At 42.7% G+C, this 144,179-nt stretch overlaps 3 protein-coding genes and 1 long non-coding RNA gene across 6 annotated transcripts; 2 read left to right on the top strand and 2 right to left on the bottom strand.

Annotated features, from left to right (window-relative positions):
- Positions 1–33,609: 33,609 nt before the first annotated feature.
- On the bottom strand, positions 33,610–67,320 carry LOC114057409. Its single transcript, XR_003571216.1, has 3 exons — positions 66,257–67,320; positions 59,951–60,029; positions 33,610–33,800 (listed from the first exon to the last, which is right to left on the bottom strand). It is a non-coding gene; the product is annotated as an uncharacterized LOC114057409 (long non-coding RNA).
- A 583-nt stretch (positions 67,321–67,903) lies between these two features.
- Positions 67,904–81,957, top strand: VASH1 (vasohibin 1). The gene is made up of 7 exons (XM_027883663.1): positions 67,904–68,363; positions 73,257–73,345; positions 74,428–74,484; positions 75,585–75,659; positions 76,455–76,836; positions 77,229–77,341; positions 77,934–81,957. Exons 1-7 carry the CDS (start codon positions 68,091–68,093, stop codon positions 78,004–78,006), a joined length of 1,062 nt encoding a protein of 353 aa, XP_027739464.1. The 5' UTR covers positions 67,904–68,090; the 3' UTR covers positions 78,007–81,957.
- A 5,756-nt stretch (positions 81,958–87,713) lies between these two features.
- On the bottom strand, positions 87,714–98,736 carry ANGEL1 (angel homolog 1). Of its 3 annotated transcripts, XM_027883660.1 has the most exons (11): positions 98,618–98,736; positions 95,991–96,590; positions 95,246–95,472; positions 94,765–94,773; positions 94,605–94,674; positions 93,765–94,198; positions 92,947–93,073; positions 91,992–92,102; positions 90,772–90,841; positions 90,187–90,344; positions 87,714–89,383 (listed from the first exon to the last, which is right to left on the bottom strand). In XM_027883660.1, exons 1-11 carry the CDS (start codon positions 98,679–98,681, stop codon positions 89,214–89,216), a joined length of 2,040 nt encoding a protein of 679 aa, XP_027739461.1. In that variant the 5' UTR covers positions 98,682–98,736; the 3' UTR covers positions 87,714–89,213. The 3 variants fall into 3 exon arrangements, with proteins under 3 accessions (XP_027739461.1, XP_027739462.1, XP_027739463.1); XM_027883661.1 differs by lacking the exon at positions 94,765–94,773; XM_027883662.1 differs by lacking the exons at positions 94,765–94,773; positions 98,618–98,736 and having other exon boundaries at positions 95,991–96,597.
- Positions 98,737–101,657: 2,921 nt separating this feature from the next.
- LRRC74A (leucine rich repeat containing 74A) lies at positions 101,658–120,261 on the top strand. Its single transcript, XM_027883693.1, is given in 14 exon segments — positions 101,658–101,719; positions 103,497–103,577; positions 104,814–104,952; positions 105,626–105,705; positions 106,402–106,496; positions 107,517–107,569; positions 108,305–108,386; positions 108,779–108,876; positions 114,773–114,887; positions 114,890–114,921; positions 116,085–116,192; positions 116,736–116,781; positions 116,784–116,824; positions 119,932–120,261. Coding segments are annotated over 14 exon segments (1,362 nt in total).
- The last annotated feature ends 23,918 nt before the right edge of the window (positions 120,262–144,179 follow it).

Consider the following 144,179-nt stretch of genomic DNA (forward strand, 5'->3'; position numbering starts at 1 on the left):
CTAGATCTGCCATGAAAGTCCTTAACGATAATAAGTGAAGCTCCTTCTCAGTAAATTCTATTGATTTAAAGGTTAATAATAGATGTTTACAAAGCTAAATAATACAATTATTTTTTTTTAATTTATTTTCTAAAAAGATGACTAAACTTATTTAGGAAGAAACCACAGTGATATTTCATGTGTTTCTCATTCAAAGTCTTTGTAGAAATAGCATATTTTCAAGACAAGTATATTTTTCTTTTCTGTTCTGCAGAAACTTAGCATGAAGAGCAATACATTTATCGGTAGGGGGAAATAATGCAATATAGCAACAGAAGCCAAGACATCTGCTTAGAGAGCAGTGATCCAGTGGAAAAGCCTTCAAAGAGCAGATACCAAATTGTTCAGCAGCAAGCAGGATGATTTTTTTACAAATTATGTTTTAATATTTATCCACAGACAAAATTTTCATGAGACACATGGGTGACAATGGCTCCTTGTTATTCAACTTTAGTGAGAAGGTTTAGAGCTGTATTCAGTACTGCCCCCTTGCATGTCATAGAATCATGGAATCATAGAATTTTAAGGGGTTGGAATGGACCTTAAAGATCATCCGGTCCCAACCTCTCCCTGCCATGGGCAGGGACACCTTCCACTGGACTAGGTTGTTCAGGGCCTTGTCCAATCTGGCTTTGAATACTGCCAGCATTGGGGCATCCACAACCTCCTAGGGCAACTTATTCCATGGTCTCACCACTCTCAGAGTACAGAATTTCTTCCTAATACCTAAACTAAATTTTCCCTCTTTCAATTTGTACCTAATTACTCCTTGTCCTATCACTACAACTCTTGATGAACTTTGGCTTCCCCATAGGCCCCCTTAAGATACTGGAAGGTTGCTATCAAGTCTCCAGGCAGCCTTCTCTTCTCCAGGCTGAACAGCCCCAACTTTCTCAGCCTGTCTTTGTAGGGGAGGTACTCCAGTCCTCTTATCAACTTCGTGGCCCTCCTCTGGACTTGCTCCAACACTTCCACATCCTTCTTAAGTCTGAACATGGGAAAACCGGAGAGAGCCCAAACAAGATCTCTGAATATGCTGGAGATCCCTCCAGCTAGCATATTCCAAGCCACTTATCATGGAATAGGGGTATTATAGAGCACTTGGAAACATACCATAACTGTGAACAGGGCAAAAAGGAAGAAAAAAAAAAACCCTCAAACAAAACAGACACACATACACCAGGAATAAAAAAGTCAAAGAGTCTGTTGTTAATGTTTCTTATGGAATAGCCCAAACTGCTTTGAACCAATAACACAAAGTGTAACCAGTGGTCCTCAGATCATAGCAGCAGAGAGAAGCATCAGGACTGGACCTATGTACAACTCCTCACCTCATACTGAACAGGAAGAAGCAGCACAGGAAAATTACTGGATATAGTTTCTGGATCTTAGGCAACCAGTTTCCCACAGCTGAATAGAAGAGGACTTATCTTAAAGCCTGCACCCTTCTCCCACAGCACCAATGAGCAGCAAGTCCACAGGCTTCAGCAGGATACAGCAGTGAGCTAACTCAGTGCAGGTCTGCAGCATTAATGTTATGATCTAGGACCTCCATCCCTCACCTTGAGGTGAGAAGAAAAACCTCACCTCTTTAAAAAAGTTTCAAAAATAGGTTTTGACCACACATTTTTGTCCACAGCTAGTTGGGGTGTGAATTTCAGCCCTGTGGAAGCAGAACAGGGGCCCTATTTGCTTCCCAGGGTTTGTGAAGGCAAGGGTAGCAGGTTTCAGAAAGATTATCTCACAGTTCAAACTCGTTAATGAAAGAAATAAATTAACCAAGCTCATTTTTCAGGGAATTCTTGTGTAAACTGGAAATTTTCCAGTCTGTGAGCCCAGCACTGTGCTAACCCATAAATCACAGCAAGCAGGTTGTCTGTATAGTGAGAGCAGCACGTTTGGAGATGGAGGGGTGGGGGAGTTGGGGGAGAAACCAGCATATGTTCATGAAGAAAAAAACCATAAAAGCAAAACAGGAAAAAAAAATCTCCCTTGCCCACTACTGGAACAAATAAAAGGCTTGGCCTCAGGCACTGGAACATACGCTATCCTCAAAGAGCCCCCCAAACCAGGGGAAGGCACCTGAAACAGGTCAGTTTTTAATTGAATACAATATTAATTACCGCGTGCACCATTAACGGTTTGTGGGATTTGACTAATTAATGTAATAGTTTCTGAGTCACGCTCATTAAATATGAAAATTACGCTGGTGAAAGGTATCGGTTTCATTATCAATCTTGTATGGACAGGAGTGGGGGTGGGGAGAGGGTGCAGTGGAAAGATTCCCACCCCAAGTTATTGTGTTATTAGCTCTCTCCTCTTGGATTTGGGTCAGGTGGGCAGATAGAAGAGCCAAAGAGAAAATAAAAGAGACAAGGAGAAAAGGAAGCATTGCCTAGTGTCATGAGCTAGTGGTTGCAAGTCAGGACCCAAAACCTATCCAGCTCGGAGTGAATGAACACTTTTGCTAAGTGGAAAGAGCTGGCTGGTCTGCATGAGGCTACATGTCATTGTCAATTCCTGTCATAATGCTTAGTTTCCTTCATTCCACTGGAACAAACACAGAGAGACTGATGTCACACTTTTACACATGTAAAGCATGCGGCGACAGTTCCTAACCGGAAAATTACAGGGAAGGTAATTGTCACTGTGAAAAGTCAGCTCCAGAGCATAATTGTGCACTAAGGATATGCTGAGATAGAGTGCTGTGGGACACACCCCTCACATGGGGCAAAACCGTTACAGAAGGAGGACCAGAGATGTTATATCTCCTGTTCCTATCCAGCAGTCCAGGGGAGGGGCAGCACTGATGTATTCTAGAGGCATATACCATTAGTCCTGTATGGGAAGAACAGTCACCTGCATGCAGGATGTCTGGGGAAAGAAAGGAAAGAGAACAGGTCCCCTTGTGCCCTACCCACAGCAACAGAGCAAAGCAGAGGTCACCATTTAGATTGAAATTTGAGAATAAGTCCACAGCAGAAACAGCAGGGCGGGGGAGACTTCAAAAGTGAGATAAAAGTCTAAATCACTTCGAGGGACCATGTTTCCAAGCACCATGGAGGGAGGTAGGATCACCTTCCTGCTACCAACAATGCTTAGGAGGAGCAGAGGGAATGTCAGTGCTATTTTCTTTTTGTAGCAGTCCTCTTGACTGATTCTTAACACATTTGGCACATGCATGGGGGTAAAGAGGGGAAAGGGGATGGCCTTTGTGCCAGAGATGCGTAACTTCACATTCATGCTACAGGTATATGTTAGCCTGGAAGGCCCAAATACAGAGAAGAGAAACCAGCCAGTGGGGAAAAAGCAAGATGACAATAACGCACATCCAAAACCCAGCAAATTTCTCCAATCCCTGATTCTCCTTCTCCTTAAAAGGTGGGGACAGAGAACAAACACTAAACATGTAAGAAAGAGGAAATCCCATATACTATGTTTTTATCACTCTTTCTCACAAGTAATATCTTTGCGATTCATGTTCCTTCAAAAGAGATGCCAATGTGCTTCCTAAGTAGCATCTGCTTGCCAGGAATCTGTGACTGAGACTGTTGAGAGCTGTTTGGATTGTGCACAGCCTATTCCTCTTTGGGCTTATAACATGCACAACCAAGAACAGTAAAGGGTCCTGTACTGCATCTAAGGCATTATCCCTTCTCCACCATACATCTTCATCCTGGTCACTCACACATAAATGTTCCTTCATACTCTAAGCCTCATGGCCCAGTACTGAGCAAGCAAGGCAAGTAGCTACAATCTGTTGTGTTTCATATAGAAACTGTGAGTGCTATGGCCTCTGAGAAAGTTGTAACAGTTGAAAAGTCCCTGGTATAATTAAATCCAAATTTTTATTTAACTGCAGGCCTCTTTGCAACCATATTAACCAGGCTACATTTGCCCTCCACGACAAGACAAAGTAATGACTCGGTTATAGAATGAGAACAAGTTCCTCTTGCGATTTACATCCTATACGAAACAAACAAGAACTCTTCTGGCCTGAAACAATGCCCCATACAGATGGTATTTTCCAGTCCTACCTTCGACCAGGTCACAGAGTTTAATTCCAACCTATTTTAAAGATGAACTTTGTGTTTTTAATCTGAGTTCATCAAAACAGCCAGGGCACTACTGCCTTACAAGCCGCTCTGGGCCGACTGAAAGTATTTTGGTTTCACCTTTTAGTACATTTCAGGGATCAAGAGAAGACCTAGTTCACACTGCTCCCCCTCTTGCTTTGCTAAATGTAGTTCAGCTTAGACCCTTACAAAAACCTTTCATCACAGTAGTTAATATGAAACATTTGGCTCAGGAAGCCCCTAAACTGTTGGATTACCAAATACTACTGTTCTTCTCAAAGTGTTCAATAGGGCCATTATCAAACAGGATACCAAGCTACATGAATTCTTGTTGAAACTTCTACAGCTTCTTCATACTGCCTTAGTTCCCATGGAGTTTTGTCAGTGGGGATAGAAAGGACAAAGAAAATTTCCCTACCAAAAGCAGAGTTAAAGCATTCTCTTCCAGGAAGCGTGCTGAGTATTCATGCTCAGCCCCTTACTTCTCACTAGCACTGCAACAGCTTTTATCAGCTCACACTCACTTTCAGCTCCATTGACAGTATCCCCTACACACTATTTGACCCTTCTCAGTTCCTCTCATTTTCCCCTGTTTTTTCATACATCTGCACTGATGAAACAGAAAGAACTTTTCAGACTGGAGTAAAGGCCATGATTCTATATACAGAAGTTCTGGTTGGAAAAAGAAAACCCACACCCAGCACAGAGTAGTTTGTGTTAGGGGGAAAGCCTTCGCAACTATGAAAATATCCAAGTGACATATATGTAATCAATATACATTATGATCTCCTGTATCTTCCATAACTTTACTAATAAGAGTTAACAGTGTTTAATAATTTAGGACTATATTGGTGAGATATGCTGTCACTGCCTGTTACCTCTTCCTATTTAATTTTAAATGTTTCCATAGCTCAAACGTATCTCTGAATGAAAGTCAGTGTTGCCAAATGAACATGGCAGTAGACAGTTAGAACATTCAAGATAATACTCAGTCAAATTTCAAGGTACACTGAAGCTGCAGCAAATTGAATTAATCCTTAAACACCAGATGAATGCAACAACACTGCCCTTCAGATCTGTAGTGTTCCATCAGACACCAGAAAGTGAGCCACCAAAGAACAGGAGTTGATTTTTGCTGTGCAATTTTGGTTTTTTCAGGTTGTTTGGTTTTTTTTTAAGACACATCTTCTATCCCATCACCCATAACAATTCTAGGTATGTGTGAGCACCTGCCAACAAATATACTTAGGAGACAACACCTACTTGCTGCCAGTAGCTAATTTAATTGTTAAAACTGCACAGACTTTATTTATGATAGCATGACAAAGGGGCACTTACCTAAGCAAAGTTATAAGTACTTTATTCATCACCTCCTCTTCTCAGTACCAAACTTGAGTGGATAAACTCAGACTGCCTTCGATTTACCCTTGAAACATCATTCTGGGCTTCTCTGGATTAAAATAGGACAAGAATTGGTCAATGTAACACACAAAGAAAAGTATAGTAAAGCTAAGGCGATAAACAGGGTTTTTTCCTACTGTAAGGACTTTCATGTTTAAAACAAGTGTCACTTATTCTGTTAGAAGCTTTATGAGAAGGATAGTTTAACTTTTTTTCCAAACAATAAGATATTAAGAAACCAGCAAGGGATTTTCTGAGTTTCTCCTTTATCATTCAGTCTAGCAGTTTACTCATAAAGCATTCTTTAGGGGGTTTGTCCTGCCTGAAGATTTTTGAGTGGTGTCAGAAGAAAGTTTTGCTGTCCCACCAAAAGTACAGGTCAGAGACCAGTAGTGAATTCTTCAGGGGACAGGAGTAAGCAGCAAAACTAGGAATACAAGCCCACAGCTGTAACACTAAAGCTAAAGCAAGCACATAATTCTAAACACAGGTATAACAATAATGCCCTGCTGTTGAACAATGATTCACAAACAGAAACACATCCTAATTACTGCTCTAGAGAATTTACAGAGCCAACATGTGTGACAAAATCCTCAAAAGCAACATGTTGATAGACATAACATGGTTTGAGGGGTATATGTACCAAGTTTGGACTCCTACTTGCTTGGATTATTGGAATTTCAATATGGAAGGGATATATTGACCACATCATGCATTATGTGATTTATGAACTTATCCAAGTAACATTCTGTCCTAGCAAGACTGGGCAGCAATGTGTAGAGCAGTGCACTCTACCTAAGCCAGATCTCTGGAGAGGAGCCTCCTCACTACACAAACATGAGGCGTGAAGAGAAATTTAAGACAGGGAAGCAAGCCAAAGCCAGTGGGGCTTCAGTCAAAACAGTTTGGTATCCCATTTGCAAGACAGAAAAATCACCATTCATCTTTTAATTGGAAACAATATATTAAAAAAAAATCAGAGTTTATTTGTAGCCAATAGCTTCCTATTTTGGACAGGAAACCTAAAGTAGCAGCTATCAGTAGAACTAACACATGAGGGAAAAACTGGTGGTTCTTTCAAATGCTTCACTTTTCTGTAATGTTGTTTTCAATTACCCAGCTCATGTATAACCCTTTCTCTAGTAGTATTCAGTATCCGGGCAGAAAATTACCAGAGAGAGCATTCCTTTCTGAGTTGAAAGTCCTTGCACAGGGTTGACTGGCAGCACTCCCTGAACTTATCCTCCAGCAGAAGTAATGCGTTCTCAGAGATTTGGGACATGTGTTTTCTACCAAACTAAAAAAAACAGATTTAGGGCAAGACTCCAAGAATTAGAGTAGCTTCCCTTACCAGGCACAAGGCAGTACTTCAGTAAACAGAAAGAAGAGCACAAGGCAGCTTATAACCAGTCTATTCCCACTCCTGACAGTAGCTATATAATGAGCCTCTCTCATGAAGCACTTTCACTCCAGTCAGTTCTGTATCCCATAGACTCAGAGATGGACACCCTTGGTGGTTGAGCCCATATGGAACATTTTCAGAGGCAAACAAGTGGGTGAGAGAACATTACACTATGCTACATCTTACTGTACATTCAATTTTTTTTCTCCAGAAAATACATATAGATGGTGATGCTATCTTTATTCCTTCTTACCAAATTGGGAGGCAAGCACAAAGTATGGAACTGACCTGCTCTGCAGCACTCTCACCTGCACTTTGATTCCTCAGCACTCCTACTTCATTTCTTTCAATAACCCCACCTCCAAATAGTTTTGGACAGGAAATAAAAATATGGCAGATCACTACAGGTATTTGCAGGAATAGATCTTGACATGTAGAATCCAAAAAGCTCTCGTGCAAATAGTTCATAAAAAACACATAGTTCACTGCTTCTACCAGATGCATATTTTCCAGAGATTTGTCCGCTCTAGTTTTAAATTCATGCCAAACAGCACAGATGTTATCACTTGTCTTGAGAAATTTGTTTTTATGCTGGTTTTGGCACAGATAGAGTTGCTCCTCACACCACCCCACCAGCAAGGAGTCTGGGGGTATGCAGTGACCAAAGACACACACACAGGAGGGTTAGCAGGCACAAACTGATCCTTTATTATCAACAATCATACATCTTTTATAGTCTTTTCCTCTGTCCACATGTACAGAAGTTATCCTTCATTGGCTGTGGGCCTCACTTGACATGCCCCAGCTCATCTTCTCATAGGTGGTCAGTACCAGTCCACACGCTTAGCACATCTCAAAACAACACCTGGTATTTACTGCAGTTTTGGTCCTTTTTGCTTAGTCACTCTGACAGTTTACATTCTTTTACAACTTCACAACTCAATTTCCCAGCCCAAGCTGCCTGCGGTTAGGCTGTTTCCCACAGGGGTACACAAGGAATTGGGAGTGGACATAGCCAGGACAGCTGACCCCAACTGACCAGAGGAATATCCCATACCATATAGCATCATGCTCAGTACATAAAGAGGGGGTTAGAAGAAGGAAGAGAGGATGTTTGTAGTTGTGGTATTTGTCTTCCCAAGTGTGATGGAGCCCTGCTTTCCTGGAGATGGCTGATACCTGCCTGCCCATGGGAAGTGGTGAATTATTTCCTTGTTTTGCTTGCCTTGCATGCTTAGCTCTTCCTTTACCTGTTTAACTGTCTTTATCACAACCCACAAGTTTTTTCACTTTTCTAATTCTCTCCCTCATCCTGTTGTGGGGAGTGAGTGAGCGGTTGGGTGGTGCTTTGTTGCCAGCTGGGGTTAAGCCATGACACTTTTCCATCTCTGGTCCAATATTTTTCTTTAGTTCCAGCATCTCTCACAAGACTTGACAAAAAGGGCCAAATGCTAGTGGGAACTGAAAACATTCCACCTGTTTGCAGACTGAATACATTTGTCTCTCTCTCCAGCCCACTGGTCAGTTCTTAGGCATCCTACTTGGACACACTCAGCTTCTTGATCTGGAGAAGGAAATACTATATCTACACAGAGACAAGAGGGAGAAATAATAGCAGCCATTCAGTAGAGCAGTTGTATAAGGCAGATACTGATCTGAAAAAGTTCCAAGGAATATCCCTTTCCCCTGTTCACACAACAATCTTATCATTACAGTAACACATAATAGGACTTCTGTACTCAGCCAGGTGTGTTTTGCTTGGGTTCAGCAAGCTGGTCTTGACGACACTTAAACTATGAGGGGAAACACTACATATTAGTGCTATTCTGCTGGAGAAATGCTTAAGCATACTTCTCTGCTTTGCTCCCAATTTGCTTAATTACAGACTACGCCCCAAAATGGCAGCCTCTACCCTTCAGGAACCTTTCTGAGAAGCAACAAGAAGGTTTACTGACTGTGAGCTGCTGTACAAAGATGTGTGGATCGTTAACACAAGCAAGCCTCCAGCTTCACCATTCATCACTGGCTGGCTCGACATCTACTTTCTGCAGACAGCCTTCACTGGAGAAAGTTTACTGCTGGCCCAGCTCTGGCTGAGCTTTCTCATACCCACTAACTACCTCTGCTCCCCATTTGTCAATTGTAAGTGATAATTTCTATTCAATCTGATACATATTATAAGAATATAAACAAATGCCTCTGCCTGTATCATGGCTGCGATCACTTCCCTTTATAGCCATCATTTATTACAGGCGGACAGGTGGCCATTCGGTGGAATGCCGAAAAGGCTATCTTCTGGACAATCACCAGGAAACACAGGCACATTTACATTCGTCCCAAGCAGACAGGCAAAAGAGGTGTGTGATTGCTGAAAAAACTTAACTAGGCTCCAAAATTTCTTCCTTTCCCAGCCATGCAAGTCACAGGAACAAGCCTGAGTGCAACAAGCCTAGCCCATCAGTGAACACCAGATTTCAAATTTAAACTTATTTAAGATTTTTGAAAATAGGGAAGGGGTCTGGGGAAGCTTTGCCCCCAGTTGCTTCATTTATGTCCTATAGTTTTGATAAAGGATACAAGCTTTTTCTAAATATTTACAATTTTACTTCACAAATGTATATAAAACACTGAGATGCAGCAGCTTTGTTTCTCAAATGGAGTTTGAAAGAAGGCTTATTATCTACTACTTCTAGGCTCATGTAATCTTCCATTTCAAAACGACCTTGGAATTCATATATCAGAATCATTTCACCTTGCTTTAAAACACTGTCACCTCTAAAACAAATATATGCCAAGTTACTTCGCAACTCAGGCAGCAACAGTCAGGACAGAAAGTGAACAGTATTGCAGTAACAGCACTTAAGGAACATGGAATAAATTAACACATTTGTCATATTCTAGAACAACAACATTAGCTCTTGTATCAACAAAAAAAAGGACCTCAGCCTTAAATTGCCTCTGAAACACTGCAATCTTACAAGCACAGCAGAACTGGAGATCATTGCAGGATATTCGTACTTGCATATTCACAGGTTGATCAAGTCTCTACAGCCAATTCTGAGAGCAGCATCTGTGATCCTTATGTAGGCCCTGATACTCATCAACCTGTTAGAATGTAGAAAACTGGGCTTTTGCACATAGTGCTGCAAGGACAGTGCAAGGAATATTGAAGCAGAAGACCTGCTGTAGGACCTTGTCATAGCTTTTAAGATTCCTAACTATCCATCATTCTCAAGATTAAAGTTTACATTGATTGTTATAGCACAATGTGCTATAACAAGCACATTATCAAGTACATACGAGCAGACTAAAGGTCCATCTCACCAAATATCCTGTCTCACCAACAGGTAGTGCCATGTGCTTGGGAAGGAGTCCACCTACTCTTCTATCAGCCAGACCTTTGAGAAGTTGATAAGTCTGCCCTGGTGCATTAGGCAGAGCATTGCCAACCAGTCAAGAGGAGGGATTGTTCCTGTCTGCTCTGCACTGGGGTGGTCTCACCTGGAATATCGTGTGCAGTTTTGGGCACCACAATATAGAAAAGACATTAAGCTACTAGAAAGCATCCAAAGGAGGGCAAAGAAGATGGTGAAGGGTATGGAGGGGAAGCCTTACGAGGAGTAGCTGAGGTCACTTGGATTGTTCATCCTAGAGAAGAGGAGACTGAGGGGAGACCTCATTGTGATCTTCAGCATCCTCATGAGGGGAAGTGGAGGGGCAGGTACTAATCTCTTCATTCTAGTGACCATTAACAGGATTTAAGGAAACATCATGAAGCTGAGTCAGGGGAGGTTTAGGTTTCATACCAGGAAAAAGTTTTTCATCCAGAGGGTGGCTGAGCATGGAACAGCCTGCCCAGGGAAGTGGTCACAGCACCAAGACTGTCTGAGTCCAAAAGCATCTGGACAATGCTCTCAGGCACTTTCTGTGATTCTTGGATTATCTTGTCCAGGGCCAGGAGTCGCACTTGATGATCCTCATGGATCCCTTTGAACTCAGCATATTCTGTGATTCTATGAAAACCACTCCATTTATTAGTCATCAATGAACTTGAATACCTAATATCATTTTCTTGGTCATGTTCTTGGTCGGCCACAACATCCAGTAAGAATAAATTCTACTGCTAAATTCAACTTGGTACTTGAGAGTGTTTCCTTCTTCTGATCTTCATATAGCACCAAGTGAAACCTAGAGACTTATTCACTAGCTTGTACAACTTTGAAGGTCTCGCAGTTGACCACCCATTTCCCATCATGCACATACATCTCTCCAGTGCTGTCCTCCCAGTAAGTACAGATGAGACTTCCTTTATTACTGCCCAGCATAGCAAAGTTATTAGTCAGTGATTCCCCCATCTATTAGCATATACAGTCATATTTTAGGGCACAAAAACAGGCATCAGACTTGAGATGTCAATGCCCAGTAGCTCTATCTGCAGACCTGAGAAAAAGCCTTTGCTGCCTTTTACCTTTCCTTTTCTTCCTTCAAGTTAGACATAATTCTTTCTAATTTTAGGATTAGGATCTGAAAATACACTGTAAATGCCTGCAAAGCATTTTATGAACAATTATGAAAGATAATCATAAATATATTAAACATAACTCTCAAATTTCCACACTGCATCTTATGAAAGGTCATTCTGAGAAGAGCTGGATACAGCTGTAAGACATTCACTTGGAAAGAGAGAAGAAATACAGCAAACACCTTTTTTACTTCAGCATAAGACCTAGAGATGGAAGCAGGTTGTCTTAGAGCAGAGTTTCACACAAGCAGATGGCATGTTACTTTCAGCATCACAGACACCTATGATGGCACTATAATAGTATTTCTGCATTAACAACATAGTTGTTCTCAGCATTTTGAGATGATCCTGTAAAATGAGTTTCTAGGATAAGCATGGAGCAAGAATAGGTGCCATCTGTGATCATGTCACTCAGCTGAAAATCACTGCTGCCAGCACGCTCAGCAGAGCCTATTGCACATCAATACTCATTGCTAAAGGGATGTTTTAAGAAGCAGGAGAAGCAGAAACTACAGAGTCTGTCCCCAGTCTCCTGAGCCACAGAATAAGCTCTAGCCTTGGTGCACACATGGCGTGCACCTTGGTACGCTGCTAAGATACATTTTCATGGGGTTATACTATTGGTGTCCTTCCAGTTTCATCCACCAGCCAACCTATGTTAATCAGCACTTACTTTCAGGACATAAATAATACCGTCAGTCAGTATCACCCCGGGGAAACAACTCATTTGGTGCTACACCCACCTCATCACCAGTAGAGATATTTGCTTTCCCCTAAAACCTGTGCAGACCACTGGAATTACCAGCTCTTCTGGTATTTCTGTCCTCAGGTCACCTCACATTTAGTTCTGTCACACCAGTTTTCTGTCACACATAACACTCCAAAACAAAGCAAACTAAGCAGAGCCATGTACTGGCTAAATCCTCCTTTAGCAGTTCCAAATAAGGAGGCTCCAGCCCTCAAGGCAGGCAAGCACGAGAGGCACTGTAGAGAGAGTTGCACATGTAGCCCAGAGGTAAGCAAATAGCTAAGCCAGTACTGCCTGCTGTGTACTGTGCATGGAAGGATCTCTGAATAGGGACACAGTTAAACTAGATTGATTTGATAGTGCCGGGGAAGCCTTTGGCAATGAAGACGTGCTCCATTGGTTGATGCTCCACTGGCTTTTCAACAAAGCACTTGCCCAGACTGCCTCAGTCCCAGTTCGAATTTCAATTTTGCAGGTAGGAAAGAGACCGTTCTTTTGGGGGAAACGACAACACAGCTGTAATTAACCTATGTAGTGAAAGGAACCTAACTGTAATTAACCCAAACCTATCACTGAACAGAAATTAGTCCCGGTAGTTGATAAACAGTGTGTGGACTCCACCAATGTCTCTGTGTCTCTGGGATCTCTGTCACAAGCAGCAGTGAAGCATTTTCTTCCCTCCTCCCTTATTCCCACAAGACAGTTTTCAAAGCCGCTGGACTACGTGTATGGCTATATGCTGTCCATCTGCACAGCTCTCCCCAGCTCACAGAATGGGGAAGAGAGGGATTCAGGAAAGGCAGGACCTTACGCGAGAAAAAAAAGTCCCTACCAAAACAACCCAGCCCAAATGCTCACAGATCAGGCAGGCTCACATCATCATCTCGGGTAGGTCACTGTTTTGGGTGATTGGTTCAGTGTCAAATTCCCTCATTCCCCATCCAAGCTGAGTTTTCTGTGCCCTATCTGTGATACATGTGTTTCTATCACAGTATTTTCAGTGCAGGACGAAGTAGTCTAGCTACGGCTGAGAACTGCTTTGCCAAAAGACAGCAAATGGTAGAAGCCATCCATTACAGCTGAGAACCCCATTTTGTATAGCTGTTTGGTTTTGTTTCCAAGGGTTTTTTATCTGTCCTTTTCCACATTTATTTTTTGCTCTTTGATATTTCAAAGCACAATAAGAATTCATGTACTATGACAATTAATATTTTACATACTGACAACTGAAAGTTCTTGCAAGCCTTCCTCTAAATTAATTACCTTTGACATATTTACAATTTTGGGGAATGTTTCTGCTTCCTGAGAAAACATCATATTTTTTGTTTGAAAAAAAAAAAAAAGATCTGCCACAGTGCTCTGTTGTGGTGGTCTAAGTCCCCCCAAAGATTCTCAGTGGAGCAGTGCATCAAAGGAGACATAATCCAGCAAAATAGATCAGAAGAATAGAAGAACAGGAAAAAAAAAAAAATATATGAGCTGTAATTTCTAGGAAGAAGAATTTAAAGGTTCAAGTCTACACAACTAGTTAAACTGGATTTCATTTGGCATGACAAATAAACTTTTCCACCATACCATACTTTCATGGTCTTCTCCAAAGATTTACCTTCGAATGAAATAGCCTGTTTTTCCAAACAACTCAGTCTGCTACATAGCTCTGAAATTTTTCTATTTCTGCAGTAGTCTGTGACAGGGGTGACCAGAGCTGAGCACAACACTCCTAGGCTACCATTCTACAATTTTTGTGTTATCTATAGTCTTTAATTTTTTTACTCTGTTCTTAAACATTGGTTGGTGAAAAGTTAGGCTCTCTGCATTTTTACTTGAAAAACTGATACTTAAACATTTTAAAGCATAAAATAAAATACAAAAAGAATTCCAAGATTGTTGGTTTTGTTGTCTTGGGGCCTTTTTTTTTTTGTCTGAGATGACAGTTGCAATGCAGAAAATTTGGAGGTGCAATGCCCAGATCTGTAAAACACAGGGTCTGTAAAAGTGCAGGGCAAAAGTGGGAAAAGAGTCAGCTCTCCCCATAAAAAATAAGCATCTTGTAGGATAGCCCAAGAACTGAAGGTCGATAAAGACAAGCTCTGACAGTAATTTGGTATACAGTTTGACATCACATTGCAGGTTCATCCACAAGTCCACAAACTCTCTCTTACTTGCAGGCATTTTTCCCACTAGGGAAAATATATTGGATGAGAATAAACATACAAACTGAGACCTTCACCCATTTTTTCACATATCTAAATACAATGTGTTTCACTTTGTGAAACCAGGCCACCTGGATTATATAGAAGTTAATTAAAATAATCCCTCATTTTTTGCTGTTTAAAACTTAAGACTTAGTAAAGGAGGGGTAAGACAGGACTTTTTATTACTCTTAGATGGTGCTAAGAGGACCCATAAATACATCTCTTCTTCCTGTGATCCCATTCATCTTGCTGCCTTTCCTACTCCTCTTTGCCAACAATCAGATCCCAGTAAACAACCTCAAGTGAAATTTGCAACTGTCAGATAAACATTAAAAATGCTTCTCTTGTCCTTTCCCATTGATAGTCCCATTAATATTGTAATAGAACAAAAAGTTATGAAAATCAACGCATGCTGGGTTTGGAAGTGAATTATGCAGACAACAGCTGTGAAATATATACACTTGAATATGCATAGACAAAGAGATACAGTGCACCCACAAAGAAGCATGTATACACTTACATGTAATATTTTATGATACAGGACTTGGTTCTAACCTCGTGCTACTGTACACTGTGCAGCAATTCCATTGACTTTCATCTGGTGTAAATTCAACACAAGTAAAATCAGAATTAAACTGCCATAGTTTTTTTATGAAAAATATCCTATCTACACAATTTTTCAGTGCTGTTTTTTTTTGCCTTTGTTTTTAGACAGAGTCCAGCATTATAATCTGCTTTTGCCTATTTAATACTTTCTTGAAGTATGCAAATCTCCCATATACCTACTGATAATTAAAAAAAAATAAAAATCTGTACCTCAGACTTAAGTCATGAAGTCTGAAAAGAAATCATAACCTTTAAAGGCAAGTTTTTTATTCAAATTTGCCCTTTAGACACATATTAATTCAAACAGTATCCACTAGAAATCTCAAAAAAGGAGCAGTCTAGTCCTCCCAGTTTCACAATGAAAATACTGTATCTGGTGTTCTCTATCCATCTGAACCTTCACTGCTCTACTCTGCACCAAGGCGGCCTCACCTTCAATACTGTGTGCAGTTTTGGTCTCTGTAATATAAGAAAGATATAAGGCTATTAGAGAGTGTAAAAAGGAGGACAATGAAGATGCTGAAGGGCCTTGAGGGGAAGCCATATGAGGAGTGGCTGAGGGTACTTGGTCTATTCAGCTGGAGAAGAGGAGACTGAGGGGAGACCTCACTGCAGTCTACAACTGATCTCTGCTCTGGGGTGACCAGTGACAGGGCCTGAGGGAATGGCCTGAAGTTATGTCAGGAAAGGTTTAGGTTGAATATTAGAATGGGATTCTTCACCCAGAGCGTGGTTGGGCACTGGAACAGACTCCCCAGGGAAGTGGTCACAGCACCAAGCCTGACAGAGTTCAAGAAGTGTTTGGATGATACTCTCAGGCACATGCTGTGACTCTTGAGGATGTGCAGGGCCTGTGCAGGGCCAGGAGCAGGACTTGATGATCCTTGTGGATCCCTTCCAGCTTGGCATATTCTGTGACATCACTGATTAATTTTGAGTCTGTTCCAAAATAATCCCTTAAATGTCTTAAAACATCATGAAGTCTGTTGAAATTTATATATATATATATATATATACACACATATGTATTGAATTTTCCTGTCAGGGTTTTACGTTTTCTGAGCTATTATTATTCTACTGTTTCAAGCTTCTCTGAAGAGATAAAAGCTTTGGATGCTTTTAATAAAATAAGAATTCTTCAAGGGAAAGCAAAATTTCAGACTGGAGTTTTAGAAATACTCCTAGGTAGAGAGGGAGCTGTGATGGGTTGGTAACCATGAAGAGATACTCCACAGAGACAAAGTCTGCCTGAGAGGCTTTCCCTGCTTGAACAAGACCTTAGCTCTCTGAACAAAAACATGCTGCCAGTTGTATTGTTCTAATTCCCAATTCAGTGAAGTATCGCTGGGTCATTTCATAATGTCAGGCTGCATTTAGACGCTTCCAGTCATCTGTTTCTGAAGTCCCTTAATGTTACATGCCCAAAATTCTCTCTCTTCTGCATCTTGTACTTTTCAAATCCAAGTCTTACATGCTTATACTTCTATATGCAAGCCAAAAGATTCTAAATTTGGAATACCAACTGGATCTTTCAAGGTCATGGTTCTGCACTGTTCAGGTCACCTGTCATTTTGCACAGCAATCATTCCCTCACTGACTTACACTTATGTTAAGTAAAGATGAAACAAAATAACAACAAAAAGAATGTTAATTTTATAGTGTTTTCTGACATCATAGAACCAGACTGTCAACATTCCCGAGTTGCCAACAATCTTGAGATGTGGTATATTTTTACCTGTTTTGAAACATCACTGATAAAGCAAAATTGATTTTTGATGTTTTCATCAAAGTCACAAAAAAGGTCAATAAATCTTTAGTCTATTAGATTTCAACTGCTCTAGTGCCTTTTGAACTGAATTTTTTTTCATTCATCCACTCTGATATGTTGATTGTGGAAAAATTCTATTTTGGACTTCAGCAATTTTAACGATAGATCACAAAAATATAATCAACTTCTGGAATATATATTAGAATTTTTCTGAGTAGCAGTCAAGTTAGGTATAAGCACTCCATATGGACAAAATTAAAAATTCACATGAGACTGTCTACATTGCAAACTGTAGTTTAAAGTAGCTGAGAGCAAGGGACTGTCCCACAGATGTAAAATCTGGATACTCAAGAGGTACTGTGTGCCCTTCCACTTACAACATATTCTACTGATTTAACACAAATACAATGACTACAGACTTACAGAATATTTCCCCAAATACCTCACAGGAAATGTTCACCACATTCTTGGTGCTTTGCTTTGTAATTTATTGCCATATAACCTTTGGGCTGATAGTATACTACACTTGAAATTAGATCATGGTCTTACAAACTTTACTGGATATCTTTCACAAGTCACCTGTGAGTACTACATTTCAACACCAACATTTACTGGAAGAATGTATACAAGGATGTCAGCTTCCATGAAATTAAATATTTTTTGGTAACAGTTTGTTCACAAAACAACTTTCTTGCTCTAATTGATGTTGATTTAGATTTGTGACAATTTATATGAAGTCTTTACTCATATTCGTTAATTTAGGGTTTACATAATAGTTTTTCTTCCTGTAACGTTGCCTCTCTAAATTTTGTATGCCTTGTTGCCATTGTAACAAAAATATTATTGTTGGAACGTTACCATTGTCACAGAACTGTTCTCTTCTGGTAAGGAGAACAGGTTACTCTGGCGTCTTGCACAGGTACCCCATGCTTCACTACCAACTAGATTCAGCTCGTAAATTACTTTCTGTTCAAATGTTCATTGAAGCAGGTCAGTTGAAGTGTCATGGAGCATGGGATGAAAGATCTTTCCACTGACTTGCCCTCATGCTGTCATTTGCACGAGGGCAGTAGGGCTATAAGGAGTTCCTCTCCTCAAATGGGATTCTGTGCTTATATACCACAATATTGGTGCCAATAGGAAAGAGGCAAATTAGGAGCAGCCTGCTGCTGAGGATGCCCAGGAGTAATAACCATGAGACTGTCATGGAGGGCCTTGGATAAGCAAAGGATTCCCCATGCCTTTGGGGAGATGGAAATGCAGCCCACGGCACCAACACAAAGTTCATTCTGAATCTGACACTCTGTTTGTGGTTTGTGTTTTCTTGAGCCTCAGGGGAACAAGTGTGATAGAGTAGAGGCAGAATGTAGGTCAGAGCTGGAATCCTTCTTCCACTTACCAAAGCATCATCAGAGAGCATCATCAATGAAACTAAGCACTGAAGTGATCCACGTATTAACTTCCTGCCCTCCAGGGTCAGCATTTCTTAAACCATACAGGGCATTACATTCTCTCTACAATCTCCAGCCATTTAGCAATGAATGGCAAAGTAAGCTAAAGCTCTAATGGGATGAAGTGTCAAAGAGAGCTTTATTTAAAGAACTAGAGAAAAGAAAAGAAAATGGATATTTTAACTTTTATCTTGGAGTTAGTTAATATTCACACTTAACTGCTGAACTGGCTAAATTCTTTTCTTTTCTTAAGGACCTTTATAAATTTCATCATTAATAAAATCAGACATTCAATTAGCAGGGAATTTCTGATTGCTAACTGAGATTTCCCCCCCAACAGTTTCTCTTTTTCACTCTTTCTAGTCTCTCTTTTTATTTTCTCCTCCTACCCCTGTTGCCCCCCTTCCCTGAAAAACCAGGGGAAAGTGAAAACTGACTCCATTAACCTCTGTCATTACCTAAATCCATCTCTTAATTAATATGAGTTAATATGATTAATCAAAATAATGAGACAAACCTATTAAATTAGGGTGTTTAAATTACAAATGGAAGTGGTAAAGGGAAAGGAGCTGATAACGAATAGCTACAGTCAGAGATGGGGCTAGGTCTTGAATTGATATGTGGCAAACAGCAGAGAGAATCAAGAATAAGGGGAAATCAGCAAGATCCATGTGAGAAAAATATTCTAAATGCACAAAGAATGATGTTATTCAAATGCTCGGTAGAATTTCAGGGGATCAGGTGTGTTAGAATAATAAATATTTTAATCCCTTTAATGGTGCAATAAAATAGAGATAACAATACAGTATCTTTCAGCTTGCAGTTAGTTTACATAGGATGGTATAGATTTTGCCTAGTTAGAGATTCTCATTAACAGTTCGTTGACAACTCTGAAGCATTTGCTAGTCACTGTCCCAGGGAGACAAAGCTGGACAGATTATACCTCTCTATACTGGAGACACACAACCTAAGCAAAAGCCTGCAGTCACAATACTCCATCTCCAGTACTGACTTTCTTTGTGACTCCAGGCAAGCACCATGAACTCCTCTGTCTTGCTTGGCTGATTTAGAGACACCTGTCCTAAATTTACTATCATATTTTCTCTAAACTAAAATCCTGAAATCTGGCAAGATCTGTCACTGCAGTCCTCTGAGTGCTGAAGAGAAGTTACGCCAACAGTGACTTTTCCCTGAGAACTCACCGACAATTGGAGTTTGTCATTGGATTTCTATCACTCGGATACCTGCTTACACTACAGCCCTGAAACCTGCTTAACTCCCTTGTTATAAGCCACCAATTAAAGTAAAAATAATGCCTCTATCGCAGGGCATTGTAACAACAAAAGTGATATTCATTTGGGAAGGTGATTATGTGGAGTGGGAAGTCTTCCCTGCAGAAATCCATCAGCAGTTTCTTTATCAGTCAAAACCATCAGCAAAGGAAATAAATGTAGCTCAGGACTGATGCAGATAAAAAATTGCACTACGAACTACTGCCTAAACAGTTAGACGTCAAACAGGGAGAGGTGATGCTGTAAATAAACATTTTTCAGGCACAAAGAACCACTACAATTAAAAAGAAGTGGGGAGAAAACAACCATGTGGATAGAACCACGTAGATAGAACATTTCAAGACCAGCCCAATCTTTTGTATCTTTAGTGTATCATTTGTGATCTGTGCATAAAGTTGAGAGCACACCAGAGGTTGTGGGGTTAACAAAACAAAACTGAGGAAGATGCCTTGCAATATATGATTTGTAGGCCACTGCCTTTAAAAGGCTGCATGTCCCAGGTTGGACTTGGCTCCTAGCCAAGTGCCCAGACCACAGGGACAAAACCTTCTCCCTCCCTCCCTCCCTCCCTCTCTCTCACAGAAGACAGAAAAGATCACAAAAAATCAAAAGAACCCGAACCAAACTGAATTTCAAGTGAAACACATTTATATATATAAATAGAATTATATACAATCTAACACCCACAGGGAACCCCCCAAAAAGGGAAAAGGGAAAAAAGGATAAAAAGCAAATACTTCCCTCAAGAGAACAGCAAACCGCACCAAACAACCACCAGCAGTACCTGCCTCTCAAGGCCAAGTAGGCGCACCAGGCCTCACTCCTCGCCCGGGCAGAGCAACAGCAAAGAACCTTCGTCTTCGGTCCGCCGGAAGAAAGAGAGCAAGAACTTCCTCTCTCTTCTTATTTATATTCTTGCTTACGTAAAAATCTTATGGAATACTGGGAACATGGTCCTTGGTTACAACCTGGTCACCAAGGAAGGTCTAGACTCAAAACCACTACAAGCAAGGCTCCAAAAAGCAAAAGAAACCTCTACATGGCACTACACTAAAGTGACAGCATGAGGGTAGTGAGATAAAAACAAGAGAAAGAGAGGGATCCAACAGGAGCTCAGCAAGGGAGAAATAAGTTTAGAAATGGCTGCTTAAGGTGGCTAGCCAGGGAAGATGAGAGTGGCAGGAGAAGAAAGCACAAGAACATTCGTAGCCTTAAAACATCCTTTCTTAGCTGGCTTTAGGCTGAATTCAGAAAGGGTTTGGTGAGGTTATGACTGGCAGCATTATTTTGTAACCACTGGTGCCTGATGTATGAACAGACTGAGGAATGAGAGGTTGGAAAGCAGTGCAGCTGAAAGGGATCTGGGGGTCCTGGTCAGTGGCTAGTTGAATATGAGTCAGCAGTGCCCTGGCAGACAGAAGGGCAACCATATCCGATGGGGCATCAGTCAAAGCATCACCAGCCAGTCGAGGGAGGGGACTGTCCCGCTCTGCTCTGCACTGGTGCGGCCTCACCTTGAGTATTGTGGCAGTTTTGGTCTCTACAATATTAGAAAGATATGAGGCTATTATAGAGTGTACAAAGGAGGACAATGAAGATGGTGAACGGCCTTGAGGTGAAGCCATATGAGGAGTGGCTGAGGGCACTTGGTCTGTTCAACCTGGAGAAGACTGAGGGGAGACCTCATCGCAGTCTACAACTTCCTCATGAGGGGAAGAGGAGGGGCAGGCACTGATCTCTGTGGTGACCAGTAAAAAAACCCAAGAGAATGCCCTGAAGTTTTTTCAGGGGAGATTTAGGCTGGATATTAGAAAGGAGTTCTTCACCCAGAGAATGGTTGGGCACTGGATCAGACTTCTCAGGAAAGTGGTCACAGCACCAAGTCTGACAGAGTTCAAGAAGCGTTTGGACAACATTCTCAGGCACATGGTGTGACTCTTGCAATGGTCCTGTGCAGGGCCAGGAGTTGGACTCGATGATCCTCGTGGATCCCTTGCAGCTTAGTATATTCTGTGATTCTGTGAAAAGCCAAGGAAAAGAGTGCTGAAGCAGCTAAGAAAGAGCTTCATTATTAATTAATAATCTTGTATTGTACATTATGCTTTATTTACATTGCCCACATTTTTAGTTCTGTCAGTGAAACAGGCAAAGGTGCAATCTTTCTCCAAGATGAAGCACAATTCCTCAAGCCAGCAGTACCCCATTAATATGGTCATGAACATATATAAAATGATGGAGAGGAAGAATAAGGAACACATAGAAGATCTGGAGTAATAATAAACTGCAGCTGACTCATTATTGCCACTTCCTTGTAGAACTTCCAACATCCTACATCAATGCCTTCATAAGAAGACATGAGTATTGAGAATGCTCACAAACATCCAAAGAGGCCTCATAAAGAAGTTTGGAAAGAGCATTTCTAGAAAACCATGTAGAAAAGCACAAGTATTTGGAGTCTGGGGGCTGAAAGGCAATACGATGAAATAAAAAAATAATCACACATACTCCATGCTTGGAGGAATGACCAAGAGCTACCAGAATGTATGGTACACCTGGTGTCAGCAAAACACAAAGTGTGTTTCAATTGATGAAGGGAACAAATAAGCAATGTTTGAAATGCCCACTTCCACAGAATTGAACAGATGCTAATTACCATCTTCTTCTTAACCCTCTTGAAAAGCAGTGCAACCATAGTGACAAAGTGCTATTCTATTTTCCTAGCCAATGCCTGCTTCAATAGTCACATTGCTAGGGATTGCTGGCACACTAATTCATAGTAGGAAAAAAAGTTTTTCATTGTCAAATCCTTCTTTTCTGAACAACAGTGTTTTAGAGCCATACTTCAGATGGTACTGTTTCTCACATTTTAAAGTAAATTTCTCTTCTTCAAACACAAGCAGGTTACAATATAGTCTTCTTACAATATAGTCTTCCAGCAAGAACAACCTTCTAGACAGAAGGATCTAAATAGTGTAAATGGCATCTCATGGCCAGACCTACTTGTTGACAGAGATGACAGCATGAGGAAAACAATGAAAGTTTTCTTTAAAATGAAAGTATAAAATTAATTTTATTGTCCCTGGGCAAAAAATGTACCAAGAAATTATTTTCCCTTTTTGGTGAAGGGTTGAATCGAGTTCTGTCGTGGTTTTGCCCACCAGCCAGCCCCTGGGGCTGAGGATGGTTTTTCTAGGTGGATTTACAGAGAAAAAGGCCAATCAAAAGCTTAGTAACGCCTTTGTTAATTACATATTTAAGAAAAAGGAAGAGAAGGTAGTGGCACAGTTGAAATTGGGAGCCATGTAGGAGAGGCGGCAGGCCCCAGGTGGGGGCCAGGCCTCCCTCCTCCCTCGGCCCTGGGCTGAAGGCAGGTGTGGCACGAAAGCCCCCCTTCTCTCCTATAGGAGAATAGAGGGGAAAAAAAAGCGGTTAGAGAAGAGCTTGGACAAGACGTGCTGCAGAAGGAATCTGGCAGAGAGATAAGGGACCTCCAAGGTTGAAGCTGGCAGCAGGAAGAGAGAGAAGTTCGAAGAGGGGGGCCTGCTTCTCCCCCCTCTCTCGCGCTCTCTCTCTCTGCCTTCAGCAGGGAAAAGATTGAAAAATAAATCCCTGCCACCTGTGGAAGACTGTTGGGATGAGGAGACCTCCATGCAGCTCATAAAGGAGCTTGTGGATGCACGAGGAAAACTGAGACTTCATGAGAAACCTGAAATGAAACAGAGTCCTGCTGGAGGCTTGTAGGCCATAGAGAGACTTACACCGGAGAGAGAATGGCTCAGGTAAGATGTTGGGATCCGAGGGTGGGATCCATGCTGCTGAAGATTTGTGGCCCTGAGAGAGAGACTTATGCTGCAGCGAGAATGGACCAGGTAAGATGCTGGGATCCAAGTGAGGGATCCATGCTAGACCCATGTCAGAGAGGTCTATCAAGGACTGTTCTCCTGTGGGGAGGGACCCCCACAGGAAACAGGAGTGGACTCAAAAGCCATTATCCCCTGTGACTCTGTGGTGAAGATCCATGGTAGGCAAGCGTCCCCTTGCAGTCCATGGAAGAGAAGACCTTCAGGGCCTGGGTTACCCTCCAGCCTCCGGTCTTAGCCCAGGAGGGGGTAGGCCCAGCCTTGAGGCCGACAAAGAGAGAGAGAGTTCCAGCTGCAACGAGAAGGAGTTGTCATCCTGAGATAACAGAAGAAGAGCTTTAGAGTGCTGCAGAGCTATTGAAAAGACCTGGAGCTCCAAGAATGGAGAAAGAGACTGGTTCTCCTCCTGGACTGATAAAAGGAGGGAGAGGTATTTCTGTAAATATATAGTACTTTTACCTAATTAGAATTATTGTAAATAAAGTTCTTTAGTTTTAGCTTGCTAGTAATAAATGTTAATATTATTTCCCCAATCAAGTCTCTTTTGTCTGCATGAACCTTCTCCCAGCTTATAGTAATTGTGTGGAGGGTGTGAGAGCAAATTGACCCAGAGCAAAAGCACGACAAGTTCCTAAAGTATACTTTGGATACAAGAGGGATTTAATGACACTTCTGCCAGCAAGAACTCAAATCCCATAGCCAGTCCTCCCTCTGCACCCTCAGGCAGCATGTGTATTACCAAGCTGAGGAACAGTCAGGTTCCCCCCAGTTGTCAGAAGCTCTTGCTTGAACAAAAATCTCCTTGGAGAGCCTTGACCAGACAACTTTGTCAAAACCATCTCTAGCAAGTGCTGATTATGCACTGTGAAGCAAAGAAGGTTCTTGTTTTTAACATTTATCATTCATTTCTCAATTCATAATTCACACGAGTGTCCTGACCTTTGCTTCCAAATCAGTTTTGGGCCTGTTAGTCAGGTCTCCGTCTGGATTAGCTTTTCTGCATGTTACCAAACAGTAATAATAAGATGCTTAGTTTGTTCAAACCAATTCTGGCCTGTGAAATGGTGCTAACACAGCACAGGCAAACACACTCTGATTTTGATAAGATTTTTAAGGTACTCCACACCAAAGCATCATTCAGGGCTATTCTGACAGCCTGTTGATGACCAGTGACTTTATATTTCATCACAATTTACCAGATGAGCAGCAAACAGACACAAACACCTCTAGTTTAGGAATGTCTTCACTAAGAGGAAATATTTAAAGAAAATCCAGCTTCGCTTTACAGTGTTAGTTTCAAAATGCTGTATGTCTGTAGGCGCAGCTTGTTCACTTGCTCAGGAGAGAAAAAGAGAAGAAGGGAAATGGAAAAGGTTGCTGTTGCTCACTAAAAATATTGGCAAAATTGAAAAGGTTGAATGCAAGTGCTATGATCAATTCCTACCCCCTTTGTTTCCCTAGAAGAACAACTTCAGTGTCAGATTTTCAGACATAAAACTCTCCACTTCTTTGTGCTCAACCTGAAGAACAGAAATAAGAGATCTTAAATTTCAGCTTAAACTTTACAGCTATACTCTCTCTGATTCCTCAGCTAGCAAAAGAAGACTGTGCAGGAGAAACATTTAACCATTATATGATGAACAAGCCCTAGAAAGATCCGAGCCTATCTCCTATAAACCTCCTGGTTTGCATGTCCCACCAGGACTACAGAGCAGTTGATCAGGAAACTCAGCAGAACCTTACAACACACTCAGGGGTCAGAGAAAAGGAAACATTTTCAGAACTAATTTTACTCCTTTGGAGTTATTACTTCTAGGATTGCAAGAGGACCTCCTGCATCTGTTTCTTTAGGGTCTTTGATTGTAAGTCACTGCAGTAGATTCTAATTATCTAATGGTCTGTTCAAAGCCCTGAGTTCTTTGCCAAGACTACTGTCAAGGGGGTTGGTCAGTGCCAGCCATGACTCTGATCCAGATGTCCACTGGCAGTAGACGGGGACTAACTCACTCCAAAGCCCAAACATTCAATAATGCTTTACAAGCAAGTAGAGGAGCTGGATGAAAACCAGTGTTGTAGAAGTGACCTTGCATTACATGAAGCAATACCAAGTATCTGGAAGAAACAAATCCTTCCAGTTAAAAGCAAGCACAACAGTAATTCTAGGAAGCGTATAGTGGTAAATTAAAGGTCTACTCAGATATCTTTTGATAACACTGATTAGCAACCCTGGTCCAGGTGGGCAGAGAGGGGAAGCAGCCATGGATCTGAAACAAACGGTCCTAGGAACTGCTCAAAAACAATGTCTCTACAGGAAAAGTAGAGCAAATGTAATGGCAGGACTTGTTTCCATACAGGCCAAAATCCCAAAGTTCATGTCGGCACATGAAAGGACCACACATCAAAACACAGCTGCATTCTACTCCTACACACAGAAAGGAAACAGGCAAAGCAAAGCGAGTGTGGCATTTTACAAGCATACACTGCATTCAGGAGGCAATGATGCCAACCTGCCAATCTTTCCTATGACGGCAAGGAAAATTTGTTCATTTGCCACATGCTGCAGCCCAAACACAGAAGACAGTTGTAAAAAGTCAGAAGAGAGACATGAGTTAAGCAGTTACCACAAGTCTGCCCATGCTTCATCAACTGTCTAATTATCACCCTAACATCTCCCACTCTACCTACTTGTCAGCACCTAATCTATGGAACTGCTTATGGTTTGCTTTTAAATTTCTGTCTTTGGCATAACCAGCTTTGTTGGGAATTACTCAATTTGTTGAATATACATGTTTTACAGGAATTCACTGTCTTGAGGAAACCTTGAGAAGGCTCCCTAATTTGCATTGAAGCCTGTGCGTAGAAAGAGACCTACATAGGATAGAAGGGATTTGGGCTCAAGTTCCTGGTCTACTTTTCTGGACCTGAAACTTGACCTTGGCTCTTCCCCAGCATAGCAAAATGCTTTGAATGGTGTAATTTCTTTTTCTGGGAACAGTCTCCCCTGTTGGAACTTTTTCACTCTGTGTGAATTAGTAAGTGCTTCTTTGGCAAGGGCTCAGTCCTACAGCTGCTATAGCACTAGCCTGTGGAAAAGTCCCACTCAGATTTGCTACAGTAAATGTTTGCAGTATCCTACATAAGAATCCTGACCACCTGGATATTGTCTATCCTACAAGTCAGATATTTTTCTTTCCTCTGATGAAACTTCACAGAGTGCTGACTTAATCACACGTGGAACAGAAAAAATATAACTCATAAAATAAGCAATTTCATTTGAGGAAAATGAAACATATCTGAGAAAAAGTCTAGGTCCACAGAGACTCTGGCAGGCTTTGCTTTCTGCCACAGACACATCGCTTTCCTTGCCAACTGCAAAGTTTCTCAAGGCAGGTTCATTACAAAGCAGCAAGAAAAGCTGCCATTTCTCCAGCCAAATTAAGATAAAAGAGGAGGGCCAATAGAAGTAGAATGATCTGAGAAAGGCTTAAACATTAATGCTATTAAATCAGCAGCAGTGCCATTACAGAGAAAGAAGGCAAGGGTAAAGGACACACAGCTGTTGCAAGGGTCACTGACCCTGGCCACAACCACTGTGGGAATGCAGGGGTACTGCCAGGAATGCAGCACGAGTATTTACAACAGGATGGATTGTTGCCTTAGCTCAGTGAATCCAGCTCCATTGGAAGCACAAAACAGGAGGAGAGGACATAAACCCATGTCCATTATGAGAAAGAAACAAGATGGTGCTGCAGTTCTCTCATGAGATGGACACATAAGCCTTTGAGTTTTCAAAACAGTACCTTTGGCTTCAAAAAAATTTGCTTATTCACCTAAAATCTTCTAATAAGAAACCTTACTAAAAAGACCTCCCCTCAGCCTCCTCACAATGTTCTTTCTGCTGCCTCTATCTCATATCTTCTTTTGGCTGCTTGGCTGTTCCCCATCTTTGTCCATTAATATTTGTCAAGGCCTCTTTCCAACATTTCCCCTCCCCTGGATCTGCAAACTCATAGGTGCAAAGAAAGGGGACATAGCAGAGCTTTTTCTTACTTCACCCTACTGAGACTTCCTTAGTGGCCTTTTCATTTTCCACAGCTTCCCATATTGACTCCTCCAGTAGAGATGGCCAGAAATACCCTACCTACATTCTAGGCTGAGGAAGAGGGATCTAGTGTAGAATGGACTGAGCAAAGTCAGGAGCTCTAGGTGTAAGTTGAGGGGCCAGAAAATGAGAATGAAATACAACAGGCTGCCTGACTTGGCAAGCTGACTGAAGGTGCAGGTTGGAAATGCAGCATAAGCTGTTAACAAAAGGCTTTTTCTCACGGCTATAAACACACTCATGTCTTGGGAGCACAAGAAGAAAGATGGGTTCTTGCAAGGTATAGACATATATAAAGAGAGAGTGTATACATATACACAATACATCATCTGGTCATGTGGTTTGTTCTTTTTGAATACTGGCACAGTGAGACTCAGCAGGGCTCCATATGACCTCATATGATGCAAGGACAAAGATGACGCTTAGCCAAAAGGAAGCTATTTAGCATTTTGTTCACTTCACAGAGTCATAACTAAGGGCAGGAAGATCATGTGGATGGCCTCCTTTATATTTCACACTACAAAATTACATTTTGAGCACAATAATGAGTTAAAATAATTCTTTTGTTAAGTCACTGGGTAGATGCTGAGAATGTACAAAAAAAAAGCATCCTTGCTAGTCTTTCCAGTATTTGACCTTTCTTCTATTGGAAGAAATCTATCTTATTTTTAATATAAACTACTCTATCAGTTTTAATATAAACTGTTCTAGCTTCCAGATTTCGGTTCCTGTTGTCACGAAAGGGTCCTCTGATCCTGGTGGGGAAAAAAAGAGCACTCGGCATTTTTTTCTCTATTAAGGTACTTCTGCACTATCATTCTCAGTGCTTTTAAAACTAAATTATTGAGCTCTGTTTTTCATTCCAAGTCATCTCAGTTCCTCTGCTTTGCTCTCTTTGGTTTTTCTATCTTCCTTTGAAAACTCTGTACTAAAGCTACATGCTGTATTCTGCTAGCAGTCTGTCAATGTATTATATGTAGTTTAAAAATCACTCCCACTTCCTAATCATGTGGTCAACTTTAAGGAATGCAATAGCTTTTTTCAATAAAAAGCTACAGAATGGAGGACTGAAAGACACAGTACTTGTTCCCAAGTGTATTACTGTGAACATGACTGCTAATACATATTTTGTTATAATTACCTTTCCTTGTGATGCTAATCACTTTATATTATAGTTTTTTCTCATTATTTATTATCCTATCTTCTGACATTGCAAAACTTAACACTCAGCTATGGCTTAAAGTTACTTCCAAGTCATGGGCAAACCTGTTGAATAGAGTGAACTTGATATCAGCTCTTGCCAAATCCCCTGGACACACTCTCATTCAGTGATACTTCCCACAAATGATGCCTTTGCGCTCTCTTCACTAACCAGTTCCTAATCCATTTAACAGGCACTTTACTGATATCGTGTAATACTAAAATTTTAGCCAGACTATCATGCAGTACTCAGTCAAATGCTTTATGAAAGTATAAGTACATCACATCTATACAATTGCCTTTAACAATCCATTCTTTGAGATTACGTTATCGAGATCAAGTTTGTTTGACAAGACCTAGTTTCCATAAAATTATGTTGACTGGCATTAATTACATCCCTATTCTTTAGCAACTGACTTCCATATCAGATTTTCCATTACTCCCCTGTTCTTTTTTGACTTTTGGTATACAAAGGCAGGGCAGGATGCAGTCACAGCATGGCTGGGAATTGGAAAAGTGAAGAAGAGGAGGTGTGTAGTGATGTAGTCCCCACCAAGCAATAGCAATAGGAAATTACAGCCCTCCTAGCTGTCCTCCCTATCCAGGATGAATCTTCTCCAGGTGATCTCACAGTCCTTGAAATAGTGAAGAAATGGCCAAATGGAACAAAAACTAGTATCAGTAATTCAGAGATTTCCTAAGACCCATAATTCATTGATTTAAAAGGATTTTCTCCCTTTGAATGTTGTTTAACACTCACTTGTGGTAACTAATGGTAACCAATGGACCAGAAAGGCCTATGGATCCTCATGTGGTACACAAGCACACTGTTCTTTTCAGATATAGGGCAAAAATATTTTTCACATGTGTCAGGTTCTGCAGAGGTTAAATAAACTACACACGACTGAGCAGGATTTTTGTCTAGCATGTACAGCTTTGGAAGTCTCTTCCCATCATGAGTCTGATCTTCTACAGAGAAGCCTGCCCAGAAGAGATTTAATTGGTTTACATTAAATAAATAAATTGATTAATTAAAAAAAAAGGCAAAAATCACAGAGCCAGAGAATTGAAAAGGGATTTAAGCTCTGAAGCTTTGTAAAACCTTTAAAGTTTTAAGACAGCAAATGGGAGCTGATAAACTAGTATGACCTTGTAACAATCATGTAATCCAGTTCTACGCCTTGGGGCCCCCATCAGTCAGTCAGGACTTTAGACTCTGAACCAACTTGTAGGACAGTGAGACATTTCAAAATATAGCTAAGTACTTTGGGGTGCTCTGAGAAGATACTACAGGACTGGAGGGTATCAGGATTCATGCACCAGGCAGCAAAAGATTTTCCTGTGAGATTTATCCCTTGAATAGAGACCTATACTCTGGACTCCAACCTCTCACCATGTTTCTCAATTTACTCATCTAAGGGGAGGCCCTCAAAACTACAAAAACTGGTGTCATGAGATAGCTCCTGTACGAGGATTGAAGCCACAAACTGCCCTTCCTGCTTCTCAGTTCTGTAGTCTCTGCAGCTTTTGACAGTTTCATCAAGAGATGAAGGAATTCTGCTACTCTTTTGCAACTGAATACTCAGCATTTCCATGCCCATCTGTGACTATATGGCTGTACAGCAAGGGTTTGGGAACCAAAACTTCCACTGAGGCAGAAAGCAAGACATAGAGCAGACAGGGCTACTTTGACAAGGTACAGGAAGGCACTCACAAGCTTGCTTGAGTGTCAGCTTCTCTGTAAGTACCCATGAGTACGTGCTTTTCAGTGCAGAAACTCCCACAATTACAAGCTGCTTTCTCACTAACATGCCGTCTATTTTTCACGCTCTCCACTAGTGTCCAGGGATGTGTTTGTTCCTAAGTGCCTCCATACTCCCTCATGATTCACGGAGCAGCTCAGGTCTGAGGAGGCAAGGAGTATACTGGGCTGGCTCTGAGCTCAGCCTGTTCATCAGCACAAGCAGGAACACAATGTTCTGAGCTGCACCCTCTGGTCAATGTCACTGGAGACAGAGCATCAGCTGGGGAGCCTGAGCACCCCAAATTTTTTTGTGCAATAGAAAGACTTTTTATCAATACATTTTATGTTAGCTTGTCTTCTAGATAACCTCCATCAAGTGTGAAGGCCTGATCAATTCCCTACCTCTGTTACACAGCTAAAGGATCAAACTGTAATCAAGGATTCCCTTGACACCTTGCCTAACATGACCATCCATCAGTATCTCCTCCTGCCTCGCCACTGAGCTGGCTACTGTACACTAAGCTGATGGCAGCAGGCACTCTATTTAGCAAATTGGTGGCCTTTAATGGAGGGAAATTGGGAGCCCCTGGTGGTGAAGTGGTTAAAGCACAGCGCTGTGAACGCTGAGACCCGGGTTCGAGTCCCGGTCGGGGCCCCTCCCCGGGCAGATGGAGCTCGTTAGCCCGTAAAGGCAATCCATCTACATCCTGAGGACCTTGCTGCCACCGTCCAAGCGTGCTTGGCCCCGGCAGATGAACCTCAGGATTAAAGGGTGGGCTCAGTTCCGCGCACACTGTGTCTCACCTAAAAAATCCAATGCGCAGGCTGGAAGGTGGAAAGACCTTCCCCGGTTCTTCGTTCGCGAAGAGACTGGCCATACATACAATGGAAGGAAATTACAAGACAGTGGTTTTCAAAGGTCTCCACTGCACATTTCAGCATGCAATGGTCCCCAAAGTAGCCAACATTTAAACGTTCTGTTACATTAAGACACAGTGCAGAATCAGGCTCTCTCAACTGTAGAGCTACAGGAGTGATACAGGCCAGACATGTATCAGCAACCAGTCAATGAGTCTGTGCCATGAGTGACATGAAATACTTGTGTAGTTGTTTCAATCCCTTGGAAGCCTGGATTGACCTTCATTGAGTGTCTGCTATTCTCAGATGAAAAGGAAGATTGTTTTAAGATGTGACTTTGAAAAGTTCTTCCAGATTTCTGAGGAATTTTGAAATGCGGCACGGCGACACAGACGCGCAGAAGAGGCTGGCAGGAGGTGGCAGTATCCTGCGGGATGGTGGTGATGAGGGAAGTGCCCGAGTACAGTGTGGGACAACGTGACAAACTCCCGAGGGGAAGACACGCTATCCCATTCAGCTTCTCTCCTCTCGGTCGCCGGGTAAGTAACCCAGTACAAATGAAGGGCTGCAGCTGGAGCTCGCAGCATTCCCTTAGCCCGGGCTCGACGCCGCAGGGAGCAGAGCGGGGAAGCGCGGGCAGCCGTGGGACCGCAGTCCCAGGAAGCGGCCAAAGCCCAGCGGCTGAGCCATGAGCAGCTGGCGGTGCTCCCTCCGCCAGCCCTGCCTCCCAGCCGGCTCTCGGCAGGGTTCGCGGAGCTCCCCCGAGGGCAGAGCCCCCACCCCTTCCCGCCGCGCTCCCGGGGACACCCCGCGGCGCCAACCGTGGTGTTGCGGCGCCGCCCCGTGGCCAGCGGCAGAACGGCAGGAGGAGCCTCGGGAGCTGCCGCGTGGAAACCCTCCCCGAGGCGCTGCAGGGAAAGGGAGAGCTCCCTCCCGCTTCTCATCGGGAGCAGAGGCGCAGAGCTCTAACTTTGCTCCAAGCGCAGGCGAGAGTAAAAAAAGGCCATAAAGAGTTTTTTCCTGTTCAGGAGAAAGGGCTTCAGCAACTCCGTTATGAAGGATGGTGAAAGCTCCCTGTCTCTTTTTGACTTCTCCGAAGGGCCCTCTGCTAGGAATCATAGCTGAGGATGCAATCTTTTTCCCTGGGGAGAGAGGGGAGAACACTTTTTCGTGAATGGTAGGCATTTATTCATCATAAAAAGAACAAGACTCACCAGCCTAATTTCCTTCAAATCACTCTTTAAACACACCTAGGGGAAAAACTTAAGGGAAAGCAGCTGACTGAATAGCTAACTGAAAAGGGCTCCAGGCATTCAATCAGAGAATTCAAAGAGGAAAAAAGGAAGAGCAAAAAAAAAAGGACACCAGTGTTACATACTCACTGGGGGTACCCAGCCTGGAAGCAGCAAGGATCTCTGGACAAAAGTGGAACACAGAAGGAAGGAAGAGGGGGCTCACAGTACGATGCAGGCACTCCTTGTTCAGGAGTACAGACATTTCACTATGAAGCAGAGAGACAGCCATCCATCTGCTGGGATTACTCCATGGCTATTCACTGCTGGGTCCTGCTATTAACTGTTTGGCAGTACAGATTTATGAACAGACAGGAAAAAAAGCTAAATTCAGTTAACAGTTTTACGACCATGCAAGAGGATGACCTGGCAGGTGACGAATAGCACAGAAGAATGCAGGCTGCACTTTAAGAAAACCTGAACAGGCCCTCTCCCTTGGTAAGAACCAGTTTAATCTTCTTTATGAATAGCTGAAGAGACACTGAAGTGGTCAGTCCTGGGCTGGTTTTACAAGTCAGGGGTCTGCAGGATTTGTACCATTTATTACCTTAATCCCTGCACACTAATTCTAATTATTTTTTTACCAAATCAAGAGTTTTAATGTGCAATGGGTTTCCTAAGTCTATTCTCATGCTCTACAAGGGAGGGGAAAGAAACAAACTAGAATTAGCTCATCAGACAGAAAGAATATAATGAAATTATGAACACATAACTTCCAGCAATAGTGTGATGGAGATTACATTATTTTCAGAATAATATGTATACATGCAACCTACTCAGTACGTGCTCCTTTCATCAGTCAATAGCCACTGCTGCTGTCAGAGGACATGTAGAAATAGAATCATAGAATCATAGAATAGATTGGGTTGGAAAAGACCTCCAAGACCATCGAGTCCAAGATCATAAATAGATACCAGTATAGGTAGTTTAAACTTATGTTGGACTCTAAACCAGAGCAGCTGGAGTGCAGAAGCATATTCTCTTTGGATGTTTTTTTTTTTAAGTAATCTGTTTAAAATTCTACTTGAAAAGATCAAGTAGAACAGATTCTCAGCTGGCACTTTATATCAAACCACTAAATCTATACACCCCGTGGCCCAAACTTCTAGATTCATGGCTTGTTAAAACAAGAACCTTATTTTGACAACAGGAGTCGTTTTTCTCAGTACAGGGAGACATTTTGGTTTATTAAACTAGTTCAGTTCAAAGACTTGTGCACTGAAAGCTGAGAAATCAACTAGGAGCTGAAAAACCAGGAAAGCACATTGTTATTTTACAAAACATTAAGAAAAATAAGGTGTGAGAATGTAAATTAATTAAGTTTAAAATACTGAAAGACATAAACAAACAGAAACAATCTGTTCCCTTCCCTAAGTATAGGTGGATTTTTAATACTCAGTTTTCAGTAAAAAATATTTTCTTAAGCTTTAAGTAAAACTACCACCAACAGTCTGGATAGATAACTAATAAAAAAATTTAAAGCTATTTGTGCATTGTAATTGAATTCTGATTTCAATCCAATTAGATCTTGACACAAATTAATCTTCAGATAAAAATGAGCCCATGATTTTCTAGTATAATAAAATGCAAAAATTAGGATCCTAAATGTGTGCACATTAAACCACATCATTGCTTGACTCAGACTAGTACAGGTATACTATATCCTCCCAGTCAGGAATACTATCATACTTGGCATATCAGTATGTATGTATTTAAAAAAAAAAAAAAAAAAAAAAAAAAAGCGCAATAGTGAACACCAAAATAAAATTAGTATTACCATCAAAATTCAAAATGTAAAATTCCATGACAAGATTAAAAGAGATATATAACCTTGCAAATTCCTGGAGTTGAAATAAAATTGGACTATGAAATTGGATTTTAGCTAAATTTGTTAATCCAAAGAACATGAGAATGAATGTGATGGATTACATTAATCTTCCTGGAGTTACATGTTGCTCAATAGTGATAAAATATAGTAAAAAAAAAAAAAAATACAGAGCCCATTTCCTTTCTTTACTCCAGACAACTGAGAATTTTTAGTAAGTATGAACATCCTTCCTGATCCCTGGCACACAGGAAAGACAAGGAAATACTCTTCTGCCTTAAGTCTATGCATGTAAACATGTTGGAAAGTAAAATTCTACTACCTGACAGGCTGATCTCACTGACTGCTACAGCTAAAAGGGATTCCTTGAAATCATTTAGATGCACTTTTCACATAGCTGGCAGTTAAAATGAAATCATGTTATTGCTAAATATTAAAAATACCACCACACAACTCAAAAAGACATGACTTTGATTAAACAGAAAAAAACCCATGAAGTAGTGCATTTTTCAAATCATATTGAAAAATTATGAATTATACACTTCTAAGACTAGAACCAGAGATAAGAATTTCCAGCTTCCAAAAATTTCTTCATTCTGTATCCTAAACTGTCAAACCTTTAACAGTCAACAGAATGCTGCTATTCTTTCTCAGATCACAATTTCATAATTTAGGTCACAAATAGTATTCTAATGAAAGGTTTGATACCTCATTTACAACCAGATGGAAATACTACTTTCAAAAAATGGTTACTTTTGTGTCTAAACTGTATCTGTTACACTAAATAATTTTCATTTCTCCATAGACTCCAAGAACAGTGAAAATACTTCTTATCAAACATCCACCCTTAACAAATGCAGGGGGCTTTCATAATCAATTAAAGTAGTGGGCATCTAAGCACTGAAAGCTGAATTTTCTCTGAAAACATCAGTCTTACTAGTTAACTTGTCTTGTTCCCTAGTGCCTCCCTAGGCCTTATGGTGTCTCCAGCAGAGAGTAGCCCATCCTAGATTTCATCCAGCTGAAGCAAGGAGTATGCATCAGCTCAGAAAATCAGGCAAATCCTTCAGAGCCTAGCAGATTCAAAAACTGACTCCAAGGGGCCAGGCTTGGTCAAGCATGCTCAACAATTTTTTTACTGATAAGGATATTGGATCAAAACAGTTTGAAGATGACTGCTCCATAGAAAGAGACTCAGAATATCTCACTGGAGCCATTTCCCTTTACCGCAGATCCCAGATTCTTAACCTAGGGATCCTTTTGTCCATATTGTCTATGTGCAAACACAAGCTGATGTTTAATAAAAGCCTAAATGCATTTGTTTGGGCTACTTTATTAGCAATTGCATTGATTACTGGGAGCTCTTCCCTGTCTTTTGTAAAAGCTGATCTCATATATTTAGTCTTTTCTCTTTGATGTTTTATCCATGTGAGTTGAAAAAGATATAGTGATATCCTTAGCTAATATCATCCTTCTAATCTACTGAAGAATCTACTATTCCTTTCCCTTATGACTTTCTTACAGTATAAGTGGGTTTATTTTCTTCCCACTCTTTATGCCAATTCTGCATGTTTGCAAGACTCATCTTTTCACTACATGTTTCAGGAACTCTTTCTTCATTTTTGCCTTAAAGTGTTGTGAGATACTGAAATGGTTAAGGGCTGAAACATTGTTAAGATCACCAAAAAACTTTTGTCCGCTGTAACTGCAAAGAAACAGCTGCTCATTAACTGAAGGCCATCCATCCCTAGATATGCTTATGAATCTTGACTAGGAGAGGACCCTGAGATAAGATAGGGTGGTACTATTGTCCAACTATCCCAGGTGCAAAAGGGTGTGCATACCTGAAGCTACAAACTGGATTTCCAGATAAGAGAAGAGGCTGATAAGAGGCAAATTCTGCAAGGTGGGATAGTCCTTCTTATCATGCCAGTGTCCTCTCTTACATGATGACTCAGCTGTGAAAACCCCTCTGGGGAGCACCCAAGACGTTCACACCAAGCCTGAGCTATTCATCTCCCATGAGGGACCATAATGGGCCGTGATTGATTCAACTATGCTGAAGTAAGAGACAGTTGCAATATCTGGGAAGGTGTCAAAGACTCATGAAATGTCCAGTGATCCACTATTACATCATCCAGGGGAGGTACAGGGGGCGCTTCCACTTAATTTCCACACAATATAAACCCCATGAAACAGGAGTTGTGTGGACTCCTTCCCCCCACCATTTGACAGATGCAGTCTGCAACACCGAGAAGACCAGAAGAAGAGGACCAAGAGACATCATCAGAATCTACTGGGTGGGGATATCATTTTCCTACTTAATATAGTTAAATTTGTTGCAAGGCCAGAAAGCTAAATCTATGGTCAGGTCTACTAACATTTTATGGGATGCCTTTTGTGTGTGCTTTTCTGATTGATGTGCATTTGCTGTTTCCCAGAAAGAACAGATACTCTCTTGGGGTAGTGGTTCTGGCTATAATCCACTTTGGACACCTGCCAGTTGCTGTATTGGAGGAATTTTCTCTCCAAGGGTTCAAGCAAGTGAACAGAACATGTATGACAACAAGAAATCAGGGGGTTTTGTCCCATATTACAATGCAGGAATTATTGAAGCTAGAGCAGTCACTGCAAAAAGCATCCTTGGGACAGATCCAAGCAACAATCTTGGGTTATCATGGCCTCTCCTTAGGTCCTGAGAGGAGAAGAGAAAGTATAGCCAGCCTGTCATTTCACTGACCATAGTTTCCTATCTGAAGCCAAGTCAATAATTACAGATTGATTAAATGCACTTGCAAACTCCCTATTTCAGAATTCAACTTAGGACATGACATTATTCTCAGATGGCAACATCCCATGAAGAAAAATAAAAATCAATGGCTATGATCTTTCTGGCATCAATGGCTATGACCTTTCTGGCCTCTGTTAGGGACACTGCCTCATTGCATTCTGCATTTAAAATTTAATTTTGCAACAAAGTTAATTTTTTTAATGGCATTCCTTCTGTAACTGTGGGGGAATTATGGAACTGCTTTGCTTATGCTCCCTTCAGAATTTCAGACTGCACTACCATGGTCTAAATCATTTCTCACAGTCAAGCCCTAGTAATCACCCAGGGTGTTGCACAGCCAGGCATCATATTCTCCACTGATAATTCCATATATTTTTACAAAACTGATAGAATCTTAAAGTGTTTCAAACACTATGTGGCAAATCATCCTTTTCTCATAGAAATCAACTCAGTTGCATATAAACTATAACAGCATCAGGGTAAGGGTCAATACCTTCTGTGGATCCATAGTGACTGGACCCATCCGGTCATGGCTCATTCTTGTGGTTTCACCTCTGCATGAGTAAGTAAATCGAAAGAATAAGTAACACACATAGTTCCATCTCACTGGGTGTGTATAAACCAACTAGCTTCATCTTCTAAAAACAAGCAGGAAACACAGCTTTAAAAGTTGTTTAAACACAGGTTGATAGAAATGGCAGCAAAGAATAGATCCATTTCAAAACTCCAAGACAACCTGGCATCCTCCACATCCTGCCACCAAGCCCCTTTTCTGTCTTCTGCCTACCCAAGGCCAACTCAGCTTGGAAGGCACAATACTATAACACAAAGGAGCTTTCCATACGTTCTCCAATTCTGGCCTTATAAGGCACAGGTAGTACCAAGCCTCAGGAATCAGCAGCTGGTGAGACGTGGTGTGTACTAAACAGCTGTACAACAGCCTTATGTAGCCATGTTAATCAAAGCTGTAGCTGTAGCACCACTGCTAGGGAAGTAAAATGATTTCACATGACCCCATATCTGCCCTTTGGTCTCTCCTCAGTGAGGAGAAAACTGCCTGAAATACCCATCACATACCTGAGAGTTAGAAACACATGATGATAATAATTTCTACAATTCCTTGCCCAGATTTTTCTTTTTCTTCTCAAAGAGGAAAAAGTGTGAAAAATACATCCCTTTCTGTTATGTTCTCTTAGAGATGAAGTAGCATGGCTCGATAAGTATATGGCAGCATATTCCCCACTGGCTGGAAAGGGATAGGCCACCTTTCTTACTGAGAAAGTATCAGTTGGTCCCTGCTTTATAAGGTTGCTAGTTTACAAGGATCTGCAAGAATCTGACCTCTGCATCAGACAGCAGGTACCAATTTCTCTGGACTCTTTGACTTGGGAAGAGCTCTCCACTTTCTGTGGAGAGCTCAGTGCCTCTGTGCTGTCAGTAGGCTGAGGATTCAACACTGGAGAAACCTCAAAGACTTACAAGGCACACATTGAATAAAGGAAGCCCCACTCTTAAGCAGACTGACACCTCTGGGGAACAGCAGAGCAGACCATTTGATACAGGCTTATCACAGTGATTGCACAGTTGGAGAGAAAGTAAATACTCATGATCCATCACAATTAAAACAAGACAATGCAAATTCTGTAGATATCTTCTGACTATCTGAAGGGCCAAGCAACAGGAGAATGAGCCTTCCATTTCTATCAGACAAGTTATTACCAAGCAAGCTTGGAAGATGAGACAGTACAGAGAATTATGGTTGAGATGGATTTTTATTTTTAGTTAATGAGCATCAACTTTATCAAAAGCATATGCTTAGATGCCAGTGACTACTACTACTACAACTACTGAGAGTCACCTCTACATGAAAGAAATAGGCAAATTTTAGCACAAAATCAAGAAGGAAGGCAGACAAAGTCCAGACATCCAATGGAGTTAGCAGACTGTCAAGAGCCTGATGGATCATGGCAACCCCATCCCTCTATTGCTACTGATAGTATTTCTCCAATTCAGGGCATAAATAAAATGGCTGCGTACTGTAGCTATGCAGGGGTTATCATTCTCTGTTCCTTTAGCAATGCATTAATAACACATTAAGTGAGTTTCAAAGGTGCACACTTTAGTGTCCTCCACCTGTGTTTAATTTAAGAGAGGAAATGCTACATTCTGAACAATGTTGCAATATGGTAAAATGTCTTAAATAATAGTATTCAACTGTAAAATAGTGTAAGTCTCCTCTCTGTTTGGGATTCAATATAATTTCCATTGCCCTGTCTATAGAGGTCACCTCCTTGTTATCAGTTCCTGCTAATTAAAAGATTAGGAGATCAGGAAAGTCACCCTGAAGAGTCAGTTCTTACTAGAACTAACAACAGCTGGCAAAGTAGTAGAGACATGTGACTAAATGTCCTAACCCCCTTCCCTCTACACAGCTCTCAGGTTTATCAGAAACTGCAAGGGACTGATCCCAGTACTTAGCAAGATTGTTTTTAATTCTATGGCCTATGAAATTAATTTCCACTCTCCCACTGAGTTTGCTCCTAATGATTTTTCACCAAGAACTGCTTTCCAAATGAATGGTGCATGCGAGTCCATGTTTCCAGTAGCAACTTTCATGTCCACTAAAAAATTTATAATCTCAGTTCAATGTTCAAATGCACTTACATATGCACAAAAAAGGCCACTTCTAGCCGAGTCTTAGGTCACTGTAACACATTTTTTTCTTTGCTGTTTCAAGGCAGTACTAGCTACTCTATATTTAGGCTTCATGGCTTCAGTATCATGATAGCATTGCTGTCTGTTCCTAGTGCCATAAGAGTTCTCACAGGCCTCTTTTTATCACTTAGGGTTGGAAAGGTCCTTGTCTGCTGATGCTGTTGTTCCCTCCTATTGAACAGTGCCCCCTTATGCAGCATTGCAACTGTTTCCTTAATGGTTCACAGCAGGGAGCAATAGCCAGAATTTAGACATGAATTAAGAGCTAGGACTCCTTAGACAAGTTCTGATAGTTTACTTAGAGCAATGAATACCCTATGTTTTTATGGGCTGTTTTATCATCTGAGGAGCTGATGATTGTTTCCTAAACAACCTTCCTCTCTGGATTTTCCAGTCACCTTGCCCTATTCAACATCCTACTCTGTGATTTTGTGAGCTTATTCCATGCAAAACAACAGCCCCTGTGTTAAAGACTTCTCACAGCATTAACCTTTCTTGAAAGAGCTTTGAGAGCCATGGATGATAAGTACTACGAATTGCAAAATACATTAAGTGCCTTGGAATCATTTCCATGTGACTTAGTTCATAGCGGGCCTTCTCTCAGACACCTACTGTAAACCACTCCTAGTCACAGCCTATCTCAAACCAATTTCTAACATGAAATGTCCTGTAATGTTTCATGTTTCCACCACCCTTACCCACAATTACAGAAACATTTTAACAGTGACACATATAGCAAAATAAAACACCTTTCACTGCTAGATCATGAGCAGTACATTGTAAAGCTCTCAGTAGCTATGAAGAGATTTCTGAAGATCACATTCCAGGCAATGAGTACCTTATACCAAGGGTCCTGCTTGGGGTAGAAGTTTGCTAACCTGACCTGAGAGGAGTTCCAAGTGCTCCAAATGGAATCATTTATAACAAAGCAGAGTTGAACCTGCCCAGTCATCTTCTGAGAGACCCGAAACAGGGCAGCATCTTAAAACCTCCTGGCAGCCTCTTGAAATCAGCATCCTCTTAGGAGACATAAAATACCCTTTGAAGATGTACACAAAGCAATTTTGACAGCTCTTGCATACAGGATGCACTCTGAAAACACTAAATTATGGTTTCTTTAAAGAAGATCAAGGAAATGTGTGGAGAGCTTGTAATCCAGGGATATCCAAGATCACGTATGACGTTACATGGTTATTTGAAATATAGACATGGTAGGAGGTGGAATTTTACTGTTCAGCCAAGAAGATCCACTGTAGACTAAGCTCATGGCCATGGGGAGAAAGTTTAAAACGATGCAAAAAGAAATGCAGGCACAGGAGAAATAGCTGGTGACTTAGCGCAGGAAGCCTATATTGAAACAATAGCAGTAACAGCAGAGCAATAAAATTGTGGGAGGTTCCAAAATGTTTCCTTCTGAAGTGTTTATCAAAGAGAAAAGAAGATGTTCTCACAGCAATAGAAAAATAATGAACAGTCTAGAGCAGGTAGGTGTGCTCTATACTCTAATAAAGTGAAAACAGATAGGCTTCTGCAGGAATTTAAATAATAATAATAATTAGAGTTCATGAATCCAAGATAACTAAACCCTGTCCATCCATTTTGCTACAAAAAAAATCAAAAACATAAACAGTTTAGCACAATTATTTTTATGACTATCCATGGTTAATTCTCTGCCCTATTTAAAGATCTTTGAAGCAACCGACATAAAGATAGCCTGATTCTTCATCTTCCCCAAACTAAGAGGACTGGCTGATAGCCCTCTTGGTAGAAAGACTGGCAGTCTTTTATAATAAAGACTTTATTTCTGGATCCTTAAATTAATTGCTGCAGCCACTGAATCAAAAGAATTTTGTTCTAGTAAAAATTGTCAAGTTGATAACTCTGGAGACTGAGGTGTCTCATTTATTCACAGAACAATTAAATTATAGAAGGCACTGGGCAGATTCCTCTCAGCTATGCCTTTCAGATGTTACTCCTCTGTTCTGAGGCCTCTCTGCTGTGGTGAGGGTGGATTTTTTCATGGCTGTCAATGGAAACGGGCAATTAGTACAAATCCCAGACTGCTGATGTGCAGTGGGAAACATCTGTCTCAGCAGGAAAGAGGAACATCCAGACACTTTGCAAAAGCCAGAGAACAGGCAACAGATGGCAGCAATTTTCAGTCACCAGTGACTGACTTGGACTCCTTCCTGGCTAACAAGTGTGGATGGCTCAATTATCTGTCCACTTCCCTCAGATTTCTGTATCTACCTAAAGCTGAGAGAACTGCACATTTGGTGACAGTTGTTTTTTAAATTACCTAATAAAAACAGAGCTAGTAACAACACTCAATTCCTGGATGCTTAGCTGCTCACAGGCTCTTACTTCGCATCTTGCCAGGGGCCAGAATGGTGGCATACATGCTGAATTAAAAAGCACGGGCTTTTCAGAGGGGTTCTGACTTTCTGCCACGGGTCTGATAGAAGTATAGAGAGTCTAACAAATGGACGATTCAGCCCCCAGAACAACTGCAGAAAAAATTTTATTCCTCAATTTGTGCACGCATAATTAACACATCCTATGCCTGGAAACATACAAAAAGCATGTAAGAATATGAGCACTTGGTCTGTGAACTGCTAAAACTGGCCTACTGCCTGAAAATCTCCCCCTGCCAAATCCGCAGAGCAAGACAAAGAAACATTTAGGATTCCTGTCAACCTACTCCTCTCCCAGCACATGCTAAACAAAACCCTGCTATCTAACAGGGAGAGAGGGTGAATTAACATAGCCACCTCTCCATACAGCAATTAGCAAATGAAATCAAAACAAAGGAAATGTCCTCCATTAATCTTTCCCTGCCAAAGAGCAACTGACTGCCATATAATCCACAGCAATTAGCCAAATAATGAGAGCGCAAGAGATTTATCTTGAAGCAGGAATTAGGGAGGGCACGATTAATGTACTGTACATCGTGAGTGCAGGCAAAAGCTGGTGATCCCTCAGTGCAGGGTTGTTTGAGAAAACTGCAAAACTGCAACCTGGAACCAGGTTGCAACACATATGCCCCAGTATTCCCCTTTAACATATCCTGAATAAGTCTGACTGGGAGTCACTACATACGGAAAGATAAGAGCTCATACTCAAATGTACACAAACAAACTCTAGTGGTGTCACTTTCAAGCCAGAGAAGACTGAAGCTTATATATGGCTGTTTCTGAAGAGTAGGAACTTTTGTAAGTTAATTGAATGAGAAGATTCCAGGATACCAAGGAGTTTAGGTGATATGGCCCATCAGTATGCAAAGATCCAAAGAAGCACTGAGAGAACTTCCACTGTGAAATCATAATGTCTCCTCAGCTCTGCACACTGTAGGAGTTGAAGCCAAGAAAACTCCAGAATAGCCACTGTTTTTAGGAAAAAAACCTTAGTAACAAAGTGAAATCTCTCATGTGCTGTTTTCTTTGCTGCTATTTAGACTTTTTGAAATCCCAATGCTCTGCTGCTTTTCACTTTTGGTTCTTACATAAACCGTTTTTTTCCCACCCATTTACCCTGTTATTTTAGTGGGGATATAGCTCAAGCAAACCTGTAAAGCAACTGGAAATTGAAGAAGATTGAACAGTACAAAGCTAGGAAAAAAATGCTAAGTCTCAAGTAGGTGGATCCTCTACTACAAGGCAGTTAGGGAATCAGGTAAGAGATGTCTCAACACCCAAAATACATATAACTTACCATTAGCTGAATATTTCTTAAATTAGAAGACACATTTTTTTTCTGCATTTTCCCTTCTCCAGAATCACATGAAACTGAATACCAAACATGGAACAGCTTACAGGGACACTACAAAGCTCTTGCTTACATATGCATCAGAAATAGAGGAGAGAAAATTAAGACGAAAAACTAATTATCTGAAGATAATCTTTGTTCTAAGTACCATTATTAGGCATCAGAACCCTAAAGGATTGTAGTTATTTTAACATGGCACAGGAGAAGACATTTTGGGGGATTTACAAAGATTAAGACCTCTGTCATAAATATCTGTGCCAAAATTTTACTATGAGACCATAAATAATTTATAGTCCTGTGACACTAAGTGTAATTGGACAGGGAGTAGTAATAGAATTCAAAAAAATACTTATTTCAAGGATATTTTCAACACTGCATAAAAGGAGACTTAAAACAAGTGGAATAGGAAGACTACAGTCTGCATGCTACTAAAATCTATGCTGAAGTGGTGCGCAAATACCTTCTTGTCATCAACTTAAATATGGACTTACTAGACAAGCCAGCAGAGAATTTGCTTTGGGCAACTGATCCTATAGATTTTGCTGCTGCTGGGGCTTTTAGGTATTCAGACAGCTCAAGAGGAACTCTGAGGGCTCTGTAATGAGATGTATTTTGAAACTATCAGATGTAGCCATAGATGGGAGCTTCACTCTACAGAAAGCCTGGTAACAGATTTAGCCCTTCTCCACTCAGGATAATGACTTCACAGTTTCCCATCAACTGCCATAAACAATGGACCTTGTCTGTGCTCCAGACCTATATCTGTTGTCTTTTCACACACCATATGTAAGAGAAATAAACACAGAAATTCAAACAGGGTGAAGCCATAAGTTATTTCTGAAAATAACTTGAATGGACTCACATTTCTAACCCTGTAATCTTGCAGTTGATTTGTTTCAATAGAGTGAAAAATTTCCTTCCAAAATCCAAAGTTGGAGCCCTACTCCTAATGTGTCATACTTCTAACTAGAAAAAATAATGTACCTTTCTGCCAAAGAATAGTGCTTGCAAGTGAGGAAAAAAATTATCAGTGTTTGTCTAGAGGAGTTACTAAAATTTTACACAAGGGTTAAGAGCAATTTGGAAGATGCTACTCAGTAACAATGTTTCAGTTTAATTTTCTCTCCATCCATCTTCAATTTTATTTCTTCTCTTTCTCATTCCTTTCCTTCCTAACCCCTCCCTACTTCCTCCTCAGAAAATTCAAAAATCTTTTCTCTGTTATCATGTCCTTTAAGCTTCATGAATAGGAATGTTCACTGCTGGAATATACTACATAGATTTCCTGTATGTGCTTAGCATACTCAAAATGGGGGAATGAAGTGGCAAAAGTAAAGAAAGTAAGAAACTAGCTCCAGTGAAATAGTAACAGCTATATGACAACATGTAGCTTCACCTCTCTTGAAGTTCTCAGAGATCTAATCCTTCTCATTTCTCAGAACTTTCATCAAATGACTCATCAGAGTCACTTTGCCCAAGCTCTGGCAATCTGGGTTGGTTTCCCACAAAATCACTTGAGCTGTTTCTCTAGCTCATGTAACACTGCCTTTTCCATTGCTCCCATGGATCTCTTTCCTTGATTTGAACTGTTAATTTACTGCTTTTCATCAGTATTTTCACAAAGAACAGAACAGAGGATACCATTTCTGGTCTCCTCTTTCCAGCATATAGGAGTCACTTACCAGGCACTTAAGAGTAAAGAATCCGGAATTGTTTGCTACTTTCCAGAAATATTAGCATGTCTTGCCATCTCACATTGGGGATCTAGTTCTAAATGTGCATGAGAAGACAACAGCAGCTGTCCCTTAGTTCTGCCTTCTGAGGAATCCTTAAGAGCACCAACACAAAAAGACTGTACCAAATCATACAAATCAAGTTCCCATAGATACAGAGAAATAATGAACATTCTAGAGCAGGCAAGTATGCTCTATACTCATAAAGTGAAAGCAGACAGTCTGTCTCCTGCCCATTACAGCCCATACATTCCTATGACACAGAGATCAGTACAGACCTGCCAACACAACTCAGCAAAAGCTACAGCTGCATCTCCATCTAGCCACTTATAGCAGTCTTTCTGACAGCACTTCTATCAAGGGAAATATGGGTAAAAAAGGAATAGTATTCAGCCAGTTTACCTGCCCCACTGCCTTACAAAATGGAAAAGGAGGGCAGAACCTCAGAGATGAGCCGAGGTTCTGCTTGTGGCTGCATGGCTAGTCTACCTAGCTGTTTTCCTGTCGATGGACAGATTGCAAAGAAGTAAATATTTGTCACCAATTTTTAGTCACTGGGGTACTAGCAGACTTCTCCCTTGCTGCGTTCCTAATTCACATTTTTAATGCCTAATCACCTACATATGGTGAAATGTTGGAAGCCATAAGAGCATGGCCTGGTAGAATTCAGTCTAGTCTAGCTGAACAAAGTTGCAATCACACAGGGCATTCTTGGTCATCCCTACTCTGCCCCTAAGCAGGGACACTGTTATACCTTAATTTGACAGCCAGACAATGAAGAGTGGTTTAAAATGAAAGGTGTTTGTCAAGGATTTCTTCATAGCAGACAGATTTGGAAAGAACAAAGTTCTCATTATACTGACTCTTGAGATTCTCCTTTGTGAAACTGTGACAAATCTAATAGTGCATGGGGGGATACTTTTTAATAGAGTCAACAGGCAGATGGATGAGGATTTAGAGAGACAGAGACAGAAGTGTATAAACTTCAGCCAAATACAAAGAAAGAGAAACTGCTTGGGAAAAAGTAACTGAGAGTAACTCGCCATGGCTTGGTACTGGAAGCTGAACTTGCAGCTTTGACATGGCTGACTTTAAGGCGACCTTCAGTGGAGCTCTTTAACAGTGTATGCTGGGCAATCGCTGGTAAATCTTTATTAATTTTAATTGGCGGCACCCATTTATAAGAACCATTAAAAAGGATAAATTGAGCCCATCCGGCGTAATGTCTTTTGTTAATTAGTTTGTCAGCACTGTTTTAATATCCCCTAATGACTCCATATTTCAGGCCTGACATTAAAGGAGACGCTGTGAGAAAGGAAATGGTCTTATCACCGTGTACATTTTTTTCTTTTTTTGAACGAAAAGTGTCCTTCCAGGCCTGACCAAGGTTAGGTGTCATTTAACTCAGACAGACAGGTACGGCAAGACTTGGAAGGGCCCTATCACCCTATCCAAACCTCACCTTGCTACTGATCAGCATGCTCTGCTAAGATTTTCTCTTTTTACAGACCCACACAACAGCAGAAGAAATTAAAAGTCATTAGTCACCAAATTCCTACCCTCCATAGCACATCATGGAGTTGTCTTCAGTCTCAAAGCACAATCATGTGGGAAAAAAAAGGAAGAAACCTGAGATACAATAGCAGCAATGCCTCCCTTAAGTAAAACAAGTTAAACCTCACAGTGCTGAAGGTCTTTTGATTCACAAGGACATGCACAACACTGATATTTGTCTTGAGGACCACAAATGTAAGAACAAAAAGCTGATAGGGTAAGAGCATCAGGAAAGAATTCTTTATGTATGTATTTGATTTGTACAGGAACATAAAGGAGGAATTATTTCTCTAGGGATGATGCTTGGTCTGGAACAAAGGGGAGTGAGCAAATCTGTGATTTTGGTGTCAGCAGTTCTCTTTTTCTTGTGCTAATCTTGTATTTCTTGGAACAGCACACTCAAACTGCAAGCCTGAAAGATGAGGGGCTTGAATTCAGTTACAGATGTTGGGAAAGCACGGCTTTTGTACTTCTAATGAGTACAGTATTTTAGACCTTTATACCTCAAATAGGTTATAAAGATTTTAAATTAGGTTAAAAAAAGCAACATTTAACACTTTTTCTTCAATATGTATGCACTTTATAATTTTTATTCAAGGAGGAAGTGTATAACAAAATGACCAGGAGAAGGACTAGCTGTGGCCATCACAGAAGATAATGCAACCCATCATTGTTCTAGAGTTCCCTTTATGGGGTTAACCTGCTGTTCTTAGACACCTTGTTTCTCCTCACAGATCTGCCACACATGTCTTCGAGGTGTGAACACTGGAATTATTCACCTAGGGGAAACATTCCATCACTATGAGATCTGCAGCAAGTTTTATCCCTGCTCGCTTTCCTACAGTGATTTGATCAATCAGGGGGAAGATCCTGAATTAACACTGACTTTTTGTCAGTGAAGGGTTGTCTCATGAGTTCAATTCTATTATTTTTTTCATTTAAGATTACAATAGGTGAGCAATATGAGGAAAATAATATTCCCCACTAGTTATTATCACATTTGATGCTTTGGTGCCTAGTGTTAGATTAATTCACATGAGGGTGAAGTGAATAAACGAGAAACATCTAATAGGAAAATTAGCTTTTCCTCTGTCTTGTACAGCTTTGCACATCATGAATAATTCCAGTAATTGTATGATGTTTGCATTTATGCTAGTAATAGTAAAAGGAAAACTAAGTATTCAGCTAATAAAATAGAATATTTTTTCCCTGAAATTTTAAGCTTACCCATAAATGGCTCTTTATAAGGATCATGCTGAGAATTATAGAGTGACATGTTCCACTTTGCTAGATCACCTTTCAGTAAAACATAAACAAGTAATAACTGTAACAACTGAATCAGTTACTAGTTTTATTACTGAGCAAAATCCTTTCCTCAAAGTCAATTGAAATCTCACTGTAAGGGTCTGGAGAACTAACAGGTTTTTCTTTTTCCATTAAAATTTAGGGTTAATGATTTCACCACAGACTTTTTTTTTTTTTTTTTTTTTTATGGATACACAGTCACAGCACTTGAATATTAAAAGGTGCTCTATGATCTCCTGAAAGCCATCCTACTGTCATTGCAAGCCTGTGCCATGTTTCATGCAGATTTAAAATTTTCAAGGGACTGCTAAAACTATGCCCTATGTGAAGCACACAATAAAAGCATGTCTAGGTTGAGATAGATATTCCCAGCAGGCTGAACACCTCTTTGAATGAACTGCCTTTGCAGGGAATAAAAGTCTTGAGTTTTTTCTCCAACCAGCCCGTCTCTTGTGCACTGGTGTGCTCTACAGAACTCAGCCTTTTATAATCAAAGGTCTGCATAACACTGGCAGCATAGCTGGTACTTAGTCTCCATTTTGCAGCTCTGACAAATACAAATTTACATACTAGTCTTTCTTTTCTATAAAACATCATTATTCATGGCAAGCGTATTTCCAGTCTTCACCACAGAACAAAAACTTGTATTTGCATTGTTCCAGTATTTTCAGCTTTTGTTGTACAAAAAATTATGCCTTAATTAGTTTCTCTATTGCTAGCTAGAAAGTGAAAAGAGATGATTTTCTTCAGATGCATTAACTCTGTGACAATTGAAACTCACCTGGGAACTGAGAATGAATGAAACTAATATTCTCATTTCCAGTCACATCTAAAAGCCAGAGAGCAGAGAATGATATCTACCCCTTCCAAAACGTGGCAAACTTAAGCCTTGCTTTTCCAGTCTATTTCAATATATATTCTAACACTATTTTCACCTGTTGATATCCTTCCTCCTTTCATATAAAACTTTCTGTCCTCTAGCATGTCATTCTTGCTTCTGGTCTGCACAGTTTAGATATCCAGTAATGAAATATCCAAATACTAATAAAATGCCTGCATTTTAATTTTTTTTTTTTTTAAGTTAGTAGATGTGCTAACGCATTTCAGGTACTTTAATACAATCTTAATGCTTTATTGCAAATTTTTAGCAAATCATAATTTCTATCCAACATCCAATTTACCAAATTAAAAAAAAAAAAAAAAAAAAAAAAAAAAAAAAAAAAAAAAAAAAAAAAAAAAAAAAAAAAAAAAAAAAAAAAAAAAAAAAAAAAAAAAAAAAAAAAAAAAAAAAAAAAAAAAAAAAAAAAAAAAAAAAAAAAAAAAAAAAAAAAAAAAAAAAAAAAAAAAAAAAAACACCAAAAAACCACACTGAGTATCTAAGAAATGTGGCACCCACTGAAATAACATGACCAGTCTAGATAAGCCTGTACAATTAATTTTATTAATGAATATGAACAGAATTACAGGAGGGCCCCATTTATGACATACAGACCCCGTATGTGCCAGCTGAAGTACCCTGACTGGCCCTCCAGGCTTGTTCTGGCCTTATTACCTGCCAGGAATCATTGAGGAACTTAGACAGATTTGCCTGTGTGCCTGGATTACTCAGTGCATATGTTAAAAATATCAAGCTGGAAGAAGACAGAAATCATAACCCATATTTACAAGAACACTTTTTTTAAAAAATAAAGCTGTTATTAACAATAAAATCAAGCTGTTAACATCAATAGCAGACAACTACATGCAATACATCCCCTTCACACAGCTCACACCAACACACTAACTCAGAGTTCCTGGATTGGAACAACAGCTTGGAGGCCAATCCCGGACATTACATTAGAAGCAGAAGATCCTACTGATACAAGGCTTTCTAGCAGGAGTTCAGAAAGTGTTTCCAGTGATCCCTTGTTTCAGATGGTGATCAACCTGTAGTTCCTGTCCGCAGAGAGCAGAAACACTTTCTGAACCCCTGATGTCTTAGCACACTTTTTTACCCTCTTCGACCTTCTCTTTGACAGTAACACATGTTGGACACGTATTCTGGTGTCCATTTATACCCCCATATTCAGAAATACCTACAGAATCCTTTTAAACTCACACAGAAGAGGCCTTTACAACATAAACTCAGGAGATCTGACATTTAAGGGAAAAATCAGAGCTATTAAGTGGTACCATGTGAACTGTACTGCTGTGTGCAGTGGCTGAAGGAGAGAAGTAATGTCAACAGATCTGTGAAAATCAGAGTAAAAGCTACAAATTGACTTGTTTACAACGAATATGAATTTTTTTTAGGAAAACCACTAAGAACTATAAAGAAAATCACTAAAGAACTATTAAAAAACATAACTTTGATTGTGTTTTTTTATTTAGCATATTGTTTAAATAATAGATTAAAAACAAGTTCAAAATCACCTGCTTTGATCAATTATCAAGAGATCATAGGCTATTTTTTCATCAGAATCAGCTTTGTAGTTTATATCTCAGCACTAGAAAAAGCAATTGCCTGATTTTATCCCATGGGGGAAAAAAAACACAAAAGGAAACAGAATAAATCACATGAATTTTTGCAAAATCACAAATGTCATTGTTCGTGACTGTCATAGGCTTCTATAGCCCACCATCATTTAGTCAGCAACTTGTTAGTCCTGCATCACGGTGAGCATTCACCCTCAAAGGAGCACACTGCTGTGTTAGCCTGCATTTACAGTTACAGCTCTCAAACCACTTTACAAAATCTGCCCAACATCCTTATCCTCATTTTGCAGAGAAGAGACTGTTACACAAAGACAAGTTGGTTGATCTTAGTGGCAGAATCAGGATACATCTGCTAATGTTTTTCCTGGAGGAGGTTGATACTGGGGCCAGTAGTATTTTACACCTTCATTAATGCTCTGGACATTGGGACAGAGTGCACCCTCTGCAATTTTGCTGAGAACTGGGAGGTTTGATTGACACACCAGGTGCTTGTGCTGCCATCAGAAGGACCCTGATCAATAGCTACCTCATGAAAATTAACAGAGTGAAATGCCAAATCCTGCATCGAGATTGGAATAACACCACACATCAGTATAGACTGGGATTGACTAGCTGGAATGCTGCTCTGAAGAAATAGATCTAGGGATACTGATTGAACATGAGCCAGCAATGTGCCCTTGTGGCAAAGAGTGCAAATAGCATCCAGGACTGGATGAGGGACAGCATTGCCAAGCAGGTTGAGGAAAGTGATCCTTTCATTCTGCTCAACACTGGTGAGATCCTACCCAGAATGTTGTGTCCAGGACTGAGCTTTCCAGCACAAGAGATGTGAAAAAGCTCAGTACAAGGGCCTCGAAGATGATTTAGGGTTTGAAGCATCTATCAAACAAGGAGAAGATGAGAGGTAGAATTGTTACCCTGGAGAAAAGAAGGTGCAAGGGGAATCTTCTTAATGTGGATAAATACCTGTTGGGAAAAAGGAAAGAAGATAGAATCATATTCTTCCCAGCTGTATCCAGAAATAGGACAGGAGACAATGGGCACACAGTGAAAAACAGGAAGATCCATTTAAACATATGAAAACTTTAGTGTGATGGTGGGCAAACACCGGAATACACTATTTCAACATGCATTTAATCAATGGCTATGTATTGCTCCACGTATTTGTGTACTCTGTCTGCCACCTTCCTGTGTGGTCAGCAGTGACAGAACCCAAGGGAATGGCTGAGAGTTGTGTCAGGGGAGGTTTAGTTTAGATATTAGAAAAAAGGTTCTTCACCCAGAAGGTGGTTGGACACTGGAACAGACTCCCCAGGGAAGTGGTCATAGCACCAAGCCTGACAGAGTTCAAGAAGTGTTTGGATGATACTGCCAGGCACTTGTTGTGACTCTTGCAGATGGTCCTATGCAGGGCCAGGAGTTGGACTTGATGATCCTTGTGGGTCTCTTCCAACTCAGCATATTCTGTTATTCTGTGATATATTTTAATGTGCATTTAAGCACTCAGCAGTGTCCCAGATTCAACTTTTTAAGCCATCACAACCTTGTACTCCCAGAGTACCAGAACATGAAATATCCATATAATGTTGACATCTGGCTAAATTTATGTCAGTTCTGGACTCACTGCATTCTTGAAAGTTATTCAGAAACAGAAAGAAGCAGATAGAACAATAAAGGAATCTTTATATCAGACCATAGTTTGTAAATTGGGTAGAAATAGCCCTTCAGCTACTTTGAGACATTATTTTTCCACTGTAAATCTAAAAGAAAACAATATTCTCCCGGGCATGGGTTAATATTTTCACTTACTGATCAGTAAATTTTTCTTCATTTTCACATTTCCAGCAAACACAGCACTATTCTAAACAAAACTGCAGAGAAAACAAACCACCTACAAACTGTCTCCTTGGGCTGATATTACAGATCCTTTTGCTAACCATATATTCAAGTGCATATACCCTCAGCACCTGTTTTTGTAAGATCTTTCTTTATTATCAATGGACTCAATTCAGTATTTGTTTATTTTTCAGTCCACAGAATGTAAAAACTCCAGCAATGCAAAGAGGGAGGTGAACAAAACCAGACAGTGGATTTTTACCTCTCCTGCCTGGAAAAGCCAGATGGAAAGGCTACAGCCATATTAGCAGAAATAAAGTGACAAATGTCTGGGGACTACAAAGAGAAGGTTCTTTGAGATGGGTCTTCAAATGAAACATTTCTCTTCTTTGGCTATACCTTCAGCTGACCTACAAGGTATTCTGCAAAATTCACCCAACAAAGAGAACAGATATGGAAGATACAAGAACTGTACTGGGCCAGACCAAAGACCAGTCTAGCCTGAAACCTTGTCTCCTACACTACCTAATAGTCACTGAATGTGCAGTCCCAGAACTGACTCAATTCTGGAATAGTTAGCCTGAATAGAGGCAAGTAAGGAACTCATACTGAAGTCTGTGCTGCTGTAAAGAGAGACCAATGATAGATACCTAGAGAAAGGCATAAGAATAAGGCAGTCCTACACTCTGCACATGTGACAGAAGCCTGCTCTACCTTTCAAAGTAACCAGCTTGTGGAAGAAGATATTCCAGTGAGGTTGTATTACACTATGACTTAAAAGGCATTAACTTCAAAGATTGAAGTTCCATTGATGTATTTAAAAAAAACCCAATAACAGCAGCAATATCCTCTCCTATTCCAGATCCCACTATGATTATAAGTCAAGTAGAGCACCATGAAAATTTGCTGCTGTGCTCATACACCTGTGAGGAGTTCCTGACCTGCAGTGGAACCTGGAAATCTGTCAACAAGAAGTGGCTTTCTATGATGGAGGGACTACATCAGTGGACAAGGAAAGAGCTATTGATGTCACCTGGATATCTGGAAGGCCTTTGACACGGTCCCCCACAACATCCTTCTTTCTAAATTGGAGAGATATGGATTTGATGGATGGACTGTCTGGCAGATGAGGAATTGGTTGGAGGGTAGTGGTCAATGGCTTAATGTCCAGAGGGAGAGCAGTGACAAGTGGTGTCCCTCAGGGGTGTGTATCAGCACCAGTATTGTTTAATATCTTCATCAATGGCATAGACAGCGGGATCAAGTGCACCCTCAGAAAATTTGCAGATGACATCAAGCTGTGTGGTGCAAGTGACAAGCCTGAGGGATGGGATGCCATCCAGAGGGACCTGGACAAACTTGAGAAGTGGGCCCATGAGAATCTTTGTTTCAGACTTCTGAGGCTCCTTGTAGGTTGAATGCATCTGGGTCATATGTGGAACCACAGCATTCTGAAGCTGCACTCCACTAGGGCAGTGTAGTTCACAAATACCAGGGCAAGGAACTTGCAAGAGTTGAGCATTCTTCCTACGGCATCTGCCTGGAAAACAGGCTTCAAGAGATCAGGTGGTTGCTGCATGACATTCCAGGAAACATTGCTTCCCTTTTAAAATGTCTTGTCTACCACAAGAATCACATTAACAATACTGAGACACTTGTCTATCCTTTAAAAAACAAGTTTTCACGGAAGAAAGATAACAAAATAAACCCAGTAAAAGCTAATAAAACCCACAAACTCAAAACCACTTAGGAATTATTAGCCTATTAGCTCTGTCTATGCTACATAGATACAAATGAGGAATTTTATTAACACTGTCTGCACTATATGGAGGGTTCTCAAGGAGCAGTGTATTCACTGTACATTTAAATCTGCTGAAAGTACTGGATGCTTCCATTTTCATTTAAGTCAAAAATTTCCTTGTGTAGTGCTGCTTCATAAAACCAAAACCCTAAAAATGTTGTATTTAAAAAATGCATAAATATTATACCTTGTGGAATTAAAAATATTTAAAGCTATTTTACTGCTACAAAAATTTTATTTTTATGTTAATATTTATAAATATAAAAATGTGATTTTTTTCACTGTTGTGACTAAAAAATTAATGTTCTGGTGTCTAAAGGCCAGGGATTGAGGGTTTCTCAGCATTTCTACTATGTACAAAGCATCAACACACAGCAACATTACTGTGTCACAGGAAATACAAAGCTGAATGACCACTGCAAGTGCAGAGCTTCTGGTAGGAGGATTACACAGCAGAGGGAGCAATTGCCCTGAGTCACTTTCTTCCTTACAGCATTAGCACTGCTGTAGCTGCAAATTATTTTGAGTTTGTAAACCAGTGTAGTAGTTTTTATTAGATAAAAAATTATAATTTAAAAAAAAAAAAGGCTGCAAGAACAGAAATCTTTTCTGAGTACAGTTGAATACTTTGCATTGACTTAGACAGACATTGGTAAAGAATCCAAGAGAAAAAGCAGCTGATCTGTTCCTGTTCAGGAAAAGAGAGAGTGTGAAATAGCAAGAATTTGTGGTAAGTAAGGTTATTATTCACTATGAAAACAGTAACTATGCTGAGTCTACAGTTTATGGTGACAGTTTTAGTTCCTAAGATGTAGAAAGTGTTTTGAGAACTAAAGATGTGAGATCAGGAGTAAACAAACTGTGTATGTGTTTATTCTTCACTAGTTGTCTTTGAGAGTTTATTCTGGTATGTAGTAATTTCTTAGTTTGACCTATGAAGCTTCCAGGATACCATTTGGTGCAAAGGCTGAACATTCTTGGTAGTGAGAATGCAGCAGCTAGAGATGTGGGAGATTGACTTTGGGGAGTATCATTCTTATTAAGAGACAGAAGGACACTCCAATACAGAATGTATCTAGATGCTGCAGGTTTCACAGCACTGTGTTTATAGAATGTGATAGGGGAAATGCGCTCCATAACTTACACAATTAGGGTGACTGCAATGCAAAATGTTGTAGCTCACACTATTTCCATACAAATATGGCAAAATCAACAATAAGAGGAGAGTAGGTGGACACATTCGGTGATTTTTATTAATATCTAAAGGGAACAATAGCTCTCATTCCATTCTATAAATCTTTACTTTTCTAAAAGAGAAAAAAATACAGCAAATTTCCACTTGCAGTCTACTGCTTACCAGACTGGTCATACATGTTTAGTTAGGCCAAGTATTAGTTTTAAATATCTTTGCTTTTACACCCTTTAATTCCTAACAGTATAATAAAATTAAACATTTCAGCTGTTTTCACTATCCAATCAAATCAGTTACAGGACTTTAAACTGAGAAAAGGACCTTTGTTCAACATGGGTCCAAAAAAGAGCTACTCAGTCATCCATAAAAGAAATAACTCATCCATTTATTAAAATTGATTGATTAAAAAAAATTTATTTTTAATAAACCAAGACATCTTATTATATAATAAGCTACCAGAAATCAAGAATGATAACATATAAGAACCAGTTTTATCATAACCACATCACTGGAATGTAACTTCTACTCTTTTTAGAGACCAGAGAACTAATAGATTCTGCCTGCAGCATCAGCTTCCTCTAAAGATCCACTTCTCAGGATAGATTGCATCAGTGTCCCAGCTAAAATCAGTGTAAGTGCTTCCAAGCCTGGCTGCTACCTGTATCTCTCCTGCAGCTGACCACATTCTCAGCATGGGTATCCTGTCACATACAGCAAGTGTACTAACTACAAAGAAGTAAAAATTATTTTACTTGTTCAGCACTGAGAAAGGCAGGAACCACCACAAAAAGTACAAATGGGTGTCTGGCCAGCACTGTAACCCAAATGACCAGAAACTCCACAAGCAACTAGTGAGAATCTGGCCCTTTTTAACAGCTGGTTTCAGGCCAAGAAAAAGCTAGATATCCATAGGGATGGCTGCGAATTGGCCAGTATCCACCCACAAACAGAGAAAGCTGCTGCAGTTCATCCCACAAGCGTTCTTGGAATTTGCTTGCTACAGCTTTAAAAAAGGTCAGATGCTCAAAAAAGAGTTATTCTGTGAACACTCTGACTGCTTTAACAGGGCAGCCAACTCTGCCTTGTGACAGACAGCTGGGACATGTAGCTACTGAGAGACTGACTTGTATCCGCATTTAAGCACTTGTGTTTCATGCAAGCACAAAAACTGTACAACAAGAATTTAGGGGATGGAGCAGCTGCATTAAGAGGAGAGATTTCTTTCTTTAATTTGGAGACATACAAGCTGAAAGGGATACAATTGAGAATTATGAAACCATGAAGGCGATCAAGAACATGAGAGCAGGACTGTTACTCAACAAACCTTGCAATGCTAGAACTAGGAGCTCTCACTCAAACTATGTGAAAGATAGATTTCAAACAAACAAAAGCAATAATTTTCTTTTGCAAACACAGCTGTAGTGAAATTCTGATGATGTGAGACTGAGGAGACCTATAATATCAGCTGGCTACACAAAAAGTGCAGGCTCTTAAAAGAGAACTTATTTATGGACAGCTGTTCCAAAACAGGTACAGGAATGGCCACAAGTGTACCTCCTAGAGATCTTAATCCAGTGACTTTGGATTCTCAGGCAGAATGAGGGGGATGTACAACATGAAGCCACAGCAGAAGAAAGTGAATGACACTACAGGCCCAAGAGGATGAACTCACTGCAGGAGAGGCAACAGGTATGGCTTCACCCATAATTGCTGCCAGACTACATATACTTTAAAAACATATGCAGAAGTTATAATGCAATAGGCACTCATATTGAAGAACTTCTCAGCCCTTTAGAGCACTGAACCTAAATTCAGAATGGGTTCTGTCATACTCCAGTAGCTGTAACTACTGAAGTTTTTGGAAAAGTTCCCTTGCTGTTCTCCCCTACACGCAGCTCCTGTCTATAAGACTCTCCACTCTGCAGGAACTTTATGATGTCACCAGGCTTTGTCCCTGTTATAGTGTGAACTCCTCCACTAAACTTGCAACAGAACAAGCTCAATATGGCTTCATAAAGGAGGTATTTAACAATGACATGCCTGTCTCTTTCTCACAGTATTAGAACACAGAATTTTAAAGGAAAAATCTGTCATTTGTGAGCACTCAAATACATGCTGGCCTCCTCTGAGCACAACAGATTTCACCTGCTTCCTTCCTTTTCTTTTCAGTTCCCACAGCTGTGACAGACACGTTACTAACACAGAGCATATGTGCCACATATCCTTTTATCTTCCTCTTTCCATTTCTGCACCCCTGAAGAACAGAAGGGAAATAGAGCTGGGCAGAGTCATCTGGATATATGCAAGGCTCTGTCAAAGAATCATGAGACCAGACAGACTGACATATCTACTGCTCTTCCTAGTCACTTCTTTTCTTAAAGTTTTTCATAATCACATGTATTTATATACTATCCATCCCAGAGCCTTGGAGCACAGAATTTGCCACATTTCTTTAATTACTGGCTCAACTGCAGTGGTCAGTAGTCTAAACCTGATCAAACAACTTACCCAACTTCATATAATGGGTCAGCAGGGGGATTTCTGAGTATGCCTGTGACTTCCCGGGAAGCCAGACAAGAATAATTGATCTAATTTCAGTGGAACCTGCTCCTTTCTCAGGTCTGAGGAAATATCTGTTTCCATTTTCTCTGAAGCCTACCAGGCCAGCAGGAAGGCACAACATTTTTCATCACCAAAGTCTAATAAAATTTGACCACACACTAGCTCATTTCTCAGCATTCCAAATTTAACCAGAATTTGTAGTGAAGCCAAGCACTGCCCTAGAGTGATAGAGATTTTATCTAGCTCCTGCTTCAATGGCAACTGGACAGCTGGAATTTGTCCCTAAGTATTTACTTCATAGCAAGATTAGTTACACTCATTCAATTGCTTAGAAAAAGAGTAATTGGAAATTAAAACACGAAAGAACCTATTAAAGCCACCCATTTCCTCCACCAAGCATCAAACAGGTGTAACCCACTCTGTACCCTTAGATAGAATCCATTCAACAAGGTTGCCCTGAGATAGCAGAGAACTCGTCTGGAAGTCCAGTCCCGGACTAGAATCCTTCCAGTGGAAGTGAACTGTGAACAGTGTCTTCTAACACTGAGAGCAACAAATAAGAGAGTTGGGTTCTCAGCATTACAAAACAGTTGATCACTTTCTCACAAGTGAGCAATTCACGAGATGGCCTCCCTCCAACGGCCAAAAAAAAAAAAAAAAAAAGTAACAATCACAAAATTATATGATCCTAAAGTCATTCTAGTTGTGGCAAAGGGAGAGCCATGTAAAAATATTCCTAAAAACAAACAAACAATGAAATGGGACAGAAACACAAGAAGATATTAGAATGTGTTGAGGGTAACCAGGCCTTGGCACCAGAAATCCAATTCATTCCTTGGCAGTGGACATCAAGCAGGAAAGTTACTGCTTACAGAGGCTGACAGAAGTTGCATTGATGGGAATGCATGTCTAAATTTCAAGTTTTGTACACTCTAAGTTAATCTTAGGCCATGTTTTAGGAATTGTTTTACTTTTCATCGTCCTGTGGGAAAATCGTGTGATTCTGCACATTTTCATTCCTGACCACTAGATGTCACTCCTCCCATGTCGGTCTCATTCCCACCACCACGGTAAATTTTCCCGGGGGAAAAAAAGCTAAATAATCACTACGGAGAAACAGACAAATTGTCAAATAGGGCACAAAGTTTTCCCAAACACAGCCTCTCTATAAGCTTGAAGTAGCTTTCAAATACTCGCACGTCAAGGTGAAATTAGATTCATCACTACCTCCAGCTGGAGAGAGTGAAAAGATCAACTCCACAGTTAGAGGCACAGACTTATTAACAACCCAATTAATTTCCAACTCAAACAGTACCAAGGGAACAACTTGGGTAGAAAGTAACATCTCTCAAGCCTCTTCAAAGTCCATTCTACTCCCAGGGTGTGAGCCTTGATCCTTGCAGCATATTCCCCATCACAGGATGGTTTGGGTTGGAAAGGACCTTGGAGATCATCTAGTTCCAACCCATCACTATGGCAGGGACACCTTCCACTCAGAACCTGTCCTTCCTAAAGAGCCTGTATCCTCCTATACCAACACTCCAGTCACAGGATTCATCCCACCACACGTCTGTGATGACGATAAGATCATAGCCCTGCAGGCATGTGCACATCTCCAATTCCTCTTGTTTATTGCCCGCACTGTGTGCAATTGCATAGAGGTATTTAAGTTGGGCACACCCCACACCCCTACCCCAATGAAGCAAACTTACCTGCCAACCCTCTTCATATATCTTATAAGATATTTCCTTGGAAAATGCACCTTTTCAGTCTACAGACAGCTAAAAAAAAAATCAGCTCTTTGGACTACACCTTAACTTCCATGTAACCCCAAACCTACCTCCAAAATCCGCAGTGACAAAATTTCTCCTCTGTATGAACAGATGTAACTGTGTCATCAAGCATGTTCCATATGATACCTACAAAAAATGAAATTAATTAGTGAGTGTGAAAGCATAATTACTAGATTAGCAGGTTTCAGCAAACCAGGAAACATGTAACACAGTAAGTTGGGCACAATAGGACCATGAAGGAGTAACAGCAAAGAGGAGGGAGGGGGACATCAAGAACCAGGAGATTAACACTGACAAAAATAATGCACCCATTTCTCAATAGTACTAAACCCTTTTTTTCATGAAACTTTTTATTAATATTCTTCTAAAACATTCTTCAATGTATTAGAAGAATATTAATAAATTCCTACATTCCTTCCAGTCTATGACACAATAGAACAGATCAATACAGTCCTACTGAATGATGCATTCCTACTCTAACTTCAGTAAAGCAAACCAAGATGGAAGTCCGATCTACCAAAATTTTATTTGCATTTCCAACTGTGAAGAACAGTTTCCTTAGCATAACTAATCATATTGCAAAATCAATTCTCTCCAAACCTATCTTATTATAGGAATTAACTTCCTTTCAAAAAAATATGGAAGAAGTTTTTCCATATGCACGTAATTTTTATTCACTTAAAACTTATGTAGCCTAGAGGCAAAATTAAAGCAGGTGTGCTTGCTGCTTAAAAGAAAACTCACATTATGTTCCTGTTCTGCCAGTGTCTTCCTGTGTGATCTTGGACAAATCATTCAGGGCATGTTACACCTCACAGCAGAGAACAAGGTAGAGTGCTCTGAGCTGCAGATCCTCAAACCAGGGAACACACACGGCACAGCACTGCTGTACCTGGATGAACCAGAGTCAGTGCTGGTACACTCACATATCATTGCATGGAGGTGGTTACCTGACTCATGAGGTCAGCAATCACCTCTGCTCATTTCACCTACAGTAGAAGTACTTGCTGAAGTTCTTTATCTCATTTCTCCATTTGCAGAATGGGAAGAGTAGCACTATCACGTTTCACAAAGATGCTGCAGGCATTCAAACAAGAACACTTGGGAAGCATGGACAGAACAGAGTATCAGAGAGGAGGGAATACAGCACAGAACCCTAAAATCCATGCAGCACTTTCCTGCAATAACTTTATCCTAGGCTTCTGGAGAAAAAAAAATAACATCTATTACTACTAAATGACAAAGTTAGAATTGAAGACACTAAGGAACCAGCTGAGAAGAGAAAACTTGTTCATGATCAGTTTGACTTAGAAAATTACAAAAAAATTCTTAAGGAAATACCTTTGCTCTTGGGAAGTGACAGTTTATTGAAATTTCTTGAAGAGGAATAAATTTTTGCTAAGAAAGGTTACGCAGGTTCAAGGAGGATTTTCTGATCAAACCAAAAGGGAGAGGCAATAATTCCAGAATACACTGACAATCTGCAGCATCAGTGATAAGACAGATGAAAGTTCAAATTGCGTGCGTGACAAGGCTTGGCACAGGGAACTGAACCTAAGACTCCACATAAGTCCCTGACCTGAGTAGTCTGGGAGTAGTGTCTTTTGAATGTACACTCTGATCTATATAAGAAAGACACACATTATAGAGCAAGCTCAGCACACTGTTCAGATGTGAGAAATGTAACATTTAAATTTCTACTTCTCACAAAGCATTGTTGGGATTCGAAGCTGGGATTTGAATTCTTAAAAAAACTCCAATAAATACCCCATGTGTTGGTGTGTTTATTATTCTGGTCCCAGTTAAATCTTTCAGAAGTGCCTGTTCTGTACCAGTGTAGAACAGGAAAAAGGTTTTACAGGATCAAGCCTGTTTCCTCTCCGTTTCTTGAAAAAAATATCAGACAGAAATTAAATTAATAATTTTATCATAAAATTCTAGCTTTATCCAAAAGTTCACTGGAGAAGTTAAAGAACTTTAAAGCAGGTACAACTATTGACAATTTTGTTCCATGATTTTTTTCCAGTGTAACTTTAGGTTTTAACAATGTCTGTTAAGCACTCATATAGCAGAAAGCTCTTAACTTCTTTGTGATTGCTAAAACTAGTTTTCCACTCACTTCAGAAAACAAAGCCCCTTTTCCTTCCCAGCTAAGCAGAATGCTTTATACCTCTTAGCTGTTAAACTTCTTTTCGCTGAAGTTTGATGCAAAACCATATTAGTCTATGGTTTTTCCCTTTCAGTACCTAGAGGAGGCTGGCTAAAAGAGAGCTGGAGAGGGACTTTTTCAAGGGCACATAATTACAAGATAATGGGGAATGGCTTCAAGCCGAAAGACTATAGGCTACACGTCTGTTGTATCTCTGCTATGTGCAGAGATAGTCCTGATTAGAGTCAAGGCAAGAGAAAATTTAGGGGCAAAGGTAGAATTCCTACTTGGGGCAAAGATCTACTGCAGCATAGCATACTGCTCAGCACTACACTGACTCATCAGGGTTTCTGCAGAGCAGAGAATTTCACTGCATATAAAGATGTTTGTATGAGTAGGCTAAAGGCAGTATTATGATTTGGAGAAAACTAAAAGAAAGGAAAAAAATCACAAATAAACATCACCTAAACAATGAGTTTCAACCCTCTAACTGAAATTTAACAAAACCAAACAAAAACAAGAAAAACCCCACCAAAAAAAAAAAAAAAAAATCAAACACTTAAAAAAGGCAGCTTACCTACTACGTAAAAAATGTATTATAAGAAAAAACTGACGCTGAGCCACTGTGCTCTGGTGTTCCACCCTGACATACACCATTTCTCTCATTTAAGTGCAGCAACTGGAATCAATGAGATTGTTTGTATGAGTAAAGGTCATTCACAGAGTCAAGCTGCTTACTTCACAATCAAGAGAACCCTTCAAATGGGCAAAAACTTCCCCCCTTCTTTAGTTGATACATTAGGCCAGTGATTTTCAGGCACAAAAGAACCATAAGGGATTTTAGCATGTCATACAGGTTCTCTCCCCTCCTCTCAGAAGCCTGATCAACTCTAACCAAATCATGGAATCATTTAGATTGGAAAAGAACCTTAAGATTATTGAGTCCAATTGTATTTCCTGACTGATGGCTGATGAACAATGCTTGAAACTTTTCAATGATGTGGACCCTCTATTTTGCTGAGGACATTTATTCCAGTCTTTCACTGTCCTCTCTAAAGTTTTTTCTAATGTATAACCTGACTCTTTCACATTATATTTTAAAGATATATTATTTGTTGTCCCATATACCCTAGAAGTGTAACACAGACCTCTTTTTCAGGACTATTTTTGTATCTAACGACTATACTGTCTCAGGCTTCTCTTCCACTAGACTTAACAAATTCAGCTCCCCTACTTATTCCACACAAAAACCAAGGTTTCGTGTAAATATGTTCATAAAACAAATTAACACCATACCTCATGTAATGATTTTGCATAGCAAATTTGCGACTAAAAAGCTGTACAAGTTTCTTCCCCATCTTTTCACTGAGCACAGCAGCTCTGTTAACTTGTCGGGTCAGGGCCATCCTGGATTCCACCATGACATCCCTCCCAGCCCATTCCTCTCTGCAATGGCACTCAGGTAGATGCTGCAGGGCCCAAACACAGGCAGCTGCAAACCTCACTTCCCGCCCTTCTGCTCCCCACCTCCTCTCATACCTGCCCCTAGCAGAGTCAAGCCTGGATGAAAATACGTGAATCTGCTGGAATTTTCCTACAGATTTCCAACAGGTGCAAAAGAATCTGTGACACATAGGAATTCTTCTTGGCAAGAAGAGACCTTACAAAGTATGTTACAAGCTATCCAAGGTGATACGGAGGCACTGAATGACTCAATGGCAAAGTTCTGAAAAATCAGTTTAGAAAAACTACAGGTGCTTTTCAAAGAAGCATTCCAAACGCACAGAGAATTAAAGAGAATTAATATGTTAAAAAAATTGAATGAAATTCAATGGATTTAGATAACAGCTTCAAAGCTAAATAAACTCTGGGAAACAAATTTAGAAACATGCTGATTTGCCACACGAGGCTTTTCACAGACCTCTTTCAGCAATACAGAAGAGGGAACCCACTCTGCAACAGTTACAAAAAAAGAAGTTAGGGGCACAGAGAAGTTCAGATCACAAAGAGTTAGGTCAAGGTCAATAAAGACAGCACAATCCCTACTCATGCTCTAAGCAACATTCAGTTGGAATTCAGTTTCATTTAGGTTGGAAAAAATCCTTAAGATCATTGAGATGTTCCAGTTCACACTAAGAAAATATATGTTAACTAAACAGTGGCCTAAAATCACCATAAAGAAAAATAAATCTCCACTAAGTGTTTGAATTGCTCCTATGCAAGTTCACAAAGACACTGTATTTGAAGATATAAAAAAAAAACCTACAGAAACCAAAACAATAGTATAACAACAAATGATTGTCAGAAGTAAAAAATTTAAATATTAATCAAAATGTAAAGGACATTACAAAATAATATAAATATAAAAGTCAACAGTATCACCACCTATGTTCACAGAAACTAATTTTGGATCCTCTCTAATAGAGACAAAATTCCCAGTTCACACAGAAGAACAGAGGAGAGAATTTATTTTTCTAGTACAGTCTACACCACCTCCATACTTTTATCAAATATAAGTTCTGCCTTGATTTCAATTTTTTTTATCAAAGTTATTTATTTTTTCACTAACAGCAAAACTTAACTCTGTCTTAACAAAATTTCACCCATTTAAACCATTCTCCAGTGCGGTATACACAGTTTCTGCGGAGTCTTCCTCTATGGAGCATAGGCAAATGAAAGATTTATGCTGTTTTAAACAAAAATTGTCTAATCTTCTGGTCTCTCATCATCCTAGCCACAATAATGTGCTGCCAGAAATTAAAGGCAGCGTTTAATGCCCACTATGCAGCCTGCATCGTGGGTAACAGCATTTGTGGTGTAGGGACAGGAAGGTATACGTGGAAGATTTATTTGAGGAGGATAAAGAGTTCTTGCTCAAGGGAGTTTTCGCTGCTAGGAAAACTGGGCCTGGGAAAAGATTGGTACAGGAAAATCCCATTTATTACACCTATGGATGTTTATTATCTGCCTGTTTTGAATTAGGATAACATGCTGTGAGGCCCTTGCTGGGAGAAAAAGGATACATAAAAGGACAGAGGAGAACACAGCCTTGAACTTATGTGCATGAGACAGGCATTGTTATAAAAGCACCAGAAAACAGGCCTGGGGGCACTCTTTCACCCACTGTGTGACTTTAGCAGTGTATTTAGAGTTTCCAATTTTGGAACAAACCTTTCCTTAATACCTTAGCAATGGTTTGGTATCTGGGTTTACCTGCATGCATAACAGTTCTCACACGCAGCAAGGAAGCACAAGCTGTGCAGAAGAGAAAGTGAAGTCTCTGTCCTCTGCTGTCACCTCAGTTGCATTCAGTCCCCACTGCAGGGACTGGCTTACTTGGCATGGCTGTGCTCTCCCTTTTTCAGCTAAAGAAAGCTTAGTGCCATGGCATTACCTTATAATACTGATATTCTGCTGCTGCCCAATTATTTGAGTGATGGTTAAAAGGGAGGGATGCTGCCTAATAATTAACCAATACAAACTGAAGCAAAAATCCCCTGATAAGCCTTATTTTGCAGCCTGTCGATGTTTATCAGCTACATTTCCTCCAGTTGAGATTTGAGAATATATTTTAAGACACTAAACATACAAGGATTGTATTTTACTCCTACTATAATATTTTTATTTTTAAGAAAGAGTAATTGCTAATGTGCCAAAAATGCCAACTAATCTTTACAAAGTCTCTGGCTGCAAGTTCAGGGTTATTAGCACTTCCCTTTTACAAGTGGAAAAGCACAAGTACAGAAGGCAGTGTGAACTACCATCTCAAATCAGTGCTGGAGCTTGGAATCAAAACTAGCATCCTTGCTTCTACAGGCAGCTGTGCCTAGTTTTAGCCAGGGGAGACAATATGGCTCTAAAAGAAGCATTTAAAATCTTTGCACCCTGTCCTTTCCCCAGTGCTGTTACTCAAAACACACCTGCCACTCAACCACAATGCAGATGACGTCCCCCAGTATGCCTGTGCCATTGCACAACTGGTACCCTTCCAGTCCCTTGTCTGTAGAGGAACAAACTGAGGACCGCTGGGGCTGAAGGGACCGAGGACATGGATGGTTATGAACTGTTCTTACAGAATGCAGACGCTGTAGATTTATTCCTGACCCAGGCTTTGCTGCCTCTTTAGATATAGGAAGTCATCCTCTACTGACACCACTTGCACACAGGTAAAAGGCAAAGGCAATAAAAGCTGTAAAAACCTTACTGAGGTGATAAATCAGCAGTGCTTAAGGTCCGTATTCAAGAGAAAACCCTTATTCACAGATATGTATGTTCGGGTATTGCAGAAGTTAATGTAGGTTGCATGAAGTGATGCTGATGATTAGTTTCAAAGAGAGAAGGAAGAAGCAGGGATACACATTTAGCTTACTTTTTCTAAAGGAAATCAACCTTTCAGCATTTTGGGCAATTTTTACAGAAATACTGCATTCAAGCATTTTGCCTTCAGAAATTATCTCTTCTGAACAACGGCACACAGTACAGGAGAAGTGCCATTTCTCGCTGAAATCCTCTACCAGGCTCTGTAAAGGTTATACCCAGTTCCCAGGACACACCAAATCCCATGGCAACCGGGATGTATTTCCCCTCATTTCCCACGACCCTTTGTTTGGAGCTCTAAAAGCAAGTATTTCAAGATGCCCTTCAAAAGGTTCGTCGGCAGCTGACCTGGTAATTTGTACACATTTCTTGTACTTGGTGCTTAAGTTACAGATTGCTTTTATGCCAGAGCTTTCAAAATGGACTCACAGGGTAGTGAGAAAACTTAGTCAGCAGTCCTGTCCACAGCAAGACATAGCCCGGCTCTTACAGATGAGGACACATCCATTGTACCAGGTACACACTGGAGGATAGGTTTACAAATCTCTGGCATTATGTGGAGAACCTCCCATCAGAGTTCATGCTTCTCAGCACGTCAAAAGAACAGAACCAGACGATGAAGCCAGAGTAAACCACTCGGTCTTTAACTTCTAGTGCATCTCCAGACCTTAGGGACAGTGCATTTTCTCTCTTCTCAGGCAGAAAAGCCCTGCTCGGTCCCTCTCTTGAGAGGGACACTCTACGCGTGGCATATCCCAATAGCAGCGGCACAGTTCCCCCTAGGGAGAAGTGCATCCTTCATCAGGATGCCACAGGAATATCCCAGTACCCTCCTCACCCACCACTGCTTCCCACCTGGCAATTTCATCCCATCTCTCCTGTTCCTCAAAGCTACCTTAACAAGGAAACGTGCCACTGGCTCCCGGCGGTACTCTACTGTCCAGCAGAACCACCTCCCGGGCCCCTCCGGCCGTCCCTAACTCCTACGCACCCCGGGCGCAGAACCACAGCGAGCAGCACTCAAAGAGCGATCCCTGCCCCTCACGGCGACCCTTAAGTCTCCGCTTCATGGCCCCGCCCCAGCCTCCCCCCAGGGCCCGCTCCCGCCCTCCCGCCCCGCCCCCTTATCGCCCGGCCACAGCCGGCTCCCTTATCGCCCTCATCTGCTTATCGCCTGTGGGCAGCAGCACCCCCGTCCGCCCCCCGGCAGCGGCGCCCGGCTGCGGTACAGCTGTGGGCACCCGGCGCCGCCCGGCCCGGGACGCAGAGGGGCGGAGGGGAGCGACGCCCAGCCCAGCCCAGCCCAGCCCAGCCCGCCCCGCCCCGCCCCGCCCCGCCCCGCCCGGCGCGGGGGCTTTGTTACCCCGCATGCAGCCCCCGCCGGGGACGCGGCCGTGCCCGCCCGCCCCGCGCAGCGCCCGGGAGGCGGCGCGGCGGGGGCGCCCCGGCGGCAGGCCCGCCCCGCGCGGTGCCCGCCGTCACTGCCGCGGGCGCTCGGGCCGCCGGCGCCTCCTCCTCCCCCGCCGCCGCGGCGGCCTGATGCGGCACCCGGCACCGCCCCGCCCGGCTTTTTCTCCCTTTCTCCCCGCGAAGCCTCCGCTCTGATATCTCCAGGGACGAGGCGGGGGCGGTGACGCCCTGTGCCCAGAGCGCCGGCCATGCGGGGCGCGGCCCCCGGTGGCCCCGCGGCGGGCGGCGGTCGCTGAGCGCGGGCGGCGGCGATGCCGATGCCGGGGGGCGGTGGGGCCGCGGCCGCCGCCAGGCAGCCCCCGTCCGGCGAGGCGGCGGCGGCGGCGGCGCCGCGGGACGAGGAGCAGCAGGAGGAGGAGGGCGAGGAGGATCTCCGCGACGGCGGCGTCCCCTTCTTCGTCAACCGCGGCGGGCTACCCGTGGACGAGCCCACCTGGGAGCGGATGTGGCGGCATGTGGGCAGGATCCACCCCGAGGGGGAGCGGGTGGCGCAGAGGATCCGGGGCGCCGCCGACCTGCCCAAGGTGAGACCCCACAGTGCGGGGCTGGTGTGGCGCTGGGTCCCGCCCGGGGCGGACCGTCCCCCGCAGGGCGGACGAAGGGAAGGGGGGAAACGGCAGCATGGGAGGGGGTGCCCGCCTGCCCTCCTTAGGGTCCAGGCTCCCCAGCTCGGGAGCGATCCTTCGGGAAAAGGGCCCCCGGGCGTGCTCTTGCAGGAAGCAAAGCCACGCTCTAACTCGTAGCGCCAGAAGGTGTCTGCGGGGCTCTGCCCTATCTGGTGCGCCAGCAGCACCCCCTTCTTCTGCGGCCTTGTTGGAAAACAGACTTCAGGTGGCTGATGTGCGAGCAGTCTGGGGGTGGAGATGGGCAATGCCTAGAGAGAAAGACTGGATAAATGATAAAAAGAGGAAAATTAAATATTAGAAGAGTCCAAATATTGGAAAGGGGGTGGGGGTGGTGAGACAGACAGAGGTGAGTCTCTGAACCTGAAGAAATTCGATTTCAGTACAGTCTCCCACACCAAAAGACATTTTCGAACAGAGCTGTGTCTGTCAAAAAAGAGACTCTTGATGCCAGGAGTTTTAACACAGCTTATTGCTGCTGTAGCGTCAGATGTGATTTCCAAGCACGTTCTTGGCCTTGCTGCAGAGAACTGTACAAAAAGAGAAACCGCTGACCATTTCACATAACCTTGGGCCGTACTGAAACATTTGCATGTGAATTCTTGTAATTGTTGCTATCTATGTTGAAACTTAGCCTGAGAAAAATCTCCCCCTTTCATTGGCATCCTGTGAACAAAAGCACTGCAAACATTTAGCGTGTCACTCCACGGGTGGGTTATGAGAATATTCCCATCACTCTAATAGGGGAAATTCAGATACAAAAAGGTAAAGGTTTTTTTGGCTCAGGCTTTTTTATCAAGGACTTAGTTCCTTGGGAAGGTAATTTAAAGTATGAAAGGATGTGCTGTTATATAGTGCACAGGCGATCCATAGTGCTTTCTGTGAGGAACTCCAGAAAAGCATGTGATGCAACATCCTTTGTGCAGTGAAGAGTTATAGGCATCTGTGGCAGCAAACGGAACAAATCCTGAGTCCTGATTACAGTCACTATTCTAACCCCACTAGACTTTTCCTTCCTTTTCAGATTTCCTTCCTTTCCTCTGACTTTGTCCTGAGCCTCGGTAAAGACTGAAAATGTGTTTCAGTCAGAACACACACTCACTACCTAATTTCCTAACCATAAGAGCTGATTTTGCCAGGAGAGGTGGGGGTAAAATGGAAGAAAGAAGTTAACAAACAAGAATACAGTGCATGAGAGGAGGGAAGTTCAATGCTATCTCTGGTTTTGGTCTTAAGTGAAGAACTTCCCGTTCTCACTTTGTAGTCTTGGTGCCAAAGGGTTATAGTTAGAGGGCACAAGTGGAATGAACTCTTGCAATAGTGGGTGTAATTAGGCTGGTTTGTTTTGGGAGTTGTTGATTTTTGAGTGAGTTTGTTTTGGGGTTTTTTTTTTGCATCTGTTAGCTCCTCTGGGAAACAAATCTATAAACTCAGTGCTTCACCATCTGAAATCCCATTCCCAAGCTCCCCAGGCATCCCAGGTGAGAGGATGCTAGGATTCAGGAAACCAAAAAGATGGGTTAGCTCTGTTTCTCCAGCTTTCTCCATTTAGGGATGTATTTTTATCTTTGAGGGCTGCTCATCACCACCTGTCTCCATGCCATCAAATTTCTTTGAATGGCTGGTACAACAGATGAGAATTAGGGCAATGGGTGTACTCTGCAAGGCTAGCTCCTTTGAAAAGCCAGATGCTCTCCATGTGCTAGAGGGTGAATAGTTCTTTTTGGGTGTTGGGAATGGGACAGTAATTCACCTACTTCAAAATTCTGGCCTTGAATGGTAGCCAGCATTGGGTGTTGGGAGAAGTAACTCTCAAAAGAATTGTCTATAAACTAAAATACTCTAAAATGATGACTGCAGGAGGCTATGATCAGACTTTATAAATATGTTCAATGACCAGCTTCAGGGACTTTGTCTCTCACTGGGGTGAGCCAGAGCTAGAGTCAGAGATCTCCATTTCCTTCCAGTAGATTTGGGGTGAGTGGGCATCAAGTGAGTCATGCCATGTTGGCAGGACAAAGTTGATTGGCCACACATGCTAGGCTTGAGAGCGCCACCCTCCTTGGATGTCTTTTTTCTAGCAACAGGGTGGGGTATTGCTTTGCTTGGAGCTGCTGGTACCATCAAATGGGAGCACGCTGGAAATACAAAGTGATGTGTGCTTGCCTCATTAAGAAATGATGGATTTTAAATGAGGTGGTTATGAGAGCAAAGCCAGGAAGAGTTGCATCTCATGTATTTATACAGAGAGAGATGGAAAAAAATGTTTCTTTTTTTCAGGCTATCAACCAAGATTGGTATTGCTCCCATGTTGTTGTTTGCAGAAGGAAGAGTAGGGAGGAGATTGGATATATATAAGTACCATAAAAGAAACTGTTGCTAAACTAGGCTGGCCAAAAAAGCACTTCTGTGATATGCATAAGGGTGGAGCTTTGTGCCTTTCTCCCATCTGCTTTTCTCATGCACAGCATGGCCCACTAAGTATGAAAATCTCTGTTGTTCTCAGGATGCCCTTTTTAACAGCAGGGTCTCAATCCCATGCATATAGCCAGCCCATTGGGGTGCATGAATCTGGGACTGGGGTGATGCAACCCCTCCACACAAATGATGAAGAACCAAGGATGTGTTCATTCAGTCTGCTAAGCCTGGCAGAGATTATATACTCTGGGAAATCTGGACTCTTTCTAGCTCTCTCTCTGCAGCTTTCAGAATAACCAAAGGGAAATCAAAATAGATCTGATTTCCTATATTTTCTGCTACAAATAAATTCCTCTCTGCTTTCTGAAGGACTATGAAAACTGCATAATATTTATAGCTCTTCTGAGATGAGCAGTGGATGATGCTGGGTAAGAAAAAAAGTGTAAGGGTCACTCATCTTGTCAGTGTGAGATGGAGGGATAGGGACCTTATTCCTCTCCTGTTTCTGTTGCCCCATTAAAATGCTATAGACCTGATGCAAAAGAAACTGTAGCCCAGTCTGGGCTGCAGGCCCAGATCTGAGAGAGAGAGCACAGTGTACTTTCATCAGTTTAATTACTTGAGGTGCAGGAGGCTCTTCTGCATTAACTAGTCCCCTGCTGAACTGGTTGCCATTGCACTGTCTCAGTGTTACACAGTACTTTGAGGAAAAGGAGTTAAGGGGGGTCTGTCCCAGTAAGGGAGGAATAAGCACCCACAGTCATTAGTCTATGCTGTCAACGTGCACTCAATCTATCTGTCTTCACTCAAAAGCATAAAAGTCTCTGTGCAGAAGAAATGAAACAAAGTTAAATAGTCAGCCTGCCCTGGTTGTTACCTCTTTCATTGTTTCTGCCTGGAAATTATTTCCTATGACTCAGTGTGTCAGCTCACACCATGCAAACTGACTCAGCTCGTGTGGTTCCAGCGATGGCTCCATTCCTGTGCTGCTCTCTCGAGCCTTCCCTGCTCCTGCTGCAATTGAACAAACTCAGTTTCACATCTGTTCTCACCATTCCTGTGCTGCTGCTTGCAAGTGAGCCAGCCGGTGCCTCTGCTTGACTAGGAGAGGCAGTAACAGCCCATCTCAAAGTTAAGCAGTCTCTGGTCCTTGTACTGGTGGGGAGGGAGGGCAGCCACAAGCAGAGTGCAACCACGTGGCAAGCTAGGCCAAGGAGCTGATCTGACTGAAAACTACCCATGCTTGCTGGCTCAGTTTTCAGCTGCTTAAGGTGCCTGACCTGGTTCACCAGTCAGTTGTGCCAAGCCAGGGCAGAATGAGGTATATGGAAATGAGTGGCCACAGAAATAGACATGAAGGGTGCACTAAGCAGTGCCACTGGCTACAAAACTGCACAGCAGAGACAGTTGTGCACAGCAGAGTAGAAGGCTCAAGAGAAGAACTGGCTCTGACTCACTCTTTCATAGCTGTGGATAGCCCAGCTCTGGAGGAAGTCTGAGGAGGAACTGAGATGTTAAAAGCCAAGCTGCTGAGAAAAGATGCAGTCTGGTATCAGAGAAGTGCACGCGAGGCATGAGCTATCCTTCAGAGAGAAAATATTGGGCTGTTTCTCCAAGTCTGTCAGTCATCCCAAATTTGTGTCTTCTCCTCTATATTTGTCCTGTGGGCAGGACCTTACTTTTTCCCTAGACAGATTTTCTCAGCTGCTGACAAGACTGCAGTTATCCCCCATGGAGCAAGTGGTGAGGAAAATCTGACTGGACCCATAAGGCTGAGGCCTCAGAATGGGACAGCAGTCTAAATGGTGACCTTCCAGAAGTCATTCTCTGACTATGTAGTTCAAAACACCCGACAGTGCAGGGCAAGAGGTCATGCTGACAAGTCTGTGTCCAAGTAAGTGCCAACTCACCTGAGATGCCAGGAGGCAGTGAGGGACCTTTATACCCTTGCTTACAGGACTGTTCTACCCTCTGGTGGCTTTAGGGAAACTCATTCTCCATTTCTGCTTTTCTCTCTTCTTCTCTTATATTTGTTTTGTGCCTTCTAGTTTCAATACTCAAATGAGGTCCCTCCAGTGATAGCTTTCCTGTCTTGCATCTTGCCTTGTCAGTTAATTCTATCTAATTCTTCCAGTGTTGCATAAATGCAGGACCTTTTCACATAGCTTCTCTTGCAGCTGTGTGGTAATGCTTCATTCTGAATCCCTTCCCAGTTACCAATGTGGAAACAGAGGAATGTTTTTGGTGTGGTCACTTTGGGCAGCAAAAAGAGTCTTATTTCAGAGGAACATGCTCCCTATAGCTATGTGCCACTGAGCTCAGCAGGATGCTGGAGAGGTTTGGAAGCAGTGATTTATGTTCTGCTCTTCATTTCAGATTCCCATACCAAGTGTGCCTGTGTTCCAGCCATCCACCCCCATCCCTGAGCGCCTGGAAGCTGTACAGCGCTACATCAGGGAGCTTCAGTATCCTTTGCTGTTACCTTCGTCACTGCTGTGATAACCCAAGAAGAGGGACCAAGGGGACTTTCTTTCCCTCTGAAGAACAGAAAAGTGCCTTCTGTTGTAGCTGGAGGAGAACTGAAACTTCCTCCCCAAAAACAGGAAGCTGGACTTGCGATTTTTTGTTTGTTTGTTTTGCTGCTCTGTTTCTTTTCTTCTTTGCCCAAGTTACTTATTGATTCTGTTCACTCCATGTAACAAATGGACATGTTGTCAAGAGCTTTTCCCCACTACCCACCGTTTACAGTGGCATTTTGTTAAAAAACACATCTGAGATCCCAACAGCCAGGTGTCAGATGGACTACAAACTGCATCACCTCATTGTTAAGGCATGGGTGAGCTGTGGTGATGAGAAAACCCTCTCAGGTCATTATACTCAATCACTCTTCTCTGTAGCTGTCTAAATGACAGTCAGCCACCCTGCTTTTGTGCATCTGTGGTATTCTACCCCTTTATACGCAGAGCTAGCTGCCTGTGTGACTGTGTTCTGGGAATGAGATTTCTCCCTGTTGTGCTTGAGACCAGGTATGTGCCATGCAAACACAGTCTAATCTCACTGATGAGATACAGACCTAGTTCTGGCTTCAGCTCTAATTCAGTGTAAGAAGGCAGACCTTTTGACACCATCCAGGGTGGTTGTGCTCTGGATTCGATCCTAGTCAGTGTTAGAATAAGGTGCCATGAATGTTTCATTGCTCTGTGCAGATCAGAGCAGGAAGAGATTTATTAAATTCTATTCTGCCCTGGTAACTGAAAAGATGAGCAGATTATGTGCTGTCAGCGTGGACCTTAAGGAAATGGAGTGGAAACCTGTGTGTGGGTATGAGAAAGAGAAGAATTGACAAGAAGGAAATACAGTGGAAGTATAGAGGGACTATAAATGGGAGAAATGCAGGAGAGGGAGGTGAGGAATTTCTTGCGTTGCTGTTGTATTTGTGGGATCATGACTTTGCTGTGAGAATGGCAAATAACATGAAAGTTCTTCAGATAAGTTTTCTTCAAATTCTACTTTCCAAGCTGCCAAGCCCTTAACTTCTTGCCTCCAGGTACAATCACACTGGGACACAATTCTTTGAGATTAAGAAGAGCAGACCTCTGACTGGGTAAGTGCTGGCAGCCTCTACAGCACTTAATCCTTTCTTTGTTGTTGGAGCCCTGCTGTAAGCACTGCTTTTTCTCCATCCCCTGCCCAAGGTTTAGTGGCACTCAGGGCTTTCAGTACTGCAGCTCCATCCTACTTTATATGACTTTACTGTCTGTTGCCTGGGGCACAGCTGGACAGAGCTGTGTCTCATCTTTCTCAAGAACAAGAGTAGAGATTGTGGGGTTTTTTTCCATGAATCAATAAGTCCAGTAAAATAACAAAAATGTATTGCAAAGATGTGCAGATTCTGCCTGCTTCTAATTGGAATGCAACTATGTGAACTTCTGACGGACTCTGAAATTAGGTCCTGCTCTAAACAAGTTTTGTAAAAGCCAAGTATCTTTACAGGTCTAACTTCATAGCTCCTGTGAGTGCCTTTGCAGAATCTAGGCTCACTGAGCTTTTGGTGACCATACTTTGAATGAGAAATAGGAGTTCTCCCCACTGCAGATTTTGGGAAGAGCCGTGCCCAATAAGTTCCTCAAGATAAGCACCTGATGTTCACTGACTCTCTTGAACAGCATATTATGGGTCTCCCAAGACTGGCTTTTTACTATTGGTCTAGTCCCTAGACTTATTTGACTCCAAAAGCCTTGTTTTGTTATCAGTGCAATATCTCCTTCTTGGTACTCGTTGAACAGAAACTAGGGTTGATGCCAGAGAAGTAGGCTTCGTTGTCCTTGAGCCTTGTGAGCCTAGCACTGCTGGGTCTTGGTCCTTGGAGGGTTTTACTTGTGGTCACATCAGTGTCCATCCAGAACTTGCTGAGCCATGTGCTGTGTTCTTCCTGAGAACAGACGTTGGCCTTCTAAGCAGTTTTGCTGTAACTCAGTGAAGGAAGTTCCTTGTAAGCAGCAACAGCGTGTGGCAGAGATGTGGTATGGATTTAATATCTTCCCAGAGAAGATACTTTGTTCTGTTCCCTGTCATCAGTGGGCCACCCTCTCCTGGAAACATACCTTACCTTACGTGGTTATAGTGAAAAAAGGCTGAACTGGCCATACTGGCATAGTTCAAGCTCTCTAATTGTCCTTGTCTTTCCCTTGTCCGACTTTGCAGGCTGATGGACCTGGCCAAAGAAATGACCAAAGAGGCCCTGCCAATAAAATGCCTGGAAGCTGTGATCCTGGGAATGTATCCTTTCCTCTTGAAGTTGTGCATGTCTGCCCATCCTTGTGTTTTCACTTCTGCTCTCTCTCTTATGATGCTTTGAGGCTGTTTATAATATCGTCATCAAGCCCCACATTCCTCCTCTTCTCCTCCCCAGTTCTGCCACAAAACCCTACCAATAAAGTCCAAATCCAAGCAATTAAGTTAGGGATCCTCCCTAACTTCCAGTTATGGCATATGTCACGTATTAGCTTAGGCAATACCTTTATTGGTTCTGGACATGTTGTCTTTAAGTATGCATCTTTCCCAGCTGTCTTCCACGTTTAGTTTACGGCACTCAGGCTATAGGTTCTTCGTGCATATTGGTAAAACCACCTGGAGGGGCAGAGGTGCTGAGTGAATGGTTCAGAAGGGTAGTTTGAGGTTTTTGTCCTAAAGGTGTGTGAAACAGTAGCTAGTGAAAAAGATTAAAACAAACTGAGGAATAACGCCGCAGTGTTAACAATTTGGGAACTATGGAATACAGTAAATTTGAGGTGCTAGTGTTGCAACTTCTGCACCACAAAACTGCCTCGAAATTAACTTCCCTCTGTTGACTGTCTCCTCAAAGAGGCCAAATCTGTTTTCCCTGTGACCCAGATGAAAGTAGGGCAGCCTGCAATGAGCTGGACCCTGAGTCTGGAGAACAAATCCTGCCTATGTGATGCCTTAATCAATAGTGAGTCTGCCGAGCAGGCTGGGAAGGTCTGGAGTAGGGAGGAAGTATCTTGTCAAGAAACTGGTATTACCAGTTGTTTCCTGAATAGTAGCTGCTGTCAGTTACCTCACCAACAACATGACCACACTGGACCGTTTCCCCATCAGCTTCAAAACCCACTTCTCAGGGAACTACTTCCGACACATTGTGCTGGGGGTGAACTTTGGAGGCCGCTATGGGGCACTGGGCATCAGCCGACGTGAGGAGCTTATGTACAAAGCACCTGTCTTCCGCACACTGAGCGAACTCATCTTTGACTTCGAGGAGGCATATCGCCGCTGCTGGCACACGCTCAAAAAGGTGAAGCTGGGCCACTGTGTGTCCCATGACCCACACAGTGTGGAGCAGATTGAGTGGAAGCGTTCCGTCCTGGATCTAGACAAGCTAACCAGGGAAGACTTTCGGAAAGAGCTTGAGAGACATGCCCGTGATATGAGGCTGAAGGTAAGCAGCAAGGATGCAGTACTTTGCTGCTGCATCCACTGTCTTGCTTGGCTGCTGGTGTTCTGGGGAAATGAAGCAACAGGAAGCTCTCCTAGATGATGGTGGAGTAGAGGGTGAATTGGAGGCTGCAGCCTCCAATTCCCTTTGTGTACAGGCTGGTCCTCTAATAGATGCTCATGCAGTGCTGCAGTTGAGATTAGCTTGGACTGTATACTGTCCTTGGAGCCATAGCTGTCACTGTTACTTTTTCTTTCTGGTTTTTGCATTTTTGATACACTTGCTTTGCCTTTTTGTATTTTATTCCCATGTAATAAATCATTGTTAGTTTTTGTGTTTTCTCTTATTACTCATATTGGGTTTCTGCTCATGTTGCTCTTTAATTTTTCCATCAGATTGGGAAAGGAACTGGGCCACCATCTCCCACTAAGGACAGAAAGAAAGATGTCTCCTCTCCACAAAGAGGTCAGGCCAGCCCCCATCGACGCAACAGCCGTGGGGACCGACGGTGAGTGGGGGTGCTGAGCAGGAGACCTGTTTAGAGCACCTCTGTTTTACTCACAGTTTCCACCTTGCTATTTGGTCTTAGATCCTTCTGATGTCCTACTGGGTTTCTTTAGAACAGGCAATACTTCTCTGGCCTGCAGTAGCATTCTTCCCTAGTCTGTGCCTTTGTGAGTTTATCAGTGCTTAGGGAGTTGAGGGGACATGGTTTTCTGTTTGCTTGTTTCTTTTGGCAGGGATGAGGAAAGTAGCTCAAATAGTGATTTTTGGTAGCTGACATTTAACCTTATGCATGGGTCTGACCTCTGGTGTCTCACAGACCTGTGCCTCAAAGAGATTCCAAAAATTACAGTGCTGTCAGTAAGACTGCTTTCCTGAAATTAATCTGGGGTTCCAGAGTGGACTTCCTACTCTTCCTAACTTGCATTCTCTTCTGTTGAGGTTGTTGAGAGAATTACTTTGCAGAAAATCCTGCCCTCAATAGAGCAGGATCAGTCTAAAGCTTTCTTGTACCTTTTCTTCTGTTGCCATCTCTATGTGCAGCACCTCCTGACTGAAAACAGTTTCTGAAGAGTTGTTACCCTCTTTGCTCACAGGCCATCTGGTGAGAAGAAGCCCACCGATTCCAAAGCCATGCCAGACCTCAATGGGTACCAGATCCGGGTGTGAAGAGAGCTGTGCCTAGCTCCATAGACTTCTTGCTGGTCACAGTTGGGACCTGGATCCACCTGCAGTGATTCTGACAAAGGGAACAGGGGAACGGGAGCAAAAGAGTGCTGATTTTCCCAGGTACTTACTAGTGGCCCAGTCCCAGAGCTGGATCCCATGGGTCCCAGAGGATTCACTTGCCTGTTTCTGGGAGAGGTATCCATCTTAATTCACTAAGTATTTTTAAAAAAAAAAAGAAAAGAAAAGAAAAAAAAAAGAATAAATTCTGTACATCGGTGGGAATTTGCTTCAGGAAGAATATTGAGTGAGTGGGGTCAGCAGACTTGCTATCAACTTTTTTGCCTTTACAGCAAGTAGATGAAGCATCTTGTCAACAGTACTTCTTCCCTGTCTGCACTGAAGTCTTCAACCCATGCAAGGCCTGCAGGGCTGAGGGAGAAGTGATGCTGGAATGAGATGGCCCCCAAATCTTGTGCAAAAATTCCTGGTTTTGTCATTATGAACACTTTGTTTATCATTTCTCTTGTGAGAGACAGGTCTGAATTTGCTCAGCCTGATTTATTGATCATACAATGTCCTCTTATCCAGAAAAAACATATCTTGTATGTTTAGTCCTGCATATTTCAAAGCATTTCATTGTCTCTGAGGGGGTAGACAATGGGATGATGAACCTCTTTGCCCACTGCAATGCTGGTGAACTGTTGCTGTAAGTCCTTTTGTGGTTGAGTGGGATATGCTAGGATATCCCATTACCATATGAAAACAGGCACAGAGACCTCAACTGTCCCAGCAGTGAAGACAGGGTAGGCAGGGGCTGGTAGGAACCCTGAACTTTGAGTCATCTCTTCATCGGCCTTCTGTCTATTACTTCTAGTAACTGCTACTGCGAAGGCTTGTGGAAGGCACTTCAGTCACTGAGGTACGAGCTTTAAGAGTAAAAAGTTAAAGAAGGATGTAATGGTGTGAACAGGTTTTACAAGCAGTTTTTCCTTTCCACAAGGGTCTTGTTCCTTCCTCCCTGTGGTGTTTGGGCTAGAGTTACATGCAAGGAGCCCTGCTCAAGAAAATTGTAGCTGCTTTCCTGACATCTCAGCCTGGAGCCTCCTGAAGACATTTCCCCACAGCAGTGCCAGAGCTGTGTTCTGGCTCTTTGGATCACTGCAATATGTAACAGCACCACTTAAGCTAACCTTTGCCGAAGGGCTGGCCTGGGCCTTGCTGCCACTTACAGCCTTGGCGCTTCCTACACTTTTAGGGGAGTGTTGTACTACTGATTAAGTAGTGTAATGCTTGTCAGAAATCTGGAGTGTTGTCAGATCTCTCTTTGAGGCCTAGAGCCTGGGAACAGTGGGGTTTCCAGAAGTCAGAACAGCATGGTCTTGAAGTGATTTGGATGAGCGGATCTAGGGGATGCAAGAGCTGAGCTTGATAGCGGGAGTATCCTTGAGAGAAACAGTCTTGTTTTATCACAGCACTGACAAGGAGCTAAACTTTCTGAAATATCACGTTTAGTTTTGTTAGAACTGGGCTTATTCTTTCCTGTGAACTTGTAAGAAACATAATGGAGCTTAGCTCTACCAGCTTCTTTTGTTGCAGTATTGCTGTGCCACATCTTTATAATAAGCAGAGCTATTTTGGTGGCAGAGAATGGGTTCTTAACCCCAAACAAATCAGCTCTTCTGTCTAGTTAAAGCAGTGTTAATCCTCGAAGCACCACCCACAAGCGACTTAACTCAGGCCTTACAGGTTCCTAATTGTACATCCTTAACTGTGATGTAACTTGCAAGGTGTATCCATACCACTGCAGTCTGTTTTCTGCTCTGCTGTACAGCCAGGAGGACAAACTATAAGAAGGTGGCAAAACTTGCTGCTGAGCCAAGAGAAGATTAATCCAGAATAGGATGGCAGTTTCCACAGTGCAGTGCAACACCTGTCCACTCCCTTGCACTCCAGCTACATGCAACAATTGAAATTAACAGCAGTAGCAAGCCAAGCACCCCTCTGAATGTGTCCTCTGTTCATTTTTGTGTGGCTGTAAATTAAAATATTTAGTGTATGGATGCTAACAATGATGTTAGCTGTAAAGGTAACACATTTACCTGTAAATAATATGGGCCACTTGGAAGCCACAAACTGCCTTTGCATAATGTTTGCTATGCAGAGGACTGAAAGTTCAGATGCCACTGTGAATCATATGATAAATACAAGCAGCATTCAGCAAGAAAAGCTGAATGTCAGGTTTTATTAAAGTGGATGAAATATGGGATTAAAAAAAAAAGATGAGTAGGATGCACCCTCACCATGACTTTGGTTAGTTGCTTGGTTAGGTAACTGGATAACTGGAAAGCTCTTGAGAATAATTAGCAGCTTCATACAGAGAACATTCAACAGCTGGACAGACCTGAGCCTTTTTAGGTGGAAAGGCGGGAAAATGTGGGGGGAAGAAGAATTCAAAACAAATGGGACAAGTGAGGGGTCAGCTGCAAGTTAATGATGCTTTCTTGAGAGCAGAACAACAGGGATGCTCAGCAGTGTTAGATCACCAGGGCAGAATGGCTGAAAACAAAAGGCTTTGTTTGTAATTAAGCCCTTTCCTGCAGGATGTAACCGAGGCCAATAGCTTAGAAAACCAAAGGAAGTGGATGTTTAAGAAACGAATGACAGGTAGCATTCAAGGTCTCTTAATCCTCAGCTGCAGCCAGACAAGAACATCCTCTTTCAAAATTTAATTGCACAATTATTTATGTTAGGAGGCATTTAATTCTTTGCATGTGTCTAATGTTGGTAGCTGCTTAAGATGGACATTGGAGCAGACAAGTGCCCTCTACTAGGGTTATGATTTCAAGCCTTCTACTATGTTTCTCGGTGAGGTAGAATTTCTGCTTTTTACTGTTTCTGTATCTCCAGTTTAGCAGATGGTGCAAGAAACCGGAAAATGACCATACCCTTCTGTCTCTTGCTCCCCCCATCTTTGTAACAAGATGAATCACTCCAATACAAAGCTTTGCTTTTTCCCTAACAAACAAGACAGCATCCTTCCATGACAGAGGATTAGTGCAATCCAGCTTTATGCCATAAGAAAACTGAGGATATAGTGCAAGACAAACTTTAGCTCTTCTACTTCTTTCCTCCCTCATCCACTTGCTCTGACTTCTGGTCTGTATGCCTCTAACCTTAAAAACAAAAAGGCTGGTAATGAGAGTCATTTTCACTCCTGCAGACTTTAGAGCTACAGAGAAGGAATGAAAATAAGGAACTAGACTGTAACTCATACTCCTTAGTGCCTGCAGAACAGGAAAGATGAATCTTGAAGCGTCCTATTAATTATTTAATGTTAAATATTTATAGGGTTGTTCATGTAGCTCTGTGGTGTAAATTTCACTTTTCAGTAGGTCTCACCTGATGTCTGTTCTGCATATCAAGACCTTTGAATTCTGTGGAAGGGATCTGCGTCTGTACACTGTGGAATGGATAGACACTGCCTACATTGTATGTAAAGTCTAAGTGAGCTTTGAAAGACTTCAACAAATGCTGAATTACTTATTAATTACTAATGACCTACTATTTGCAAAACTATTTTAAATGTAATGCACACCTTGAAATAGGAATTCCTCTTTTTGCTTTCTTGGATACAAGTCCTGGTACCTTGGTACCTGGCCAACTGCAATTTTTTTAATGGACGAATGGATTAGTGAGCAACACTTTCTGCTACAGTGTCACTCTGATACAAACTTTGTATATTAAAGAGCAGGGTTGGGTGTCCATCAGTCTGTGACACACTAGCCTTTTTTAAATTCTGATATAAGCTAAAGGAGTCTTTGGGAACTTAAGGTATGTTAGCAAGTGTTTTAGCTGGGTGTGGAGTGGGTTTTTTTTAAGTTTACTATTTTACCTGTGTGCCACTCTATGGGTCAGTACACAGAATAAATTACTCCAGAACTGTGGTTGAAACATAGTTTCTGTTCATGTAGTAGCTGTAGTGATATTATCAGATCTGCTTAACATAATGAATTCTTTTAAAGTATTTCAGGTGAAAGCCTTAATCAGGTGCCTGCCCCTTAAGGTAGGCTCATATGTGGTGTTGTATAGACTGAAACATGACTGTCCTGAAAATTTCAGAGTTTAAGAAACCACAATGAACAGAAGAATGCTCCTGTTGCCAAAGGGCAAGAGTCTGGATTAGATCGGCTTGACCTTACTCTAGTGGCTCTAGCTAATCACTTCAGGTGGTTCCTTTAGCCACTTGCTTCTTCTAAGGGAAGTATTTCAAATGGTCTGATGATCAGACACTAGGTAGAGGCAGGAGGTGTCCCGTGTCCCATGTGTACTATGTGTGCAAGACTGGCTGAAATAACACCACATGTTCTGGTGGCCTTGCACTGTTGTCCTGATGACATTAAGACCTGCATTATGGATTTGTAATCTTACCTAACAAAGCAAGTGCTATTCTGGCTTGATGTTTGCTCTACCCCAGAGCAAGGTGGAGATGGCCCCTCTACAGCCAAGCTGAACTCCTTAGGGAATGTAATATTTTTGTCTGTTTTCTGAGCAGGTGTTTACTTGTATCACAACCACTCTCCTTCAGTGGTGCCTGGCCCTGTCTCCTCAAGAGCAACTCAGCCTAGGCCCAGAAGGCTACTGAATCCCCCATAACCTCTGCAGAGCAGAGTTCCCTCCAGGTCAGGGTTGAGATGGTGCTAGCGGGACCAGAGTGGTCCCCTTCCATGCACATCAGTATTCTACTCTAGCACTGATAGGGTGCTCCAAAATCATTTACATCCTTATCACTGGTACAACTCAGAACTAAGAAATGAAAATTTTCTTTCTTTAAGAACAGTATCATGTGTGTCTTTTTGTAATTAATCAGTGTGGTTCTGTGTTCTTATGTAGCCAACACAGAATTTTTATTTAGGTTTAGTTTTTGCTGCACTTCTCATGGCCCTCATGTTGATACTTCTTCCTGCTTCCTTTGACACTTAGACAATAAAATTCCCTCTGTACTGCTCTGATTTTGTGCAGAGAAAACAAGTTGTCTGTACTGTCCTTCTTTCTGATTTAAATTTTCCCATGATAAGTCAGGTAAGAAGTCAAAGGGACAGCCTTGAGTGATGGTATTGGCATATTATGTAGAGATGCCCTGTACTTGCTACAGTATGGACATGGAAAAACCCACATTTTCCTTTAATCATCTGAACAGGTGAGTATGTCTGTGCACACAGAGGCAACTGCCAGACAGTAAGTATATATGTGGCTATTTAGCAAGGGCTGGAACTCATGTTTTCCTCCTGAATTGCCATCAGTCCAGCTGGGTGGAAAAAAAAATCAGTGCAGGCAGCAACAGAAATTTCAGTCTTACAATACTGTAAGGGTTAATACAAACCTCTGCTTGCACTGCTCAACTCTTCAATACACAATTCAGTTTCCCTTCCTGGCCTGAAAAGCAGTTCTGCTCAAGGTCTATGTTTAGTGACCTTCCAGACTGATGACCTCACCAGGACTTCTCAAGGCAAATGCTGGGTTAATAAAGGGCAGTCAGCTGCAAGATTCAGTGCAAGGGGGTCCAACCTTATTCAGGCTATCATCTTTCAGGCATAACATACCCTCTCTCTCTTGGGAAATGAGTAATAATTGGGACCAAGGCCAAGATGTAGGCAAGCCTACAGTGTGTAAAGGAAAAAACATTTCCTAACCTGCTAATCCAAAGAGAAAGGCACATGCAATAGTTCCTTTTAGCCAGGTTAATTACATGAACAGCTTCTGCCTTGAGGGAAGCTAACTGCACAGTACTAAACCTCTACTTCATATGCTTGCTTTAAAACACCCTCTGCCCCATGTCTTACAGATTTTGCTAAAAACCAGGTAACTTATAACCCATATAGATCTAAAAGTCAGTGAGATTGTTAGACAGTGGAGTGAGAACACCAAAACAGTGATGTGGCCACACACTTTCTATTCCCTTTTAGATCAGGCTTTCCCCTTGCTTACTCTTGGCTCCTGCATTTCTAGGTTTTTAAATCAGAGCTTATGCTATTGGACCTTAGGTGGAAAATCTTTATTGTGGAAAGGATAAACAATTGGTTGAAGAAGAAATTTAAAAAATTAGGACAAACAAACCTAGTCAGTTTTACACTGAGGGCCAGAACTGCAAAACTTAAGGCTCTCACATGCATAAAAGCATACAGAAATTAATTTATGAGAGTGAGACTGAGCCATTCACGTAGAGACTGCAGGATTAGGGTAGGCAAAGGTGTATGACATACTGGGGATAGTAGGCCATGACAGAATTCAGTTAACTCAGCTGAATTGGCTTTCTGAGATTGTATTTTTATTTTGGTACTGAGTGAGTCTCATTCTATCTCTGACCTCATTGTAGGGGAGGGAGGAGAGGAATAGCTATAGAATAACTACAGTTCAAGAGCAGCTCCTGAAACTGACCAAAAACTGAATAAATAGAAGTAGAAAGCTTTGCATCTCAAAACAAAAGAATAAAAAACTAAACATTGCTACAGCTTGAAGCCAAGTTTGCGTGTACAAATGAAAGACTGAATGGAACAAATACATCTTTTGTTGTTAGCATGTGCCAGTGTCTAGCCTAGTCCTTTTCCCATTTGCCAGATGAGCACCTTGAAAGCCACTGTAATTGTCTAAGCAAAGTTACATTTCCCAGCTCTACTGTACAGCATTCCTATTTTTGTAGAGCACAGGAATATACAGTCTAAACCTGAAAGAAAATAAATAAACTCTAAAATAAATAAAAGCAAGAAAAGAGCTTCAAGACTAGAATAAAATTTTCAGTGGAATTTGGAGGACAACCTGCCTTGACAGGAGAAGCCAAACTTGTACAGCTGACAAAAGGAAGGAAGTTGAGGCATGCCAGCTGTTGAATGTCATCTTGGTTATCATTACAGCAGGTGTGTTCTCTACAGAAACTCAGTATCACACTTTGAAACACAGTGCAATGCTCCAGTGCAGCTTGGGCATTGCAGCAGGATGGCACTAGGGGAAGTACTACAGGCCAGGCAGCTACAGTCTGGTAAGGAGCAGGTCACAGCCAGCAATTCAGTTAACCTGCACAGGAGGAAGCCTCCTGAAAGGACATGGTGTCCCACTGACACTTGTGTGCCCATCCCTATAGGTAAGCAAGAAAAGGCTTCCTCTGTATTTGGATGAACCACGGACATATCTGCAGATTTCTGACCAGTATATCCAATACACAGTCATTACTGAGGTGGTGGTGATGGGAGGAGATACTGCACTGTAGAAACAGCCCACTTTACAGACTGTTTGCCAGTGCCACTCCAACATCATTAGGAGCAGGACACATACCTTGATCCACTCTTAAAAGAGATTCTTTCAGAGATGCTGAACTTGTTCTTAGGGCCTCTAAGACACTCTTCAGAAAAGAGGAACTAAGGTCAAGTGTACTTCAGAGTTCTATCTTCACAAAGCAGGTGGCATGCAAAGCACTAACAGTTAAATCCGAAACTCGTTTTTTTGTTTTATATAACAAGAGTTATTCCCATCTACGTGTTCGTTTCAGAACTCCCTCCCTTCCCACTTAACTCTTAAGGAGTTAGGAAACTCCCTATCCTATGTCTTGACCCTCTTTAAATGTTGAGTTTATAGTAAGACTTAGCCCTAAAGAATTCCACCCGTAGCTTTCAACTGAAGAAATACAGCTGCAGAAAAAAATAAACATCAATAAGTCAGAAAGATAACTGGATATGGCAGTCATGGGAAAACAGCTGCTGGAGAGATATCTCACAAGGAAAAGGCATGGAGAAAGATGACCTCAAACAGCAGCCAAGTTTCATTTATTAAGAAAAGGAAAGAAGCTAAAGCAATTATACTGTTTATCACTCCTTCCATTCCATGTAAGTGGGAAAACTGATTATAAAGGGCAACCTCCTGAAGTGATGAACTTAAAACTCTGAGAAAATAAAGGAAGTCCAATTTCTATCTAAATAGCATAACTAAATACAGCCTAGCAGCTGTGGTGCAAACTAAGCTGTTTTTTAGCAAAGATACTTTGTCAAATGTGTTTGCCTGTAACAGCTGCATGCTCCTGCAGCTTAGAAGACTGCTAACAGGGGATGTACACACACTGCCAGTGGTCTCTGGCATCACTTCCCCTGAGTACCAGTCTCCCTGAGCTCTGCATCGCTACTAAGATGATGTAGTTGGTAACTACCTCTATGAGACTTCCCTTTCTGAGCACTGCAGATATTCCTGTTGTTCCACTTCCATAACAATTTACAAATCCCTGTGTAATTCATCAGAAACCAGTGTTAATGGCAACTAGTCATGCATTTGGGTCCAGAAACAGTGTCAAGAACCACATCTGGAATCTCAGTTATGCATGCCATGATGCTCATTACCACAGGCTCTGATTAAATCACTGGATGCTATTCTTAAAGCATCATAAAAGGCCTTATTTTCTCCCAACAACTATACGTACACTAGCTGCTATTTTAGAATTAGGAACCTTCTGCCCACCCCACCTCCAAACTTTTCCTCTAGTCTCCCACAGTCAGAGGCATTCACAGGTCTCCACTTCCATTTAATATTAACTCCAAATTGCTCTAGAACACAGGGGTGTCTTCCTTTCTGAAGAGACCAATTCTACAGTGGTCTATACTAGGGCTTCAGGGGCAGTAGTCAAAATAAACACAGTGATCATGACTTCAACTCTGCCTTTGTGTCCATATGCAGTGCCCAAGGAAGCATATGTAAGCCAGAGCTTTGGGAGCTGCAAGTCCCTCTGGGAGCTTTATAACCTTCAGAGAGATGAGTAAGGGGACTTGCAGGCATTGTTCCGCAATTTCTCAGCACATGACTCCATATCCAGTGTTCAGCAACTTAACCACTCCAAGTGCTTACCACATTATTTCATGCATGGAAAGAAGAAGCATTAGCCTGACCTGTGCAACATTAGATTTTCCAACAAAATATAGCTGGAAGCTTACAACCTCCCTGAGATGCCTTCATGCAAGTTGCCCAAAAGTTAAGTCTTTGGTTTAAATAAAACAGGGAAAGCACTTGTGATGTTGGAATTACATCACAGGATTGGCAGGCTGCGTCAGCCAGCGCAGGGGCAACCAGTTCATGTCATGGTGCGCTGAGCACACCTTATGGGTCTCAACAGGTGGGGCAGGCAGCTTTCACACACACACACACACACACACACACTCCTCATCAATTGACCATCAGACCTAGCCAGCAATTAAAATGGAAGCAGATAGCTAATTTTGTAAGTGCCAACACCATGTGTCACAGCGTTTTTTGTTTTGCTTGTGGTTGGTTGTTTTTAAACCTTTAGTGTCTTCCAAGCTTCCTATTACAATGTTAACAGCAGGTGGGAGTCATCTGCAACCAGGCTGCCTTCTGGCAGCTTCTTCTGGAGCCTGGCAGAAAATAAAGCTCTCAGTTTACCCTTTCCTTTCCTCCCTTTACAAATACAACCACTGACAAAATCAGAATAAGAGTACTTGAAGAAATTAATGAAACTGTCAGATAAACATAGCAATAGAAACACACAGCTTTGCATCCCTTACCATATATCATTACTACTATCTTGTGTAGCTAATTCTTCCTCTTTTCTTTCACATCCCAGCCAGCAAAACCTTGCTGAGCAAGTCTTCAGAGGGTTCAGCTGCCAGAAGTACAAGGTGCTGTCATTAGTTTGTGTTTTTTTCTTAGATCAGAAATATTTTATTTTTGAATAAAGGAAGTAACATTTAAAATATGAAAGTCCCTCAATACAGACCAGGAAGAAAGAATGAAATTTCAAGTCTCCTTGTACCTTCCCACAAAAACCTGAGGTGGGACCAGATTTCCTGCCTCGTTTGTGAATGACTGATTGATAATGTTTCTGCCAATCCTGGTCTCATCTCTCAGGGAAAAACTGAGCACCAAATGTCAGGCTGAAGTGCGGAATTTACTCAAGGAACAGATACAATTCTATGCTTTTGTACTGGCCAAGCCACTGCTAACAAAAAGACAGCGATAGGACACCAAAGGTACACTGAGATCCAAAAAACTGACAATCTGGCTCCAAGTTACATAGCCTTACCCTTCCTCACAATGCCTGTCAAGAGACAGGAGTCAGTCCTAAGAGTTCTACCTACCAAAACATGGCTGGGGCCAGAGGAAGGAAGGAGCTTTTACTTTAGTCTGGTACAGGCGGATGCTACAGGTTGGCTATGGACACCTGGCTTAATGGGAGTGCACGGAGAAAGAGTAGGGCAAGTGACAAGTATTAGCTCTTCCATCTGATGTCTCTGCTGCCTCTCACATGCCTTCCATTTTCATCTCTTTTTTGGGACCTCCAGAGTTAGCCTTCTGGGGTTGTCATGCCTTACAGGGTGATTTTTTTTTCAATGGATATTCACTAGGAGGATCCTAAATATTTTTCCTACAAGTGCCAAACTAGGTACAATTCTGAGACTGCTAAAGAAAGGAAGGGAGCCTTCTCCAAGGTCTCTAGCCTTTTGCTGCCATCCTAGAGCTGTGTGGCTCTGCAGAACCCCTGGCTCCATTCCTGGCAATCCCATTCCCTGGTCCATTAGTCACAGCAAGCAGTTTCTTGTAGAAACTGTTATACCACACAAACCCTTCTGTCAGCAAGGCAGCCCTTACACATTATTAAATAAAAGACATTTCTAAGCAGTTAGCAGATCCAACACTCTAAAAGGCAACAAAACAATTAGCCCTGAAAGGACCATACTTCATAAACTATCACTGAGGAATTAAAAGAACTATTGTTTTGATGTGAAAGAATATTGGTGTATATATCCCATGTTCCTTGGTAGCAATTAACTAATCAGAAGTGGATAGCACTGCCCTTCTCTTTTCCAGCTCCTTGAAGATCTCACACAGGGACAAATAAACACAAGAGTTATGCTGGTTCCCTCAGCATGAAAACACCTGCTAAACAAAGCAGTGGAACGAAGATCCCCTCAAGAGATGGTAATGCCTGAATACAATGGGAAGCCCACTGGGCAGACAGCTCAGGGTTGCAGAGATCCAGAAAATACCAATGCAAAAAGCGCTCCAACTCTCCCATCCCTGCTTTTAGTGAGGGTGTGAGGGGAAAAAGAGACTTTTAGGGCATGATGAGGAAGAGTTTTCTTGCAAGCAGGTTGTGCAATCCAGTATGTCAACTGCTCTATTCAGAACAGCCTTTCTTTAGGGAAAGGGAACCAACACTAACTCTCTCTCAGGCTGGAAATCTCCAAGCCAAAGCTAGCCAGCAGGCAGAGATGATCAGATGAACAAAAAGGATTTGGTAAGCCATTTGCCATCAACAGGACATCTTCAGAGAGCAGGGAAAGGCGGCCAAGCAGCTTCAGGGCTCCGTCCTTGTATAGCCTGCGACCTGACAAAGAAAATGGAACGAAACATCAGCCAGAGACTCATGCTGTAGATTAACTCTATACACTCTCAGAGGAATGCTTGTCAATTCATTCCTATTCTTTCCCTGATGAATGAAGACAGCCTGCACAAACACTGCATGCAACTTTAAGCCTAGATGTGAAAGCAGTGAGCATCCTACAATATTGCTGTTCATGGTTTCATACACTTGCAGGCATAGGAAGCAAGAATATACTAAATTCACCGGGTAGTTGCTTACAGCAGAAGTTCCTTATTGTGTCCTAGCAAGAGCTTCAGATGCTCAAGGAGGAATTCATCTCTTCATTTCTAACCTGTTCCCCAAACTTGATTCTGACATGACCCAAACCAGCTCAGAGACAGTTCTTGGATGCATTTACATGCAGTCTTTCATCAACATAACTCCTCTTTCAGGTAGCAGAAATGAGGTGCCATTGTAAGGCAACCAGAGTCACAACCTTCCAATGTCAGCATATGGTCTCAGACAGACCAGAAGTCCAAGCCTTGAACTTAGGAGCCAGCATTGCCTGTTATCAGGAGCACAAGTAAGATACTTATACAGAAGAAAAGAACCTATTCTGTTTGAGCTTCCTCCAAAGTCTACAAGAACCTAAGCAGCTTTGTTTTTTTCACAGCAAAGATAAGCACTGTCTTCTCATGATACACGAGCAAATGTTGCTTCCACCTTGTGCATCATTTCAGTCAAAGACACACTCTGTAGATCTACCCCAGTTTATCGAAATGCACTAGCCTGTCTCACAGTGATAAGCCCTGCACTGTCACACTCACCTGCCCTGTTCTCCACAGGCTCTGCTGAGTAGAAGATGTAATCAACAGTGGCTCCAAGCCCCATGGGCATCGTTGTGACCTCTGGGCGTCCCCTCTGTGGCAGGAAGTGGCTGTAGACAGAGGTCAGGTTGAGGCCATGCTGGATAACACCTGAACACCTGCACAGAAACAGACCATTTACCAAGGAAGGAAAAGGGATGATGCCTTTTTGGTACTGCAGTCACAGCTGAATGTTTCCTTGCTGATGCAGCTGTCCAAACTATTTCTACTTTTTGAACACATAAAAGAAAGTATTTCAGAACTATTCACTTCACTTACACCAAAGCAAAGCAGACTATAAGCTTCCTTTGTCATCAATATCCAGTCCTGTCTATGCCCTTCATTCTCGACCTCACCAACACAATGCTGACAGAACAGCACCCAGCTGCTGGGACAATCCTAGAAGGATCTAGCTCTTCCAGACAGCCCTCCTTACTTTCTTCCACTCTCACATTTATTTCAGTCCTTACTTCAGCCAAATTTTCACTGCTCAGGAAAACAAGACTGAGTTTGAAGAGAGGGGCCATTGAAGATGCACCAAATTACCTTGGGATGAATGGCTGCGGATCAGGGTCTTTCACCATGGGAGCAGGCTTGGGCCAGTGTGCAGGGCGGTCTGCAAAGGAACAAAAAGATTCCAGCCAGACCTACACAGATGCCAGAAAAGGCTGCCTATCCAAGTCTGAGAAGCTTCTCCTGAGATGAAATGAATCTTTTTGCCCAAGAGCAGCACATAGCTACCAGTCAGAACCATCTTAAAGAAAAACATCCAGAGGAAACACTAGCTCTAAGAGTAACAGAAGGGTTCTTAGGCCAGATCAATGCAAACAACAGAGAAGTCATATTCTGTCCTAATGACATGTCCTTAAAGCATTTAATATTATTGAAATTCAGGGTACTTCATTCAACCTTTGCTCTCAAAGAAAGTTTGCTTGTCTTAGCCTACAGCTTACTCAAAGAGAGTCTAGAAAGGCTGAACAGAAACGGAGAAAGCAGAACCAGCCATGCCACAAGGCCCATAGGTGAGGCGGTCTTTACTGGGTACCAATATCCAGAGACATCTATGTTGTGGCCATTGTGTGACATTAGTCCTCATGTTTGTTCTCCACCACCAAAAATCTTGAAGCAGAAAAAGAGAAATATGTATACATATGTGTGTTTCACTTTATAAGAAAAGAGGCTGAATCTCAGTGCATTTCAAGGAACATGGTCAGTGTGTATATGGGAGGTAAGATTATTCATCTGAGCTCTCATGGAAGCCAATCACAGTCACAGAAGGCACCCTTCTGCGTTCCCCTTTCCTCACCAGGCATTATCTCTACCTCATGTTTTCCTTGACATTATAGAATCTTATAACTACAGAATGACCTGGGTTAGAAGAGACCTTAAAGATGGTCTAGTTCCATCCCCCCATCCCACAGGCAAGGATGCGAACCACTATATCAGGTTGCCAAGGGCCCCATCCAACATGGCCTTGAACACTTTTCACACCTTCTCTGGGCAACCTGGTATAGTGCCTTACTACCCTCTAAGTAAAGAATTTTAAGAAGTTTAAAACCATTTCTCCTTGTCCTATCACTATAGGACTGTGTAAATAGACACTCTCCCGCTTTTAATAAACTCCCTTTAAGTACTGGAAGGCAACAATGAGTCCTCAGTTGAGTCCTCTCCAGTCTGAACAACCTCTACTCTCTCAGTTTTTCCTTATAGGAGAGGTGCTCCATTGATCTAGGGGAGTCACAAGCTAAAAAGTCTCTCATTAATACCTGGTTTAACATCTGTCACACCTTCTAGGAGCACCAGGTGCGGGGGTCGTTCACAGGCAACATCACAGAAACGAAACTGGAGCAGGAAGTCACGGCTGTATTCACGTCTCCCTGCAGGGAAAAGTACAAGTTAAAAGAAAAAAATATCTGCAGCAAAGTCACATCTACCAGGAACACCTACATACATTTCAGACCTTTGGGCCTCTTAGACCTCTTTCGTTTGAGAGAGGCTTTTGTGCCCAAATATTTAATACCATGAGAATAGAAATCACTTAATAAGTTAAATGCAGAACAGAACAGATGTGTAAATGTAGAAGAACAGAGCACAGATATTGCTATCCCTTTAGCTAATGCAACAGTCATGGTCAGCACAAATTTAGACACCAAGTTCAAGAGACTTTCAAGCAGATCAGTTAGTGAGCAACTCAAGGAAATGTCTGTCAAAAAAGAAAAACTATTCTGGAGTTCAGGTTGAGTATAAGTTCCACGTGCAAAATTTTAACAAAAACTATTTTGTGCGTGCTCCTTTTTTTAAATCCTCTCTAAGGACAGTAGAGAACAGACATGATAGAGAACGTGAAGACTAGGCTCTTAAGAATGATTTCTTAACAGTGCAGATAATGGCTGTGGCTGCTGAACACAGTTTACAACTGCACAAAAACCTAAGTCTGGGAACAGGAAAGAGATATGTTACTGGTACGGGAACATCCAGCTCCTGACTAGAGAAAGAAAATTATAGAAATAGGGCTACAGCAATAGATTCTGGAAAAATTATATTTAATTATATTATATTTAATTATTATATTTAATTCATATACCAAGGAAATGGATAGAAGAAGAGAATCTTCACTGAGTGCCTCATGCAACACATGCCCAAGCTGTTCAGAGAGAAAACAAGACCCGCAAACTGCCCATCCTCAGCAAACTCCAGCTCTCAGTGCACACTGGAGCTTACCTGTTTTCTTTGGCTGGCACTGGCTGACATACTGGCAGTTGTCTGTTACACCCAGTGAGCTCGGCCACAGTGGGGCCAGCAGTTTCCGTGAATACAACTGTTGGGAAAAGTCTTCCTGACCAGACACCTGCAAAGAGGCCAGAAAAGGAGAGGAACCATCAGCAACGCAAGGCAGAACTTCTGCAAGCTATATACAGTGTACATATATACACCTGCAAAGGGCAAGACAGGAGAAAGACAGGAGAATGCCCTCATAGAAAGGCACAAACTAAGCTATTCAGAATATGGTGCGGGGGTAATAAACCTTTAGCTGAGGGGGGTGGATACAATTAGCTAAAAGTCATCTGACAAGATACTTTGCAGCCATCTCATTGAACTGATGATTTAGCTTGAAAGCTGACCATGTATTTGATCCCAGACACACAGTAAGAGCCAGAAGAGACTCTAGCATAGGTGCCCATTTCAAACTGTTTTCAGAACAAACATCCACATACAAATTCAGTAAGTCTTGGTGGAGTTGCACTCCCCTACACTTCCAGTCACCCAGGCACAAAAATTCCATAGCAAAGGAAAACAAAGACCTGAAATGAAGTGGTTTATTATCACAAGTCTGCCTCAAGAGAAACCAAAAGAGCAGTGGTGGAAACAACAGGCACACACTTGTCCACTTCTTACGCCTGCAGTGCTGGAGATATTAGGGAAGACCAATGAATAACTGAATTCAGAGTATTTCCTCACAAGAGAAATGATGCAGCCATGCATTTTTCTAGCAATATGCAATAAAGAGGTAGCCAATCCCAGTTATGGTTGGCAACTACCTTCCAGGCTGGCATCCCATGGTAGGAAAGTTCACCATTCCGGATGAATTTGTAGAGTGGAGAATCAGGTACAGAGTTCAGGTCTCCACACAAGATGACAGGATAGTAGCTGCCTTCAGTAGTTCTTGCAATTTTGTCAATCTCTGCTAGGAGCAAGGCCACCTGGGCTAGTTTGATATCTCCTCGACGTGGATTGAACAACACATGAGTGTTGGCCACACACAAAGGACTGATGGCCTTCAGATCTAGGCCCTCTGGGAGCACAGGCTGTAGCAGCAGCACCAAGCCCACATTATCCCGATTGAGGATGTCCAGGCCAGGACGGAAGTATTCTATGGGATTGAGGCTGATCAGCTGAAACCTGCTGTGCTTATAGCACACTGCACATCCATCTGTCTTTGTCCCAGTTCTCCGTTTGTAGAAGCATGCAAAGCCTGAAAAGAACACATCACCTATTAAAAGGTTTATCCAGTCACTACCTCAGGCTTCTCCTATAAGCTAGGAGTTCAGCAAGACTGTATAGAAAAGGTTCCTACTACATTTGGGCACAGCACTATATCCAATTCTCTTCCAATAGTCGCCATTTATTATTAATCATTGAGGGTATTTTCTCTCTCTTTGTCCTTCTAGGACCCTCTCAGTTTTGATACTCTGATCTTTCAACTCTGAGAGACATCAGTTAAAAAGAAGGTCTAGGCAGACAGTTCAGAAGTAGGGCCAGCAGCCACCCAGCAAACAGGAAGAGGTCCCTCAAAACTGAGTGCTTTGAAGACAGTAAGCAAGAATTTCTTGGCCAGTCCCCACAAACTGGAGGTACAGACACACAAAAGTAGGACATACCCATCTCCTTGAATGTTGGTTCCAGTTGCTCCCAGTAATGGTTCTCTTGTACCTCCTGGAGACAAAGAACCTGGAAGGAAGGCAGAGACCTCACTCATTCCACAAGTATGTGCTAGTTACCTTGTTCTGGGGAAGGAAGAAAATGGAAAAGTGCACTCACATACCAACCCTGCAACCAGAAATGTCATCACCGCAACTCTGTCCTGTACTTTCCAGATGAAGAGCAATAACTTTCTGGGCCACATTAGCTTATCACTCAGTTTTCCAGTGATGAGGCAAAAGATCCTTCATCCCACAAAGAGGACTCAAAGGAGAGAGAAATTCATGAAGTCCTCTTCTATGCAGGCTTCCCCTCCTGTGCTGCCTTAGAAACCTGGTCCTTCTTCCTCTACTGCTGTTTACAGAAGTTAAGCCCTGCCATCAAAGTATTACTAGTTTCTACAATCAAAGCAAGACAGACACCAAAAAAAAGGTCTGCGCAAGTCCTCAAACAGTCTCAGAGCAATCAGTGTTCAGTGACCAAGCAGGTAGCATCTTCCTAGGACCTCCCCCCATCTTTTTCTTTTTTTTAATACTGCTAGATCAAACAAGGAATTCAAATTCTGGTGACACTGATGTAGGAAGGGCTCAGTCATACTCACATCAGGATCCCAGTGCTGGATTTCTTGCAAAAGATTTGGAAGGCGATAGTTCCAGTTCAGGATGTCTGGATGACAGTGTACATAGAGATCAAGGCCCTGTTCCACCAGGTCCTGGGCAAGGATGTTGTAAGACATGACTCGAAATTCAAAGAGAGGAGTGTTTTCTGAGACCTGCTCTAGGACACAGGGCTGGACAGAAAGATCCTCCCAGTCTCTCCATAAAATCTCTATATGCAGGAGACAAAAAGCAAAGTTACTGACACGCTGGGCACCTTTCTGATACTTCTGTTCCCCTGGGACCCAGAAAATAGCCATTCTCATTCCCTAAGTTAGGGCGTTCTAACTCCTGAGCAAACCCTCACCCACTCTGTTTTTCAGGTGCTCTTTCTGGATGCCTTTGAAAATAGTTGTCAGTGGGGATGGAATAAGACATGACCAGAGTCAAGTACACTGAAACACTCAACCAACTTTTCAGTGCATTTCAGATTATAAAGCAGCAGTTGGGAACAGTTCCTAGGAAGGGAACATATATCAATATTCATACCAGTCTAACAGCACAGAGACCACTAGCTGTGACCAGACCCTCCTCAGCAAACACTCACTTTACAGTTGTCACTAATGATCCCGTCAATTCTGCAGGGAAAATCAGTGTCTTCCTGACAGCAAGTCCAGACACAATAACCTGACCACATTCACTACAAATGCCAATCCCAAACTGAACATCAGATTCAGAGCCATTACTGACCGTGGTAGGGCACCTCTGTCGGGACAGGACAAAATGGTACTGCATCCTGAATGGGCTGGGCTGGGAGCTCTGCTGGCACTGTCTCTGCATCACATGCTAAACTCCAGGCCAGCACAGCTGGGTCATCATTCAGCACTTCTGTGTTGATACCAGCACAGACAGCTATCTGCTGATCTGGCTGTGGCACCACAGCTGCCCAAGGGGCACCGCCTGCTACAGTCACTGTTTCCTCTGCTGGTAATCTTGCCCGTTCAGCCACTGCATGACCTTGCAGTTCTGAAGAAGCCAAGGTGTTTAGCTCTGAGAGCTGCTGATCAGCACATGGTGTGGCTTCTGGAGACGAATTCAGTTCTCTGAGGCTAGTCATCAATAGCTCTGAACCTTCTAACCAGTCACTAGTGAGTGTAACTGATACTTTCCCCACTGCTGGAACACTCTCACTGGCTGGCAAATTCCCTGCTCCTTCCTCCAACCACTGCTGGAGAAGGGCTTCTTGCTCTTCTGAGACCGATCTTCCTTTGGATGCAGCAAAGACGCCTTCTATCTGGGTGGACGGGCTCTTCGCCAGAAGCACATTCGTTCGACAGGTAAAGAAACCATCTGTCATTTAAAAACAAAATCAACATAAGACAGCCTGAAATCCCTTCTCACTCAGTCTTTTCTTTTTCCAATGCATTTGCTGTAACTGTGCAATACAACCATTCAGCATATTAACTCAAACAAATGACTTCTCTGAAGAAAAATAGTTACAATCTAAAAAAATTCCCCTGTCCCCTCTGGAATGCTAAGCCATAGTCCAAATCTAGTTATGTTCGCCAGTCAATGAATCTGCACGCGATAGCAATGGCTTTACCAAATTGAGGGAATGCAATTCTAACTTATGCAGCACCACAGACAGTCAGCCAAGCTAAAAGGCCCTGTGGAAACTATCAGCTCTCAGCAACACCTATAAAGCACACTCTGTGGAAGTTAGCTGATCAGGTGCATGGGCTAAGAAGCCAAGGTCTTGTAGATCATAACTTGGAGCAAGTTTCTTTCCAGGGATTGAGTAAGAAATAGCAGTCAGCTAAGAGAATGAAATACCCTCTCCTGTAAGGAGAGGCTGAGGGAACTGGGGTTGTTTAGCCTGGAGAAGATGAGGCTTAGGGGCGACCTCATCACTCCCTCCAGCTACCTGAGAGGAGGTTGTAGCCAGGTGGGCATCGGTCTCTTCTCCCAGGCAACCAGCAGTAGGACAAGAGGGCATGGTCTTAAGCTCTGCCAGGGGAGGTTTAGGTTGGGTATTAGGAAGAAATTTTTTACAGAGAGAGTAATCACACATTGGAATGGGCTGTCCAGGAAGGTGGTGGATTCACCATCCCTGGAGGTTTTTAAGATGAGACTGGATGTGTTGAATCAAGGGTTGGACTTCATGATCTCGGAGGTCTTTTCCAACCTATTTGATTCTGTAATTCTATGATATCAGAAGAATAGAAGAATGTGTTGTAGAAGAAAAACTATTCTCTTATTAAGATATGAAAAATGAAGGCACACAGGGACCAACATATACCTATTAGAGAGCATATATGCACAGAGGAAGTCCTGGTAAGAATTACAGATCACCTGATGACTGATACATGAGGCAAAAAAACTAAAAACATTTTAAACTGTTTTTAATGTAACAACTGAATATACTAACATTCATGGAGTAAAGTAGAAAAAGACAGGGACTCTTTTCACTTTTATCTACACAAGAGATGGCATTTGCATTTTGTTATGAATTCTACACAGACAGTAGTCCCTGCTGTTGACTAGCAATTTCTGTTGACTACAAATCACTTTTTTTCTCTGTATCCCTGTGACAGTCAGCCAGAGCAGTAACATACTGTCAGCAACATCTGTGTGTACTTTTACTATATCTTTTGTGTCAACGTTTTCTGTATGTATCAGAAACGGAGCTTTGAGAACCATATGCCTCTGAAGTTTTGTAATTAAGTTCATGAACATCAGAAACACCAGTGCACCAAGATAATGTTTCCACGCACCACTACCCAAGCACAGCTGTTACAAGAGCCTGTTACTACACCATAGAAGCTGAATTTGAGAGGAGTCAGCTAGCCACTCACTATGACCAAAGACAGCGTGCCCGTCATTGCTACAGGCCCAGGGACAAGTTCAGGAGGGAGGGTGGCTTTACATCAGCACAGTAACCAGAGACTGTGAAGCAGCAGCAGGATCTAGGAAACTATGTGAAATAGCGATGCACGAAAAGCACGATTCACCCGCAGATCCCTGGGGAGTCACAGATCTCTGAGCAGTCCATTTCTAAAGATGTCCCCAAGCCTCCAGCGCAGGCCCGAGGCAGGAGCTGGAGCCCCCGCGCAGTGCGCAATCTGCCCCTGCAGTACAACAGCCGGCAGCTGTTCCCTGACAACACCCCGCTCCCCGCGCCGCCCCGGGGACAGCGGCTCCGGCCCGGCACCGCTGCCCCAGGCCCCGCCTGCTCAGGGCCGGGGGTTCGGGGAGCTCCGGGTCCGCCAGGCCGCACCCGCCTCAGGCCGGGCCGGGGGGCGGCGACGGACACCCCGCCCCTCCGGGCCCCTCCGCCCTCCCCTGCCCCTGCCACCGCCCGCCCGGGGCCGGGTTACCTCGCAGGGCCCGGAGGAAGCGCGCCGCCGGCAGCAGCACATAGCAGAGCAGGGTGCCGATCATACCGCCCGGCCCGGCACGGCCTCCACCGCCCTCGGCCCGGCCCCGGCGCCGCGCCGGCCCCGCCTCAGCTACGACCTCTGGGTGCGGGCTCTGCGGACCCGGCGCGCACGGGCACTCACCGCGTCGGGCCGCGGGGCTGGCAGCCGCCTCGGGCCTGGCAGCCGCCTCGGGCCTGGCCCTCCTCCAGCGCCCCTCCGGACCGGCTGCTCCCGGGAGGCCGCGGCACGGGGTGGGACGGCCCCGCGGAGCGGCCCCGGCCGGAGTGGGGCCCCGCCCGTCCCGCTGTGAGGCAGGAGTGCGGCCGGGGCTCAGGGCCTGGCGGCTGTGCAGTCCCCGAGGGGTCAGGAGTTGTGACCCTGGGCTGAGTGACAGCAGCCTTCCGGACTCCTCACCCTGAAGTTTGTGGTTTCAAACAGTATTTTTCACCCCCTGTTCTCTAGAATTTCAAACAGGACAATTTCCAGTTTTCTTCCCCCTCCGGAAAGCCACTGTTTGCTCCAGATGAGTTAATAATTACACAGGCTTTTCAAACACTGATGCATTTGGTGAGATGGCAGAGTGGGAGCATGCCCTCCCTCGAGTGCTGCTGACAGGTCCACCACCACAGCTCTGCAAAATCACTCCTCACCTGGAGGTGAGCACTCTGGCCTTTGCAAGTTGAGATCCATCACATGTTGCAACCAGATGGTTGCATATGAAAAGTGAAGTCCTGGTTGAAGTCCAGGACTTTCATGTTTGCTTCATGCCACAGTTAAATGTTTTCAATATCTGAAGACAGATCAAGCTGAGTACACTACAGCTTTTTACATTAAATACCCCTTTCTAATGCACATTCTCAGTAGCCTTCTTCCAAACTCTTCAAGATGAGTACCTGCAATAAAGTCAAGATTCATGTCATCCTTGTCTTTTGTACTGATGAGAGCTGCCAAACTGTTCCCTTGATGGTGACCAGCTGCTGTGTCACAGCACACTCAGGCAGGGGCGTCAATGTTAGACAAGAAACTTGGTGATTAGCAGAATGACTGTCTAGGGCTAGGACCTGAGATGATGTTACAATGTACAAACATAATAGTCCTACCAGTTCTCCTTTTCAAATCCCCAGTTATAAAATATCACAGACCATAAATGCAGTGACTTGTCTCAAATCCCACAAGTAAGTAAAGTAATGGCCAGTCTTTGCGAACGAAAAACCAGGGAAGGTCTTTACCCCTTCCAGCCTGTGCATTGGATTTTTTTTTTAGGTGAGACACAGTGTGCGCAGAACTGAGCCCACCCTTTAATCCTAAGGTTCATCTGCCGGGGCCAAGCGAGCTTGGACAGTGGCAGCAAGGTCCTCAGGACATAGATCGATTGCCTTACAGGGCTAACGAGCTCCATCTGCCCGGGGAGTGTCCTAACTGGGAATCGAACCCGGGTCTTGACGTTGACAGCGCCGTGGCTTAACCACTGCACCACCAGGGGCACTCAAATCCCACAAATGTCTCTGGCAAAGCACAGAACTGGACTATGGTCTCCCACCTACTGCACAAACCAAGCCATCACTGGTTTTCATTTCTAGTCAGAAAACAGAGGGTGTTCTCCAGAGAAAGTATCTGCAACATTAGGGGCTGATGATTGGGTCATTTAAAATTAGGCTGTTCTTTAAAAGCAAAGATCTAAGAAACCCACATCAGAATAATCAGACTGAAATCAGAGAAGAATGTTAGCTGGTGCTATAAACAAGCAAGCAACTGTGGCAAAACAGCCGTAGTTGTTTGGCCTACACTATAAAAAATATTTACAAACTTTGGCAATAAAATCAAAGCTGACAATGGTCATCTGCTTTGGTCAAATCTTCCACTGGGTTTTGTGGCATTTTGTTCTATATCCAAATATAACTCCACCATGGTCTCTAATGACTGGACTACTTAAGAGGTCTATGTAGAACCTAAGGGAATAAAACCACTAAAATTACCTTATTTGGGGGGAAACAGACTTTTTCTTCCTCTCTGTTTTACATATTACACTGTGTAGGCTACATAAGTTTCAAAATCTGTACCAGAGATTATTGTCACTGAGCATTGCCTATAATGGAAATATTTCTAAGTGTATGAATTAGTTCTGTTCAACCTTTATCAGAAAGCGTCTTCTGTTACAGTTTTGGTTTTAGCCTCTTATGAAGTTACAAAGTCCTCAATATAAAAGATGTAAAATAATAAGCACTTTGGCACCAGCAACAGTTAGTGAGACAAATGAGCACTTGATCCAAGGCCCCATTAAGTGCTGACATGTTTACAAGCCACACTTTATTACTTAACTTACTGGGAATTTGGCAGTAGGGAAGTCTGAATCTGTTCAAGACTAAAAAAGTGAATACATTTCTGTCCTCATCTCCTGTAAGACTGCAACTGCCACAGTCTGACTTTCCCATGAAATTGTACACACTGGAATATGAACTGAAAGGAGACAAGAACTCTTATCAGCAGCGTAGCACAACTGTGATACATCTGTGGGGGTTTCCACAGCCAAAACCACAGCTGTTCTCAGATACTGGGAGCTGATTAGATCCCAGAGCGATGGGGTTTCCAACACCAAATGTCACCCTTAGGAGTTAGAAGGTGCTGGTGGCACAGAAGAATGGTGATAGCATGGCAGGGCAATCACAGGCTTTGCTGGGCTTTCTCATATCGCCAGGGCAGTCCCTGCAAAACAGAAATGGGATTCTCCTATTTAGAAGTCGTAGAAATCAAGAATATAGATCTTACAAAAGGCACCATTTTTCCTGGAGTTGTTTTAATCAAAACCAAGCAGCTGCGCTTTTTGTGTGTAGGTGTGAGAAACTTACAGGGTCTAGGAAGGGGCTGTGAACTTCTCATTTACAGAAAAGAAAAAGCAAATGAACCTGCAGCTCACTGATGGTGACACAGAGAATGAGTCTAAGAAGGACGCAGGTGCAGTGTTTACTTTTTGGCAAACTCACTTCAGAAATTGTCAGAAATGGCCAAAGAAAAATCACCAGCACCCAAGACAGACTGTTGTTGCATCAGGCTGATCACCAGGTGGGAAGGCTTCTCTTCTCTAGGCCAGGCAGCAATGAGGAGAAGGGTAACGATCAGATATCTAGTGTTATAGTGCCCAGAGATGGGAGCTACCATCTGGGAACAGTTTGGAAAAAAGCTAAATTAATCATAAGAGGACTTGCCAGTACCAGCTTCCAAGACACTCCACCCATCTGCCCCTAATGCCCACAGCAGATGTCAGAGCTCAGCATCTTGTGAGACCAGATCCTGTTTGAGCTCCCCATCGCCCAGAAGGACAGGCAGGGCGTGAGGAGCAGTAGAGTTTTCTGAACCTGCTGCTCTCAGGCTATGCTTGTACACACTGAGTCAGGCCCCAGGACTGCTTACAGCACTATGGCCTGACTTCCTAGATCAGCATAACAGTTCCTCTTAAAATTAAAAAAACTCCTTTGGCCTGTCAGTCATTACAAGTTAATTTCTTGTTTTCCTTTGTTGTTATATATACAATTACTTGTTAAATAATGCAATTACTGTAAGGTAGGGACATATGCGGGACAACTTCTCTCTTTGGCTCATTTTTCTATATTTAAATAAAGTATAATGCAATTTATGAAGTGCAGGGATCACTTCTGAATCTACTTCAGAAGACTCAGTCCACAGGCTGGACTGGGACTGGCTAATGTACTGGGCATATGACTTGTCTCATGAATTCTTTTCATGGGATTTAGACCTATTTTTACCCTTTCTTTTGTCTTTCTCACACTAAAGTAATGCAAGTAAAGCCATCATATGACAAATAAAGTCTGGCAGAAGGAAAAGGTCTTCATGAAGGAGCTGCAGCTGCAGGGCTGGTTGAAATGTGGTGATGTGGGTGCCAGCTGGCCAGTCTTCCCCTCACATAGGTCTGAATGAACAGCCAAACTGCAAGCTCCACATCATACATCAATACTAGGTGACACCCAGGAAGGGTACAAAATTTCAGGTCAACAGCCTGGAGCCCTAAATGGAAATAGACAGTAAGGAAAGAAAGGCAGTAAAAGCAGTGACAAGGAATGAAAAGGAAGATTCAGGGAAGAAAAAAAATATGTATTACGCTATTAGCCAGAAATTATTTTGGCAAAATCATACTTCATTATTCTTTATGCATTTATTCCTCTTAAAAAGGATTTTTCCAAATTCTCCTTCTCTCTAACTATGAAATAAATTACGAATTGTGGGCAAGAGAAGCTGTTTCACTCCCAGTGAGTCTAGTTACACTCAGTCCCAATAGACAGTACCATTCAAATGCTTTCTCTTCTGCCATTCAGGAAGAGTACTGCAAAGCATTCCCAGTCTGATCACAAAGTCAGCCAACAGTGCCTGGGGAAGTGTGAGTCAGATCAAGGAAAAGCTGGCATGGGTTTGGCTTGTACACTTGCGGAAAAATGGGATGAAAATGAAAAATTTGCTTTGGCTGGTGGGCTCAGAAATTGAGAAAGGGGAGAAAGGCAGCTTGTGAGGGAACAAAGACCTTATGTGGGAGAACTGTGAGTTCCTTGCACATGGGCTGAAGAATTTGAGGAGAGCTTTTTCCAACACTTCCAAGCACCAGAGTGAGCCTATCCCCACACTGGGGCCAGCACCACATGCATACAATGTGCAGGGAGTGGTGGGCACAAAGCAGAGATGCATGAGGAGTACATCAGCAACGTGCTGAAGAAGGGCTTCAGTGAGGTGGGAGATCTATCACACCCAGGGAGTCACATCTCTGCTGGGCTTGCATTGACAAACTGAATCTTTTTCATGGAAGACTAGAATGAAGAGATGTCAAAATCAGTGAGTCTCAGGAGTCTGTGTCTCTGGCTGATGCCTCAGCAGAGAAGGCCACACAAGCCACTGACACTGACCATGGGGTTGAACCTGAACTTTTTCTGATCATCTGCCTCACTTTGCCCATTTCTGACTGCCCTTACAGTCAGAACTGTACCTACTGACTGGTATGTATTCAAAATGGAGACCAAGGACACAATCCTGCCAGAATTCTGACAACCACATGTAGTCTGGCAATTGATAAAGGCAGAGGCAGGAATGAATTTCCCCTTAAGAGCTCTCCCTTTGATGTCAAGTATCTTCCTTCAACTGCTCTCTACATATCACAGCTATTTCTTTGTTCCCTTTTCTCTCCTCTAGTCATTAATAGCCTACACTGCCAGCCCAGCCCACTGTCTGGGCATCAGGAGCAGCTATCTGAAACCAGGGATGGGACTGCAGCCCTGTTTGTGCACTCCTGATGAAACACTGCATAGCACTTACGGTCAGCACACCATGTGTTTGCCACAACCATCCTAAACTTTTCTGATGGCTCTCCTCTTATTTTCTGCCTCATGATGTCAGTCCTCTGGCTAAGAAAGTCATTTTTGTAACAGTAGGATTTATCCATAATTTAGGATGAGACCTTGCTAACTTGTTGTAAGTGGAAGCAAAATCCAAAAACATAAGAATACAAGAACAAGGACTGTTTTGTTAGAGGCTTCAAACTGAACTGGAAAATGGCTTTGATGAGAAGGGAATTTGTCTTGAGGTCAGACTACTGGATGCATATAACAGCATGGAGAAATATGAGCTCTAAGTATGGGGTTTGATGAAGGAAATCCAAATGACAGGTTTTTGTGGAAATACAGCCTGCAGCTGCACTGATATGTCTCACTGCAGCTGTGTCAACAACACCCAATGGCCAAGATGAGAATGCTGGGATCCTTCCTGCTGGTTGTAAGCCAAAATGTTCTGAGCTGCCCTACCTCTGCTGTCAATATCAGCTGCGTGCTTCAATTAAGACTTAAAAAAAAAAAAAAGATGAAAATGTTTTTGCCTGATGTCAAAAATTCTCAGTTACACCAAAAAAAGTTCACTCACATTGCAGACTGGTGAGAAGCTACAGCAAGTCACTGAATGCCAAACGAAGAAGCAAGGAGGATATATTAACGCCTGGAGGTCTAGGATAAAGGGATAGGAAGAACTAGGGGATGATAACCCCTAAATAGTAAAACTGAACTGTTGTTGCATAGTGTTACTTAATTTTATTAAGTTGCTTAATTTATTTAAAAGAGGAGGGAGAACACTTAATGCACCATGCATCAATATACTTTTTCTCTGTAGATCCTGGGAAGGCCTTTGCAGATGCATGGAGGCTGATGGAGGTGGTGCCTGTCTTACACTTTATTCAAAACTTGGCCAAACCTTTTATAAATCTGAAGCACGATGGTCTAGGACTCAAGGTGTCAAAGTCACTGTTAGTGTTATGGTGGTGAGTAGCCAGTAACAGTGGAGCCACTGTTCTCAAGAACAGCAGGAATTTTAGGCCTCTCTCAGGCCTGGAAATCATCATTGAGTACACAGTGTGGGAGAAAAGGTCCTATACCTTCCCCACTGGAACTCTGAGCATCCCTAATGTTTCTAATCCTCTGCACAGGAAAAGTTTTGTGAGGCTACTGATGGCCTTTCATAGAGAACCCCCAAAAGCAACTGCTGCTCTTCCACGGGTCACAAGTCCTCAGTGCTTCTAATGCATACAGGGTCACAGATAGGGGAGGAAGGACTGGTATCCCACTCTAGGTTCTGCATAGGAATGTGCTACACTCACCAGTGGACAAGCCCAAGATGCCTGCACTGAAGATGGGACCTGAGCCTGCATCTCCAGGCTGGCACAAAGCAACAGAAAGTCCTACCCACTCAAAACCCCTCCAAGAAAACAGCTCTTTTACGTGCAATTCCCACAGCCATGGCTCTGTCACATCCCCTGATCACAGTCCTGCTCAAGACCTGCAATGCTTCCTAAGGTTTGAAGGAAATGCCCAGCGTCTGTTGAACTAAGAGAACTATCCTCTTTGTTAACTTTGCAGTAATGTTTTTGCATGTCTCTGTTTATCTTTTTGTCTTCCCAGTCCAACACAACCGTCAGCCATTTAGTTAGAAGAAAAGTACATTTTGATAGAAGGAGCCATATGCATAACAGAGATGCTTTGAGAGAATTCCTCCCTTCAAGAACTGGTATCCAATCTGACATAGTTTGTAAGTCAGAAGTATTGCTCATCAAGTTCAATCATCTAAAAGAAAACAAATTCATTCCATTAGGTTTTAACCAAATAGCGACTGTTCCCATGCAAAAACATTCACATTCTGAAAGTCATGATATTTTGTGTTGTGCTACTTTTAAAAAGTACAAGCTTCTGAAAAGCAGAAGTGTGCATGTAATGGCAGTCTGGTGAGTCTGGAACTGCTATCTTCATTAGCACATGTAACAATAATTACCATAACTAAGTCTTTCCTCTTTATGCTTAGCCAATGGAAAAAAATATTTTGGTCAGAAACTTTCATTCTCCAAGATGACATGGGGAAACTTTTCCAAATAAATTAAGGGAATAATGCAAGACTTTCAGATATGAATTGGTAGGAATATTCCTTTGATCTGAAACTGGGGTATACAAAATGTATTTTGATAGGCCATGGGATTTGCGTTACACTGAAAGAAAAGATTCTTGGCCAAATGCCTCTTGCTTCACTGAAGACAAAAACCCATGTGAAACTGATGGCTCTAGGGCTTTATTCCTGTTAGGACGGATACAGGGTTAAACTCACCTATAACTCACACAGTAATTACTCCTTGATATCTGGGGCATTAAGAAGACAGTAAAGCTGATACATTCTTTGGACTTATCCTTCTTATCCTCCCTTCTTTTCTTCCAAAACATCTCTAATAACTGCCTAAACAGAGCAGGAGCTGAATCATTTGCCAGTTTGCTTTTGGATAACCTGTCCTACCTCAGTAGTCTTCAGCTCGGGGGGGGGGGTGGGCTGTATGCACACAAACAGTGATGGCAGTAGAAGTGAAATAACGTGTTTTCATTCCAGTCTCTCCCCCTGATAATATTACTCAGACTATGGGCACAATCAAACTCTCAGCTATGTCACTGATGGGAACCCAGAGTAACAGTGGAAATCTAGACTTACAGAAATGTGATTAAATATTTAGCCTGCTCAACTTTCAGCATCTCTGAAAACCAGACCCTCGAGAGAAACTTAGATAATTACTGGAGCATCTCCCACATCTTAGGGTAATTCTACATTATGGAGCAAAGTAAAATAATTACTAACTTCTCTACTGGGTCTGGCTGAGATGGAGTTAGTTTTCCCCATTGCAGTCCTCATAGTGGTGTAATTTGTATTGGTAGCTAGAAAGGTGTTGATAAACACAGCAGAGTTTTGGCTCTGCACTGTCTCTCCAACATTCCCCCTCACCATTAAGCTGAGAGTGGGAAAGATCTTGGAGGGTACATAGCCAGGACAGCTGATCCAACCTGACCAAAGGGGTATTCCATACCATACTGCATCTCCTCAGCTACAAAAGCTAAGAGAAAGGCATGGGAGGGGAGGGGGGGGGGACAGGAAGTGGTGGCACATTTGTTATTACAACGTTTGTCTTTCAGAGCAATCACTATGTGTATTGAAGCCTTGACTTCACAGGAAGTGACTGGACATCACCTGCTGATGGGAAATAGAGAATAAATCTTTTCCTTTGCTTCAGTGTGTGGTCTTTTACTTTATTAAACTGCCTTTATCTTGACCTACAAGATAGGTTTTTTCTATGTTATTTTCTCCCCCCTGTCCTGCTTAGGAGGAGAATGACAGAATGTCTTGGTGAGCACCTGATGTCCAACTAAGGTCAACCCACCACAACTTCTTACAGCTAGATATGGACTGTGATGAACTGGAGATTCTGCCTAAAATCACAGTTTTCTGCAGACTCCCCAGCACAGCACCAAGGGATAGATCAGTGCATTGTTAACATACTTTTTTTCCCCGGGAAACAACTTCGGACAGGAGACTGCACCCTACTTTGCTTAGGCATTAATGGTGAGTTACCTGAAATCCAGGGTCATTTGCAGCCCTGGCTGTGTAACAGACCCTTCTCATCTTGAAGCTGCTACTCACTTGGCATGATTTCACTTGGCAATGCCCACATGATTTCCTGGCATAATTCTGCTAAGGGCCTCTTGCTTAGTTCAGAAATGAGAGAGATTGGTAGGAGACAGAGCTGGATGAACTGCACTAACATTTTTTCGGGACAGCTGCATGTGTCTGTCTGAGAAACAAACCTTCAGAACTCTGTTAGAGAACCCAACTTCATAAAATTTTGCAATTCTTCAGTAAAAATAAGAGGCTTGACTTCTCTGGTTCGTTACTATCTCAAAGCCTCTGCATTGTTTGGCACCTTCAGCAGCCGCCCTGAAGCAAGGCCTTGCCCTGATATCAGAAAAGGCCCTTGGTCAAGGTGCAATGGTGGGAGTAGAACAGGGGCAGAAAAAATTACAGGACGTGTTGCAGGTCACATATGAGCTGTATGAGGGAAGTTTGCACAACACAAAATTCCATTGCTTTTACCATTTTAGGAGGATAATCAATGTGATGTTATATGTCTGTCTGGGGACACACAGTGCCACAATCTCTGTGCTGCTGATGTCCCATACACTGAAGATTTCAGTGTGTCTGATATCCCTCTATTTCATCTCCATTTGGGGGCCTTGGTATGGCATCTGTTTGCAGCTGGCTGGAAGATCACATTGTCTCTGCACACTTGTCTCTCTGCAGGGCAATTACCAAGTGAAGGAGCTGAACCTTAGCCACAAGGAGTTCTCTGAGAAAGGACAACAGCTCCTGGGATAGATGCTTGGTAACTTAATTTATTAATCCTGCAAAGCCAGGATGTTGTGGTTTAGGAACAGCAGTGCAAATCACAAGTTGCTTCTCTCCTCTGCTCCAATGAGAGAGACAAAAGGCAGAGATTATGGGTTGAGATATAAACAATTTACTGGAAACAACAATGAGATAAGAAGTAACAGCAACAATATTAATTATAATATACAAACAATACAAAAAAGGGTGATTTACATGCAGAAAATGCTCACTGACTGACTCTAGGACAATGAACAACAGACCCTCTATACCTAAGCTTTTCCCTGACTGCAAGCCACACCCACCTTCTCTAAATCAAGATTCCCTTCTGCCCCAGCAGTGATGTGAGGTGGTATAGAATAACAACGTGGACACAAACACATCCTCCAGAGTCTGTCCCCGTCACAACTCCTGTGAAAAAAATTAACTCTGTCCTGGCCAAAAACCAAGACACAGGAGTACAGGCACTGGGGGACTTGATCGAACATGTATTTCCTTCTCTAGCAAAAATGCCCCATGACCTAGTTTGTACTACAAAAGCCAGGACAGCCAGATTCAGAGCTTCCTGGATGGTCCACTTCATCACCATAGGTGACTCTAGCAACAGTGACTAATGTATGAGAAGATACATGCAGGATGAAAAACCACAGTAACAGAGCAGTCTGTCAGAGAGAAGGGAGACGAAAAAGAAGTCCCTCAGAGTGTATAAAGCAGAAAATTGCACTCTACTAAAATCTCATAGGATCAGAACTGTTGTTCATTTTAAGCTTCTGATTACAAGGTTCAGGAGCTAATTTCAGTTTTTCTTAAGTAGCCCAAACCCTAATGGTTTTAGCCATTGCACAGTAAACAGCAAGAGAAAGAGATTAGGAAGTAATAAAATTAAGATGTCTAACCTAGCTGTTCAGACAAAGTGAGATCCAGAATGAGCTAATAGCCCCTGAAAGGGAAAGCAAACAAAACAGTATTTCAGTTATTTCAGATGCTATTTCTACACTGTAAAAGACTTGCATTAATATCTGAGGGCTCTTCTTCCCCCAGTATGTTCAACAGACCTGCTACCATAATGGCCACAAGCATGTGCTGTGAGCATCCAGGGTTCCTTGAGCGTTGCAGTAACATGATGCCTTTAGTTTAATTAATGCTTTCCTTCTCCTGGTTCAGTATTTCTATTGATATGTATCTCTTTCTAATAAAAGTCCATGTCTTTGAAATATGGATAAATTAAAATTAAAGTGGGGACAAGGCCCCTGCTTGAACAAGTCTGCAGGCAACTCAGGGATCAGTACTAAAACTTGTGACCTTCCTAGTCTAGAAAAATGCCTCTCCAAAATTCAAGGTTTTACAGCTCTTCTCTCCTTACAGCTCACTTGAACAGGAGCAGCAGAGATTACTGCAGAATCAGTTTCTTTTCTGTTTTGTTTCTTAGAGGAATATTTTTAAGTCAGCTAAATTCACCATCTGTCTCCATCCAACCTCCCATACATGGAAAATTTGGATGAGAAATTGTCTCTGAGAATGAGAAACAAGTGTTGGCAGCAAGTCCTCTCCCTCCCTGTGTCACAGTAGACACAAATGAATTCACACATACCCTGCTCAAAGTAGAACTTACTGTGAGGTGTGCAATGCATGTGAATTGGCATTGGCACATATACAGCTGGGCACAGCTACCATATGAAACTGAATTCCTCTCCTCTGCTAATCAAACATAAGCAGAGTGAGTCTTAATATTTTAGATGTGGCAGGGAGAATCCAGCCATTTTTCACAGTGAGAAAAACAGGCAGTGTCTATTAATATAAGAAATCCTCCCTCTCTCTATTTTCCTCCTTCACAATGTAAATCATTTGCTAAGAATTTTGTTCAAGCACAGAATAAACTATAATTTCCACAACAGGGCAATGCCACAGCACTACCTAAAGTAGAGGAGTATTATCAAGTCCTGGAAAAATAATGGCCAAAACTGCCTTCTAGGAATTGAGGGATCAATAATCCTGGAAAGGGCAAAACTAAACAACCAGCCAAGATGGCTTCAGAGGTTAGGATTGACAGCTAACATGTCTTCTCAATCCAAGATCAGACTCTAGGAATTCAGCTCAGTAAAGTCAGCTTGCTTGTGAGCTGCATTCTTGGGTAGATCTAATATCACCATCCTGAGAGTCTGCAAATGGCTTGAGGGGAATCTTTAAGCTGTAAGCCTGTCTCTGAACACCCCTGTCCTTGTAAATCACTGCAACTACATCAGTCATTGGGACTGCTGTTTTAGATTATGTAAATAAACATGTCTGTCTGCCTTGCTCTTAACCTGGCTTGAGGTAAGGTCACTAGCTCACACCAAGGCATTTCTCTCTCTCTGCAGCCATACAGATTGCCTTAGGAGCTGATAGCACAAAGGACTTAAAGGAGGACATGTCTTCTCCTGGCCAACAGTAACAAAGGAAGTTTTCTTTATAATAGTGGGAATGGAGACTGTACATGAAGTCCAAGGTGGGGGAGAGATGATGTTCACACAGTAAGAGATGCACCTGGCAATGCCAACCCTGTAACGTCAGATAGCCAGACCTTGTAGGCTGGAAGCAGACAAGCAGCCTGAGCTCTGATCTGCTGTGCTGCCAACAGGAACCAACGGTATGGGAAATGTCCCAGGGCACACACACCCATCCAGAGGGACGCTACTAGCAAGCACGCTAGCTACAGCAATGGGCTGCCTCAGCCTCTCCCCATCACATGACTGAACATGATCCACATTACATCCTCCTGCATGACAGATGCAAGGGACATGATATGTGGAATTTCACACAAGGAGACGGAGAGAAACTGAGAAGGTAACTCCACTTGGAAACTGCATTGCAAACTTTTGTGGGACAGAGACAAGAGATGGTGAGGTAACAGACAAACCCCTTGAAAGCGACCACAGTTTTTCTACACCTCTGCTGAAGAATGGGAAGAAAAGGTACTTATAGATTCACCACATTTCACTCTCATCCATTTCGTAACAGCAGAACAAGAACAAGAAGTGAATTCCCACTGGAGGATGAATTCTCTTCATCCCCTGAGCTGTCTTCCTCCAGGGTAGCCTAAGATTCTGTGAAGTGCTTTGATACTCTGTCAGTCTGTGTGAGGAATAGAAGAAGATGGATGCTTCAAGGCATTGAAAGCAAGGCAGTTCTATTTAAAAAAAAAAAAAAAAAAAAAAAAAAAAAAAAAAAAAAAAAAAAAAAAAAAAAAAAAAAAAAAAAAAAAAAAAAAAAAAAAAAAAAAAAAAAAAAAAAAAAAAAAAAAAAAAAAAAAAAAAAAAAAAAAAAAAAAAAAAAAAAAAAAAAAAAAGCAAGCACCAACCAAAAAAAACCAAAACAAATCAAACATTAAAAGGCTGGTGAGGAAGGAAAAAGAGATCAAAGAGGCCAAATCTTAGTATGCTACTCTGTAGCAAGGCTGGAGATAACACCTTGTTGTAACCTCACATGCTGCTTCTAAAATGCTCCTGAGCGAGGGCAGGGATTGCGTTGCAGACCAACACAGTGGAGAGACCCAGTCATGCATCAATCCAGTCCTGGCACTTCCAGCCATGCACTGATTCTTCATGGGAGCAGTTACAGAAGGTGTCAGGGGCCACAGGGCCCTCCACCCACCTATGGGAGCAGCATAATTAAAGAAAATAGCATTTTTACAAAAATTAGATTTGGGACATAAATAATATGTTCATGCTTGAAACAGGGTAAAAGTAAAGTTCACAAGCAGTTTTGGACACTCATGTAATGGGTTGTCTCTAAGTTACTTCTGCATGTGTTCTTTGTCCTGTGGTTACTATATTAAAGAAACTAAAAATAAGCAGAATAAATAATATTCACCTTTAGTCTTTCCTGAGAGTATCGAGTGCTTTCAACAGAGATCATCTGAAGAACAGGCGCTCCTCTAGGGTAGATAGAGATTTTTTTCCTGCATATATTAAGATCAAAGAGAATTATTTTCCTAGTCTGCAAGGAGTCAGGCCTCATTCTGCAAAGGAAAACTAAATCGGGCTGTATGGGGGTAAAGGACTGCATTACAGTAGATGTGGTTCTTCTAGTTTTATTATGAATAACCTAAACAATTAATAAAATTGGAAAGAATAATAAATTTTAGCTAAAAGTGGATAAATTAAAAGGAATTATTGAAATGCATTCATTTAAGAGGAAGCACTCAATAAATTTTGAGGCCAGGAGTTAATCTGCAATCCAACCTAAATCTTTCTACAAATTTCTGCTTTGTAAGGTTAAAGAGTTATTCTCTTCACCTCACCCTTGAAAAAGTCTAAATTACTTGGCATTTCACAAGATAAATGGTCAATGGCATAAATTTACAATGACATTTCAGCATCCCAATCAAATGCTTGTAGGCAAACATCTAATCTGTCTGCCAGACTTCATTCCACATGTGATGTAGGGAGTCTTGAATTTCAATTCAGAATAAGTGTAAATATAGAGGGTCAACGACCTTACATTGTCTTAAACCGTTGAGAAATTAGTAAAGGTTTTAATCTTTTACAGGAAACTTAAGAGAAGATATAAACTAAAGCCTCTCCTGCCTCTTTTCTCAGGGATAAATGCTTATCTTGACTTTTAAAGAATGAATAATTATTGTGTCTGTAAGAGGTATATGGAATAAGGATCATATCTAGAAACCTTTCCATGGGTTTGACAGCACCAGCAGTGGCAAAGTAATAGAAAGGCACATTTTTAACAACAAGCTTATTCCTTCTGACAACATTTCTAAGCATGACTGTTCCCCACATTCTTTTCATAATCTACTCTTTATAGGGTTCCAGCTTGCAGATATTGACAATCAAACATTTTTTAAAAGTGGTGAATCAAAATAGCCAGCATATGCTCATTGTCTGCATCACAGTACAAAAGAAATTACTGTTGCTTTTCAGCTGTCTGTGTGGGTTTTTTCTGGACCGGACTGACTGTGTCAAACATGCAGAAATGCTCCCTCCAGGTGCTGCCCAATCCCAGCATGGTTCGCTAGGCCAGACATGGTGCTTTGGCTACGCTGCTTCTGAGGTGCCACTGGCAGTCCACTGGCTTTGTCATGGGCTCAAGCCAAGCTGGCAACCCTGGAGAGAGCTGGCAGCCAGCAGAGCCAGCTTGGGCTTTCCTGTGCTGCATTCCCAGGACTAGGTCACTCTCCTAGTGTGCATGGCGCAAGAATGTCTGAATGGCTTCTTCAGAGAGCCGCTCTGCATCCATAAAACCCTTGGTAGTGAATGAAAGCTAGTAAATCCAGCTGGACTCAGACTGGTTCAAGACTGTTATTGAGCAGTGGCAGTCAAGAGCTCACTGCACAAGTAGATGGATCTTAAGAACAATGGATTTTAAGTTTCTAAAAAGAAGATGTAAGAATGCAGTGGGACACTTTGTAAATTAACTTTAAGAAAATAATACAGTGCTTGATGCTGTTGGAACCTCCCACAATGACAGAAACAGAAGCTGAATTTCCTGATCTGACTTGAAATTTCCAACAAGTAAGTATATCACTAACATAATACATGAACAATTCCCGTGTCATCATGGGTATGAACAAAATCAGTCATGTCTTTAAAATCAATCAAGGCAAATGCACATTTGTCATAACTTAAATTTAGAAGAATAATTTACAGTGACATTAATACTATTTGCATTGATAGCTTACTTTCTAATATTCCAAACCCCTAAACTGGGACACTGTGCTGCTCCCCATTCAGTAAATGTTAAAACAGAAAACCTACAATGTGAGCTCTGAATTGCTGAGCTGTCACTACCTTGTTTGAAATTCTTAGGAAAAAACAAATATCAGGTCTTCTACTGCTGACTGGAGCTTCCTCTTATTGTTACACACTGAAAGAGAGCTTTGCCAAAAGTTCTTTTCATCTGGAGACACCTGGACCCTTCCCAGATAGGATCATCTTTCTTGCCTGGGCTATAAAGCTACATTGCTGGAGATCCTTTAAGGTCTTGGGTGATTTTTTTTTTTTCCATTTTTGCACAGCTCTACAGCACATTTAGGCCATTAACTGTTCAACTTGCAATCTGGGTCTTAACAGAATGGAGAGAACTGTCTCAGGGATGAACATGAATTACTTGAATCACCAAAAATAAGAGATCTTCAGTGATGACCACCTACCTTGTAGTAAGCTAATTTCTGCATAAATTAGTAGATCTTTCTCTTTCAGACATGGAAAAAGAGAAAGATGAACACTTATTTAGGACCGAACCTCCATGGGATTCCTGAAAACAAAGAGCAGAGATAGTAGAAGTATCTCCTACAGCATCTGTAGAAGAGAATGATTAATGTATTTGTGAATACAAGAAAATCTTTGTTGTTCTCTGGGTGTCCATGCTGAGTGCACTTTCCTTGCCCCTAAGTGCCAGAATGAGTTGCTAAATGAAACTTGAATCAAGTTGCAGGATTTGGTGTGTCAAATGCATCCTGAACTAGATGTCATCTACAGTGAGGTCAAAGTCTGTATCATCAAGATCCCCAACAGTATCCAGATCCCATGGAAATGATTCAGGTGAGCTACTGAATTTGGATCCTTAGCTGCCTGTACACAGTACACATGCTCCAGATACTTAGAGGGATGGAGGCTGAAAGGTAAGCTTTCTTTCAAGTCAGAAATTCAGCCAAGTTCCTTCAGAAAAGTAAATTTACAAAGACAGTCACAACGTTCACATATCTCAGTTCACACAGACTGACTAAGCAAATCCTTTGCTTTTCAGCAGAAGCTATTGCCTTGGGATCTGAGAGCACTGGGGGGTGAGAAAAGGAATAGGAATAGATGTTTGCTTGCTGTGTAAAACACATTAATAATTTCGGGCCTGATCCAAATTAATGTCTATTCCTCATCAAAAGCCCACCACAACAGCTGACTTTCATAGAACACGTCACTGAGAGCTGAGCTTTAGCATCAAAAGTAATGTACTTCATAAACGTAGGATATGGTATTACAAGCAAATACTGTCCTAAATAAACATAACTCAGATTTTCGAGGTCTGCAGTTTTCATGGATAGCAGCAGATGGTGCTGTCCTCCTTGCTGGAAGCCAACAGAAGGACTTGAGCATTGCTGAGCTAACACCTTAGCACTAACAGCTTTACTGTGTTTCTTAACTGCTTCGCAGATTCTCAGCTAATTGGATGAGGTCTTGCTATAGATAAGGGTTGGGATGAACTTAAGCAAAAGCTTGGGCTGTTAGTTCACATCAAACAGTGCTGCTGTGCTTCACAGCTAGTGACACCTGCACTACCATACTCTGCAGTTTTTAATAGCCATTACGGTATTCAGCATGTCCTCATTCAAACAGAGGTGGAATTCAGAGAAGAGTAACTAAAGTGGTTAGAGACCTGGGGAAGAGAACTGTCTCGAAAAGACAGCCTAACCAAGTGGCCATTGGGATGAATACCAAATGACCAAATGCAATTATCAGAAGAAAAACAGGTTTACTACTGAGTCTCATTTCAAGGCAGGAGGAGAAGAAGGTATAACTGAGAAGAATGGGATTAACCTGAACAAAAGGACTTTGTTCTCACAATATGGTGACTCTATAAGGAGTAAAGAAGACATATCTCTCAGTGATGGGCTGAGTAAAGGCAGGGTGACAGATGGAAGAATAAGGGGAGAGCAGGTATCAGTGGCTGTTTCATGGTTATGCCCATGCTTTATCTCTGCTTCTGTTAGAACTACTTGAAAGAGCATAACCTAAAACTATGAGACTTTTTTTGGAATATTGATGAGAATGGAAACATGAAGATTCCTGTGGCAGCCTTCTGGAAAGCCATGATGCAGGTGTGCCTCTGAAAGCATGGCCAGAATCCTCTTCTGTCAGGGTTTTGCTCTAGAACCCCTCTGCTGCAGCACAGCCACTAGCCAGCCTTTCTGGTGACATTGTTCAGGCTAAAAGGCTAAATTCACTCATCACAAAGTTAAGCCTTGAATGAGACCAGTGGAAGTGCTGTGACACACAATAAATACTGCAGATGGCACCAGTGATAATGGACAGACATCCACTCTTTGTATATGATATACAGGATATTGATAGATAGTTATGTCTTACTGCTATGGGAAAGTGAAAAAAACAAGCATCTAAACCCTCACCTGTACTGTTGAAAAGACAGTTCTCTTCCTGACAAAACCACCATGGTGCTTGGAATCAGTAGCAATGGTCAGCCAGCCATGATATTCTTTCACAAAAAAAAAAAAAAAAAAAAAAAAAAAAAAAAAAAAAAAAAAAAAAAAAAAAAAAAAAAAAAAAAAAAAAAAAAAAAAAAAAAAAAAAAAAAAAACAAAAAAAAAACCTCAGGTTCCCTAGCACTTCTCTTCTTCTCTTAGCAACAAATCATCCCACTGTATAAAGTCCAAATTGGGAAACCAGTGCAAATCTAGACCAGAATCAGACAACAGCTGTGGATTATAGGTATGTGAGTGACTCCATTTACTGTCCTGGTTTGTCTTTAATTTTTCTTTAATTTGGCTCAACACCAAATAAATATAACTTTTTTCACCTTAGGATGTGAAGGTACATATTACTTACCTTAATAAAAGGTAGATGAAAAAACACCTTGTATGCTTATAAGTTTTGTTGAATCAAACGAGTAGTCTTATTTTCCTATTTGATAAACTTGTGAGAATGCAAAGATGTCAGAGCTGAATGGCATTTTCATTCATTCTCATTAGCCTGTGTGAGAAGCATCAGCTCAACACTGTCCTCCCCCTAAAGCCAGGATAAGATTTGCAACGACAGCATATCTGTGCCTTTAGAACTTTTCCTCCATTCTCAGGGACTCTTGTTTTTTTTTTTACTTCTCTCTGATCCCTCTTCTTAGGAGACCTAGTTTTCCCTGGAAACCTGCCTTCAAACTACAGAACTTTTCATTCTCTTGAAAGTGCCTCTTCCTTAGTGCCTGTAGCAATCGTGTCCAAGTTCTGAGAGCCTGAGCATTCAGCAGCAAACTCCTCAGAGGCTGTCAGTCGCTGCAGGCTAAACTGCTTGTCATTGGACCCAAAATTCCCCCTAGATTTTCAGTCAATTCTGACATATGACTCATCAGCTGAAAGCCCTGTTTATCATGCCCAAATATTCCCATCCTCAGCACATACTAATCGGTTTAAGTATATGCTCTAGTCAAGTTTTAAGGCTAGAAGCAATGGGTCGGTTTTGCTCTTAGCTACTAATGTTTTCAGAGACAAGCAAATTATTCTGTTGGGTTTGGTCTTTATTCCTTTGCATATATCAGTGCCATACTAAAAGCACCCATGCTTAGGTGCTAGATGTGCCTTAGCCTAGTTAATCTTCAATCGGAGGTTACATGGAGTTCCCATGTACTTCAGGCACAATTTACACAATTGTGGTTAAGCAATAAGCAGATTAAACTGCTGAAACCCAATGGCCGGCAAAGACTTCATCTGGTGCCATTAATGTGGCTGAGTTGGTATACGGGGAAAAGTAGATAAGCTTATCTAGCTTTTGATGGATTTTAGCACTATAGCATGTGTGAAGTGGTAAAATTCATCTTGCAGACAAGAGTCAGAAGATTTGTGACCTTTGCTGTCCTTACTGTTCCCACCTCAGGCTGTTGCCTCAAGGTCCTCTCAGAAGCTTTAAGATACCTGACAGAGAAGGTTCACTTTACTAGATTAGTACTGGTTTACCACCTCCTTTTCCATAAGTGACGCAGAAGAGCAGAAGCCAGCACAGAACTCGTGGAAGGGGAAATTGAGGAAGAAGATAAGGAAAAGCCATAAAAATGAAGCAAGGAGGGAGGTCAGGCAATGCAAGATTGTGTGAGAACCCCTGAAAGAAAGCTCAGAGTACCTCTGGCCTTGGGTAGGCCTAGCACTGGGGAGCTCTGATAGTCTAGGTTATTGTAGAAATAAAGTTGATGTTCCGCTACACAACAGGTCCCTATATAGTCTGGTACTTTTCTGTTAAGGAAAGACTGGTCCTTTGGACCTGGTTACCAAATCTTTCTCTGTATGCCGACAGTGATGAACTTACTTGCAAAGACGAAGGCAAAAAATGGGAAATAGGAAACTAAGATACTCATGCATTATCTCTTTTTGAGGTAATGCACACAGACAAAGACTGAAGCAAGAGCCCTGCAGTCATCTCCAATCAGCTTAGGAGATCTGGACACAGGGACCTTTGTAAGAGAAGAAAAGAAACAAACTTCATGAGAAACTATACCTCATATTGCTTAACAAGTTATTGGTGATAGAAATTTTGTTTAATATCCCCATGGGAAAAAATATGCTAGAAAGATGAAAGACAGATTTTTAAATGGCTTAGATACTGAACTTTTTTTAAATCAACATTGAAAGATATATTTCAATAGCTCTTAAGAAGGAATTAAAGCCTTGCATATATTAATATTTATAAAAAAATAGAATCTTTAAAATATAAATATGTATAGGAAGTACATTTTGCCATGTGAGCAACTGCCAACATAGAGTATAAACCAAGGACTTTGGAGAACTGGAGAATGTTGGCCACTTTTGGAAGATCAGCCTTCAGTGAAAAGGAAAAGAAGGTAGTTGCAACCTGGTAAGTCTCTTTTTCCCAATGGAATTCCAGTGTGGAAAAAAATCTTTAAAATACTTTGAAAATCTATGTGGCTCCAGTGCCTAATCAGAGGTCAAGATGACTGTTGGCATGATGGTATTGCTATGTCTGCTCAGTAGTCACCTTCAGAAGGCTTCAGCTCATTACCCCAGGAGATCTGTGTCCTCTGATGCCTGTGACTCTTCCAGAATTTACTTGTGATTGCAGTCAGTGCCCCCACATATGTGGGGGTTTGAGATGAAGAATCAGAGCAGCATTAGAGATGCTGGGCAGTTTGCACATGCACTGTGGGGTTTCTGTTCTTTTCCTAATCATGCCTGAAATGTAATTAGTGTTTCTTGACTATTCCTAAGCACTCATGTACATTTTCATAGAAGCTGTCGTGTTTTCATCCCAGCCAGCAGCCAAGCCCCACACAGCCACTTGTTCACTCATGCACCAGTGGGATTGGAGAGAGAACTGGAAGGGTAAAAGCTGGAAAACTCATGGGTTAAGATAAAGACAGTTTAATAGGGAAAGCAAAAACCACATACACAAGCAAAGAAAAACAAAGAATTAATTCAGTGCTTCATATGGGCAGGGAGGTGTTCAGCCATCTCCATCACATGTAATGCTTACTTGGGAAGACAAACAGCATCCCTCCAAACTGCTCCATTCCTTCTCCCTCCCCCCCCCCCCAAATTGATAAGCTGAACACGATGTCATATGGTATGGAATATTCCTTTAGTCAGTTTGGGTCACCTGTCCCAGCTGTGTCCCCTCCCAGCCTCCTCACCAGTGTGGCAGAACTAGAAGCAGAAAAAGCCTTGGATCTGGGTAAGCCTTGCTGAGCAGTAACAATAACATCTCAATATTATCAACCCTGCCTTCAGCACAAATCCAAAACACATCCCCATACTATCCACTGTGAAACAAATTACCTCTATCTGGCCCAAGCCAGCATAGAAGCCTACATCGAACCCGCAGGACCTTACTGTTGATCAGTGGGGCCCGGAGAGGGCAGGAGAGCGGCCGGTGCCTCTCTCTGTACATTTCGAGCTCGCTCCCTGCTCAACACGCACTGACCCGGCGCTCAGCGGGAGCGCAGCCCCAGGGCCCGGCCGTGCCCGCGTCGCCGCCAGGTGTCAGCGCAGCCCCGGCGGTGCCGCGCCCGCCCTGCCCGCCCGCGGGCCCCGCACGCCGCCGCACGGCGGCCTCCGGGAACCGCTGAGCGTGGAGTCAGCGAATGGCCTGGATTGGGAGCGACCTTTAACATCATCTAGTTTCTGTTCCAGGGCCTCACCACCCTCGGAGTAAAGAATCTTTCACTAATATCTAAACTAAACCTGTTCTCTCACAGTTTGAAACCATTCCCCCTTGTCCATGTCACTTATAAAAAGTCCCTCTCCAGCTTTCTTTTAGGCTCTCTTCAGGGTACTGGAAGAATCACAAGTAAGTCACCCCAAAGCCTTCTCTTCTCCAGACTGAACAAATGCAATTCTCTCAGCCTTTCCTCGTAGGAAAGGTGCTCCATCCCTCTAATCAACTTGCTGGCCTTCCTCAGGACTTGCGCTGACAGGTCCATGTCCTTCCTGTGGTGTGGACCCCAGAGCTGGATGCAGTTCTCCAGGTGGGGTCTCACAAGAGCTGCTCTTTCCATAACTACTCCATTGCTGCTTTCCTGTGAAGAACTACTAGCAGGAGCACCATTTTAACCGTTGTACAATGTTCCTCCAGCATCCTGCTCCAAAGATGGGTGTATCCATAAGCAGTGGCACATTTTATGCTGGATTCACTAGTGGTTGAGGGACTGGAGACACCTGATACATACAATTGTGTGTAATAACTCTGACATGGCCTGTTGGTCCACATGTGCCTGTGTACAGAGAGGTGTCACTGCTACAGGACAGTACTAAGACTCTTGGACCCACTGAGCTTTCTACATCTGATCCACAGACCTGAGTGTAGATACTCAGCATTTATGGAGGGGCCTGTTGTTTAAAACACATTATCTTCTAGGATGTTCTTCACTGGCTTCAAGTCTGTTGATGCAACATCCACCATTTCCTGGCTGTGCCAGTGTAAAATACCTATGCCTCTCTCTCCCCCTCAGTCCCAAGAAATCCTTTTTTGAGTCTCCTTTTTTTTTTAACTTAGGAGGCAGAAAATGAAATACCAACATATGCAGGCTCAGAATTAAAGCCAAGGAGTTGGGAACTCCTAATGATTTTATATTTTGCACCAAAAAAAAAGAATTTTTTTTTTTACATGACCTGCAACTATTGTTACATAACAGAGAACAAGAATTACAGTATTCCAGATTTTCCTTTAAAATTAGGCTCTCGGTTTACCAGAAGGCAGATACTCTATGGTCAGTTAAGTTGGGTCAGAGGTGAGAAGTTTCCAGACTGGAACAACAAGAGAGAACAATGGGATCTTGGGGTATCTGATGGCAGAGACTGAAGGTCCTGCTTCACTGTCCCTACAGCACTTTCGTTCTGCAGAAAAGGGTACACTGGAGTAGTCGAGTTGCACATGTACATACTGTTCAATATCTTTGTCTTTTCTTCCCACAGTGTCTTGGGTTTGTGCTGCATATGTTGCACATGCATCTTTATCTCATGCAGAGTGCTGTTGTGTATTAGTCACGCATTATTATTCAACTTCGGTTTGCACAGAGTCAGATGCCCAACTAAACTGATTTGTCCAATTATCGCCCTTAAGTTTCTAGAGCAGCTACAGCCATCAAAAATCTTCTGTAAGAAAACAACATAATCAAATAGAGACGGGAACTGGCCTGAGGCAGGTGTGGCTTTTATTCATTTGAGTATCCACTTCAACTCTAGACTCTACAATGATGTGGCAGCTAGATGGTACCTTTACATCAGGAAAAACTTGCAGGGCGATTCGATGGTTTCTTTCAGGTAAAGCGTTAAAGCCCAGATTTCTATTCCAGAAAGACTTGATAAATAAAAAATACTTATTTTGCAAAAACAAAATCAAAAGAGAATGGGAAGGAATTATTTGCAACCTTCTATCTTACTATGTGACATGATGCAACTAAAATACTAGCAAAAAATCGAGAGTGTTAATGAAAATTTTAATCATATGCAAGCAGTGGGGTGGAGGGATATAGCTGCAGTTGGTATTGTGCAGAATCTCTCTGAGCATTCTCAGATCAATAAAGCCTTTTTAAGCTTGGTGGCAGCATTTGTCCCCTTGCTGAGAATTCAGGGATAAACTGTGGTAGACACTGAGCAGGGGCGGTCGGGAAGTGGAACATGAATTTCTCTGCTGATCCTGCACCTGTGAAATGGCGCAGAAGGAAATGGTTTGGCTAGCATAAATTAAGGCAGCTCTGAGACTCATCTAACATACCTCAGGAATTCAGCCTGCCAGCACAAAATTAGACAGTGCAGAAAGCTGGCTAAACACTACCTCTGTATCTTCCTTAGCTCGTGAGAGTGACACAGCCAAGTGACATTGTCAGAACTCTTCAATATTAGAAAGAAAACACTGTCTAAGTAATGTGTTTTGAAAACACAGCATGCACACTAGAGTATTTGATGTGTTAGCTAGTTTAGATGAACCTTTGGATCTCTTGCAAGGGAAATCATCTTTTTGTAATGGATCCCATCCAGCAGTATGAGACACAATTCAGACTAATCTCCTAGGCACCACCACAACATTTAGGACAACATATCATTGCATTATAAAGACATAACTAATCAGAATCTCTGGAAATCTTGGAGTAAGCGTAAAGACTAATGTTAGATGCCAAACTATCTCAGCTTGTTCACAATGAAGATCTTTGATCTGTATAGCTGAACTGACCTACAGGTTTTTGGCTTTATTTTCAAAGAAGAAATCTCATGGGCTGCTGAAGTGGGTACAGTGATACTAGTCTTCCTCTTTTAGATCAATAGTTCCTTGTTCCAGTGGCTTCCCATCCATTTAATGACATATCACAAGGTGTCCAGTGTATATCAGTGGACATGCGCCTTATGCAAAGGTGCATCTGCAGCCATGAATGAAATCATGCATCATGAGATTGGGAGCATGCCATATACAAGGTACTGCTCAGTGCAACAGGGATGCTTATGTCTCTCACCTGAATCTCTCACGGTAACGTTACAGAAACTGAAGAGATGATGGAGTGAAAATTTGCAAGGACAAAATTAAATTTTTTCATCATGAAGCAGCAGATTCGAGTCAATTGACTGGTGATAATGCTTTTTACAAGCCACTGGAAAAGGTCAAGGTCATAATGGACACTTCAGTTCCCGAAGATTTATGTTTTAGTTGTTCTTTTCTTCTTAAGTGGGTGTGTCCTTATCTATGTACAATACTGAAGCTCTTTCATAGTTTCTTAATCCAGAGAGTCCAGCCAAAGGATTGTGTTCTGAATTTGGCCTACCAGAAAATGCAATCGTTCCTTGCCACTCTCTTTGTTGCAGGCTGCTAGGATGGCAGTCAGACACGTGCCACAGACTGGACAGATTGCTCTGGTAGCCTTGTCTTTTCCAGGCACTTCATGAAAACCTTAGTTACTCCACTGACTTGCTACTAGCTGTTCATCTCTCAAGGGACAAATAGGACAGCTTTCATAGCCTCGTGGGAAGGGGGCATCATATTACAGGAGGACAAGAAAATAATGTCCTGCTGTGTAACCTTATTCATTGGATCCTCCTTTCAGGAAACTGAGTATGTGCATTCCTTTATGGTCTGTGTTTGCATTTGGGGTCATAGGATAAAGTGGTCTTATTATGGAGAATATCTGCAGGATATGATCTTCCATAAGGGACTGAGAGCAGACTCAATCATGCATGATCTTCCCCTGTAAGGGAAGATCAGGCCACTTCAACTCCTCTTTGCCAGTGGTTTCTCCCTACTCCATATTTATGGAGCTGGAATGGGAGCCAGCTACACCGGGTCCTTCACTTAGGACTCAAGCAGGGCTCTGTACAGGGCTGGGGTCACCGCGAGGGCACGGATGTGCCCGTGCACTGGCTCCTGCGTGCAAATGTCTACACCTTAGCAGCAGCAGCAGGAAACTGGCTTCTCCACCCTAGAGCTGCACCTTTGCCTGCTTTTCCCTCCTTCCCACCGACCAGAGGGCGCTGCGCCCTCAGAAGTGGGTCCTCGGCACATTCCTGGGATAAGCTAAACCACTGGAAGGAAAAAGTCCTGCGCACACCCAGGCACACATGCACACCCTAGGAAACAAAAAACCCGAGCTAAAAACAAACTGCGAGCTGGGAAGAGGGTGGTTGAAATCCTTGGAAACCCAGGCAAGCAGCAGCCGGCGAGGCGGGCAGGGTGCGGGGGGCTCGGGCGGGGCAGGCTGGGCTGGCCCAGCGCCCGCGCCCCGCCAAGGGCACCCTGTGCACGGTGCCCGCCCCGACGAGGGGGTGCTCCCGCTCCCACCTCATTGTGCGGCGCAGTGGAAAAGCCACAATGCGACTCTCGGGGGGAGTAGGGGGTGGAGACAGACACAGGCGGAGTCAGGGCTCAAATTCTTGAACCTTTCACATCCTTTCTGTAATTTGAAACATACTTGTTCCCATGCCAGAACCTTTTTTTTCTTCTTTTTTTTTTTTTTTTTTGATTCCTTCCTTGAGGCTATGGAAATACGTTCAGAGAAAAAAAATGAGAGAGAGAGAAAGAAAGTAAGAAAAGGAAGGGAAAAAAGCAAGCCCACTATTTATCAGAGGCTCCAAAACAAAACAGAGAAACGTGAGAGCGCGGCCCTCCCCAGGCACAAGTGCTCGCGGGCTCAGATTTCCCTTCGGAGGGGTCATGGCTGCTGCAGTCACGGGTTTGGAACGCAGCTGGTCCTGCCTGCAACAGGCAAAAAAATCCTGGCTCTGCTGCAAATGGCACTTGCCTCCTTTCTTTTCCGAAGATCGTGGTGTTTAGAGCAAAGGAAGCCATTTGCAAAACGCTTTGACTGGTTTGTGCCCTTACGGATCCCAGCCATCTTCAAAGGGTCATTCCCCCGCCACATTCCCAGCCCCTTCCACCCAGGCACATCTGCATGCCCCTCTCCTACGCACAGCTAGTTACACACCTAAAAGCACTCCAATTTATTTCCTTTAACAAGACTTCCAGGTAGTCAGTCCCCATGATTAGTGTGGAGTGTACACATACAAGAGAGGAAAACTGACTTATGTAATGTCTTAAAATTTCAAATGTCCCTAACCGCCCAAAAAGGCACAAAGCAGCATCAGCCTGGCCGTCATGCCCACTCCTCTCCCCCTGGGTAAACCACAGCAGGTGATTGTGCTGGTGTAGGGGTATTTTTGTTTGCTTTGTGTAAGGAAGTAACACTAAATGCCTCCTCAGGTCAGAAGTGACCTGAAGCTCTTGAGTTGCATACAAACAGCTGTAGTGCAGCTGCCTTGCCAGTGCTGGAGTAGGGTTGCTATGCTGACAAAAAGAGCACCTACCCCTCTCCCATCCACTCAAGGACTCACACCCTGCTCTTTCAAACCAGAAAAACAAGGAGAAGGAGAGAATCTTTCATGTTTCATTGCCATTATCATAGGTCATAACTGTGTTAATGTGTTACCATGCTGTTTACGTGCATGTATATGGATGGGTGTGAACAACCCTTAAGAACAACCCTTAAGAAGGCATGAGGTTTTCCAGGAGAGAGTCAAGTAGGCACATGTACATCACCTGAAGCAGCTGGATGACTGCCTTGCCAGGAGTCACCTCTGCACATGGGGGAGAAGCCACCCAGAGGAAAGGGCAGTCCATAGGCACAGTCCTTACATGCTGTACTCCTCCCTTGTCACAGCACCTGCTTGCCCCCTGCACAGCTGGGGCAAGCTGGGGAACAGAGTATTTCTGTTAGCTCGGGTGTATAGCTAGAGAAGGAGGAGGTGCAGGACTGTCTGGAAGACAAAGATGGGGCAGATACATTTATTTATTTTATTGGAAGGGACAGTGTGTTTCCCCATAGCCTTTCAGGCCATGTAGGACAGCAATTAGGTTATGCCCACCGGGGAACTCCTCTCCTTCACCCAGCTCCTGACACTACAAGTCACCACACTGATACTTTGCAGATTGGCAGGAAACCAAAGCCCATGTGTGCTTAAATACTTCAGATCACACAGCAAATGCTGTTCTGGCTGTCTAAAACACTGCAGCATTTTGGCTCCCTCTCTCTGAGGAGATAGAGCATCCTGAAGCTTAACTGTGTTTATCCAGAAACTCTCAAGACAGTCTTTGTCCCTGAAGCTGGTTATTTGGAACTCACAGCTTCTTCTGAATGTTGTCCTCAGATGGAAGCCATCCCATACAACTGTAGCACAGTGTCTTGTTTATCACATTTCTATTATTTTGCAAATAAGCCTTAGCTACAAATGCTCTGCTGTTTTTTTCTTAGGCATCATGGATACTAAAGGGTTATTAGTGCTCTATTAAGGCCCACATCAGCATTCCCCACCCTTCTCTAGATTGACATGCAAGCCCAGTTGGAGCTGCTATTAAATATGAGACCAGACCTCAGTTAAGTAAGTGATTTCTAGGGTGTTACCAACTTTCTAGAGATACCACATGTGACTCACTGAACTAGATGACAGACTGTGTAATAAGTTATTTCATCTGATCGTATTTATCAGAGCAGGTTTGTCCTGCCTTTTTTACAAGGAGCACTGTCTCACAGATAACAAGGTGAAATCTGTTTTAATAGACATTGCTCTCTGTACTTCATTTTTACTCTATTCCAGTCCCACATCCCAGTCCCCTGTGATTCAAAGATTTTTGGAGGAAGGCACCTAGATTTCTTGGGGTCATTGTTTAGTGGACAAACTCTGCAGACGGGACTCCCATCCTAAGCCAAATGGTGTGTTTAGAAATGATGGAGAAAAATCATTTGTCGTTTTTCCAGAAAATAAAATGTCCTGGAGCATGCTCTTCCTTCCTGGCTGCTTTCCTGTACTCATCACAACTCCTGGGCACCATCTGTGGACCTCTGCCAGAGCTCCTGACCTAAAACAAACATCATGTCAAAGGTAAGTGGGCCAGAGCCTTAGGCTGCAGCTTGTCACTTTTGTGATGTTGGTACCTCTAAAGGCATAATAAGTCCTTCAAAAAGGTAGCTGAAAATTCTCCTTACCTAGGGAAATCTCTGTCAGATGCCAGCTAAGAGGTATTCTACCCATCTGGCCACCTGCAGAGACAGGTGGTATTTGGGCCACAAACCGAGAGCTCCTTAGCTTCTCAAACTGGGGAACTTCAAGACTGAAGGCAAGTAAGAGAAACTCTTACCTGCCTTTGCCCTTATATTAGATCCTAGTCTTAGGGGATGTGGCTGGATTAGGCATACCAATAGCTCCAGGCAGAAGAAACCTTCTGTTTTATAAATACCACCTTGCACCCAACTGCTTTTTACATACTAGGTTATTTATTCATTCCTGAAGTGGGTTTGAAAAACAGAATAGGACAGCAAGAAAATGCCCACAGAAGCAGCAAAGAAGGAAGGACTAACATGACCTCAAAGAAGAGAGCTGAGATTCTCTCTGCTGACAGAACTTCGCAGGGGCTGACAAGAGACAAGTTATAACAGGCTGGCTGGAGTCATAGTGGTGCTGGGAGATGGGAGGGTGCAAACGTGGAAACATATGCTCTCCGGTGACTTCAGTCTCTGTGCAAAGGAGTACGTGCTGCTTCATGAGGGGTTAATGCAGGGGACAGCTTCAGTAGACTTTTCTTCTCTGGTAACTTCTAGGAATTAGTTCCTTTAGAAGAGATAAGAGCATGAAGGCAGACTTGAAATGAGGACAAGAATTCTGAACTCAGCGTGACTTCTAACCGCTTGTCCAGACGCAGGCTGGAACTCCATTCCAGGCTCTGGGAAGTCCAAAGGACATTCTAGCGACACAGGAGGGATCCTCCCGCATCCCTGCACAACACAGAAACAAGGTGGTCTCTAGGTGAAAGTAAAGGTTCAGGGTTGCAGGGGTTCCTGAACATCAGTCTCCCCTTTAACACTGATTTGCAATGAAGCATTTTGCCTCATAACTGTTTCTCCCTCTGATTTTATCTTCCCTTTTAGAAAATGGTGCAAATAAAGCTGAGCTGCCTCATAACTTGTGGATGTCTGTACTACACTAAACAGCCCTCCAAGGAGCGGAGTAAAAAAAGGTAAAGAACTAATATGACTCTTTGCAAGGACCTCTGTCCATGCCAGAAAAGAGTGTGATCCATAGTCCTGCTCCAGATCCACATCTTATTCCAGTCGGCTATGACTTTTGTTAATGCCTGTCCTGGGGCTAGAAGTAAGCAAGACCAACCATTCAGTTTGCTTTTACAGGACTGAGCCGTGCTTGAAAACACTAGGAAACCTCCTGAGTCAGCAGCTCACTTGCTCCTACTCTTGGAATAGCTGAGATTCCCGGACACAGTAACTTGACTCTGCTCCTGGCTCAGGGCAGCCACTAGCTGAAAGGCAAAATAAAATCCCCTCCTGGCCCATTAACGAGGCCTATTCTGGGTTCAGGAGAAACCAGTCTGACTGATGAACTCCCCTAGCTCAGGGGCTCTGGCTGGGGCTGGGAGAGTTATTCTTTCCTTATTCAGCAGACAGGAGGATGTTAATGGAGAGCATATGGGAGGGGAGGGAGTACTGTGGATATTGCTGGAGGACAGCCAGACTGAATCAAAACCCCAAGAAGCCTATTCTCCATCCGAGCATTGCTAATACAGGCTGTGGAGAGACTAGAAGTCCAGCTGTGATACGAAGGGGCTGGTAAGAAAAGCCCTCTGCCTTCCCCAGCTTTTTTACTCCCACTCCTAATAGGACAATGGGGCAGTATTGTCACATAGTCCTGTAGGCACGGTATTCACAGTGGAAGCCTTTCTGTGGAAGATCATGTCTCAGCCAGGCACCCTGTACAGAGGGTCGTGCTATAGACTTCAGGGAAGCAACAACTGCCTCTGTGCTTGCAAAGTGCCATCTAATTTATGGTGTCATAGAAATGATGAAGTGCAACAGTCTTACAGCCTAGAGATGGAAAAGCCCTGTTAACTCCTCCAGCCCATCTCCCGGAGTTGATGCAGTACTGTTGCCTCTCACACATTTCCTGTGTCTGTCTGGACATGTTTTGAACAAGCAAGCAACCAAGGTTCATATATTTTTCACTTCTTAATTCTACTTCAAAAATAAACCCTAATGTGATTAATGTAGTGTGGATTCCCTGGCTGCTTGGATATGTCAAGCAGGATGGAACAAGGTGCATCAAAGCAGCCCACATCTGCCTTACCTTAAAGATAAAATGGAGGATTGGCTAGTGAAGACTTGATCACAGCTTTAACTAAGAAGCTTCCCATTAAGTAGGGGGGCAGCTAGAACCAGCTCTGGTAAAAAGTAGGTGTGTCCTTTTGGCTCCTGACAATCTTAATGTAGCCCTGACTGAGGCAGATTTTGGGCATCCATGATGCTTGGCCTTGCATCATTCACCAGAGCCTAATTAACTAAGGAGCCTGGCTTGTTTAGCCTAGCAAAGGGGTATATAATTGCAATCTACAAATAAATACTTCAGGGGGGGAACACATGGGGAGGAGGAAAATGCTATTTAAAGATAAAGGACAATGCTGGCACAAGAACAAATGGGTATAAACTAGCCATGCATACATTTAGGCTAGGGTTTGTCAGGTTTCTAATGCTGAACACATCGATACTCTATGAAGGCCTGTCAATGGGTTTAGTGAGGCCAAAAGTCAAGCTGGCTTTAAGAGGCTGCTGGACACAGTTACTCAGCTGATTGTATAAAATGGCTCGCTTTGCAAGGCTGGACTTGGGAAGTCCAGAAAGAAGGTCCTGAGGTTCTGTGGGCTGCAATAAGTACAAGATGAGTTCTGGCTAACCAGCCACAGGGCCCAGTAGGGGCAAGGTGGGAAAAAAAAAATGGAAGACTAAGAAAATCTGAGATATTTAAACTGCACCTTCATTGTTTATCACAGCCTTCCAGAACCTGAAGGGGGCCTCCAAGAAGAATGGAGAGGGATGTAAGGCATGTAGTGACAAGACAAGGGGCAGCAGTTTTAAAGTGAAAGAGGGTAGGTTTGATTTGCAATAAGAAAAAACCTTTTTACAGTAAGAGTAGTGAGGTGCTGGCACAGGTTGGTCAGAGAATCTCTGGATGCCCTGCCCCTGGAAGTGTTCAAGGCCAGGTTGGATGGGGCTTGGAGCAACCTGATCTAGTGAAAGGTGTCACTTCCCATGGCTGAGGCATTGGAACTAGATGATCTTTAAGGTCCCTTCCAACCGAAACCATTCTACAATTTCATAGAATCATAAAATCAGCCAGGTTGGAAAGGACCTCTGAGATCATCAAATCCAATCCTTGATCCAACACCACCGTGGTTACTAGACTATGGCACTAAGTGCCACATCCAGTCTCTTCTTAAAAACCTCCAGGGATGGAAAATCCACCACTTCCCTGGGCAGCCCATTCCAGTGTCTGATTACACTTTCTGTAAAACATTTCTTCCTAATATCCAACCTAAACCTCCCCTGGCAGAGCTTAAGACCATGCCCTTTGTTAGTTGCCTGGGAGAAGAGACTGACCCCCACCTGGCTACAGCCTCCTCTCAGGTAGTTGTAGAGAGTGATGAGGTCTCCCCTGAGCCTCCTCTTCTCCAGACTAAACAACCCCAGCTCCCTCAGCCTCTCCTAGTAGGACTTGTGCTCAAGTCCCTTCACCAGTCTCGTTGCTCTTCTCTGGACCTGTTCCAGCACCTCAGTATCCTTCCTGAACTGAGGGGCCCAGAACTGGACACAGTACTCATGATGATTTTATGATGCATGGCAGGCAGATTATCAATCGAGGTAAAACTAGAACCAGAAAATAGCCCCTCTCCAGTGGGCTGGGCTTGTTTTAGAGAGGTTTGTGGGGGCAGGCAGAGATTATCAACAACAGGCAGGAAAAAGAGTCTGTGATTAGTTTGTGTGAAAACCAAGGCAAAAGAAAAGAAGAAAAGAAATAATGATTGGCTTTCCTGTAAGCAGGTTAAGGTTGGGAAGCCCCTAATTTTCGTTTTGCCATCCTCAGAGGCAAAAAAATCTCGTGAGCCAGAAAACCTTCATCATGAGAACATCTTGTCATATTCTCCAGGGGAGTAACAGCTCAGCCCGACCTCAACATGGTGCTCCTTCACGCAGTTATCCTTCTCTATGAAGTCATTTGCCAAACAGACAGTGGGTGTCTTTCCCTGTGGCTTTACTGCAAAACAGAATATGAGAGACCTTGACCCTTGACTAAGGCATGCTGGAGAGGCAGATGGCCAAATCTTAGCTGTCTTATCCAACTGGAAGCTATAACAATAAATCACATACTCCAGTTTACACCACCAGTGCAAACAAGATAATGGACCTTATACCAGAGAAAGATCTCTGTTGTAATATAGCATTTTGTTTCATCCTGTTCCTGCTGAGAGTAGAGGGACAGCCAGCAGAGAAGAGACAGCTATACAACTGGCACAGATCTCTTGTATTGACGGAATTTTCCTGTGGGAATCTCCTGCCTGTTCAAGTTCTCTCTATGCTCCATAACCAGTGCAAAGCAAATTTAGCATAGAGCAGAGAATCCATCTTAAAATGCCTTAGGGGGGACAGAGAATATGGTATAAATGGAACTGCAGCAATGTCTCTTCTAATTCTTGTAATCTGTCACCTAGCCTTGGCAGTGATAGGTGCTTTAGAAACCCACAGACAGTCTAAGTGTGATTTGATCACATTAGTGGTGGCTTATGCATCAAGAGATTCAGAGGTTTTATTCGGAAAGGCATTAAAATAAAGGTGGTTGTGCTTTCAAATCTCTTTTGTCTGGGAAGAGGCTACCTCCTAAGGCTGGCTTTACTCCTGACATTTCTCATTCTTTGCTTTTTTTTACAGATCAGAAATATAACATGAAATGCCTTGTCTTGCTATTTTCATCATTCTGCAGTCAGTCTCAGCAGGAATCTGAGGCTACAAGGGTGGGAGGTGATGAGCTGAGTCAAGTCTGAAATATGGTTCCTTGCACTAGAAGGATATAGATGTGGTTTCTGTGTAAGTCACCAGTTCAGGTCTTGGTACTGAAAGGTGGCAACTGTTATACGCTCTCTTAATATGAGGTAGAAGGTGTCCATCCATTTGCTAGCTAACTTTATGCAGTAGTCTAGGGAGCTGAAAACAGCATGAATTAAAATATCAACATGTTGGCTGGGGAACAAGCACACAGGGGAAGTTTGTCCTGTCACTACTTGCATTTTCTTGGCTGTATGAAGCTTAGACATTTTTAATCTTTCATGTTTAAAGTTCTTGGCCTGGTAATTTTCATCAAGTTGAATCAACTCTAAAGATAGGAGAAAAGATGAGGGGGAAATTTTTTTCTTGGGGGGAGGGTTATTTGAGATGCAAACCAACAGGTCTTTTTCCTTAGACCTCCAAAAACCAAAGGGAATTTATTGGTCATTTTCACATTTTTAACTGACATTCTAATTTTCTTCACAAAAACACTTCAAACATTGAGAACCTCAATAAATCTCTAAAACGCACAGTGAAAAGTGTTCACACAGGCCATAAAATTGTAACTCTGGATTTGTACAATTCATGCTTATGGTCAGTCATGTCAAGCTTTAAAGAATCTACCACTTCAGCCATCACGAAAAGGCAGTAAATCTGGATTATGCATTGAAAGTGCTTAGGGAGTCTGGGTATTTATACCAATGAAATGCCAAAATATTTTACTGACACACTCCATTTTTTGCATTCTTTTACTAGCAGTTAATTTTTTTATGTGTAGATATATATTTTAATGCTGACAGTTATATTTTGGCTATTCTTAGTTTGCAACTGGCTAGGCCTCCTCTAGTCAAAACAGGAGTCTGAACAATTTCCCACATACAGCACCTTGGGCAGAAGACAGTGGAAACCTCACAGATACACTCGTGACTTGGGCTGAGTATAGCTAGAGCTACACCTTTGGAAGCTCTGCAAATGTCATATGCAGAGTTTCTGGCTATTTCCACAGCAGTGATTCTTTGGGGTGCTGGTGCTAAAGAATCTATGTCAGTCCCCCCATATCCCCACATAGGACCAGAGCTGTAGCACCATGGAAGAGAAAGGGATGACTCAATAGGGAATATTTTTTCCTTGTCCCTCAGTAGGGAATATTTTTTCGTTTTCCTTTAAACCACCTAAGGTATGTTTGCAGCTAGAAATGTAAACTGAAGCCTCTGTGGGATGTCCATCGTACAGTGCAGTTAAGAGTCAACTAGTCAACCCTAGTACCACAAGCAATGCAGTCATGTTAATTTAGTGCTTTCACTGGGCTCCTTAGCCTCTCTTTTACATGTATGCACCAAACACAGCTACACTTATTTTCTGACCCAAATCAGCTCTTCTATCTAATTTTGAGCACCTCTGTATGATACTACTTGGTCTACTGGAAGGGTGCCAGGAGCACATTTTATTTACAAAAGGAAATCACTTAGAAGAGGCCAGATTCCTTTTGGATTGACAATGAAGTCACACAAAACTGGTGCATAAAACATTTAAGTATAGTTAACTAACTCAGACCAAGCTCATTCAGCTAAAGAAAAAGCAGGAGCATGCTCAGGAAATCCAGATCCAGCCTCAGCCACTTGGTGACCCCACACCAGGAAAATAGCATGAAGTTTCTGATGCTGTCTTTAAACAGTTAAGAATGTTTTAATCCTAACTGCCAGGGCCCCAATATCCTCACCTGGGGCCGTTCCCACCCTGCCCACAGCCCAGGACCACATTTCAGTCCCCTCAGGGCCACCAGTCTCTCATCAGTGACATCATAGGATGCTGGCTTCCAACTTCCCATGGAGGAGCTGACATGACAGCCCAGCCTAGGCCTGTCCTCATCTCCAGGGAAGTGCCCAATGCCCAGGGCTGGGGCTGCCCCAGTGCCCTTGGCCGGGGTAGTGGGGTGAGTCCGGGCTGGCAGGCCCTGTGTCCTGCTGCCCCGTGTCTCTCCCTGCAGCTCCCCATACCCCATCCCCAGAGAGACAGCAGCCCTTGCTGTCTCCTGGTGCTGATTCCTCTATGCTCAGTAGGTGCTGCCTGGCTCTTTCCTACAGGCCAGGATGTTAAAAAGAAAGGGCAAACTCCAAAGATGTCCAGTTAGTGCCACTGCTACTACACTGCAAAACAAAACCAAACTAATGATCATAACCACAATCTCCCTTCTCCTCCTCAGAGCCCAGACTATGTACTCAAAGGCAGAAATGAATATAAAACATATACCTAATTCCAGGCAGAAACAGAAACTGCTTTTGGATTTGAAAATGCAGCTAGCCCCTCACGCCAAGAGGAAGGTTTGGTTTTATCATATTGTCCATTCTCTCCTCTGAACAACTCTCACTTCCCGCTTTATGTCCTTCATGCAAGTATCAACATGCTTCTTTCTTGCTATGAGGAGGATACCATGAACCTGTCATCCTTCAAACTGTTTCTCGGCTCAGCTTTTGCTGTGGTGTCTCTGTGAATTAGGTATCAGGTCTAATCATTTAAAGATAGTGAATCCACTACAGTTTGGTTTACTTCCTATCTGTTTACAAGTACTTGGCATAGCAAGTAAGACAAACTCATTCCTAGGTTTGTGTCTCTCTCCAAGTATGATATAGTATGATATAGTAGCTATGACTTTACTACACACCTCTGGGAACAGTTTAGGTATCAGTTTGGGGAAAAAAAAAACAACCAAACAACACAACCAAAAAAAACCCAGAAGTTCAGAGATTAGAAACCATAACAAAAGCCCACTTCTGCCGGATTATGGCACTAGAGGTCATGCAGTCCTCTCCCTTGATCTTCCTCCTTACCTGCTCCCTAAAATCCAAGATACTGAAATGAATCAGCAGATCAAATGGCAGATCATTGCTGAGATGCTTTTTCCAGGCAAAGGAGGCCCAGGCCAAGCCAGAAGCTATACTGGCCAGGTTTAAGGGGAGGTTTCCGATTTGCCCTCAAGATCTTTCCATACGATGCTGGGCTGTATAAGATTATTTTATCCTTGTCATTCAAAAGCCAGAGGACATTATATTTACCTAATGTTATATTTCAAAACAGAGACAGGGATGGAAGACAACCCTGTTCAAGACCTAAAGTATTACACAAATACATGTAACAGCATCATGTGCTACATCAGTAACAGCAACAGACTCATCCTATGGGGAGGCAGCCTTGTGTGCTGTCTCATGGCACTCAGGAGGGCATTGAAAACAACTTAATACTATAGGAATGGTATGGAACACAAGGGTGCTTGTAAGGTATCTGTCTTTATTTTTAGGCCACAGCCATACAATCTGGGCCAATATAGATGGCACATATAGCCATGTGGAAGATTTCATTCTTTCCAGCTGCTCCTCATTACGATTTGCTTTTGGTAATTTCAAGGAATACTGTTAGCTGCCTTTTCCAAGTCTCTGTCAGACTTTCTTCCAGACAGAAGGATTCAAGTGGCTTTAGTTGTTCCATTTTTTTTTCCCAAAGAAATCAGACTTCTTCTCATACAGTGTAATAAGGGCACTGTGTCCCCAGGAGGGACTAATTCTCATTTCCTGGTTCAACATTGGAGGTAGGTAAGTTACAGAAATAATTCTGCAATCTGTGACTACTGTTGCACATTGGAGCAAGCACTCTTAGGAGAAGGTTTAGAAATGAATTACCTATTTACAAAGGAAGCCCAGTGTAGTCAGGACTGGCTTGATCCATAAGGGCTACAGGATTCCCACAGCACTACTAAAATAATAGGAAGAGTAACAGGGACTGCTACAGGAATGAGTCGTAGGCATTCAAAAAAACCCAAAGGAGGCACTGATTTTGTCAGCTACACAAAGGCAGCTGTCACCTCTTCCCAGTGGCCATTCGGGGAGCGGATGGTGAGCAATGCATAGACAGCCATCTTGATTCTAGTCAGACTCAAAAGTCCTTGTTTGCCAAGTAAGAAGGAACAAAAAAAGTGTTGAGCAAAAGATTTAATTTCTCAGTGTCTATGGGGAAATCAACAGACGATGGGAAGCAACATAAAAAACATATACATGAAAGACTGTTATTTAAAACCGGTTGACATAGTCGTTTTCAGTGGAATCTGGCTGGCTGTAGCCAGTATTTAATTCAAAAATTCCTCAAGAATGAAGGTCTTTTGCAGGCCAGCTTTATTTGGCTGGGATTGGGTTTTGCTTTTTCCCACATCCCGCCTGCTGAAGTTAGAGGTTCATGGCAAGGAGCCTGATTCCTCTGCCTCTTCCTGTGCCGGACACAACCAGCCAGCATCACCACTTTGTTAAATTGTCTGCTAGAATGGCTGTATGCAACAGAAGCTGGAGTGGGGCAGGGAAGGAATGGGATCATCTGCTCTCCATTCTCAGAACAGAGAAAAAAAGTATCTGAAGGATGACCCATAAGCAGTCAAAGAAGTTTAAAAAACCAGGTAGAGTCCAGAATGGGCTATGTATGGTGCCATGGCAGTAACAGCTTTCCTGTCTGATACTCCGTAAGCCATTAAGGGCTGTAAAAAGAGGCTTGCTCATGCAGCAGACAACAGCAGCAACACTTGCTGCCAGCACTAGACATAGAAGATGAAAATAAGAACAATTCCAAAGAGCTTTTTAAAGCACTGACCACAAAAACATCAGATAATATTTTTCTACCCCCTAAGACAAGAACAATTGAACTTGGGGCACATAGAAACTCCACCCTTAAAAATGAGGGATACAAAAATTAGTCCTGCTCAAATGTTCAGCACCACGTAGCAGATGGAGAATACACAGCAGGCTGGTGTGGCTGAGCTATTCCCATGTAAAGCTCTTTATATGACAACAGTAAGGTAACCAAATCAAACCCATCCTTAAATCAATAATATACTCCACTAGACTTCTCTCTCTTATACACCTCACTCACTCACTCACTCACTCACTCACTCACTCACTCACTCACTCATATTGTCTCCTGGGATGTTCAGCCCAGGTCTGCTAAAACCAAGGTATTGTGTCATGTTGACTGTGGCAGGCAGGGGGGCGGGGAGCAGCTGATATGGCAACTCCAGATGTGCTTTTTCTATTCTTTGAAACTGTTCATCGGAAAAACAAAAAGCTCTCTGTTGCCATGGAGACAGTATCTCTGTCACTAATGTACGCAGTGGGCGGCAGCAGCTTCCTGGCTGCAGAGACGCCCAAGGCCTGGTACTTCAGCAATCTCTTCACTGCTGGGCGTGCTGTGAAGCAGAAGGTTTAGGCTTGGATGACAGGCAGGTCTTCCTCGAGGTAGCCAAAAAAATGAGGAAGCGGTGGATCTAAGGATCTGGGGATTTTGCACCTGAAAAAAAATGCCAAAGTGATGCTAAGGTGAATTTGGAGTCAGGCAAAAGCTGTACAAACACCCGAGAGGCAGTGCACAGAAAAAGCCGGTAGCCTCTTTTGAGATGAAAACATTTTCAGAGATTTGAATTATTGTATTTACAGAGATAATACTAGGAACAGTGAAGAAACTAAGCAAGATCTTTTTGCAGAAGAAGATTTAAATTTTTTTCGTGAAAGCAGTGAAAACTCTATCTTTTGAATCACACAGACCTTATATCTGCTCTTAGTAAAGGAAATGATCCTCTGTTGGTCCCCAGGAGATACATGAAATGAGACCAATTAAGACTTCTCTAACTCTAAATACAAGGACTGTGCAAAGACATACTTTATCCTTATTATGTTTGAAAGTGAAAATGAATAGTGTGCACCCCAGCTGAATTAAAATCAGGACTTGCATTATGTAAAAAGCCAGAGAAGATGATCTGTTCTGTCCTTAAAATCTCTGAAAACATGATCACAGGGTTATCAGATCAGCTCAGAATCCCTGTTATGAAGGCCAGTCTTAACAGTGTCCACTAGACGAAGCCTCAGAGGACAGTGAGAATAGCAAGACATCTATCTGGCCATGAGTATGTTGCATTATATAGGGAAAGAAATTTCCTTGAACCAGGGATGTGATCTCTAAAATATGAAACTTCTACCTCTTTTAAGTGTATACTGTATTTACCGTTTCTGATTACCGCTACTTTCCCAGGCAGATACTGCTGGTAGTCCAGACCATTTTACAGCCCGAATCAAATAAATGGGCCAGTTTCATGCCTGGTGTGAAATGGTATATCCTAAATGAACTCACAGAAATCACTTGATTTGTAACAACATTACTCTGACTGGCTCTGAAGTGGACAGTAGGACAGGGATCCACAAAATGCACAGAGTAACCCCACTAATAAAGATTAGGCCATGGTATTGCTAGAAGAATTGAGCTGGAGATTGCCCCATGGCGTACAAGTAGATGTGACCTTCTGGATATGCTCATGAGAACACTGGGAAAGGTCTGGAGTTCTGCCCACTCTCATCTACATTTTTCTCCCCAAACCAGTTTTGCTTCATTACTGTTCAAGAAACTGAGAACAGCTGCTGATAGGAAGAAGCCCTATTAGCAGAGACACCCTCCTGGAGGTGGTAAGGAATAGACATTAGGCTGCTGTCTAAATCATGCAGCAGTCTAGCTGGCCAGGGCTTATTCCTCCTGACATCTGCTTTCTGAGGTACTGCCATCCATATTAGATTCCATCAAAAGCCATTTCGCCACCAAGCTGAGTAGCTTCCTGGGATGTGTGTCACTGCAGGGGGCCCACCATGCCCCATTCTTTGTCCTGGAGAGATGACATCCACCCCAACAGCAGAGACTGGGAGGGTTACAGTGCCTCTATTCACAAGAACTGGAGATCATCACCCCATAGAGACACTCTGCATTTGGCTGGTTAAAATGGAACAAATCAATAATTTGTCACTGCAGAATTAGAAATGCTGACATTCGTGACATTTGCTCTGAAGCCATCTAACTCAGGGGAGTTGTTCCCATTGGGGCTCAGATGCAGAGGTGTCTTCCAGAGAAGGATGGCACCTTCTCAGACAAGTCTAAGGCAAATAGGTGCTACAGGATGCAGTGTGGAAAGTTCAGCAGGTCGTGAGGAGTGACCCCATAAACCAGCACAAATTTGGGCATTCGGTATAGCCAGAAGAGTCATCTTGTTTTCAAAACTCAAATTCCTTTCCTGGCCCTGAAATAATATTAATTGATATTCCAATTTGACCAATTTAATTTTACTTCCTAAATTTTCCATATCATAGATGGTTGGATGCAGCATCCTGCTACTTCAAATGTTGCATAGCATTGCTATGCTTTGTTAAATAACTTCCTTCTTCCTCACCAGAAATAGCTATGTTTCAATAGTGAGTGAAGAGATTCTAGCATTTATAGTTTCTAGAGCTTCTGGTTGGGATTGCTCAAATGTATAAACATAAATCTGTTTTGATTTTTCTGTATGCAGAAGAAGCAGATAATAGAGAGGAGCATCCAGTATGGTCAGTTTAGCCACTCCACCAAAATCTGTCAGGTAAAGGACATTTCAGCTCAGTCACTCTCTCCTCAACCCTTTTTGCTGATCTTTGTATTCACATGCCCTGAAAGACACTCCTCTGGAACCTGAAGGAGACAGGATACTTCACCACTGCTACTGTAAGCTCTGATTCAGGCTCTCTGATGAAATATTGAGTTGGTTTAGACCTTCAGCAAGCTGATGGTGTTGCCCTTTCTTAGGAGCCCACTAATAATGGAGGCTGAGGGACCCGTCGGAGTCACTGGCAGGATGACTGGGAGGGTTTTGCTGCTGGAGTGTCTGGGGTGGTGAATGTGCGCAGCAAACCAGTGAGCTGTGTTCACTCACCAGGGGGCTGATTTAGCTCAGAGGTGGTTCAAGAGATCCTGGCACCTTTCCAGCCCTAGCCTTTCCCCTTCTCCCAGAAATAGTGGCATGGGTTAAAATCAGAATGACTGAAGAAAGCAGTAGAAAGTAGAGCCTTACTTAACCACACATGGAAATAAAGAAATGTCGACAGCAATACAGGGAATCAAGGAAAAGGAGGTGAAAGGAAGGAGGGAGATAGGAGAAGAGGAAGGGAAGGAGAGGATAGCAGGGGATCCTTTCCAGCCCTGCTTACAAGGTGCAGGATAATTCATGGCTCTTGTTTACACTGCTCCAGACCACATCATAGACATTCCTGGTTAATGGCTTCCATCTGGAGCAGCCATGCGCTGCCCAACCTCCCCCTCACAGCACTGCCAGTAGAGGAGTGTCTCCCTCCAGACCTTCCCACCCTCCTGCCTCTCACAGACTGCTGTCACCAAGAGGATTGGTACATGCACCATCTCTCCTCGAGACATTACTGTCAAGTTTCCATGACCCAAGATAAGGGGTCTGGGATATACCTCAGACAGTGGAAAGCCCCGTTAATGTGAGGCCCACAGGATGTGCTGGAAAGGCAATGCAGGGACACCCAGTCATTGTGCACAAGCTCAGCCTGAGTCCAGCAGGGATTATTAGCTCTGGCTCAGCATCAACCCTTCTGGGCCTGGGCTGCTTCCCAAAAGGACCACTCAAGTGTCTACACATTGCACCTCCCACTACTCTGGGTTTGGGAGGGATTATTAGTTTAGGCACAATGCCAGACATGAGCTGCCTTTCTGCATCTATATAGTCCTTGAACTAAGCGAGTTTTACCGTGTTCAGAGCACAGTGGAAAGACACCTGCTTGGCTCTAAGGGAGTCCAGGTCTGTCCAGGTTGGTACTATGCCAGGTTTAACAGGCCCTGCTGAATACAGCAGGATTTGTGTGAAATCTCTGGTATGTCTTTCCACCGTAGATCCTTCCCAGCCTTCATATCCCCAGCAGCAGGGTCCAGAAACAACCCCACTGGGTGCTGCCTGGGCCAGGTTTATCAGGTTAGGCTTTACATTTTGCAGAAGTGGCAAAGCTGCTCAAAGATCTGAACCAGTTCTCAAAGCAGCAAGACCACAACAGCACAGTGCAGCATGAAGCCTCAGTTTCTGAGTCCTGCCAGACCTGGCCCAGCTCAACTTTCTCTGCATCTGCAGCAAAGATTGAAGTGCAGGGGCAGAGCTGTGTGTGGGCTCGCAGATCAGAACAGAGTCAAAGATGCACAGTAGAAATAGAATGGCCAAAGGAGACAGTAGCAAGGAGGGACTGTCCCAGATCTGAGTGAACTGTATCCAGAAGATCCAGGCCCAGAGGACAGCAAATGGGACCTGAAAACTGAATTTAGACTGTTATGACATGCAGAAAATTTAGTGAAGCTGAAATCAAACCCAGGCTACCAGAGCAGTTAATTTATTTATTGAATGTCCTACAAGGTCTTGGAGGTGTGGTCAGAGGTTAAAGGGAGAGACACTGCGAGATCAGATCCTCACTCTCCTCTGTTCCTGTCACGGTCTCTCTCACACCCTTTCTCTCAGCTAGGCAATAGGTTCCCAGTATCTGTCGAGTCTGATCTGCTCTAAGCTCCAATGAGAGGCAAAAGAGGAGCTGAGACAGGAATGAAACAGAATCCCAGCCCGTGACGAGGCACTGAGACTCCTCACTGTGCCCCATGTGGGTTGCCCTGTCATAAATCATCATTTGTCAAATTCAATAAGCATCCTTAACACAAAAATAATGCTGTCTCCTGGGAGGCTCAAGTGCCTGAAACTCTGCACAGATGTGGAGATACAAAAATATAAGGAAAGAGGGGAGGACAGGGAGGGAGGAGGGAGGAGGAAGGATAGATTTTGCATGGCAGAAAGGGTGTTCTTCTCAATTCTCTACTCCATTCCCATCCCCTTGCCCCCCATCTCACTACCACACACGAAGTCATGTACACCGTATTCCTCTGCAGACCCAGCTCCTGGCACACATTTTGCATCCTCTAAAAGGAGGAAGCACGCTCTGTATGCAACATGGAAAACCCTCCCACTGTGGGGGTCACAAGCCTACCACAAAAAACTTCCCTGCTAGCCCAGGGACATGTGGATGGCAGGAGGCCCCTGGGGAATGGCTTCCTTCTTAGGACAGAAGAGGTCATGGGGTACATTTCATTAGAAATCATGCTGCTGCTGTTTCCACTCCCCGCCAGCAACATGAGAGCTGCAGTCTCGGTTAGACACCCATCCCTTATTGTGCAACAACAGGAGGCTGGAGAATAAGGCCACCTCAGGGGGTTCAGCTGTGAAATCTCACTCCTCTCTGAAATGCACCACACTCTGACCAGAGCCAGGGACCAGCACTATTGTAAGGAAAGGCTGAGTGTGTGCTGCTGTGCATGCTGAAGCTGAAAGCAGGCTCCAATTATGTACATGGAGGTTGCACTGCACTGTACACTATGTATGTCTAAAATGTCACGTATAAATAGGGATAAATGCAAATACCCATAACAGCCATTTTGTCTCCCCCTCTGAAGCTGCTTGAGCTGCAGTAGCAGACAGAGGAGGCAGACCAGCATCCTCTGTAGATAAGGCACCCATGGGACACAGATCATGACATACCTGAACATACCTAAGCTGAAGCTTAGCCCAGCTGCTCGGGATGCATCCCAGACGGGGTCCTGCTTATGTGACACCCACCAGCCTGGACCACATCTGGGCCAGGGAGGATAAAGCCATGCTCCGAGGCTTTTGCAGCTGGGGTTTGTGCACAGGGAGACAGCTCCTTGGTCGATGGCAGGCTCATAGACAGGCTGAGCTGCACAGCTTTCTCTGAACTCTCACACACACACTGCTGTTGTCAATGAATCATTCAGGTCACTGCAGACAAATCTCAAAGCACCTATCACCATTTATCCTTCTAAGATACATGTGCTACAGAGCAGCCATTTTAGAAAGAGCGTGAAGCTTTCTGAAACCTTTCACAGAGGCTATTCTGAATGCCTCTACTTGCTAAGCCACCCAGATACCTTGGTACCACATACGAATTGCCGAAGTGGCAGAGGGGCAGTATAAAACCACATTAAAATTCCAAATAAGTATTAAAAATATATTCAGTAGATAAATATGCCTTGACTTTGAAGGTCAGAATATTGATCGATCTGAAGGCTAGAAGCAAGAACTTTGTACGTTCTTGTGATCCTCCCCTTGCAGTTATTATCATTATTGGCATTATTGTCACAGTAGCGGCACCTCGAGGACCTATTCAGGATCCAGATGCCATTACAATGGTGACACTGAATTCAAATGAAGAGATGTGTGATGAACAGTCTGATTCAAAACAAAAGCAAACCCCACATGGCAAAGCAAGCACAGCAAATCCTTGTGAATCGAGCTCAGTGCCACTGCAGCCAGACTGCTCCCAGCACCCAAGTCAGGATGTTAGAGGGGCTGTAGGGTCTCTGTACTGTACCACAGTCCCTTCTGGAACTGGGCTGTTGATATACTCAGCAACTAAGTCCATTATGTAAACAGCCCATACATCACAGATCTGTGTGCTTGAACTGTCTTTGGGGCTGCTTCTCAACATGTTCATCTTTTTATGAAAAAAAATTTGCACTGGGAAAAAGAGAGGAGCAAGGATATTTGTCCAGGACCAGCCTCCTGATCCCACCACAGCTCTGACAACACGCTTGATGCCAGGTGCTCCCCAGCAAGCAGCCACTTCACCCACAGGCAGGTGGAAGGCACATGCCTGTGCACTCACTGCAGGCAGGCACAGATGGAGGGTTTGTGCCCTGGGCCATCACCCTGTGCACACACAGATGAGAACGCGAGCCCTGAGCAGCCGCTCCACGCATGGAAGATGGCTCATGCCCGGCTGGCCGCTGACCTCCACATGCCCCGTGTGTCCCACACACTCACCCTGCCACGGCACCCTGCCTTCTGCCCTGGCAGCTGCAGAACAGGAGATACAGCTGAAGGCAAACACGTTTCTGCCCAACAGAAATGCAAGAGGACTAATTTTAACCTAGTACTTATGAGGAGGAGGACAAGGAAGCGCAGAGGGATGGGTTCCTGCAGATGCTGCGGGAATTCCTGGGAATGGGGTAATTGTTGAGGCAGCTACCTATGCTGATCACGTTTCTCCAGCAGCAGTGGGTTAACCTGAGTCAACCCAAGGAAAGCAAGCTTAGGTTTGCCTCTGTGTTCTGCAAATACACTCCACAAATCCAGTTAGGAGACTATGCCTAGAGAAAACTGCTGAAAGACAGACGACAGTATTATATAGGTCAGTTATTTCAGACATGGAAATGATTATCTGAAACTGGAGTGAGGGGAGGCAATCTTAAAAAAACAAATCAACTCTTCCCCCCTTCTCCATAATTCCTTGGAAATAGCTTTCTAACAGGATAAAGCTGTCCTTTTTTT

Source organism: Empidonax traillii, unplaced genomic scaffold (assembly GCF_003031625.1).
Source record: "Empidonax traillii isolate 1590-97213 ecotype Southwest subspecies unplaced genomic scaffold, ASM303162v1 scaffold132:size1788729, whole genome shotgun sequence".
NCBI classification, from domain to species: Eukaryota; Metazoa; Chordata; class Aves; order Passeriformes; family Tyrannidae; genus Empidonax; species Empidonax traillii.

Bases quoted from the DNA above. Each gene is read 5' to 3' on its own strand.
- VASH1 (XM_027883663.1), top strand. From the start codon at position 68,091: ATGCCGATGCCGGGGGGCGGTGGGGCCGCGGCCGCCGCCAGGCAGCCC. The intron at 75,660-76,454 runs GTATCCTTTCCT...AGCTGCTGTCAG, and splicing joins GAAGCTGTGATCCTGGGAAT to TTACCTCACCAACAACATGA. The intron at 76,837-77,228 runs GTAAGCAGCAAG...TTTTTCCATCAG, and splicing joins CCCGTGATATGAGGCTGAAG to ATTGGGAAAGGAACTGGGCC.
- ANGEL1 (XM_027883660.1), bottom strand. From the start codon at position 98,681: ATGATCGGCACCCTGCTCTGCTATGTGCTGCTGCCGGCGGCGCGCTTC. The intron at 95,473-95,990 runs GTCAGTAATGGC...TCCTGCATATAG, and splicing joins GACAGAGGTGCCCTACCACG to AGATTTTATGGAGAGACTGG. The intron at 93,074-93,764 runs GTAGTTGCCAAC...GCCTCTTTGCAG, and splicing joins ATGGGATGCCAGCCTGGAAG to GTGTCTGGTCAGGAAGACTT.